The sequence below is a fragment of the Athene noctua genome, chromosome 28 (assembly GCF_965140245.1).
Source record: "Athene noctua chromosome 28, bAthNoc1.hap1.1, whole genome shotgun sequence".
Taxonomy (NCBI): Eukaryota; Metazoa; Chordata; class Aves; order Strigiformes; family Strigidae; genus Athene; species Athene noctua.
In genome coordinates, this window is record NC_134064.1 from 5885641 (window position 1) to 6028835 (window position 143195).

Here is a 143195-nt window from a genome sequence, read left to right on the forward strand (position 1 = left end):
AATCTTCTCTAATCAGCTCTTGGCATCCTTATGATTCTGGGAATATTCAAAAGCTAAAAAGTCCCAAATTAACTATGTAGACTGATTTAGGATCTGCTTTTATATATATGCTCTAGCTAGCAGTGTCAGCTTTTGCTTAAAACAAAAGCTGTTTCTCCATTTCCATGAACGGATCTATTGCTGTTTTGCCAAAGAATCAAGGGAAAAAGTGGTGTGGAGGGATTTTAATCTGTCTCAGTGTCGGTTCAGGCAAATGCACCCACCCAATATTGACATTCTTTGCTGGAAATTAAGAGCATGAAGGCTACTTACGTCCCAGTGTTCTAAAGAGAGTTGCGCAGTTCCTCTGGGACTGGTCCCACATGGGGCTGAAGTCCCAAGAAGCTGGGAAGGATTAGCACCTTTGCATCACCCTCTCTCATCTCTTGGGGTGCAGGCTTCATGCTAACGGTGACAATATTGAAGGCTCACAGCCGTTAGGATTTGAGCGTCTGAGCATCTGTGAATCCTGTAGCGGGCAGAAGATGAGCTCAGTATTTTCCACGTTGCTCAAGTACAAGTGTATAGGTTACAGGTTTGGGACACTGTAATAAACTATTGTAATTAATTTGCTAAGTTAAGCAAGGCGGGTACGTTACGCTTGAATGATTTGTAAATGAAATATTGTAAAAATAGAATATGGTACCCTGTGTGGATCTGAAATGATTTGTGATCACTATAACTTACATTATAATTATGATGAATGTTTGAATGTCTATGGATAAAATATAAAGTGTGCTATTCGCTTGAAAATATGTAATCGCTTCTCAGAGACCCCCTCTAGAGCTGGTATGCCATCGCTTCTCACCTAGAGATGTCACCGCTTCTTGGACCCCCCCCCCAGAGATAACATGTACCTGCTGCTTGAAGAAAAGCCACCAAAAGATGGAATCATGAGGCTTTTAAAAGATCCGACAGGAGAAAAGCGCGCCAGGAGACCAAGGCTTCGAGACTTCCAAAAGACCCACTAGGAGGAGGACAAAGACCCGAGAAACTCAAAGGACCCAGTGGAGAAAGAGCAGGACAGTCATCTGACGAGAGAGGGTTGGTAAAGATGGTGGCACAGAAGTATAAAAACCGCTGGGTTTGGAACTCGGGGTGCGTGTGGCAGAGCTGCGGCTCTCCGCACACCCAGCGCTGCTTTGCCTATTGCTTCCCACCCTAAATCGATTGAACCCAAATCAAACTATATATATTTTTATAAGAATTGGCTTTGTCTGATTATAACAGACACCGTCATGGGAAGCCATGAGGGAGAAAGTGCGCGTTTTTGAAGTTCCCACATGTCTCGTGAACGTACCTGTTCTGCACCCACCCCCGCACATCCAACCAGGCGGGCACAGCTCGGCCAGCCCTCCCCGCCACCTGCAGCGGGCCGGGGCACCACGCCTGGATGCTTCATTTTCCTCTCTGAGATACAGTGGGGTCTGTTCAATCCAAATTGGGAGATGTCACAAGAAAAGGGGAACTAGGCTGTGAGGTGCGGAAACAAACTCTACAACTCAGAGTTATAAAGCAGGCATGTTTATTCCGGCCGGGGTGCAAGGGGATTTCTCCACAAAGCTTGCACACCGGCTCTGGCAAGTAGCCAGATATTTATTACAACAAAACATACATATTAATTTGAAAGGGCTGGGTTATTACAATCAGTTCGGGGAATAGATTCTTAGAGTTATTCAAGGAGAGAAGTATGTGGTCCTCTTGCAGCGTCCCGCTGTTAAGCGAAGTCCAGATGTCTCCTTCCTCTCCATGAATTTTTCAACTTGGCTTCCTGCGCATTCTCTCTGGCCCTTCGGTTTCTCTCCAGGTTGTAAATTCAGCCTTTTACCTGTTTGTTTTGTTAATTGGAACTTTTGTGTCCGTTAAGATGTCCCAGAAAGTAAGTCCTTTCGCTGGTGTGTCTCCCCCTTTATCTCAAAGACATGGATTAGTTTACTATCCTGTTTTCTGTAAGAATGTTATCTACTTAACATTGCCTGAGAGTTAGCACTCCTTTGGGTTGTTTTTTTTTTTTGCTTTCCTCAGCTCAGCTGTAGCCCTCAGAGTGCTATCATTCAAACTCGTGGGGATGGCTTTTCCGAGGTATAAACAGGAGCCTTTGTGGTGCGGGTCGGGGTTCTAAATGATCTCTGAACCTTTGGAAGCTGCTCCCTTCTCCTTCTGCCATCTTAACTTCTTTCTCTGCTGGATGGAAAGGATGTCTTCTTTTGAAAAAAAAAAACAAAACAATTTCACCTCCATATGATGAGGCCAGGAGAAATGCTAACCATCGGTATTCGTACAGAAGGATGTGTCTGACGGACAGCGGGGCACAGGCGGCGTGCACCAACACGGGCGGGTGTAACGGCCATCCCTCTTCTCATGGCTCTGGTCAGCAGGACACTGATATGGGAAGTTTAGGGGATGCAGCGAGATCAAACTTTAGGCCTGTGCAAGGCTGGGGACTGTGTGCATAGACCTGCTGGATACTGATAGTGTTGCTAGGCTACTACCTTCTGGCCTGAACAGAGGCCTCCTCTGGTCATTTAAATTATATGTACCAGCAATAAATTACCCTAAATTCCAGCACAAACTGGCCTGGTGGCTTGGCCAGGGGCCAGGGAACAACTGAGGCTGCGCAGAAGGACAGGGTGAAAAGTCCGTCGGCGAGGAAAAGGAGATACTTCATCTATACGACCCCCGCCCGGGAATTTGTGACCACCAAAGGAGCTCAACGCGCAGACGCAAGAGGAGGAGACCTGATTACCATGAGAAGCGAGGGGAGGCGGGGATATATTATGTTTATGTATAAGCATTCTATGAATACACATTATTTTGTAATATAGGAACAGGATGAGAGCTGCAAAGGGTACGCAGGCTTGGGGAGGAGCGATCCCGCATGCGTCCAGCGCTGAATAAACCTCCCTACTTTACAACTTCACAGTTGTAGAGTCGTGTTTCCGCAAGTCAACACCTCTCCCCTTACTTTTAGCAAGGTAGGAGTCTCGCATTTTACTAGCTCTGGTTACAGATGTGCGGCGTGGCCAGATTTAAATCATTCTTCATGAGATATTCCCAAGCCTTGCAACTGGTTTAAATGAAAAATTCAAGAAAAGCGATAACAATTTATAAACTTTTAAGTCAGAGCTATAAATACCTCTCAGCTTGTTAAATTAGCAGAGGCATTGTGCTGTGAAAAGGGACTAAATTTAAAAACTCAGCAAGACAGATTTTAGCAGCTTCTACTGTTAAAATCTCCGTTAAGCGGGTCAACATGGAGAGCAAAACATACTTGATTTCTGCTTGAGGCAGGAGGAGATACACATACTTCACACCTCCTTTTTGACTGCCACTTAACCTATTTCTTCTGGCTCTTCTTTGCTACTATGTCAGAGTGGTGGCATTCACGAGACTAATAGGAAAGCAATCATGTAGAATATTGATGAAGAACAGATGTAGGACATCTGAAGCTGCCCACAGCAGTTGTACTTTTTGCCCCCAAGTTGCTGTCTAACTTCTCAATATGGGTTTATATTACTTTAAACAAGTTACATTGCTCTAGCTTTCCCTACTTAGGCTAAAACTAATATAAAAGTGTCCAGCTACAAAGCTGTACCATCTTAACTAAACCAAAATCACTGCTAAAGTTCAAAACTTTGTAAATACATCTCACCAAACCATCCAAATAAAGGTGGAAGGGAAGATATGGTAGCTAAGTCTATGGTAACTAGCTATACAACTTAATTAAAAATAACTCTATTTGAGGAATCAAGCAACTCTTGGGATCCCAAGCTCTGCCCTGAAAAGCTCTGTCTCTTTCCCTCTCTGGCCTGTGACCATTGTATCTTAAAAACAGGGGGGGTTAAATGTAAAAGCAGAAATGAAAGTTAAGCAAAACGGAGGGTTTTCCCTTCTGGAGCCAGCTAAAAAGATTGATGAAATAACAGATAGTCTTTAACAAAACAGCAAGTCTACCTGACAGGAAGCACACATTCATTCGAAGGGTACAATGGCAAGACTGATGCATTTTGAACACGCTCCCAGCTGGTTTGTCAGTAACAAATTAGACTTGTCACACTCTCCAAACAGTTTTAGTGAGAACATTAACAATGTTAATGATCTATGGTCTCAGCAGGAGAAAAGTTTGAGTCTAGTTCCAGGAAAGCACAGAACGGTTTGCAGTTGTTTTGTTCTCGAGACTGCAGGGTTTTCAAAAAAATGTATAACGTAAGCAATTGCTCAATTTGGAAATTTAGAAAAATTGCTAGTCATTATGCCCTCGATCATATAATTGTGTCAGCACACGCATAGCTTGATTCAGCTGGTATCAGATTTCAAAAACACATCATCTCCTTTCTGAACAATCACGTGAGGACTAGAAAGCCGTGGCACCAGTTCCGGATTCTGAGCTGTTAAAATTTTGAGCTTTGCATATGTCCACGCGCGTCTTTTAATTTACAGAACTGAACGCGATGGTGTGTCTGTGTGTGTGAGCGTGAAAACAGGGACATAGGCAGGGTGAGTTCTTGCAGACTTTCATGGAATTAGTGTTTAGTCTGTCTTGATGCGGGCTTCTGCCAAGTTCTTTCTGAGGAGACACGTTGTGGGTTTTTTTTCCCACATCCAAATGTTTATCAAGAAAAAATATTGTTAAAATGGATTGCTGGAGTTATGGGAGGGTAGTCATATTAGCAGTGTGAAGGAGCGGAAATAAAATCGTATTTTATTTGTTTTGAGCTTTCAATTTCCCTGGCTGTGGAAGAGCATTAATAAAACAGAGCTGTCTCCTAAGTGGAATAAAGTAACCGAAAGGCCCAAGGTACACTTTAAGAACTCTGTTGGGGTGTGTTGCCTGTTCAGGGGAACATTCCTGTTGGACGACTGTAGGACTCTCTCATAAAAAAACAGAGTAATCTTCTTTCTTGCTGGTGTCTTACAGGACAGAGCACATCAGGCTCTTTCACGAGTGTTTGTGTAAGACCTACTACAAGGGGATCCTCCCTGAGATGCTACTGTAGTAACACAATAATACTACTAATCAAAATCCTCCTAGTCGTTCTTCAAAGTTTTTCACTGGTCCTAACCCAAAATACAGGCTAGAATTCCTGCATACCCTTTCGAGCACTTAGCCTAGTATTTTGGGTTTTTTAAACAGTCTTGTTGTATTACCGTTCTTGTTCAAGGTCTAATTCAAAGTAGAATATTTTATGAGGAAATATGTTTTATTGTCAAGTATACAGGAGAACACAAAACCGAATCTACCTGTTTTTGTTAATCTCTGGTAATTATGCCAGTGACTCAGGCTCAGTGCATCGCTAGAGAAGAGAGAGAAGCTTGGAACGATGAGTTGTTCAGGTTGAAGCCAGCTGGTAATTAATTCTGCAAAACAAACACTGTAATTACTAAAAAGTAATAAAACTTTACATTAGATTAAAGAGTATAATAGGTTTTCTAAAAGGATTCTATTAAGTTTAGAGCATTAGAAATATTCTATTTAGAAGTGTGAGGCTTGCAAAATGTCAATAGCGTGGTATTTACCTAGGAAATTAGGCAACCACATAAAAAATAATTATATTTTAAAACACATTTAGAAATTCTTCCATTAATAAAATTAGTTATATAATCTTAATGAGGCCTTTGGTGCGCAGTCGTTCTAATTCCTGAAGCTCTGAAAATAAAAATGATCAACAGAAAATGAGAACAAACCAAGGAAGATATCTCCCCTTGCTTGTTTTCACTTCAAAAGCAAAAGGTTGTGGATTTAATGCCCTTTGAAGGAGAACTCAGAACTCCTGTGGAGGTTGGGGTTAGGGGTGTGGAAATCCACATCAGATTGACTGGGGGTGGTGACGAGAGGGTGACCTCAGGTGAAGTTACCTCCCTGAGATGTGGTAACTGATGACTTTCTGTGGTAGCTTCAGCTCACCAGTTTTATTCCGAATAAAAAGGATTCTGTTGATAAGAAACGAGACTGATAATTGTTGTGCTGACTGTTCACGTAAGCAGTAGGGGCCGAGACTGCACTGTAGTCATCTAGTAAGGTGTCTTTATTTCTCCTGTCTCTATTAGAGCCACCGGCCTATTAAGAAAAGGCAATTCAGGCTGCTGTTCATTTGTCAGACCGTATATTCCCTATAAAAGTAATGTTCTTTCGGTAAAGTACCAGCTGTCTTTGACCGGGTTGAAATGAATAGTAGTAGAAATGAAGCACAGTGCCTGTACAGCCAAAATACCATAGTCCTGTTGTGCCCCTCGCTCTGCAGTTTATCTTGACTATTTAAACCTAGGTAAAAGCAAACTTCTTGCTGGGATTTTACATTAAAGCCGCTATCTTGGGTCAGTTATTTTGACATGAAATATTTCTTCTTTCTCCTGCCCTGAAGGTACTGATTCATCCAGTCACAAATACGCTAGTGACAGCATGCCTTCATTCTGACTTCTGTTTCTGGTGGGGCTTGCACTGAACTCTGCTCTGAAAACTGCAGCTGAGGGGAGAAGAAAATGAGAGGGATATAGTAGCAGTACAGGGAAACACACCTACTCAGCTGGATTAATCCCGCCACCTGCACCCTCCGCATCCTGGTATTGGGACAACAGTGCGTCTCTTCCAGCTTACACTAACAGCACCGTAACCTTAGTTCCCGTGTCCCCAGAGTCCTCTGTATTGCTGACAGAGCAAGTGGAATTTCTGTGGGACACACTTGAGTTTTTCATAGTTAGTTTGGTGTGGTTTTTTTGTCTTGTCACTCTCATGCCGCTTGGTTTTTTGGGTTTTTTTTTTTTTTTTTTTTCCAATAGTTGTCAATTTTAACTACCCTACTGCTTGTGGGAAGAAGTTCAGGCTCAGCAGAGCATCTCTCGGGGCTGCTTGGCCACGTGAGCTTCAAATGGAAAGGGCTTGTATCCCTGAAACGTGACGGAGCCTGAGGCGAGCTGCTTGGCTGCCACGTGCTGGGCCGCCTGCTCGAGGCAGAGTGCAGCACGCACGGAGCTGTGAAGGAAAGTGATGGGGGCTTAGCTGGATACAGCGTGATAAGGTGTGATAGAGTGTGAGTTCTCCTTAGATGGCTGACAGGGAAGTAACAGGATTGCAGCCGTGGCCTTGCTCTCAGCTACTGATTATTTTTTTGTTCAACCGCTCCATTATGTCTTAAGGTGAGGACCTGAAACAGGCTTCAACGTGACGTGGGTTCCTCCCAGGCTGGGGAGAGATTTCACGTGTGATAGAACTAACTCCTTTACGTGTTCTTTGGTTTGCTTGGACAGTGGGACTGCTGATGTCCCGTAGTCACTTACTCGGTGTAAACTCAACATGCAGAATAATGCTTACCTCATAAATAAGGGAAAGACATTTAAAGCAGTAAAGGCAATGTTGCTTGAGCTTCTTAGCGGAATAGGACACAGCTACTGGGTCAGAAATCTCCCTATGCCTAAGAAGTGTTTTCTGTTGTGGTTTGTTTTGGAGTGGATAGGGTTTTTGTTTAGCACGTTTCAACCTCTAACCCCAGAGTCCAGAGTTTTTCACCTTTGCCTTCAAAAGCTACCTTAAAAAGTCTTCAGGAAATCATTGAAGCTTTCACAACAGATCCAACAAGATTGTTAGCACTTGGTCCAAATCTTTCTGAAGCCAGTGGAAAGATCTGTTCTGACTACAGTGGGTTTTGAGTCAGACCCCGTCATTATAACAGTGAAAATAGATAGAAAAAAATAAGGGCAGAGAATTGGAGTGTAACTGGGGAGAAGTGGAGGGAGAAGTACAAGAAAGTAAGCTGTAAACCACCAGACTCTGTTCTCACATATCATCCAAGTGGAATACCTTGCAGCTCCTGCTCAGAGATAATAAATGTTACAGCTTCACAGTGAGAAAAAAATGACAAGTGCCATTCCCAAAGGATACAAAATACATCTCTGCCTATGACAAGCAGTTAACAATATGGATAGTATCTGCCTGGGCTTTTATCTTGATTTAAATTTGTTTTCCATTCACCAGGCTCAATTGCAGGAGAGTAATGTTGGAATGTGCATGAACCACTGGATACAAATTTTATTACCACCTCTGTGGTACATCCACTAGAGAGAGAAGTTTATGAGTGAAAAAGATCACAGGATACTTAGTCACCTCCAATATTTGCAGTCCAGACTGGAAGAAGTAATTGATTTTCTAATAATAGAGAAAATTCTTGGCTGGAGGCAGAGTATTGTGTTTTAGCCCATGTCTAGGTGATGTAATTTCCACTACAGGGAGTCACTGAACTGCCTTATAGTGATTGGTTTGCAGAATTACTTCTTAACGGTCTTGCAGATGATATAACAATAATGTGGCTTTCCAGCCATTAGACTCCTTAAAAAATGTGTTTCTGTTTCTCGGAGCTACAAAGCTGTTGGCCTCTTTGAATGGTGCTACAGTCCTGGAGGCATAAGGTGCCAACTTTACGCGGGGTAAATCCCCTTGAATACCGCTGAGCCCCGGTAATAATGAAACAGGCACTTCCTTCCTGGGGGCGAGGTGGGACGGAGTCTCTCCTGCTCCTACTAGTTTAATGCAGAGGCTGCCTAGGGCTGCAGAGCGCGGCGCCGGTGAGGGATAGCGCTGCCTTGTGTGGAAAGCTGCCTCTTCCTCACAGCAACACTCTTTAGCCCTTCTCGGACAAAAGAGCTGGTTTGTTTTAACAGTCTATCTGTCTCTGCCTTGTCCCAGTTGGAACGGAAACAGATCAGACGTACAAATGCTCTGATAATACATCTGAAGAGATGGGTAACCCCTCCCCAAGAGAGAAGAGATGGGAAGGCAAGGAACGATCCATGCAGTCGCTCCTCGGGATGTGGTAGCTGCCTGTCCAGACTGGGATAGGAACGTACGTAGGCACACGGGAAGCACCGAGGGTGTGCAGGGCATTGCGGGGCTTTTGTGTTTCTAGAGACGAACAGTTCATGTCCTTCAGAGCGATTACTTATCTTGGTAAAAGCTCCAGTTGGGAGAAAGAGACTTCTGCCTTTGACTGACAGATTTCTGTGTCTCGGAAGATGCGTTGCTTCTTTTATTCCGAATTATTGGTATTCATGCACGAAAAGCACACACGCCACGTTACAAAGAAACCACAGCAGCACAACCTGATGATGTTCAAACAGATTCTGAAAGGGCTTCATATGAATTTCAAAGGGCTTTAGATCTGGTCCTCTGTGAACTGCATCAAAAATGCAGTTTGGGTCAGTAATGTTTACGTTTTTTCATGATGTTTATATGGAATTATCGCACGTTCACTGTCACTTTGCTGTCAGGGAAGAGATGGGAGTTGGAGCCTGGGAATGCCCATGTACTTCTCGTTTTGCTGCACAGGGTTATCACACCGATTCTGCGAGTGATCAAAAGGAGAAGAAAATGCATATGGTAACGGTGTCCTAAAGTTATTTTGAGCCTTTAATGATTAAATATAGTCTGGACAGTTTGATTCAGTTTTTACTCATGAGAAGGTCATTTGGCCTTAAAATGGGAATTTCTGGTTTCTCATCTTGCAAATAGCCAACTTTGTGGGTTATAACTGTGTTTAACCATCTGTAAAACCGAAAGATCTCAGAACAAGGTGCCATGGTAGAGTCAGGTATGTACAGCTCTCCAGCCCCTACCTGTGTCTTATTAATTATTATTAATCTTAATAATGAAGCCTAGAATATATATCTGGTAGGCAGCCATACTAAGGACTCGTATTTTGAGAGAACCGCAAAGAAAAGGAAATGTTATCCTTTGTAGATGCTTTCTGAAGAGTTGCAGGCACTTTTAATGGCCTGATGGAATCACACCAGTACGGAGCTCGAAGATCTACATCTGTGTTTCCTTGTCCCAGCCACAAACCTCTGGCTGTGGGTTCTCATCAGTATTCTTGCTGTAAGTCCTGGTGCCGATATGGTCTTTGTTCCCTGAGCTTAAAAACCAGACTGTTTTCACTGCTGACAGCTTTATGGAAGCAGCTATAAAGTTTTGCCCATGCTCCCTCTGCTTGCACCAATGAATCTCCGTTTCCCACTACTGAAGGATTGATAGTGGGCTATTTTTATATTCTGAGCCACCTTTGTGCATTCTGCAGAATCACATGAAGCTAACCACATCATAAATGCACATATTGGTGAATGTGCAAAAGGTTACACCAACTCTTCCCGCGTGTCTCCCTGCATACCACTAATACTGCAAAAATAGGACTTCTGGAAGGCAAATAACGTCGCAATTTTAATTCTTTTTTCTTACGCGTGGTCGGTCTACATGGAGGGGAAAATTTGGATGTATGCAGAAAGGCGTGAGAAGAACCATGAAGCTAAATCAGAAGGAATGAATTCCACTTGTCTGGCGGCCCCAAGACAGGGGCAACGCTGTCCTTGAGGGCTCAGTCTCAAATGAAAATCCCCTTAGCTCTGGCAGTGCCGATACTTTGACAGATCCTATAGTTGAGCTGGAAATCTTCCAACAGAACAAAATGGCTGAAAAAAATAGAGGGAGAATGACAAAACATTTTTGGTTTTGTTTTCTGAGCTACTTTCCCACAGTCTGATTTCCAAAGAGATCTGTTGACATAAGTGCAGCAGCTGGAGATGAGAGGTTTTAAAAACAATCTTCAGTGATACACAGTTTATACTGGTAAAATAATTATTCTTCAAAGATTTCCCCAAAAATAGTGTTTAGGGTGTTTAATGATTAAAAACCTGATGTCCTTGATACGAAAGTTAGATGAAAGAACTGCCAGGGACCTTAATGCAGCTGAAATGATAAACATAAAGGGAGCAGTAATGATCGAGCCTGAGGTGATTACATTCTCTAATTAGAACACATGTATCACTTAGGCATGTTAATCTTTGTCTGTCTAATGTACTTTGGTTAGACTAACCTACATCCAGTGCAAACTACTTTGATCATAGCATCAGCGCGTGTAGAAGAACCACTGCATGCGTTCGCAGTCCTCGCAGCGAACGCTGACACTCCTCCCCGCAGCGTTACGGTTCCCCTTTGCCAACACACCGAGGCGAAGGGCCCGGCTCCCACGACGTGTTATTGTGAGCATTTACTCTATTAGACCCCTTTGAATATTTGCACCAGTATCTCAGGAGCAGAGATGTTTAAAAGAAGGACTGGCCCAAGCAGTAAGCTCGACGTCAAACACCCGCTCTTGAGCATTCTAGATGAAAAAAAAAAAATAATCTATGAACGAAGTTAAACAGCTGCGATCTCAGCTGCTGAGTCAGTTTGTCTCCATGGTCGTGATTCTCAATTAACTGAGTTATACCTCTTTGTGCTTGCTGAGGATTTGGAACATGGCTCTTGGTTCCCAGGCTGAAGTATTTAAGAGGCCTGACCAAAAAAAAAAAAAAATCTAAAAAAAAAAAAATCAGTGTAGCATCTTAAAGTCCCTTGGAGGTGTCCGCCACAGTAATCAGCAGAGGTGATTCTGCCCGAGCAAGTCTGTGTGAATGTGTATCACAGCTGTTGTCTCTAAAAGCCACTTTACTAAAAGTAAAGTACAGTAAAGTAAAGTAAAGTAAAAGCCACTTTACTAAAAGCACTTCTCCTGATCCCTCTGCACCGGCGGTACAAGGGTAGGGCAGCACAGGAGGAGCAGCTGGGCTGGCTACTAAACCTGCAGTTACTGATGGGGTTTTGCACTCCCAAGGGTCGTAGAGCATTGTTGCTTAATAAGCTGCTTTTTGGGCAGGTGGGGTCGAAGAGGAACGTGGGAAAAATACTGGAGGTTACAAGATAATGTTCTGTGGCAGTGTTTTTCAGACTTCCATGTACATGTGGAGGGAGATCTGATTCCTAATGTGCCTGCCCTCCTGCCCTCTCCCACTCCACGCCATCTTGGTGATGATGATGCTCGTTCTGTTGGTTCTGATTGCTGAGAGGTTTCAATAGCGGTCATTTACTCTAAACTGGAGATACATAAATACGGACCTGTCTTAATTGGTGGAAGATTTTTTTGAAACATAAAGGAACTGATGGCTGCACGTCCCTTGCCCTTCTTGTTCTTGCTTGCAGCAATCCCTTCCCGCAGGAGGGACAATTGTACCATCCCTGACGGAGGGTTGGCCTGTTCCAGCTCGCGGGTTGAACCGGAGCTGTCTCTGCTGGAGCTCAGATGGAGGAAAGGCGGGGACTGCACGGTGCCTGCCCCTGGGGGACGTGAACCTCTCTGTGGGTTGGAATCAGTGAGCGATACTGCTGCGTTGCATCAGGTGTCCTTAGTTTGTGTGCTACAAAAGCACGTGTGTGTACAGCAGTCGGGTCGGCTGCGACAAATCAAGCGAATGTAGGGAAGACAATTATGTTCCGACCCGTCGTGAATCTGCACATGCGATGGGTGAACGTGTACTCGCTTGGTCAGGGTACCTCTTGGGAGCATTCTTTATTTTAGGGGTTTAGGATCTGGAGCAGCAGTTTTCTAGTCAACCCACACTCACACCACCCCAGTAAATGCAGTTCTTGGTAGGGAAGGAGTAAATGATGACGCTGTGGACAAGGCAGGGGGGTCAGTAGTTCTTTTCCATTCCTGGATTTGGCAGTAGTGAATAGGCATGGGAGAATCTCCAGCTTCTTGAGGTCAGCTTTTGTTCTATAAAAGAGAAATACTGTCTGAATTCTTCATCAGTATAAATAGCGGGGTTTACTCCTGGCAGCTACAAAACTATATTTAATCAGACGAATCTCGAGATACTTGTTCCCTTTTATCTCTGTATTTCCTGCTATTGTAAATATGGGAATGTTCTAGAACTTTTGTATTTTAAAGAAAGCTGGCGGTACTTGGCCTCCAAATGTGGGCTAAACAGTTATGAGGAGAGATGGGAAGAGAGAATACTCCATGGAGACCTCAGAGTTTAATTTGCAGCCACACCACCATTGAAATTAGCTTCAGTGGATGTGGGGAATGCAGTCATACCTCTTAGTGCAATGAATGCCGGAGGAATGAAGTGAGCAAGGATCAAGCCTCAAACTGATAGAAGGAGTAGGAACCACCTAAAATGAAAAAAAGTCTTTGGTAAAAAGGGATACGCTGAGATGCCATCAGCCGAGCTGAGATTTCGGCAAGGCAAGTTTGATTGCCGAGCGGTTTGTCACCGCTTGTAAACAAAGGACAGCTGAGACTGGGAAGCTTGGGAGATACGGTTTCAGTTCCACTCGCCTGCAGACCTCCTGCCTGGCTTTGGGGAGGAGCAGAAAAATCATGTGCTACTCCTTTTGTTTCACCTCCCTGTTTGGAAAATAGGGACCTGCGATTTCCCCCCCCCCAACAGGCATGCTGTGCAGAGAACTCTGCAAATGACCGAGACGCTCTTGTACTGTGGAGATAAGGACCAGACAGACAGCGAGGGCCCAATTTATCCCTGTACAACCCATTTCAGACTCCTCACTTGCATCCTCCCTCCCAGATTATGCATCAGATGATCCGTAGCCCCATGAGGTTGGTTAAATCTAGGCCCTGCCCTGGAGTAGATCCGGTCCTGCTACGTCCTTGAGTACGTCTGTGTGTGGATACTCCCCCACAGAGGGAGAGCTGCGAAGGACAGTTGATTCTGCTTTAAGCTGAGAGTAATTCCCTGCAAAGCTTTTGTGCACAGCTGCCAGAAAATAGTTGCAGCACGGTCATGAATGTACCTCCAAACAGGAATTGCAGAACAGCTTCTGCACGTAAAGGAGAGCTAGGGACTCTGTCCTGTTTAATACGCAGAGGAGCTCTTGGTTGTGCTGCGTGCCACGCACTAGCACCCTGCAGAGCAGAATCTGGGAACGGGCTGCTTTGAAAAGATTAATATCTCCCGAGGTGCTTCCCACACTGCAAGAAGCATGTGGCTAGCTACAGAGGTGTCCTGAAGGACTCTTTGGGGTTCCCTAGGACATTCTGGCTACTAACAAATGGGTAAGACTTTCTGTCCACCTGCCTTTATAGAACAGCTTGTCCCAGGCTCTGAGAGGTGTCCCTCGGGGCGTGCTCTGGTGCCAGACTGTCACTGTCCCTTTGGCACAAGGTCTTTTCTCCCAGTGTGTGTTTTTTGGACTTTCAACAGACATCGGAGGCCACATAAGGTACCACAGTCTTCGTTAACCTCGAGTACCCCTCAGTTCTGAATGCTGTGCATAAGAAAGCTTTTGAAGGCCAATAGCAAGCAGAACTTTGAGACCGATGGGCTGTTGTCCTCTGTTCAGCTGGGATAAAGTTAATTTTCACGAGAAGCTGGGAGGGGGCACAGCCAGGACAGCTGATGGAACGAGCCAAGGGGATATTGGATACGACGTGATGCTCAGTGTATAACTGAGGCAGCTGGCTGGGGAAGGAGGGATCAGGGCCTGGGAAAGGGTGAGCACCAGCTTCCAGGGGGTGAACAACTGCATTGTGCATCACTTGCTTTGTACATTCTTTTATCGTTGTTATTACTCTTCTTTCCTTGTGTAGTCCTTGAACTGTCCTTATCTCAACCAACAAGGTTTTACCTTTTTCCTCTGATTCTTGTCCCTGTCCCACCAGGGGCAGACGAGTGAGCGAGTGGCTGCGTGGTGCTTAGTTGCTGCCTGGGGTTAAGCCATGATAACTCTGTGGAATTGGTTTGTAGGGAGAGAGGAGGAGAGTCAGGCCAAAGAGACAAACAGATGTTTGAGACAAGCACCTGAGAAAGCCAACAAAATCAAGAGGTCAAAGGGAGGAACAAGTCCAAGAGCAAGCTCTTGTCCCTGCTCCATCACCAGTGGGTCTGAATTTTATCATACTGAAGTTCATTTTCTGATTTTTTTTTTTTTTTTTCTCCTGTTATTGTGACCCTAATGTGTGGCTATAACCAGTCTGGGGATATGGAATGGGATTTCAACAAATCAAAGTGGAGTCCTATTATATGAAGTTTGATAAGGCTTGAGTGACCTTATGTCTACAAATGCGGAATTTTATGGCGTGAGAGATGTCTGGCTGCTTCAAAAACACTACGTGTACTGGCTGAGCTCAGAAAGACCATCCTTTAGAGGCCACACAGGACTGTGGTACTCCTTGAATGCTTAACTGTTCCTGAAGGCCGAGGAAGGCTGCACGCAGCCCCTTGGGTATTCAGGAATGCCGAGTTATCTGTTGAGGGGTTCCATCTGACCCTGAAGTTTTGTTTGTTTTTTTTTTTTTGCTTGTATGCAAAGTTGCCATCCTGGGCCTTAGGGAGCTCTAGAGTTAACTGTCAAAAGTCCCAATACCCTTGCGGATCCTGCCACAACTAGACAAGGATGTATAGAAGAAGAATTCTAATCCCTTCTAAAAGGGGACTTTAAAAACTTCCGAGGTCTCAGCATGAGCATGCCCTGGCCTGAAAGCTCAGGGTTAGGAAAGCAGCTGCATTTCTGATGTAGGTGCAGGCATCTCTGGCCATCCAGCCTGATGGTGCCTGTAAAGCTGCTCAGGGTCTGGCTCTAGCACAGGAAAACACTGCAGGAGGCATGAGAGATTATTATCCCCATCATGAGAGAATGAGAAATGATCTTACTAATAGAATACATGCGTTATATAAATCAAGGGAATTCCTGTGCGATTTATTCTCTTCATGGACATGTTTGTTTCTATGTCACATGGAGTGTGCCTGTGTGCATTCATATTAGGCACAATAATGGCTTTTCTGAAAAGATATTAGTGGATTGTTTTACTCTTGCTGCAGGTAGCATTAAGACGAGAGGCCTTGGCTGTTGTGCTGTCAATTTGTTTAATGATTATTAGAGGAGCGGGTGATTTCTATTAAAGGGAAGTGACAGACTGTCCATTAGATATAGACGCATGTTTATTAAATCGGAGGCCTGGAGCAAGCAGCCTGGCTCATTTGCTTCCAAATTCCAGACCAATCTGTTTTATCTTGCACCTGGAAGGTTCAGAGCGCAGTAAAAGTGGGAACTGTTTACCAAGAAGGGATAAGAGGACTGTTGCATTTGTGCACGCACGTTCGCTTCCACCCCAAAAGGAGACGGCAGTGGGAAGGAGGCTGGGAGAATGCGGGCTGTAATACATGGTTCTCAGTTTAATTTCTAAGCCTCCTTACCTAGATAGGCTTGGAAGCAGAGAGAGATGACATAAGGATTTAATCTTTAAGTGCAAACCCTTTGTCTCTTCAATATGTGTGTGTGTGTCCACATAATGGAAAGATGGGTGGTTTCCTCTAGACCCATTTATCCCAGTGCTCTGGGTCTCTTGGTAGCCAGCTGCTTCAGTGGGAGATGTAAGCTCTCTCCACAGTGAACAATTACAGAAAAATCTACCCAAAGGAGACGTTTATTTGTAGTCCCCACCAGCTATTGGTTTATGCTCTGAAGCAGCAGAATTTATCTTTCTCTTTAATCCGGTCTAATGTGACTGTGGATGTTCTCATTACCCAGACAGAAGTTTAATCCTTTCGGGAAATGTCTCCCCAATTCAATGCCTCTGTTATCCTTCTTTCCTCTCAGTCAAACTGGTGTGCTTTAAAATCAAATCTTTCCTTTCACAGATCTAATGTAATAAGCTTACCACTCCATCCACCCCCATTAACCAGATCTTCACTGGGATAGTGATTCGGAGTCTGGTGTCTGCAGATCAAAGAGGATGTTGAAAAATTGGAAGGGTTCATAAAAGAGACATATAAATGATTCAGAGTCTGGGAGACATCTTTCTAGTGAAAGATGTAAGGAGCTTGATCCATTTAGGCTATCAAAGAGGAAATAAAGAGGAGACTCCATCACAATGTGCAAGCACAAATACAGGGAAGATGACTTCTTATAACAGATGGCTCCACTAACCAGCAGAAAAATATACAGTGAAATTTGGCTGGAAGGTCAGGATTCAGCTTTCAACTGAAAGCTGGAGCTAGCACAGGAGTTGGAAAAAAAAGTACATGTGTTTTCAGGGTAAGATAATTAGCTATTGGAAGAATTAACTGTCAGAGTAACAAATTAGGAAAATCCAGAACACTAGCCTAATTTAGGAGATCCATAACGCGCTCTGATGAAAAGCATAATTTCATTCTCCTGATTAGAGACGAAGCTAAACGATGTGTCACAGTGGGCACTGAGTGTTCCTCTTGGAGACAGCAGCTGAGCATCATGCTGCCATGCTGCAGCGGTGGGGCTGCAGAGGGAAGCAGCTTAAAACGCTTCTGTGCCAGAAAATGATGAAATCAGGGTCCCGGTATCCTGCTGGTATTCCTCTGAGGCCTTAATTTTTCTCATTCAGTTTTCCTACCTATAAATATTGATAGCACCAACCTGTTTCTGTCAGGAGACAGGTGTGAACGTCCTCACGTTCACAAAGACTCTGAATACCAGTAAGGCTATTTTTGTGCCAGAAATGAGCAGTACATGATGCCTCTTGGTGGATTTCCACTCTGTATTTAACTCCAAATGGAGGTCTCGGTGCAGCCTAAACTACCGTTGAGTCAAATTAAAGAAAAGTCCGCTCTCTGTTGCGTGCTCTCCCGTTCCTGGTTTATGTCTCTGTCAGTGCAGACAGGGCAGTGTGCCACGGAATGGTGATAAATCTCTTTTTGCAGCTCTGTTCTCCTGCTGAGGGGCTGCGGTTTGCCAATGACCTGTTTCTGCTCGGGGGACCGCTGGACTGTGAGAAATCAACTGGGAGTTAGGGTGAGCTGCTTGGCTTCCAGGCCTGGCTCAGCAGCAACGCCCGGGCAGGAGCGGCCACCTGCCCCCCAAACCTGCCCACAGCTCCGGAGGGGAGGAGGAGAAGAGCTTGGGCCACGCGGGGACCGGGTGAAGAAGCGTGTCGGGGAAGCGCTAGCCGTGGAGCAGAAGTTGCACTGGCTGGTGTCACATCCCTTTGTCGTCTGGCTGAATTCCTGTCCTGCAGGTAAATCCTTCCTCGCTGACATGGGGGCGTCCGCAGCGTGAGGGAGGTGTTCCCGCTGTCCTTCGCTCGCAGGGAGAGGGAACCTTCTCTCCTCCTCCCCCCCACCCCTTCTCCCTTGGGAACTTACTTCAAAATCTTCCTGTCCCTGGCTCAGGCATCCTGGAGCCTTAGGTGAGCTGATTGCAATTTTGTCACGTTAGTCTCCATGAAAACACCCGTCATGACTCCTGTCAGCTGGCAGGCTGTCCCCAGGGCCACCCTCACCATTCAAAACGCCCTACTGGTTCCAGTCATACATCATCCCCTCTGATGCTCCGCGAGGGAGGAAAGGGGAGGACAGACATTAAATGTTGCTGTATTTAAAGGCTACAATAGCATATTCTTTGCCTCCCTGCTAACTATTTGCTGGGCTGTTATTTCACCATTCTTTTTCTGTTTTTTCTTTTTTTTTTTTTTTTTTATGGACACATATTTTTCCCAATTCAAGCAAAATCACTACTTCCATACTCAGCTGTCCTGATTGCATGAAGAAGAGTCTGATTGCATTATTCATCTGCAGCGCTCATAAAAGACTTCAACACTCTTGACTAGACCTACAGCTTTTGATGACATTCTGTTTCAACAGAAAGGGGGAAAGAAGCTGTGTGCACGGGTGGCATCGTCATTGCTACCCCACCAGCTGTGGATGGGACGGCCAGGCCTGCGTGGTACAAGACGAGCTGTTGCTTTTCCTGCGCAGTGTCTGGGAGATGGCTTGCTGTGCTGTTCTGCTTTGTTTTTCTCTTTGTCCAAGGCTGCGGCGATGCTGGGAAGCAAATTGGTTTTACATCCCGGTGCTGTGCGCAGAGAGAGCCGAACTCCGAGGAAATGCTGCCGCCTGTGGGCACGAGAGCACATTTATCCCAGCTTTGTTATTTTCACACCGTTAGAAACTCCGACTTAGATGGTTTAAATTCTTCTGGTTAAAAGTTTATTAAAGTAGAAAAAGAAGGAGGGTGAGCTGGTAGAATGAAGGCAGCAGGGGAGAGGTCACGCCGTACTTCACCACTGACAACTGGGCAATTGCAGAGACAAAATCCCAGGCTAAGTGTGTCTTTGGTCTGACACATCTCGCTTATCCTGTTACACCGCTACTGCAGCTCTTAGCATCACAGCCGCTCTTTCAGTGCCAGGGCATCTTGCTTGTGTTTGGTTTGGAGCAGTAGAAGGACTCAGTCCATCAGTTGAGATTCCCGAGGGAGTGCTGCTGTACGTGCGTGTGGCAGCTCTTGAGAGGAAGCGTGAGGTGGGGGCTAAAGGGATGAGTCCTGAGTGCTGTGGGTGAGACCTCAGGGCTCTCTGTTAAGCAACTTAATAAAGTTTATAAAGCGACTCTGTATACAGTGAGAGCCAGTTTTATAAACCCAGATATTCCAGAGAAGAGGGACCTTGGTAACTTGGTCGCTAAAAAGAAAGTTCTAAATCAGAACCCCCACTGAAACCGTTCCACTGCAGAGAGGGCCCCTCCCAGAATCCCAGCCCGTTCGTCTGACCAGTGCACAGCACTGGTGCTGAGGTCACTGCGACGTCACAAAAGCAACCAGGAGGTCAGGACCAAGCAGCTAAGGAAGCTGAGGAGGAAGAAGGCAGGACAAAGTGATTCCTAATATGGCAGGAAAATTTAACCTCATCTGCGCACCGTCCTTTCAGTTGGCTTTTATTGTACCGTCTTTGTTTCTTTTGTTGGGAGGCCTCTTTACCATACTGGCCTTCAGGTTGGCAAGGTATGCTTATGGATTCAGGGTAGAGAGGATCTGGATGAAAAAGGTAAGGGCAAGATCTTTTTGAAATGGCTCCTATTTTGCGTGTTGGTGTGAGAACGCAAGACTTACACTTGGTGTGGATGGAGTGCTAGCTTAGAAAGTATCTTCTGTTATAGTGCAATAAACGTGGCACTTTATTTATCAGCTTTTATCTTTGAGGTGATTAACAGGTTAGCGCTTATGGGTGCTACTGCCTTTCCCCTTTCAAGAGGAGGGGACAAGATAGTTTTCTCCTGGTCGAAACCAGGACATTTTCACCAGTGTAGCTATTAATAGCAGCACAAACATATCCATAGAGAAACCTCAGCACCTATGGATCGTGCAGATAAACACAGATGCACACAAGAGCACTGTAATGCTTGCATCTTCAACTCACATTTGCATACGGCATCTGATTCTTAAACACACGAGCTAATATGTACAAACACACAGTACTCCAGACACACGGGTATTTAAGCACCAAGGCAGAGATTGGAACAGAAATGAGGAGTACCTGGACCTGGTTAAGCTGTCTCTCAAAACCCTAACTCTGTAACCCGCAACTATTGGAAAAATTGTCTTGTGTTTTAGTATTGCAGAATAGCCTTTTTCACATGGTCCAAACCGACTGGACAAGGATGGGATTACACATGCTGAAAACAAATCCCCCACCAGAAGATCTATGATCTTTGACCCCAGTCCTCCCTGTGTGCATGGTGGAATTTTTGAGACGGTATTAGCAGCTCCCAAGGATATCACCAGGATGGTTCACGTGACATATCCAGGTCACTCGTGTACCTGGTTACAACATAATTTGCAGGACTGAAGAGCTCTTTCTTTGTGTCACTTCATGTTTGCCTCCAACAACTGCTGAAGGCTGTTTCACTCCATCACTTCCCAGGGAGGGCTTGACATTCTCATCAGCTTACCTGAATTGTGTGGGCAGAAAATGAAGGGAACACCTGTGCAGCTGGCAAACTGTAGGCATCTCTGTTTGCCAAAATGTTAAATTAATCTGATTCTCTGCTGTTCTTTTGGCTGCTGAGCAGAGGTGGGGTTTAGTGCTTCAGTGTTAGCTCTTTACAGATTCTGGTGCCCGGGAACTGAGTGTAAAAGAAGAGAGACCAGCACAGTATCTCACATTATAAGCAGCATGGGTCTCTTTTTTTTTTTTTTTTTTTTTAAATCTAGTAGGTGTTTATAGGTTGAATAGTCTGTATTAGTTATTTGTTGTAGTTATTAATAGTTAGAACAAGGAAAAGGACAGAATCCTACCTCACAGCAAAAGCTAATGAGAATTAGCTGAAGCTCTACAGTAAATTTAAGGTTTTTTACCTGGGGCTGTTACTGGCATATGTTAAAAAAAAGGTAACAGGCCATGTTAAAATAGAACATTGGAACTGAGATATTCCAGGGTATATGCTAGTGAAATGTTTTACATGGTCAGAACTGAGTAAATGAATTCACACCTGGCATAAGATGGGAAAGGGTGGGGAGATTAGTAGAGAGGTGTTATTAGCGCCAGAGCGTGCGGTTCCTTTCAGGCTCAGGCTATGAGGTAATTGCTTTAAGGGGATGAGAATCAATGTTCATGGGTGCAACCAGTAGAGAAGAAATGTGTCTGCATCTGTATATCCGTCTGTGTCCGCACCGCACGCCCTCAGCGAGTTCCAGGAAGATAAGACTCAGCTTTAGCTCAACTGAAGGAAAATGTTTCCCACCACTCTCTTACTTTCGGTCCCATCCAGATGTGGTGGCTGGATGTGTTGGCTTTAGCCATCTTGGGAAACGGTCAAGGTTAACATTCTCTTTGTTCCTCTGTCAGGACAAAGATGTCTGGTCACACAAAAGGAAACAGCAGTCAGTCTACTGGATAAGAGCCTTCTCTCCGCAGGTAGAAATGATGCTGTCAGCTCAAACATCTATGGGGTGTGCCCTGGTAAGTACAGATCAGTCAGCACAGGTTTTCTCCTCTAATGCAAGTGGTGAGACATGTCTGTTCTTAGGAGAACATCCAGTGAAAACACAAGTATATGTCAGGTTTTGCAGTTCATGTGATCTAGGTCACGCTTTTTCCTAATACAGATGGGTTTGCCCTGGGAAGATGATTTGGCAGGTTTCTGAGCAGGAAGGGTTATGTAAAATGACTGAAACTTGCTGTCTGATGGCTCCCCAGATCTGGCTGTGGGCAGACTGCTGGGTCTGGCTGCACAATCTCTATCTTCTGGGTAATTGAATCACTCCCATTCAGCACTGACGACTCGCTTGGTGGCTTACTCCTTCAGTGGGAACTGGTTATAACCCTGTTGGTGGTAATTATTTTTGATATTTTAAATGCGTATCCAAAGGACAAGAGTGCTGTCTTTATCCCCCAAAACAGGATATGCCAATGACACGTCTCTGTGGACCTTAACTGCCTTTTTTTTCAATCTGAGCATCCTTTCGTATATGAGATTTTGGTGGCTGCAAGCGCAGGAGCAGCTAGTCCCGTGGGTTTGACTCCCTGGCCTCTCACAGTGGCAGCCAGGGAACTGTGGTCGGCTGCATCCCGCCCTCAGCAGCAGCCAGTTAACCTGACAGTGTTGACTTACATCGGATGAGATTTTAGTTCATTGTGCATATGCCTAACTAAAACCTCTGTCTGGGGACTGCTGCAGGGTGTAGGTAACTGAATTTTGTTCCTTCTGCTTCTTCTCCTCAGTCATAGAAAAACAGAAGTGGTGTGCTAGATGTGTGCTTGGTTTAGATGGAAGCTGTGTTACTACCAGAGTAAGTCTCATAACATCGTCGTTATGCCTGTGCTTTCAGGTGATACTGGTGTTTCTTCTGAATATTGGCTCGCTCATCATTTATTTTGTCAATCTTGCTGAGTAAGTAGATTACTGATGTTTATCCAAAAAGCTTCTTTGAACAAACTGTAGAAACAACCTGCCACGCTGATGTATTTTTAAGAGCTGGTCTGTGGCCACAGACAGGAGCCCGAGGAGCCTATGGGCACGGAGGTGTGAGGGGCCCTTGAGCTCCCCAGGTTGCCAGGTTCGTAGTCCCCCTTCCTTTGGGGTGCCAGTTCTGTACAGGGGTTACTGGGGCCAGCAGAGCAAACCTTGGCCGTAGCTGCAGGGGAGCCTCAGCAGCGTGTGGAACCGCGCAGTGCAACCAGAAAGCAAAAATTGTGGTTTGTATCTTTGTTACAGCTGTTGAGGTTTCACTGTATGTAGATTTTTTGTGTGTGTATACCTTCAAGTCTGGATTTTCAGAAGGACTGAGGGACAGATGTCCAAAGCTTTTGCAAAAGGGTCCAGCAGCTATTTCGATACAAACATTTTCAAAAGCTTTCAAAGCCCAGCTGTTGCTATTGCAATGTTTAGAGGATGCTAGAATTTTAATAAAGCTCACTACCTCAAAGCTCTTTTGAAAGTTTTGCCACCTATTTTGGGTACCTAAATGGGAATGGAGCTCTTCTATGAAATCCAGCCTTTGGTAAACAATTTAGTGGGAATAAAATAACGAAAGTGAGTAGGAAATCACACCGTAGCCTCCACCAGTCTTCACCTGAATACATATATTTTGTAGATTGTGCTAAGGGGTAAAAAGACATTAATATGTAAACCCCTTTGATTGATTTAATATGCCAGAGCATTGTTCTCAGTTCTTTGCTTGGACTGGTGCGCAACACTGGAAAAATAAAATGGAATCATAAAATGAAATAAATAAAATATAAAAGCTGTGGAGCACTCTGAACTGCATTCAATCAGCAGAGGTAAACCTGAGAAGCAGAATTATACATCAAGAGCAATCCAATATTGTGTTTAATCCCAAGACATTATAAATCTGACAAACATCCAGGCAGAGCTTCAGAAGGGAAATTGTTGGGTTTTTTAAGGAATAAACAGGCAGTTAATCCTATTTACAGAGAGTTCTTTCCACGTATAGCATTACACCCATAGGTGGGAGTAGATGTTCACCTGGGCTGACCTCTGGGACTAGTTTACTCTGTGTTTCTGCTTTGAAAATATTCTCCCCCCTCCCACGGGTGGAGGAAGAGGAGCCTCAGAGGACTGGTAACCGCCCTACTGGTCAGCCCAGTGCAGGCGACGTGCCGGCGAGGCTGGGCCTGGCCTGGGCAAGCTCACCCCCGGCTTCCACTGCCAGGCCCACGGGAGGAGGGGACAGCCATTCTCCCGAAGAGGGCAACAGAAGGGTTTGCACGAGCACTCTCTGAATATACGAAACCCAATCTTTCCAGTCTACTTGCACAACAGATAAATAATGTCATGTTTGAGCATGCTTGCTAATGAAAACCGGCTATGGACAGTCATTTATTCTGCCTAACTCAGGAAGTAGAGATTTAAATTGCACAAAATTGTGAATACATTTAAATTTCATTTTAGCGATTATTTCGTAACAAAAACCCAAACCAAATGTCACTTTATAGCAACTCTAGTGTTTGGTTTTGTTGGTTTTTTTTTTGCTCTCCCCTCCACCGGCTGCGATGTCTGTTTCCCCATCAGAGCAGAGGAATTCAAGATCTCCTTTCCAGACAGCATCCTTTATGTAGATAAAGCTCTCAACGTTTTCTTCCTTCTTTACTTTGGATTACGGGTAAGGGCACTTTATGGGAAAGTTGAGTTAAAAAGTGTATTTGGGAGCAGTTTACCTGTGTGGATAATAGGTGCTCTGTAGCATAATGCTTGACTGCCTTAGCTTAACTCAGAGCCACTCTGGTCTTTCACCTTTTCCTGTAATTTCTTCATTTTCTCCCTTTGGAATCTGGTTATTTCCAGCATTTCTGCAGCATTTCCCAGCTCACATGTTAGCCTTTTCTGTCTCTCTGCATGTCTTTAAACCAGTGAATGAATTAGTCGGGTCTCTCTTCAGCTTCTCCTGAACAAACTGTATAGCTCTGTGCCATCTGTTGCTAAAATTACATTAGTTGCACTGGTGTGAAATACGTTTTGATTGTAGCTTCTGACTTTAGAATTTTTGTCTTAAGTCACCAGAAAACAGGATATCCCCTGTTATAGACTGATGTGGTAAGAATGTGGTCTTGGCTCTGCCCTTTGGTTTTGTAATTCATTGTTACTGATTCTGCATTATCACACAGAAAGGCACCCCAGAAAAAAAGATGAAGGGGGCAGATGAGAAAGAGGGAGAGAAAGAGAACATCACAGTACCTCTGGGCCCAACCCGATTTGTACTCTTGGGGCTCCAGCCCAAGCCTTTCAGAAACAAAAAATGTCGAGGGGATGTCCCCAGGAGCCAAAACAACAGAGAAGGAAGCAGACTGCAAAAATGGGTTTCCTCAGAGAGCTGCCACCTCGCTCTGCTGAGACCCATGATCACACAGCACTGATGCTTTTTGATGTTATTCATCTTTAGTTTGTGGCAGCAGATGACAAACTGAGGTTCTGGCTTCAGCTGAATTCTCTGGTGGATTTCTTCACGATCCCTCCAGTTTTTGTTTCCTATTATTTAAAGAGGAATTGGCTTGGTAAGTAAGACTTGGAGATCCTGCTTTCCATCCGTGTTGTTCTGCATTTTCCATTAAGACTCTCTTCAAGTTGATTTTAATTCACAAATGCTTTGACCATCCGTATGAAAACTAGTCTTTGGGAACAAAATGGTGCCTCGTTGGCAAAAACTCCTTTAATTTGGGGGGGCTTGTAATTGACTCAGGTCTGTCTCCATTCTGTTTATCTGTCTGCCTGGCTTCTAGTACCTCAGCAATCGCCGTTCCTGACCGCCTGCATGAGGAGTTACCCAGCAGGGGAGCAAAGATGCAACCCTGGGTTTCCTGGGTTTTCCCTGGGGTCTGTAGCCTTGTGGACCTGAATGTCACTTAAGCCTTCAGGTTACAGCTCAAAGGAACTGCAGTTCTGCATTTTCCTCATAATTCAAGGCTTCCTTGGAGGACATAGGTGGAAATCCAGTGACATAAAGGTTCTGAATACTGAGCAATGTTACCCTCTCTTGCCAGGTTTGACGTAGGATCCACAAATATATTTTCCATGTATTTATACATGTGGAAAACAAATCACGCATATTTAAACATATCTGAATAGGTACAAACACTCTACTTCTAGACAGATTTTTTTCCTTCTCCTTTGACTTTCTCACTTTTCTGCAGGTTTGCGTTTTTTGAGAGCGCTTAGGTTGTTAGAACTCCCGCAAATACTGCAGTTCCTCAGGATCACAAAGAGCAAGTAAGTTAAAGCCTGGCCAAGTACACTTGGAAGCCTAACACTCTCCCCGGTGTGTGTATTTTGGCTGACTTGGGTAGTAAAAGAAAATACCAGTGTTGCGTATGGAAAAAAATGACTATCAATAATGTCGCACTGGAAATGACAAAAAAATTGTGTAACTGTCAGCTCAGTGAAACTCTGGTGGTGGGGGAGTGAGTGGAAAACATAAATGCAAGAAAACTTAAAAGGTTTTGGAGATTGAGAAATGTTAAAAACAGGATTACTTTGCATGTTGCCTGTGACAGAAAGTGCTGGATGCAGGAAGATTTTTCTCATCCTAAATCCTTGGTGTGTAATCTTACACTGACTGGAGAAGAGAGGAGTTTTGTTGAGTGGAGTAGGGTCATGTAGGAAATTTTAACTCTGGCAAAGATTATGGTACATTTTAAATGTCTTGAGAATTTTCCCCTTCTATCTCCAGTTATTCAATCAAGCTCTCCAAGCTCTTCGCTGTATTTATCAGCACCTGGCTCACAGCTGCAGGATTTATTCACCTGGTATGTATAACCAGCTGCACAGCCTTCCTTGTCCCCTTCCATCAGTATTGCCATGGGAGCTTTGGGTATATGTTTTTTCCTAAAAAAAATGCAGCATTCTCTTAGGAGAAAACAAGTTTATTGTGCAAGGACAAAGCATGACTCGAGCCAGTACAGTTTACTTGCGTGCGTTATCAGGTGTGGTTCTGCTGATGCAATACCCCCCGTCTCCCCCTAGTAATGAATCACTTCTGTAATAGCTAAAACAGTGCTAACTTTTTAATGAAATAACTGTGAATTGGAGATGGACTGAGACCAAAACCAAGTTAAACTTCTCTTTTCTCTTTTCCCACCCCCGGGCAGGTAGAAAACAATGGAGATCCTTGGGTTCAGCCTGCAAATTCCCAGTCCCTCAGCTATTTCAAATGCATGTACCTAGTAATGATGACGATGTCCACTGTTGGCTATGGTGATGTTGTGGTCCAAACAACTTTGGGTCAAACCTTCAATATTTTCTTCATTATTGGTGGTTTGGTAAGAAACCTGTATTTCTTTTCTGAAAATGGCAGCTGGAGACAGACAGTGAACAGGGGTGTCACCAAGAAGTTGATCTTTGCAGGGGCTGCAGTAGAGATTAGACATCTGTGAGCAAAGAGTCTTGACCTTAAGTAATACTGGCACGGATGTAGAGTGATTTTCTCTTCTAAGAGCTGGCGAGGCTTCTAGTGTTTCTTCATGTGGCTGCAAATACTGGCAAGAGCCAAAATACCGGACAAAATCAGTCCAGGGTACCAATGGCATAAATCCATTGTCACTACATCGTCTGGCTTTACGTTCCTGCCAGTAATTTTTAGGAATTTGAAGTTAATTTCTCATTGTTGTTCCACATAATTTAAACTCTTTAAAATTAATTTATTGTGGCTAGGAGAGACAGAATTGGCTCTGAGATGATTTTTCTTGATGTCTTAGGTACTATTTGCAAACTTTATCCCTGAAGTTGTGGAAATTGTTCAAAGCCGTAAAAATTACAAATCCTCCTATGAAGTGGTGAGTGGGAAAAAGTAAGTATGGTTGCTATTTGTCTTGGAAAATAAAAATCAGGTCAGTGACTAGGCTGGGAACCAGCTCAGAAGAAATCCAAAGCTAAATAAAGTTTCCCGTAGTAACTTAAATCCTGAAACTTGCTCGTGGTTGATCCTTACGTCAAAACTGTCTTGAATAAAATTTGTCAACGCACTGTTCAGTATGGGCTTTATTTTCAAAGGAAGTGAAGTTGGTGGCATGACAGCCTAACTTAGAGACTGAAGAGACCTATTTCAGTGGTGGTGGCGGTGTGGGTTTGTTGGTGTAGGTGTGGTTTGGTTTTGTTGGGATTTTGGGGGGGGGTTGGGTTTTTTTGGTTTGTTGGGGCTTTTTTGCTACTCACAGGACTGGGCAGGTACATCTTTAACCAGGTCTTATAAAGTTCCTTCTGTGACTCTTTGTCTTTGGAATGTCTACCATTCACCGCTGCTAACACAGCTCCTCTTCCTTTCCAAAATAACTCCTGAAGTACCTAGTCATGATGGATGAAATTTCCATCAAACCAAAGGCACAAACGGTCTTCTGCATTTCTGGGATTAATATACTACAAGCAGGTGTGTAGTTTCCTATGTCAGCTTTGCAGCAACCGTTCTACTATTTTCAAAGTGATAAATCTTTGCCTGTTCTCTTCCTGTAGCTATATTGTTGTCTGTGGTAATATCACTCTGGAGAGTGTCACTACATTCCTACGAGACTTTTTGCTTCAGGACAAAGGAAGTGTTTGCACAGAAATCCTTTTTCTGGGAGAGTGAGTATCCTTATTTCTCTGAGATATTTCACTTTGATTCCCTGAACACTTAGGGCAAATGTAGGAGATCTGAAAGTAAAGGAAAGCAGTGCTGTGTAACTAATTGATGGGAGTTATAAACCAAGTTGTAATAATGAAGCTTTCATGCCGGAATGTTCATGATAAAATGTTTTCTGTTGTGATCTATTAAACAAAAAAATGTCTCCACATAAATTGCACAGTAAGCTGGCTTTGCCAGATATACCTGTCTTTAAGTCTTGCCAAGTCTGGCAATCGGGTAGTTGTTAGCTGTTTCAATTTCTTACATGTTTTTTCATCCTGGGGAGAAAATTTGTGACTTGTACTTAGTCATGCTGGCATATGGCAAAGGGAGGGAAGTGAAGCCGCTCCTCTGTGCCAGAAATATCAGGCATTTCAACTGTCCTGTCAGATCCCCTTCTTCTGCCTAGCTGAAGCTATTAGACGTGTTTCTGAAAGCAGAAGCTTCAGAGGGAGGTGATTGCTGGGAGCACAAACACAGATTTACCTGGGGATGCAGTGGAGGTGGGGCAAGAGGTGAGCAGAATATTATAGGCATCTCGTTTGAAATACCATGACATTTTGAGAGAGCTGTTGAATTGAGGACACGTGGAAATGAGGTGCAGGAATGGTTCAAAGTCAGGGAGAACTGCCACAGAGGAAAAGATGCAGAGTTCGGTCTGTTTAGCCTAAGAGGGGGAGGATAGGGTGTTTGGCTCAATTAAGGTGCCTAAGTATCTTCACTACCAGTATAAAAATCTTCTTTAGTCTGGAAAAGACAGCTTAATAGAAGCTAATAGAATAACTAGAGTTCGAAGTCGAGCAAACTCAAGTAAGGAGCAAGGTGTGCATTTTTGAAAGTGGGAAGTGATTAATAATCACTGAAACAAACTGCCCAGAGGATGGGGGGATTTTCCAACTCCTGTTCCTTGGAATCAAGGCTGGACACCTTCCTACAGGGCATGCTCCACTGCTGGGACCGGTGTAGGAATATCTTGATAATGTATTGTACAGCTCACGTAGAAGAGAATGTTACGGAAGTTCCTAGATGAGAGACAGTTTGCATAAATTGAATAGGAAAATAACACGAGTTGGAGAGAAAGTTGAAGTTCAGCAGTTTCATTTGAAAAGAGAATGCAGAATCAAGCCCTAGGAAGTGTCATTTCCTGACTCTTGTGGAGTAACAGTGAGCTGTAAAATTAGAGTTGCATGGATGGCTGTGGAATGATACTCATGAAAAATTAATGACAATAGCAGAAGACAGGAAAAATCCAGGAAACATTTCCATGACTGTTAAGTTTTATAAAAGCTTGTTTTCATTAAAATCTAAACTATGTACTTTAAGTGAGCTGCCAAAATCCCTGTAGGTTTTTTAAACAGCAAGTAGTTATGGCAAATAGCTTCTCTGAGAAATGGAAACTTGCAGAGAATGTAATTATGGGAGATTGATGGATTTCCCCCCCATCCCATTGTTGTTTCTGTTGAATAGGTCTCTTCCCAGTCTGGAGCTGGAAGCTGTGTTCAGATGCTATTCAGCCTACACGACTTTCTTTTATGGCTCTGCGCTGAACTCTGGAGATCTGAAGAGAGTTGGAGTAAGAACTTCATCATTTGCCCTTTCTTGTAAATAAGCCGATGTTGTGAAGATCCCGTCCCCTATGAAAGGATGCTCGAGCTGCATTTACTCAATTCATGTTGAGATTTACACTTCAAGCAGCTCCAGTTATTTTAGTGGTACCTTTTGCCTACCAGCGTATCACTCCTGGGAACTGAGAATGCAAGAGTCAGGCATAACAAGACTTCTCCAGCTATAAATCTTTCAAGCACTGAAACAGGAAAAATAAAGGGGAAAGCCAAACTGTGATCATCTGGTTTTGAAAGAGGCATATTAGAGTGCAGCATTTCTGGAAATTCTATTTAAATAATTGGAATAGCCCTTGGTGAGCTCATCTTTAGAGTGTGCATCGTATCTGGGTCTCATTCATGGATGTCCAGGAATGAAGAGACCTTGTGTTCTGAAATGCTGAAGACTCAGTAAAGCATTCCAGTAGAAGCAGAAGGAATGGACCTGGATTAAAGAAAAAACAAAAAATTAAAGAAAAAAAAAACAAAAAAACCAAACAAACCAAAAAACCCACAACGAACCAACACTACCAACAAACGAAAAACCGCCGCTGACTTTAGTGCGGTTTCGATTTGTTAGTGTCCTATTTGAAATACATCCGTAGATTTCCAGCCAGTTCCCAGCAGACTATAAAACTTCCACCATAAATGAAACTTCTTGTTGTTGTTATCAGCTTCGTTACACAGCCCTAGTACTGATTAGAAGACTGACAGAGGTCTTCTGACCTCCCAAATACTGACCCTTGAAGTGCTTTGGCTGGATTTTGCTGGGGAAGAATATAGCAAAGCTTCCTGGTTTGTAACCTCTTCTAGGAAGATGTTAGCGCTAGAAATATAAAGATTTCACACGCTGCGGCACTTCGAAATTAGAAATACGCGTTACGTCCTGCGTGTTTGACTGGAGCTGTGTCACCTGAAGCATTCAGGCATGGGGACAACTCTAAGAAATAGGATCATGATGATCTTACACAAGGGTTTAAGTGAAGACATGATGCCACTAAATCAGCTTGCTATCAGGGATTGTTGTACTTCATATGGGGTTAAACCCTGATTTAATTTTTCTCTCCCGGGATGCAGATGGAATCTACGAATGCTTGTCTCATTCTAGCAGATGTTCACTCTCCACAACCTTATACTGAGGATACTTCCAATATCATGAGGTAGGGTGAGATACGCCAGTGCTTTCGTTCTCTATCTGATTGATATTAACAGTGACACAGATAGTGCTGCTGGCTGGGGAACATATTTGTCCTGTCACGTTGTTTTCTGCCTGGAGAACTCTGAGAGCCAACTGACTCCTTTCTGCTATGATTTTATCCGATGTGTTGAAGGATTGAGACAGGTAGCAGCTGTGCAGCCTTGCAACCCCATCCAGAATAGAATGTTACTAAATATGGTGTAATTACCTTCTTCAATATCCTGAATATTAGCAGTCAAGGAGTCTGGCTCCTTTACACCGGAGAGTTGCGCACTGCTCTCTGGTGCAGCTCTGCTGCCAGGTCTGATAATTCTACACGTCTTCGCAGACTTGAACTGGGGAGTCCCTTAGTCCTGCTGGATTGTGTGAATCTGATGGCATAATTAGCCTACCCCCAAAACAGTCCAAGAGTCCAAGTTCCAAATAGGATTTTCTTGATTTTCTATTTCTAGGGCACCTACCACGTGGAAATATTAGTTTATGAATGAAATTTACAGGTGGATTTGGCAAAGCAAGTAATATTCATTATTGTTGCTTCTCTTCGCTCTACACTTCTAGTGGGGTGTAGGTATGATTCTTCAACCTGTGTCTTCAAATCTGTTGATGGTGACACCTTCTTCTCCAGATAGTGAGCCTGGGCCTGCTTAAAGCATCTCAGATACAGGCATTGGGGCATACGCCATCCTTGGTCCCTACTTCCCCGTTGCTATCTGCCCAAGTAACGTCTGACTTGGAAAGTGAGAGACCCTAGCCAGAACTGAGCGTGTTAATCCAAAATCGTATCTTTATTACAGAGTGCTGTCTATCAAGAATCACTACCCGAACACGAGAGTAATTTTACAGATAATTCAGTCTCATAATAAGGTATCACAATTGTCTGTCTGTTACATGGGTGTCACGGTTGAGATTCTGGCCTTTATGGAATCAAAAACTTCTGCCTTCTGTAAAAATGGGATCTTTATCCAGTGTTTCTTACGCACCCAGTTGCTAACCTATCTAGGATATCTTTTAACGTGACTAAAAATAAGATATAACTTGTTGGTTTTGTTGTTTTTGTCATCAAATGCATATTTAATATTAAAAAAAAACAACCCTAAAAAAAGAACCTCAGAAGTCCGCTTAGCTATCTGTTAGCGTACTCCCGCATAGGTTTTTAAAAAAAGTAAAAGAATGATGAAGGCAAGAAAGCCAAGAATCATCATTTTAGAGGAGTGTTGTGGCCTTGCCTATCTCTATGCTGATCTGTACTCACTTTTGTGCTCCGACACAGGCATACCTGCCAAACATCCCCAGCTGGGGCCGCAGGACAGGAGACAGCATCATCTGTTTAGCTGAACTGAAGCTCGGCTTCATAGCACAAAGCTGCCTTGTTCCTGGCTTGTCTACTCTCCTAACCAATTTGTTCATTGTGGAAGAGGACACTGAGGTACGTCCTTCACTTGTCTAAATAATGTGAATACAGCCCAGTGGGATCTTCTCTGAAATATGTGCCTGGCTTCTGAGTAGAAACTGCAGCCAGTTCTTTTGAAGCTTGTGTTGATCGTGCCGGGATGAGGCTTGGCACAGAGGGCAAGAAAACCTAACAGACTCTTTCTAATTTAATACTTGAATTCAGTGCAAGAGGTGAAAAGAGGGCTCCAGGGCATGCTGAAGCAGAACCTAAGGATCCGTTTTACCGTAGCGCACAAGGAGATGCCAGAGCAAAGGGTGGCCCGGAGCGAGCTCTGCGCCTGCGTGTAGGTGATACGTGGCGGCACCTTCTCTGTTGCTGTCGGTTCAAGAGCAGTGATGTGGTGCTGGTGCCCACTGCCTCAGGGCACGCAGACGATCGTTTTGGGTTACTGCGTGGTACGGACCCTGCGCTCGATTCCGTTCTGTCTGCCGTTCGTCGTTTGAATCTGTGCTTAGAGCACTTCAGCAGAACCACTCCCAAAAAGGGGCTGAAGATCCATCCAATGTACCCTTCCCAGTTAGGAGCATGCGTTTCTTCAGTATCCTTTTAGGCTTATTTCTTTGGCTGGGTTTTATGGGGTGATTTACACAAGACCGGTGACAATTAGCAATCCCGACATCTCTGCAAGGAAGGTGACCCAGCTCTATCCTCCTATCATCTGTCTTTCCTCATCGGTATTTGCTACGATGCAAAATGGATAAACTACATATTCACTTTACAGTTGCTCAGATATTTCCAAATCAATACCAGAAGAATTAATAAAAACCTAAAAAGGCAGAACTATTGGGCATGAAGTTGCCTGCAGGAGTCTCAGGTTTGCTGTTCCTGCAGTGGACGTGCTTTTGCTGTCACCTAGCGGCCCTCTGGGATAGTTCACATCCATCCACACAAGGGGGTTTGAACTGCTATTTCTCTGTTCAGGGACTTTTCACAAGATTAATTTGGGCAAAGTAAATAGATACTGGGTGAAATAAATACCGAGTTTATCAGTGCAGAAGTTGTATGTAGAATTGGGCTGCTTGTTTGAGTGGCTTTTTCACTGAGCTGCTGTTTCATTCTAGTCCAGGTTATTTCACACACATAGCAAAGCGAGCAAAACATATTTTAAGTTGTTTAAAATGTACTATGAAAACGCAGCAAACTTTTTAAATTTAAAAAAGCCTCTGATGTCAAAATCCGTTACATAATTTTTATTTGGAAAGCAACACTTTTTTACACATTTTTTCGTAGCCTATTAATTTTTACGTGGAAGGTGTTCGTATGCCAAGAGAATGGCATATACTGTGACGCAGAGTGGCAGTCTAAAACCTGAAGGAGCTGTAAGCACTAGAACGCTTTGCTGCTTGAACTGCCTGGGTATGAACAACCCTTCCCTAGTCACACAACTACCAAAGGGAAAAAAAAAAAAAAAAAAAAAAAAGTGCTTATACTGGAGTAGATGATCACGGATCAGCAAGAAATCATACGTCTAATAACTGTATTTATGACCGGTAAAACTTAAGACCAGTCTTCATTTAAATAAGGAAGCAGATTAATCTGATTGCAAAGTAAGGTGTAACTTTCCTCAAATAATGGGCTCCAAAGACTTTGCAGTCATGGAATTTTCCTGTAACTTTTTTTGTATGCGGTAATAACACCTGTTCTTTGATGATAATATGAATTGGAAGTGTCTAGAAGGGTTGAGGCTTTCCCTGGCCTGTTGTTTATTAACTCTGCTATCGTCTCTTGACAACATACAGCTGATGTCATTCTGTTTCCAGTAACTAAGGGCCTTTGATCTAATACCGTGTGGTGGTGGAGTATTGGCTGGCGTTAAGTTACATATCCTACTTGCTTTGCCTTTCAATAAATGCATTATCTTTATGGTTGATTCTTTTAGACAAAGAGAAAATATTTGAGGGACAAAATGCTTCTGGAAGACAAAGACTACAAAGTAATGACTTCCCAGCTCTCCAATGATTTTGCAGGCATGACTTTTGTAGAAGTTTGTCGGTATGTGGTACAGTCTTGGTTGTTTTTCTGTTATTTCTTTCCAGATGTGTCTCTTCAGAGCACAGAGATGCTGTGACTAACTGTAACTTGTTTTGTTTCCCCAGGTTGTGCTTTGTAAAACTGAACCTTGTTCTCTTGGGAATTGAACTCAGATTTGGCAGTCAAGGAGAGAGGTAACTGTCTGGGAGACTTCTCTACTAGTAAGAAGTCAACTAATTCCAAACTAACGATTTCCAAAGAACTCAGAAGAAACATGTCCCAGGGTCTACAGGGGTTTTACACACCGCTTATCTTCCTGCGCACAGGGTTTAGGAGACAGGATCAAGATGTTACTCCTGCTTAAACGCTGGGGGGAATTTTACCATATACAACAATCTCTTCTGCCTCCTCTTTTCTCATAGATAATCGGGCGAGAGACGGGAGATGAAACACCATTCTTATCTCTATTCCACGTGCAAACAGCATAGGTCTTGGATTTGGGGTGACTCAAGCATATTTGTTTGCAGTGGTAAACAAAACGCCTCCTCGCTTTTTTAGCCACATGAGTTTACAGAGGCTCCTAAATGCTATTAAAGCGTTGTCATAAAGGGGTAATTTGTCAATGCTGGCAGCAGAGCTTTTGCTCTCTGAAGCTGATCTGGTCCTGGGCCAGATAACACTGTCTGTTCTAATGATGAAATACAAGACATCCTAATGGGGAAGCTGGAACTAGTTCAGAAAGGGGAATAAATAAGTGCCATAGATCTTTAAAAAGCTTGAGAAATTGCCCAGAAAATGCAGACTATTGAGTGCAATTATTTCTCTTTCCACTTTTATAAAGGAAATGGCTGTTTTGATGAAACTGTAGAATAGAAACTCTGAAAACAGAGGGTTGTAGGGAAACACTGCTGTGAGAAATACATCGGGGCTCTCTTCCAGGAGCGTTGAATGAACTCTACACTGAAAGAAGTCAGTAGATGTAGTTGCTTAGCACTAACGGAAAACAGGCCACAACTCAATCTGTTCTTCCCTGTGTTCATACACTGTCTGAAAATAGAATGGTGAAAAGGGAAAGCGAGAGGGAAAAGGAAGCTGCGTGCTCTTTGAGATACAGGCATTATATTTTTGCTTTCTTTACACAACAGTTGGCACAGAAGAGCTACCTCTTCTACAAGCGGGATGTTGCTCTAGATGTTGCTACAATATCTGTAGTAATAACTCTAGTCATTCATAGTGTCTTTGTCCCCTGAGCCATGAATCTGGAGGAGCTCAGTACAGGCCTTCTCTTGTGTGGAAGGAAAATGTTAACCTTGTCACCTTTCCTTGTGCCATCCACACTACCAGTATTCGTTAAAACTGGGTTGAAAGCAATAGCACCTTGGGTTGAGCTGGTATCTTGAGTGGCCTTTGCAGGGGAAACTGGTAAGTTTAAGTGGTGTCGCAGGGGATTCAACACAGATGTGCTTAAAGCAGCCCAGCAGGGATACTCATTCTGGATTTGGAAGGGGGAACCATTAGAAAATAAGGTTTCCTCCCCTTGTTTTGCCTGGTGTGTTCAGCATTAGAACAGGTACCTCACACCCTGCATACCCTTAGTATCTTCAGTTGCACACAACTTGTACTTTGAGTATTCAAGAATTTCAGTGACCCTATGGAATGGCCCATCCCAGCTGTAGTAAATTATGTATTATTTTATTACATTAAACATGTTCAAAAATAATGTGATGGAAATGAAAGCATCTGTTTCCTATGAAGTTTACGGTTTAGCAAATTAATTACCAAAAAAAAAAAAAAAAACAAAAAAACACAAACCCCAACGAAAAACCAGCTGCCAAATCCAGGAGCCTTGGAGTTGAATAAACTGCAGAAATCCTAACAAAAGCTGATTTGCATGCTTTGAGTCTCTCTTCTTCCATGGTTCCCCCAGGTTTCTGTGGACAGTAAATTCCCTTTATGCTGTTGAAAAAGCACGTTAACTTTTTCATGTCTCACGTGTCTCAGAAGTCACAGCAACTGTAACGAAGGGGATTAATGTAAGATCGTGAGATGAAACTGTTATGACCGTACAAGCCTGAATTGTCACAACAGAGGCAAAACCAGTCACCAGATAGACAAACTGTGATTATTCTTTCGATTGCTTCTCAATACAGCACTATCCTGATCAATCCATCTGCACAGATAAAGCTTCATCGGAATACAATGGGCTTTTTTATTGCTCATTCCCTGGCAGAAGTCAGAAGGTGAGATTCCCTATTACTGTTTTGTTGAAAAAAGGTCTAGAAGAGAAAAACTTTCAAGAGCAAATGAGTGCGTTTCTTCTCTCATCAGTTAAACACAATTCAGTTCTGCTTAATTCACTTTTGTTTTCTAGAGCACAGTTCTACTGTAAAGCCTGTCACAGTGATATACAGGATCCAGAGCAGATTAAAAAATGCCAGTGTAAAAGCAGACTTTGCTCAAAACCTTTCTCAGGTAATTTTAAAATAAATCTTATTAATTCAGATTTATTTTTTTTTAATGAGAAAATGTTAACTGTATTCTTATTAACTATTTCTCTAGAAGGATAGGTTGGAATACACAACCCTTTACTTACCTGATAAAACAGGGAGTTTTCTGATGCTACTAGTAAGACTTGGAGATTATGATTGTGCTTTTAGATTATGATTTATGCTTTTCTTTAGGAGACAAAGCCTCTTGGCTAAAAAAAGAGTAGGACAGAGTAGGCCTCGTTGAAGATTTTCAATCTGCGTATTAACAGGTTTATCGCAGAATAGTGTTCTTTAACCGCAGAGACTGAAACAAATGCCTCATAACTATAGCATGTGTATAATTGAAGCAAAAGCTACAGCTGGATGAAAACAGGATTTTGTGTCTGGTTTGTGCCAGACTCTTGGTCAGGATTCCCTGAGGAAGCGTGTCTAGATCTGTGTCATCCTGAGAGTATAAAACTTTAAACATCAAGTCAGATAAATGTTGTTGAGGTTGTACAAGTTGTGTAGCAACACTTGGTGCTATTTGTTCTGAGGACTGCAAATTAATCATGGTAACATCTGACCCTAAGCAGAGCAAGTTACTCCTTCTTTGCCTCAAACTCCACTTTGAAGATTTGGGGGTGGGTTTGGTGATAATTTTCTGTCGGAATAGAGAACAGCCTCTCAGATGTAACAGCGCCAAAATTGAAGTTTGCATTTCCACAGAGCATTTAGGCCAAAATGTACGAACCTCTTCTGGGCTCCTGTGAACTCCTCTGCCAGTGCCTCCCCTCCATGGGGAGGGTGCTTCGCTTTAAAGAGCAGACAGGGAGCTTTCCGTTAGGTGTGGATGTACGAGTGTGTGCCTGCTTGGATTTCAGACCCTTGCAACTGCTGTAAAGCGGCAGATGGCAGCCAAGCCCCGTCACAAACCATTCCTCTGAGCTGCAGATGGCTGGGCTGAAGACAAAACTCATTCACACTGTGCTCAGCCACACTGAGGGAACAAGCACAAACATGCTGACACCTGGAGGACTCCATGGAGTAATGTCATGTAGAAAGAGAAGCTGGAGCCCATTTTCAGTCCAAGGCGCTTATCAGCAGAGATGTACCCAAGGTCCCTGAAAGCCAGCTACCTCCCAGGAAAGAGGCTTCCATAAACTGCAAAGACATCTTAATAAAAGTCAATGGCAAATGAATAGAAAGACATTGACACTGTAGGAGCTCTCCACCTGGTTGGTTTTCTTCTCGTTTCCTAGGCAATCTTAGATTTTAAAAGGACAAGATGACATTTCAGTATAAATGTGTATTAATAAAAAGCAGTTGTTTGCAAACCCGCAGTTCTGCACCAGTTGTACTGTAGGGAGAGTAGTTGCCTGAGGTAGATCAGGAGCTTTGCCAGGCATAAGACCTTGCCATTGGTTTCCCCTAGGATTCTGGATGTATCAGAGCAAAACAGAGCTTAATTATAAGTACTTTGGTTCATTCCACCACTCTCCATGTGATTGCCGAAGTGGTACGTGATGTTCTGGGTTCCTCCAAACACATTCTGAGAGAGGTAAGGGGAAGGTTAGATGGAAGAGACCCCAATTAGTGTCGCTGAGTATGCCTCCGGTACCTGCAGTGGAAATAGGGAGATTTACTTGGTGAAAAGCAATTTCATTGTCACAAATCTAAAAACTAATACAGGGGTGTCGCAGATTGCAAGCTTTAGTCAAAGGAGCTACTGTTGGCATTTTAACAGGAGTGTAAACAGCATACCAGAGTGCAGTCAATCAGAACAGAAAGCAAAGGCTATTTATTTCCTTTATCATCCAGACTTAATCAAAAGCTATTACTATTAATAGATTATTAATTTTTTTTAATCATCAGATAGTATTAAGAGGCAATAGGGCTTCTTGAGACAATTCCCCCCTGCCCTGTTTTGTGACCAGGTCAGGCAAGGGAAGTAAATGAGAGCTTTTCTCCCAGTTCTGCATCTCTGCAGCACTCCGGGGCTCCCTGGGCAGTCAGGCCCTGCACAGGTTGCTCACAGTCACCCCAGAAGTCTGTGATAAAGGCTGGGACTGAGCCCAGCTCTGGAGTTGGACAGAGCACAGCCTGCTGTCTAAGGCGAGGGGTGAACTGTTACCTACAGTGTTCTTAGTTTGCCAAGTATCTTGGTTTAGAAAACCATAAGAGACTTCTCTCAGATACTTATTAGTGCCCGTGTAAGACAGACTGTTCTGAATTTTTATTCTCTGGCTTGACTTATGATACTTCCATTGAGCTTGACTTAGAGGAATCGAGTGGCATGTCGCATCCTCAGAGCACGCTCTCTCAGCCATCCATCTCCCACCTCACTGAACGCAGCTGTAGAAAGTGCTATCTTGGTACCAAGGCTAAACGCACCTGCTTTCAGCACACCTGTGAGCACAATTACAGCTGAAGGTTGACAAATCACCTCTTCGGAGAGATTTTTACCCCTTTTTGTGCCAGGGGTATGTTTGGAATGGCTAGCTGTTTCACCTGGGTTAGTAGGGTTTGGCAATAGTTACAACATCACGAGGAAGTTAAGGGTTTGTGAGAGGGTTCATCTGTCAGTCTGTGGTAAAAAGATACCTGTGTCTGAATGTTCCTCCAGTCCAACCTTTCCTTCCCCACCTGTATGCGTCGGACATGTTTAGACACATGTGACACGGAGGGCCTTGCTGAGCCTCCTGTCAAATGCTGACAGGGGGAGGAATGCAGATTAACAGCAAAGATACAGACCAGGGGAGTGTGAGGCGTAACGTCATGTGTCCTGAACCAGCTACATCCCCGTGAAAAGCAGGAGACGTAGGTAGGCTCTGGTGCTCTTAAAAAATCTCAGAGGGTGCTGCTCTACATCCTCACATCGCTGCCTGGTGTTATAACGCTGGGTTTAATGGCCCGTGACCTCAGATTATGGCCCAGAAAGGACTAGATCAAGTGTCAGAGAAAAGATGTTCCAGCTGTTAAATAGCTACTTTAGGATTTGGGAAACTTGAGCTCATTTTCTCAAGCTGGGACTTTAGACCACTTCGCCTTTCTGAATTTTGATTTCCTGACGGGAAACTGAGGATGTTAAAAATGGTTTGAATCTCAGAGAATAGTGTCATAAATAGTTACAAGTCACTTATGACAAGTATGAGGATGGTACGAGTGCAGAGTATGAACTCTTCCTACTCTCTGGCTTTTTTCCCCCCCCCCCCTTGTTTGGAGGACCATGTTTTCACAGGGCACTTGGAGCACACCTTCTCCCCTGTAAGGACAGGCCCAGCCCCAGCACCCCCGTGCACCTTGGACTTCCCCCTCCGTACAGGACCAGCCCTGGGCCCCCTCCTTTTCAGATGTAAGCTCTGATTCTCTCTAGTCAAGAACACGTCTTGTTCTTTCCCGTGCAGGATGAGGGAACAAAGGTCTTACAGGTCACACAAGTGCGTTGGCAATGCGTTGAGGGTAGGCTTCCGTCATCTGTGCCTCCACCTGTTGAAGTGACAAAGGTTTCCTTCGTTTGGGGAAAAAAAACAGCACTTCTGAGTGAGTTTTAGCTTCTGGATTCCAACAGGAGAACCTCGCAAAGAGAAGGAGCTCCCTTTGGAGTTCAGCAGTGTATTAAGTATGTAGTGCTCACCATATTTAAGACTGTTTTATGGGTAGTAAATGGAATTATTATTTTATAACGCTGTATTTCTGAGCGGTTGGTATGAATAACCAGTTACTCTGAGCTCCTTTGTCTATCATTTCTGAAGCCCCCAGAATCCTCCAATGCCATGGTAGCCGTTTGCGGACACATCTAAGGGCAGCTGAAGGCTATGCTAAAGGAACCCAATTCTGTTTCATTGCCTTTGTTTCAGAGAAATGGAAATTCTATAAAGAATCCCACGTTTCAGATGGAGAGCCTGCAAAGTCAAGGTCCCTCGATGTTCTTCCACCTCAGAGGTTTGTTAATGGGTAAGCAATGCAGCGCGTTGTATGCTGAGCAGGAACTCCTTGGGCTGCCTGCCTGAGAATTTGTGTGGAAAGCGGGAACAGCAGGGTGTGCCTCTTCACTAGTCCTTCTGCTGTTGGTGGCAGTTGGGGTTGAAGTGGATGGTTTATGGCTTCTCCCTGCCTTGAGTAATTGAACAGCAGAGAAAACATAATTTATGCCTATGCCTCCAAATCCTAAACCTCTCATACTCAAGCTGAGAGCCTGTGCTGTGAACTGATACCACCGTGGAGGAACGGGGGAAGGGGAAGGGTGCAGCTCCGGGAAGTGCTCACCGCTCGAAGCCCAGCGACACCATCACTGGAAGCTGAGTCATGAGCGCGTTCCCTTTGGCTCGTTCTGAGAGAGCAGAGTGGAAGCAGGAGCAGCTGAGGGTAAGAATGTGATCAGCCAACACCAGGATCTGCGCTTTGCTCAGATATTTAATTGCGGTGTGGCACCGGCAGCGGACTCGTACTCCAAAAGAAGTTTGCTCTAAAGGCAAATGGAGATCCAGAAGAAATCACACCCTACAGCCTTTCTCCCTAGCGTCAGTAACGCATGCTAGAGGAGTTCTTTCTAGGCCATCTAAATGATTCCCAGCAGAGTTTACAAACTGGTGGCAGAGCACAGCCTGCTGTCTAAGGCGAGGGGTGAACTGCCATATTCTTACCGGCCGTGTACTTAGTTTGCCAGTCCAGCTGACTTGCACTGGGGGGACTCCTAACCTGAGCTGCCACATTCAGCATAAGAAAGGGTGTCATGGTCTGAGACTGAGCTGTCAGTAATAGCAAGCTGTTACGCTCTTCCAGAGCACCCACCAGAGAGGGTGACAGGACATATTGGCAAACAGTGTCATACCAGCATCTGCAGGGAGTAAACAGGAACCTAGCAGGGGAAGAGAGACGTACAAACTGGTATTTCTTGCCTTCTTTCTGCTTGTGAGAAATTTCCAGCCACTGCAGAACGGAAGAGGCTTAATAAACGATGTCTCCCCTCCCTCCAAAACCCTAGCATGTGCTTCAGCAGCAAAGGCAAATGTCAGTGTGGCGAGGACTCTAAGGTGTCCTCTGGAGAGCTGTGCATCTTAGCAGCTGTCCCCGGCACATACGTGGTATCACCACAATAAAACGTTGCTCAGTGCTGCTGTCCTACAACTGATGAGGTCAGCTGTAAATACTGGGACTACGCAGTAAATACGTATGCACATGCCACCAGATTGTGCTGACCTGTTAAATACAAATGAAAACATAATTAGATTTATTATATGTCCCTCCCCCTCCTCATGCCCAATAATTTACCAAAGGGGGTGGGGGGAGAAGAACAAGCCCTCACAACCTGCTGAAATATCATTATTAACATGCACATGAAAAGTCAATTATGCCAGAGGGAGGTATTTAAGTGAAGTGAGTTTCCATACTCTGGGATTACACCTTGGGGATTATATATTTCTTATTTATTTATTTCTTTTCCCTGAGACATCTACTGCTGCTTAGCAGTGAGGAACAAAAATGTTACTAAGAGATATTTTGAAATCCCCTACAGAAATAGCCAAATATGCAGATAAATAATTGTTCCCATCCCCATCAAGCTTCTCCCTCATCACCGTATCATAAAGACTCTATATCCTACCCAGTCAGTGCAGGTATGTTTTCTGGTGTTTAGTTTTAAATGACACCAGGGACTGGTCTTCCAACACTTCCCTGGGGAGGACGTTTTACCGTAGTGTTGTTATTATTAGTTGCAGTATTTATTATTTGTATTATAGCGGTGCCTTGAGGCTTCTACTGGGACTGGGATCCTGTTAAGCTGGATGCTGTATGTGTGCATGGTAAAAGGCAGTTTCTGCCTTAAAGAGCTCTCGGTCTCAATAGAAAGAGCAGACAAAGAGTGGGAAGGCAAAAGAAAACAGGAAAGGATGAAGTGAGGTATCAAAAGCCATAGAGGAAACCTCACGATTCAAAACTGCGTTTTGAGGCTAGCTTTTCATGACATTAGAGGTCTCGAATTAGTCCCAAATAATTTTTTTATTATTTAAACCAAAAATAGAATTGGATCCAGTTGCCCATTTTCAGATTAAGGTGAAGTTTTCCACCTGGGCTCTTCCGCTAACAGAAAAGCGAACACTGACCTTTTGCTTCCACACCAGGATAGTTAGGACGGTGACCAAGGGGAGCTCCAGTTTGGTTTAGGATGGTAAACTGCAGTCTGGTCCAGGACAGGTGGATGTTTTAACTCCAGTCTCCTTTCCAGGGTTCTCTGGACATACAATAAAGATTACTTCCACTGTGTCCAGCAGGCAGTGCTTTTAAAATTACTTGGATACTTACCCTCATGCCCCTTTACAGGGTCCTCTGACAGTATCTGTGCTTACTGGGACATTTAGACCGCTAAATACTTATATTCCAATCTTTTTTTTTTCAAACAGAAATTTGCATCTGAGTTTGATTTGCATGTGGGCTAATTAATGAAGAATGTAACCATACCATAATTCAGGGAAATACAATGAAGTATAGAGGGGAAGAGTTAGGCCTGGCCTATTAAGACTCAAAACACATACTTGGTTCAGGTCTTGGTCCTAGACTACTGGAGGATGCCTTCTGTCATGTTACATACATTAAGTCTTGTACATTTCTTCCTTTCTCTTTTTGTTTCCCCCCCTGAAAAGAAGCAGATCTTTATCTCCAGGAGAAGAACTTAATTAGCATCATTAAAAAAAAAAGTCATCACAAACCAATACAAAAAAACCCCAAGACCTATAAAGCTCATCCAGAAGTGAATACATAAAGACCTGTTAGGATTCCTCGAGCGCTTCTGAGCCCCTGCATCGATACACTTGCTTTACTAGTCATGGTTTTTCCACACATTCTTGCCTAAGGCATGACAAATTTAATGGTGTATGTTTTGCTGAATTGTTGACTCTTGTTTTTCATTCCTGCTAAGTTTCTAGTGAGGCATAAAAGAATGTGAGCAAGGCTCCATGAGCACACAACTCTGCAGTGTCTCCTTCCCTTTTGCCCTGGTGTAGAGTCACTTCGCCCAAGCCAAGCCGGTAGAAACTGAATTAGATTAAAAGGGAAACCAGGTTAAAGAACCAAGTTTTAGCTCCCTGTTAATTGTAACTTATCTAGTGCCTGGATAATTGCTCGTAAATACCTGCTGAGTTGCCAAGCCTACGTTAAGGCTTGTCAGTCTTTAATAAATCTTAAAGACTTAAGATCCTCCTCTTTGATGGTACCTACCACTTCCCAGTCCAAAGGCAGGGCAAAACACGGCAGTAGTGCTGAGCACTCCAGCTCAGCTAATCTGGCAGAATGCATCACAATCTTTATAAATGTGTGAGAAGGACTGTGCGAGAGCTCCTGAAAAGGTCACTGGTATTTTTGGAGCGATAAATCATGGAGGGAAAGATTTGCATTTTGGCTGTATAAAATCCGGGGCTGGATTAGAGAGAGCATACTTCGCAGTAATATTTCTCTCCTGACTTGTTTTATTAGCTTCCTTTAAACATGTTACATTATTGCTTATAGAATTTCATTTACTTGGATTGGCAGCTTGATAAATATGTCTATTGGCGATGATTTGGATTGCTCTGGGCATTAATATTATTAAAACCTGTCACAAGGAAATGTCTGAAAGATGACTTACTGTAAAGATTACAGCATGAAATAAATCATACAATGGTATTTGTTACCGTTTATGGCCTCTTGGAGCCGAGTCAATCCCTTTTTATGTTGCATTATTTTTCAAGTTTTTATAGCCTTACATTATATATCGCTGTCAGAAATGAACAGATGGGGTGTCAAACACGAGCCTTCTGAATAATTCCCACCCTCGGGTTATTTGTATGAAGGACAAGTGTAAAACTGTGTTCTCAAGAAAAAGGAGATAGATAGAGGTGGAGAAAGTGTTGCTACAGTGAGCAAGATCCCTTTTGTCAGCAGGCACATTGTGCTTTTGATCACTACCTGGTATTTACGCTACAGGGTGGGGGCTCTGTGGAAAATATAGCAGTCTGTTGGCATAGCAAAAACCTCACAAGTTAGCCAAGTTTCACGTTCCTTCAGCTTTACTTTTATTGCTAGAATGGGAGGGTGATGTGGAAGGGGTGTTCCAGCGATAGCCAAACCTCAGAGGGTTTGTAGAAACATGGGAAAGTGTGGATGCTTACAGCTACCTCTCCAACACTTCAGGGGTGGAATTCTAAAAAGAGTCCCTCCTGAACTACACAGATGGCATTTCTGGAGTTTGGGATGCATAAGGAAGATGAAGAACAGATATTTGGGACACTGGAAGTTTATGAACTTAGTCAGGGACCTCCTCTAGGAAGAGGTGCTAATATTTTGTATTCCACTTTTTGTTGTGTTGGGAAGTCCCGTTTTTCTCACTGCGTATTTTTTGAGGACTACCTGTCAGAGTCAGGGTGACAGATTGGATGGAGTGATAATTAAGCTGATAAATACCATGCAGTTAATTAGGTTTATCCAAGTTAAAAAAAAAAAAAAAAAAAAAAAATCCAGGTGGGAGACACTGTCCATGAATACTTTCCCTGCAGCTTTCTCTCTTCAAATCTCCAGGCCCCAGAATCTTGTCCAGGTACACAAAATATAAATCAGCACTATTTTTGGAACGTGACTTTTGTGGTATAAATGGATCTTTAAGCACCCCAATAAATTCAGTTCACATGCAGGCTGGCTGCATCTTGCTCATGGGACACTGAGGTTTTATCTTCACCAAAACTCGCCCAACCAATAAGACTGACGCATCCTTGTGATGGAGCAGATATTTTAGTGGATTTCTGACAAGGCGAACCTAGCTCCCATGGTGTGCAAAATCTGCCCAAACCTGTCTGCAGTACAGACCGCATTGTCTCTTTGCCTGAAGATCAAGTCTGTTTACTGCCACTGAAAGAGAGGTTTCACTTTTTTCTTTGTTCATTTTTCTTTTTTTTTTGAAACCCCGTAATAAGCAACAGCATACTCCCTTTGGGCTTTAAGTCACCAGAGATGTTACCGGTAACTCTAAACAGGATTCTTCTTCCATCAGTGGTTTGCTTCTTGATTAATTTTGCTTGAATTTTGTATATAGGCCTCCAGTTTTTTGGTTTTTTTTCCTTCCCTTATGGAGAGTAAAAAATTCAGAATTCTAGAAAGAAAATGTCTCAGCCTTCGCCCACCCTTATATATAAATTTTTTTCTTAACTTCAGCTTGTATTCATGCTCGCTGTATTTGGCACCTAGACTCCCTGTGATTTTAGCCAGCCGCCATTCCTTACAAATTTAGTCAGCTAATCCAAAGTTTATTCCAGCTTCTTGCTGAAGCTCTCTTCCCTTGTGTTCACATGCCTCTCTTGTTTCTCTGAGACTTACCATTATAGATCAGAGAACCTTCTCCTTTACAGCCTCTCCGCGTACTCCTCGATCTTTTTTTTCTATATTTCATGTGAAAATGCACCACCTCTCTCTTCCCTAGGCCCTCGTCCCACATCTATCATCACACTTGCATAAGAGTTTAAGGGTTTCACATTCACCATGCAAAGTACAGTTGTACCGCACATTGTAACCGGAGTAGCCCCCACCTGTACGTACTAATCCGATTCCACGTTATACAATAGTATAATCACTTAAAGAATTTGCATGACTGATGGTGCGAGTTCGAAGTGCATAAGTTTCATAATTAGCTTTCCCTGTGAACTTGTGCAAACCAGTCTATTTATAATTTGGTCAGCTCCTGATTTTTAATGAGGGTGCTGAGAGTGACTGAAGCCTCTGGCAGCATGAATTTCATATTTTAATTACCCACAGTAATTCTGACAATTACACCAATGTCATAAATCACATCATAATGACCCATTAAAAAAAAAAAAAAAAAAAAAAACATATTTAATGATTGGATGGGGATTTAAATTAAACAGATATGCAATGGCTTAACAAGAAGCCAAAAGCTCTGTGGAGTTTCAAAGTCTTCCAACTCTTTTCACTGAGCTATGGCTCCAGAAGGGGAAGAAACTTTGTGCAAAGTTTCTTTCACGGGCCAAGCCCTGATTTCCTCAGCAGGGGATTGCTTTTCACGGGATGAAATCCGTTTCTGTGTGCCAGGCTAGAACTGGACTTCCACAGGGTTTGCGTCTTGGTAGCTACTTGGCCCTTCTGGTCTCTGCCTTTGAGTCTAGGACCATTCAGGCTGTCACATACTCTTGGCAATGCCACAGTGGTAGTCACGGGCATCCCTGGATGTCGGGCGAGTGTAACGGTATTGGCTTTTAGCCAGTTAACTTGTTCTAGTAGGGGCGGCACAGCGTAGGTACCACTCACCTGGTTGTCTGTCTGGCAGAGAGCTTTTGTCACGTTGTCCATGGTTTAATGAAATGTCAGGGTGTCTTATCTTGTGTGTGGTGCTTGATGCCCTTCTCTCCATTAAACATCGCTGAGGAGGGCAGTTAGTAAGGGATGGTCAGCATCACATCGATTACGTAGGATTTCCTCCTCTGGTTATTTCTTGGGTGGTGTCACCACGTGCCACCTCTTACACAGACTTGAAACACCAGGGCTGGGAGAGGTCTGCAGGTAAGTCCTCTGAGGAGCAGAGTCTGTGCAAAGTTACCACCAGTTCAGCCAAAAATAAGGCTGTGCTATCCAGTTAGTCTGTTATGCAGCTGGGTCCTGGCTCCCTGCTTTTGGCCCTTAGTGAAAATCACTTCTATTATCTAAGATCTTGAGTAAGCCAAGTTCTGCTCTTTAGATTATTTTGCTATTAATAACGTCACAATAAGTGGGTGGAAGTAGCTAATGGCTCTAAGCCACAAATGATCCCAAATGTTCCCAGTCTCTACTCTCCTGTAAACCTTGACAGATTGGGAGTGCTTAGTAAAATATTGTAACACTCAACACGCATTTACCAGACAGCGATCTGTCCCGTGACGGCTTCCAGATGTGTGAGTGTGTGCAATTTCATAATTCAAGAACAGATTCTATTGCCCTCTGCAGATCCCCATCAGGCTGTTCATAAATGCTGCTCATAATTAAATTAACCCACTAACTAGCCATGGAAATTTTGATAAGCAGTGACCAAAAAAAAAAAAAAAAAAAAAAACGGGGAACTGTTGAGATGCTTTCAGAAAATGACAAGTTTGTCTTCAGAGATTATTTATCAGTATGAGAAGATTTTTCCCTTCCTGTTTGCCAAATTCTACTTTGTCCCTTCATACATGACAACTGTTTTAAGGTTTTAATCTAATAATTAGGAGCTGAATTTTGCCACCCTTACTCAAGCTGTCTGCTGTTTTACTCTCTGAACAGCCTTTCTGGAATCAAAGCAAGCCTCTATTCTGTGTGTGGGTAGCAGGATCAGGCTTTAGCTTTTCAAATACAACCTGTGCCTAGCCCAAGCAGCAGTGGAAGAGAAAAAATATGCACATACACTTGTCCATGCCGAGGAGGAGAAGCTGCGTTGTATCTAGCCCTCCTGTGACCCTGGAAGGGGAGAGGGAGACTTCGGCAAAGATTTCACAAGGGATGTTATGAATAATGAGCTGCTGTTTTCTGTCAGAAACAATGGCTCATAGCTCTGACACATGAGATCTGCCTGCAGAAGTAGTATCCAGCTTCCCCACGATAACTGTGCTATATTAATTTGCGAAAGTGTTGGAGTTATTGCACCTGGTTTATATCTATGGCTGAACAACATGTCCTTATATAGTAAAGTGTTAGCTGAGGGAGATGATTTGGATGGAGGTTGAACGCAGAAATGGAGATAATAAAGGCAGAAGATGTCTTTTCTTATATGTCACTCGAAAGTTTCTTTAGTGAAATGTAGGCCCTAATGCGTCCAGATCAATGTTTAGACAGTTCAGTCCAGTGAGCCTTGTGGATTCTGCAGTTCTTCGGTGCTGCCAGCTCTTCAGACTTCGCCCCACAGGTATCAGGAGTTCTTAGGGCATCATCACCTGGAGTCCTGTTATCAGAGAGTCTTGGCTCCATTTTGGATTGCGGTGTCAGGCAGTGCCTGTCAGACCAGGACGCAGCCGTTCGATTTGCGGGTTGTACAAGTCCTGATGCTGCACGTCTCTTTCCATGCTGTCTTCTCAGTTCAACTTAGGTAATATTGTTCACGTTTACAACTCTAAATAAAGCGGGAGTCCCTAAACTTAGTGGGGGACTGTTAGTATTGCTGCAATATAGATGATAACTACAGACTATTTTTATTTCAGTGTATTCTGTACAACCGCACTGACTTCACTGGGATTACATGTGCATTGCTTGGGGCAGATTTGGTTCAGTGGATGTAATTAAGAAAAATTTTAACTACTCATTTTTAAGATTGGTTTTACTTGTTGCCTGATGTATTTGTTAATTACTGGATGGAATACTCTAAATTATAATATTTTTGCAATGACACGTAATACCTCTGTGTCAATTAATTAAGCTTCGTCCTTCCTTGTGAGGTAGGGAAAGCACTTTGATGCATTGTGATCAGAGCGATATAATCCACAATGATGAATAAGCCAAGTCCAGACAAGCACCATATTCTCACAGTGCGGGCCTGGGAGTGAGAAAAGGGGCTTTGTAGCAGCCTTCACAGGCACAGGCAGTTTTCATTGTGTGTGTGTGAAACTCCACTCCTCCCCAAAGGAAAAGGTTAACATATGTGCGGATCTGGGAGCGATTCAAAACACAATAAGAGGATTCCCAAATGGGATGTGAACCGAACGGCCCTCGTGCCAAGCGTTAGCTCATCCCCAGGGCTGTGGCAGAGGCCGGGGAAGGACATTGGGGTGTCTGTGCTGGGGCTCTGGGGCTCCAGCAACCCGCCTGCAGGGCGCAGGTACCCGCGGGTGCTTTCTCTCAGGAGACTTTTGTGCAGCGATTTCTCGTGTGTGGGGGTTTCTGGGGACCAATGGTGCAACTCTTCCAGGCCTTGCTCGTCCTGAGGTGCTTTGTGAGCAGGCTTTGACCCCTTTCTCTCTCTCTCTGGGCAAAATTTAGGACACAGAAGTAAGTTGCAGTTCCTGAGGATTTGCTGCTCTTCTGTACTTAAAGCACAGAAGGCGAACCGCTGAGCGCAGGCCTCCACGCGAGCACGTGGTGTTAAGACTCATTGTGGCCACATTTTCCCACGACAAGGAGTGGAAGAGCTGTTGTCGGAAGACTGCAGGCAAGGGATTCAACAAAGCTTTAGGGCTTTGCAAAGGCATTATGAAGAATTTAAAGATAGCTTGTCAGCGGGAAGTTGTTGGCAGCTAACAATTTGATAAAAGGACTTCCACTCCCTGCCTTCTAATGCTATAGACAACTGTTAATCACTTATGTTAGTCCTCAAATGAAGTTTGAAACATCTTGGATGTGTCTGACCATCTTTTAGTGTAGCTGAGAGCTGCATTATCTACTTGATTCATGGAAGCACGAGTGACTGGTTTGTATGAGGTCATGGCTGTGGAAACAGGCAAAAAAGGAATGTTTTACCATGTTGTAGCACTCTCGGCTCAGCTCTGGTGTGCTGGACTGAACTGCCATTTTGAATGACACGTAAGGTATTGAACTTGCAGTATAAAACCACATTTTTCTCTGAGTTTAATGGTGGGCTATTGTTGTAATCAGCTCAGTTTGTCTGTGGGTTGGGCACAGACTGATTAAACCCGTGGCTTATGCGCTGTGGAACTGTATTTTCAAATGTTCAGCCACTAGGACCACGTTTTCAGAAATGCCCCCAGTCCGGAGTACCTCGTGCTTTTGTAAATCAGCTCCACTTGTACAGCCTTTGGTAAAGCGGTCTCGTGCTTGTTTGATATTCTGTTCAGTGCAGTGCGAGTGCGAAGGACCTCAAATGGGAACGTGATCGAGAGAGGTGACACAGACATGGCAATGCACAGCACCATGTGAACCCAACCGTTTTCTTCCAGGCTCATGCTGAGCCAGCGCCGATAACTGTGCACCCACAGCACAGTCAACCCGCGACCCAGATAACCTGCTAATGGCTGTAGTGACGAGCTCAGTCAGAGACTATTTCTGCCTCTGTTGGGTGCTACAGAATGTCAGTTCCAGTGCCCTCATCCTCAAGCTCCTCGGAGGCCAGTGCAAGATGATTTATGAGTCTCTCAGGAAAATCAGATTTCCATAAGAATCGTGTAATTTGCAGAGTATATGGCAGAAGGAACCCTTAGCTAAAGAATGGCTCGTTAAATCAGAACGTGCTTGGCTTTGGCAAGGTGGATGCTGTTATGATGAAGTGGGTTTCCTGCTGTCTTTTCCCTCCATCTCCCACTTCAGGGATCCAACAGGTGTTTCCTCCAAGGCGTATATATTTCCCACAATATTAGAATGAGGAGTTGTCATTTCTGACAGGTTGTGTATATAGATGATGGCTTTATTATGATAGAGATACATACGTTGATTGATTGGTAAATCTGAGTCAAGTAAGGGAGCTTGTGAGAAGATAGTCTCTTCTGACTTGCCAAAATACCATTTAATCACCGGCCTATGGATTCGTTATCTGAGGAGGAGACTCAGAGATGGCTGATAGATGTGGCGAAGGGATGCGATTGCTTGCAGCCAGCACAGGGCTGCAGAGACACTGCAGAGGTGTCAGGGGGTACACGCTCCCCTTCCCCTCCAGGTTTGTATTAGCTCGCTAAATTCAGGAGAGCCGGTGTGAAGCCTGAGATGCAAAATCACCTTTCATTTTGCTAAGGGGTGGGTAATTTAAAGCTGATTTTAAAAAAAATAAAAATGAAATGCTTGATGCAACATGCTGTTTCCCTATGAAACTTCATGCTGCAAATGCTGCTGGGAGCAAGAACTGTGCAAGTGGCAGAAGAGAGCAAGAGGGGTAGGTATTGTGGTGGCCTTGGCCGTGTTTTGTGAGCTTCTGGAGATTGACGGACTCAGCTAAAGGGTCTGGAAAAAAGATTGGGAGCCTCATGGCTTGCTACTGCCAGTCTGTAAGAGGAGTGGAGCTGGCCCAGGGCATTTGGCACCTGCAGCACTCTGCTCTCTGTTTGCTCTCCCTTGCCTCTCCCCTCGGCTCGTCCAGCCGCCAGCACCCGCCGCTCGTGCCTCCCCTTGAGCAGCAGTAGCAGAGCAGCCAGTGCATACAGGCCTGTTTCTACCTCTTCGGTGCCTTTCTTGCCTGAAGGAAAGATTTTTCTGTGCTTTCCCCCATCAGGCATAGCTTGCACCTTGCTTTGGGTTATCTGTCGCTTGTCCGCATTAGAGGTGAGGTGGGGCTTGGGTTGGAGCTGCTGTAGGCAATCCCCTTCTCTCCTATCCTGCCATAGCGTGGAGAAAGCGAGGCAGGAGGCACTGCAGAGCTGGGAAGGACCAGCTTCCAGATTTGGGATTCCAGTCAAACCCAGCATGTTGCAGAGGACACCCGAGAGCAAGTGGGCAGAAGTCAGTCATTACAGTTTATATCCGTGCCATTAGCAGACATTTTGTGGCTTTTATGTCCTGTGCTGGTTTTAGGATAGGTGAACATTTATAAAACTTGGAAATGTATTGATTTTGAAGAACAAGGTAACCTATTCTAATGTGATCAGTCCTGGAGTTTGTTATTAGTGCCTGAGTTTAAGACCTGGGGAGCTAGCGGAAACTGCTAAGAAGTTCCAGCCTGGTCTCTGAATTCTGATATGGAATGGGAAAGCCTCTACAGCTACACGGCAGAATTCTCGGGTTCCTTAACGTTGTGTTAAGAAGTGCCAAACCCAGCACCAGCGTGAGCTGGTCTGTCCAGGGCACAGCTCCATCCCCCTTGCAGGCCTCGTAACGAATGACACCTTCCCCCAGCAAAATCCCTCCTCTCCTTCCTCTTCACCTCACCCAGCGCTGCACAGACAAGGACAAACTGGACTTGCAGAAGGACCGAGCGCCTGTCTGGTCCTACAGCTCTCCCGCGGCTGTTGCGTTCAGTGTCTAGTGCAACCCTCAATGGCACGCATCTGTTATTGTGATTTCAGTTGGAGTGAGCCAACTGTTCAAGGCTGTCTCTACCTACAGTACAGCTAGAGAGACGGTGCTGAGTAAATGCTCTATCCAAGAGATTCCGGGTCTTTTTCTCTCCGTGCCTGGGTCATGAGGAGAGACGTGAACAACCCTTTGTTGTTCGATGTGACTTCCCCCACAGTCCTGTTCCGTGGCAGTCGTTTGAAACAGTTTGATGTTCAGAGCAGCATCTGATTGAATGGCTTTTGTTCCACGCGGTCTTGTGGCTGCTTCTGAATTAACACAATGCTTGCAAACACAGCTACATATCCAAAATTTGCCTCTAAGAATATTCAGCAATATGGGCATAATTTAAAGTCCCTGAAGACAAGGGGAAAATTCCTGCTGACTTCTTTTTGCTCTTAATCAAGACCATGTTTATATATATATTGCTTCAGTGAACGTCCCCACTGAAGAACATATTATTTAAAATAATCCTAGAGACCAAGTCCGGACAGCTATAAAGATCACCGTTAATGAACTAATTCAAGGAAACACTTTGCAGTATATTTTTCTTATTTTTCTCTCCCTCAGCTGACACTGACAAAGGAATTCCTCCGCCACACAACCCTTTTCCCCCATACTGTCACGGTTAATATGTGACTCATACATCCTAATTTTTCCTCGCTACTATGATACATAAAAGCTATGATGTAGATAAAGAGGCATCTCAGCAGCAGCTGGAGATGTGATCTCAACTTGGGTAGACTCTGGTCCTGTAGCTAAGAAGTTTCTCTCTCTGTTTTAGGGATTTTGAGGGCCAAGGAGAGGAGAACAGCAGAGTCACCCTGGATTCAACAGGAATGTTCCACTGGTGTGATGCTCTTCCACTGCAGGAGGCTCTTCTGGTAGGTTTGGGGTATTTGCTTTTGGGATCCTCCTGTCTCTTCCTCCTTGTTCATCTAGGAATAAGCTGGAGCTTCAATGCATTGATGTGGGTGGAGGGCACAGCTCTCTCTAGTTTACTGCTGTGTATTTAGCACTATTATCTTAGCCGGTTTCTAGCTTTGATTTCGTATGCAAAGCTAAAAGAGAGATCCTGCCCTGGAGGGGAGAGGCAGAGGGTTTGCCATCACCCCTTCTTCAGGAGCGAGCTGCAGATAAAGTATCTTGACCAAGGTCACATAGAGACTCTGTTGAAGTGGTGGAAGCCGAAGGCTCATTCCACGGCCATATTCCCTTCTAGTTTAGGTGGTAACCTGGGAACAGAGAAAGATCTCCAAGGTAACAAGGGATCAGTAATGCCTTCTGTGTTCATCTAAAGCAGGGCAGGCACCCTGTCTCAGGAGAGGATCTCAGCAGATGGACAAAGGAAGGTCTGATTGACACCTATTTTATTTTAAAATTTTGTATGTTGTGTTTCCAGACCCCTGCGTCTGTGACATTATTGATCTGGATAGCTTTAAGACACTTTGGTTTATTTATTTAATGTGTCTAATCCGTAAAAGAACAAATTCCATCTAGAAATGGCAGGTTGTGCTCAGAGCTGCCAGAGAGCTGAGAGTAGGCAACCAAATCTTGCAATGAGGTGATCAAAGATTTCATCAAAAATACAGAATGTTCAAGCTGTTCTGCCAGCTGGGAGACTTGTAGCAGGCTGGAATTCATGCTGCTTGAAATGCTGCAGCTTCCTTCCAAGCAAATAAAAGGACCCTATTGCCCAGCAACCTCCAAAATAGGATTAGTCATTACAAATGGGCAAATATCCCAATAGGACTGGAAGCTCAGCTCTGTGAATTGAAGGGTGATGTTTTGAAAAGATCTCACAGGCGGGTTTACATGAGGGAAAAGCTTACAACTGCTAGTGTGTCCTAACTCCCCATGTGCCACTTCTGGTTTGTACCGAGTGGTTTTTGTGTAGCTAAGCTAGAGTGTGCAGGGGGCTCTTTATGAGGATTAGGAATGTCCACAAAGGAAATTAGCGCATAGCAGCTATTGCACTTCGCGTTCGTGCAGCATCTTCCTTTGCAATCACGTTTCTGGGACAGGCAAGCCCTCAAAGGCCTGCGAGTCTTTAAGTTGCATTTTTGGGAGTGAGTTGGGTTCTTGACAAAGTCCCGGGCTGTGATTTGGGGTTTTAAAAGCTACATTTTTTAAGTTGTTTAGGTGCTTAAAGGTGCAAGTGTACTCCCGTGGGGTTTGTGCTAACACTTCAGCGTTTCATTCTGTTTGGAAACCATGGGCAGCTAGGTGGATCTACTGTACAGCGGTTCCTCCTCGGTGTCCACAGAAAACACAGGGTGTCTGAACACGTACCAAAATGTGGTCTTCTGACTTTTACATAAGGCATACATCATTCAATAATTTAAATTGTTTTTTGGAAATTATAGCCCTCAGTCTAATACAGTATAGATGTTTGAGAATTAATGTAATTTTTATTTTTTTTTTCCCCCTTGACCTCAGTAATACAGTACTAAAAGCCAGGTATGGCCAGCTTGCTGGCCCCAGTTGGAAGGAAGACCTGAACCCTTCTGTAGTGTCTTCAGCATGGCTCCCCTGTCCCCACGGCTCGCTCACTGCGCCGACTGCTCCTCTTGGTCTTGTAATTGCGCATTTCCTCTGCAGATTTCAGCAGTAATAGTTTTTCCAATTGTTCCTATAAAATAAGCTATAAAATAGATTGTGTTTTTAATTGTTTAGCTTCATTCAGCAGACTAATCGTTGGACTTCAGGCATGTTACATTAAATACAGCTAAAGGTTTCATTATTCTATTTAAACTAATCTAATTAGTTAGAGACAATCATTTAATTTAGTTATGATTCTAATCTCTCATCAGGAAACTTCTCCCTGACAAAGTCCCTTGTTTCCCTTTGGAAAAAAAACCTGCCAAAGAGTGAACATTGCAGGATGTGCTGACCCCGTGGCTCCTGGTTGGTAGATGTGGACAGGGATGCGGTGGCTCTGACAGCCTGGGTGGTGGCCTGGGCCCTACAGCCTGCCAGCCCCGAGGCACCGCGGGAAGCAATCCCATTCCCCAGTACATTTTCCCAGACTAAATAGCTCATCTGAGAAACACGAACAATTAGCCAGGAAAAAAAAAAACACCAGGCCTAAGTTGTCGTGTTGCCTTGTTCTGCATTTTTGATGTTCTGTGCCAAACATATATGAATTTTTCACTGCTGTAGGATACACTTGGAATCCAAATACTTAAGGGGAGATACTTCTTTTTATATATAGTCTCAGTCTAACCATAGGTGTTACACAGCTAAGAAATGGTTTAAGTCTTTCTGACTGAAAAGTCTAAAATAAACCTAGTAGCTGGTTTATCACCATTCTGTTTTAAATTTAGAGTTGCAAGGACCAAGCAGCGCCAAACCTTCAGGGTCACATTTTGGTCTGTGTCTTTGGCGATGCAAACTCACCACTGATTGGGCTGCAGGACTTCGTGATGCCCTTACGAGCGAGCAACTTCATTTACCATGAGTTGAAAGACATTGTTTTTCTTGGGTCTTTGGAGTATCTGCAAAGAGAATGGAAATTTATTCAGAACTTCCCAAAGCTGTGGTTATTCTCAGTAAGTTGTTTTGGGGTTTTTTTGCATATTCTCTTTCCCTCTTCCTTTCTCTAGCTCTCATGAACATTTCTAAATACATTTTAAAACTTCTTGATGATAGCACAGCTCAGATTCAAAAAGGACCAAAATTATCTCAGGCTCTAGACTTGAGCTTGAATCCAAGATGTTGTTGAAAAACTTTCCCTCCTTAAATATTTATTTTCTTCTGGGGGAGTCTTGGTACTCTCTGGTTTTCTGCAAAACTACCAAGAGTTTAATCCTGATTGGTCAGAGAAGAAAATTCACAGGTCTAGACTTGCAATTTATTGGATACTTCACCATGTCCAAAGTTGCTCAAACTTTGGAGATGTTTCCAAAATACCTTTGTGCCAGTGGAGTTTGAACAAATTTAACGTTCACTTTTTTAAAGATCCTTGATGTTCAGCTTTCTCAGATTTCTCCTTACCGCTGTTTCTTTGGTTTTATCAGGGTAGTGCACTCTCCCGTGAGGATCTGAGGGCAGTGAAGGTCCAGGATTGTGCTGCGTGCACCATCTTGTCTTCCAACACCACTGCTTCAAGCAATCCTTCCCTGGTGGACACGGAGAGCATCCTGGCCACGCTGAACATCCGATCCATGCAGGGTAGGTCCCTCTCAGCCCCATCAGATAAGCATTGCTTCTTTTGGCCTGTGAGCTCGCTGATGCAGCAAAAATGGAAGCTAAAGGAGGGAAGAATGAAAGGGTCACTTGTCACTAGTCCGAGCCACAGCCTACGTCTCCTGAATATAAATATGCACGTTAAAAGGACCAGAAGTCCATTTTGGCATAGCTGGCTGCACGGCCTGCTCTGGTTTCTGTAGCTACAGGTACGGAAGGGAGGAGTGATAAGCCAGCAGTGCTCCTGGAAATATGCCAGTTCCTGCAAATTCTGAGCAAAGCGTCAAGGTTTCCAGCAAAGAGGCCATGGCTGGAGGGCTAATGGGAACCGGTGTTGGTAACTTTGCAAAAGCACGTGTGAGTGGAGGCCCCTTCCATCTCTCAAAAAGAGAAAAACCAACACCTTTCCCATGCGGCTTGGGAGGGTGGGTGCTCTGTTCCCAGACAGACAGAGCTTGTAGCTCAGAACTGCAATGGAAGCAAAAGCGACTTCAGCCCCGTAGAATATTTATTGCGTCTCTTCCTCCCTTAATTTGGCGAAGGAGCTAAGATTTGTCCTCCTCTTGAGAATGTGGAGTATTAATTAACTGAAGACGGGCTGAGAAATGGATGGCTCTCCTAAGTGTTCTCCCTATACTTTATTATCATTCTAGGCTTTTAAAACAATGGCTGTGCCAAAGAAAAGATTAGAGTGAGGCAGAGACAGGGTTGGTTTTTTTTAATAATAACTAGACTACATCAATATACAGTGTATACAATCAGAACAGAAGACAAATTATTTATAAGGTATATTTGAGTAAGAGGTAATTGTGACTTGAATAGATTACTTTTATCTAATGTGTTTATTGCTACATAAATATAAAGATGTATGGAACTCTATTGATTGTATATAGAGAGGAAGTAAATAGTATGTACTTTTATATATATAATTTACGTATCTCCATCTAGAGTGACAGATATAGATACTGTACCTATTTCATCTTTATACCTACATATGGAAAAGAGAGAGACTCAGAGCAAAAAGGATATTTCATCCTATCAATCACTGTCCTGCTCCCCTCCAGCGTTTTTTGTTTTATCACTCAAACTTGTACTACATGCAGTGCAGAACTCTGAACTACAACGTGCGTATGGAAAATAGAGATGTGAGCATCTGTTCATCGAAACCTTCCCCAGCTGCCTTGCAGAGTTCATACTTACTTGTTTCTCCTTGAGGTGGTGGCTTTTGGCTTGTGTTGTCTCCTTCCAGCAGAAGACCTCAGGGGCCTCACACTGACATAGTGTGACCAGTTGGGTAAGCTGAGGCGTGGCTGGTTGGGCAGTTTACCAGGCAGAACCATCCCCGCCTGCCTATTCAGAGTCCTATCCAAATATTCAAAGGAGAGGAAGCAGGTAGGAAAAGATAGAATAATAGTTGGGAGAGCTTTCTAAAGCAAGATGCTTACGCAACTGTTACCTGATTTAAAAAGAAAAGAGAGAGGCTGGTGTTTCTCTCCGAGCAGCTGCCGTTGCTGATGGGACAGCAGATGACTTGACTGGATATCCAGCTACCAAATCCTTTCTCATCCCCAGCTTTGCTGTGGACAAAGCTCTAGTGGTTTGCATCCTAACCAGAGTGGCAAGTAGTTACTTGGATGGGAGGCCCTGAGTTCCCCTAACAGCTCAGGTGCTTTGGGAAGCATTGCAGCAGGCATCGGCTCAGTTTGGAGACGGTAACAAAGCCCAAACCAATCGCATTTCCTGTGGTTTGAGATTTCGCTGTGAGTGTTTCACACCCAACAAACCCAGGCCTGTTCTGCACATTACCTCTCTCATGGGGTAGAGAATTAGACAGGTCTTAGAGAACCAGACCCACACAGAGGTAAACATGACTTACACTTGCAAGAATGAGCATTTACTGGGGTCAGTGCTGATGCCAAGGACTTCTAGTCTTTCCCATGGAAAAATTTAGGTTTTCCAGTAATGCTGTAATTATCACCCTGTCATGTCACAAAGCAAACAGGTTGGCAAACCGAGGTACCAAACTAAATAATCTGTGGCATAATCTAAACATATAATGGTAATTAAATCTGACAACTTAATAAGATACTGAAATTCAAATGTACAGTAGTAATCTACAATTAAGTAATCTTTTGTAATAGCACCCTGCCAGTTTGTGAAATTTCAGGTAGAGCGCTGTGTACTGTTTCATAGCAAAAATATTGACATAGGGAAAAGGTATCCAGGCAATGATCAGACAGACACTGAAATCAGCCGGTACCGCACATGGAAGGTGCAATAAAGGCAGTGATTCATTTCAGGCATTCAGCTGCTGCCACTATGCGCATTCAGAGATGCTTTACTGGGCTTGGGAAGGACTTTTTCTGCTGTTTGGAGGGTCTGTGTGGCGGCCATCTCCAGGGAGGTTTTTGGCAGACCGTTGCCTGCCCTCAGAGATGGTGGACGAGAGCGGTGATCGGTCCAGGACCCCCTTAGGGTCTCAGATCTCCAATGCTCACACGCTTCTCCGAGCGGAGAGGATCCATTGCACAGTGTCTGAACCGGAAGAAGTTCCATTTCTAGCAAAATCTTCAGTGGAGTTTAAATTTCATCATTTTAACTTTGACGTATCTTGTGTGCTAAGTGGTGTTACTAATCCTCAGTTACCCAGATGCGGTAGCAAAGGGAAAACTGAGACATAATGGTAAGGGAGACAAGATGGGATGTGATCAAAACGCAGAAAACAGACTTCAATTTGGGACTGATTCTGCAAAATCAGCTAGCTGGTGAGAACTGGGAAGAAATAAGGACACATGCTTCTAGGAACTTCTGGATTTCTCTTTTAAGTCTTTCTGGTTGGCAGATTTTTTTTAAATGATGGGATATGTTTTTGCCTTCATTCCTACAGCACATGTCCCATCTATTTATGTACAGCCTTCTTGAAGGGGAAGGAAAAAACACAACCCCCTCCCTCAAAAGCCCTCTGAGTGCAAATTGGCTTAGTGGGGGCTTTGTGCCAAACAACACTGTAACCAGCACTGCTGCTCCACAGAGGGTAATTATATTTTAGTTATGATGTCAGTAAGCAGCTCCCAGGAGAGCTTTTCTTTTTTAATCCTTTGAAGCTCTGAGTGAATAAAGTGAGCCTTGGAAAAGCAAACCAAGGCAAGAAACTTTCTAAATATAGGAACGCTTTGGGATTTTTGCATGACAATGACATTTTTAGGCATAGGTAAGAGATTTCCTGCATTTGTCAGTCTGAACCATTGTGCCTTAGTTCCTTAGTTTCTTTCCTTTTTTCTTTTTTTCTTTTTTTCCCCTTTCTGCTTCTGCTAACTTCCCTCTCTCCTCATGTTGTTATTGACTGTTTCTACAGATGCTGTTTTCAGAGCAAAAGCATTGGGGAATCAATCACAGCCATGTTATAAAAGGATCCCCATCACTACAGAGCTGAGTAAGTTATTCTTTAGGAACAAATTTCACAGAAGCAATATGCATGCTGCATTATTTATTTACCCCAGGCCCTTTTTAGAATTCACAGGCAGAAAGCGACAAGCGCTACATGTCCAAGGAACATTAAAAGGTTTGACTTGGATGTTAATTCACTGACTTTGAAGGAGTCAGGATGGTTTATCAGGAGAATAAATATAACAAAGTGTTACAAAGGTCTCAGTGTGTAGCAAAACTCCGAAGCATCTGTTTAGGAGAAAGATAATGTCCTTGATTTTTTTTCTACTGGACTGGATCTTGGAAGATCTGCATTCATCCCACCCATCCGAACGTACTTCATCGAGGTAGATAAATCAGAAGTGTATTTGCCTGGTTTACCCTCACTTTCAGGGGAGAAACAGGCACACCAAAGGCAGTTCTGCCCAGATGAAACCCAACTTGCCATGCTTTGGCTGTGCTTTCCTCTCTCGGATGATTTTATAAAGCACTGAAAGGGACTGCATGCTCAATCTTCACCCCACAACAAAATGGAGTGAAAATCAAGGCCTAATTCTCTCTGTTCCCACCCTCCCCTTTCTGAAACACTGGGGACGGTTCCTTCCTCCTCTTCTGCATTCTGGGGGTGGGTGCAGGCTTCCTCCATGGTGCAGGTGGCTGTCGAAGAGCAGAGCCCCTTCCCGACGGCTGCGGTGCCCGGGTGGGGGCAGCGTCTGCAGGGCTCGGTGCCAGAGCGCGGGCAGCTCACTCCAGAGCCCAAACACCTTTGTCCTTATTGCCCAAGGCTCAGCCTCTCGAGCCTGCCTTCATAACTGAAGTAGCCCACCGAGTTCTTTCATGCTACCCTTGGCTATCTTTGTCCTCATCTGCCGATGGTCGCACACTGGATTTGTTAATTAGGAAAATGTGCACTGATGAACTGATTACTAGTACCACAGCAGCCAGTGTCACACCCAAGTGGTGTGCCCGGGCTGCCAGTCCCGAGGGACATGCATGTTTAGCTCCATTTAAAGTGCTGACACAAGAACATACCCATCAAATTAGCATCGCATGTTGCTAGGCATCATGACCAGCCCCTGACTCACTCAGGCTTTTTTTGTTTGTTTCTTTCTTTTTGATGCAGTGCTTGTAAACGCTCTGTGGACTTGGCACATGTGGGCTCCGTGCTCTCCAGCCCTCACCAGGTTTGCAGCTGGAACAGGGCTAGCGAGCAGCCTCGGCCTGTAGCAGGCACTGGCAATGTTTTATTTATACGAAGCTCTGGTGTGCTGCTTAGTCGATGCTCACACCTGGAGAGCTGTGTCCCAGAAGCAGTTAAGCACCTCAACGGGCTATTCAGCCCTGTGTGCTCCTTAGACTAAACCACCGAGGAGCTACTAAAAAAAAAAAAAAAAAAGCACAAAAGAATGGTAAGATAATGATGCCTCATACTGAGTAATTTCAGAACTCTTGAATTTCCCAGTGTGATATTTGGATATCTTGTGCTGTGGTTTAGGCTTTTATTTCTGCTGTGTCCAAAAGTCTCAGAAATGTTTTGAGCTGGCTACTGAGGCCCAGCTCCTCTGAGAAGATATTGTGCAGTCAAGCTAACGTCTTCAGACAGGCATTGCACCCCTGTGATTTCCCTCCAGGATGTGGTGTGTCAGTGGAGGGGAAAACATCTGCAATCTGTTGACATGACTTGGATTTTAGTCATGTCAGATCTTTGACAAAATAATGAATTGAGCCCAGTCCCTTAGCACATGGATGCCTGCCCTTGCTGTAGTCTTGAACAGCATAGAAATATGTTCAGAGTTACAGGGATGGGCTAGGAAGCAAAATAACCCCAAGAATTTAAAACCTGGAAGCACAAAACAGCTAATCAAAACCAGCTGGAGCTCTCTTGTGATTGAATGAGCTTCCTGTAAGTCCCTCTGGTAGACCTTGATCTAGACAAATGCTCACTTTTGTGCCTATCTCTAGAGACAAGCTGAGAGGGGTAATACTCACATGCCTTAGGTTGTAAGGGCTTTGCTCATTCCAGACAATTTCTTACTTCACAGCACACTGAGTGCTGACCGAGGGTCATCTGTATCACTTGGAGCGTCTGACGCACCAAAGCAGCAGCGCGATAACGTACCGCTCGCTCCTGCCGCTCAAACCTGGCCTGAGAGAAGCTAACGCCCTCGTACCTTCAGCTGGAATCCTGTCACCGCTGAAGTCAGGAGGAGTTTTGCAACTGATCTTGACAGGCGTAGGAAGCAGTGTGGTGTCTCGAGGACTACCAGGCTTGACTTGCCTCTGCCAGTTAGTCTGTGACCAGCATGGCGTGGCTGAGCCCCCTGAGCCCCAGCGCCGCGCCGTGACCCCGGAGGCACAGAGCTGACAGAATTACCTGAGGGCCTGCACCCCTCTGAAGGGGGCTGGGTCTGAATTTTGTCTTGAGGAGCGGGAGAGTTGCGTGTCGTCATGTTCAGCCATGCTGCTGCTTCCCCTTGCTTGATGGTGAGAGACACAGAAAAATAAGAAATGTTAAACCGGGCACTTTACGTCAGGCTGATGCAAGGCCCGTTAATGCCAGGCTTTGCGTGGGGTTTCTCGGGGCCCAGATCCACCACACTGAGCACAGCTCAATGTGCCAAGCGTCTTCGGAATTGGTGAGTTGGTCGCGGGCTCGGAGGCATGTTCTGAAAGGCTGTGCCTGGGGAACAATGGATTCTAGAAACCCTTGCTGTAAGGAGACAGAGATCTGGGAGGGAAACAGCAAAGTGATTTGTAAAGTAGTAAGAGTCCTGCAAATATGTAAAGGAGAAAGAGAATGGTGAGGAGAAATAAAGTGGATCCCTTATTGGCTGCAAGAAAGACCATGCTTTTCATAGCCAGACTGTGTGAGCTCGTCAGCGGAGTGGTTCTGATTAATGCCAGATGCAGGGCCAACTCTAAAATCCAGGGTGGGTGAAATATCTGTATTGAGAATGCATGGCTGAAGGATGACACCAAGACTGCAAGACAACAGAAGACATTAATAGTATTGTGATTCAGGCTGGGTTTAGTCATCTTTAAAAATGATGCACTCAAATGCTTCCTGACCCAAGGGGACATCATAGAAATCAGTCATTACTCACATAGAGTTAGTTGTGCTCACTCTCTATTTTTTAATGCTAAGATATGGATTCTTGATCTCAATTCCTCTCAGTCTCCTGCTGCGCTGCTGTCATTCATCAGCATTCTTACTGGTAGTGCTGGAGTGCCAGGACATACCTAGCATGTTCAGTGGCACAGCAGGGGCCTGCTGCCTGGCTGTACTTAGACAGTTCCCTGAAAATAGAAAAGAAAGTTAAGGAGGAATCACTTTCAGAGAAGGGGAATTCTGCAAGACTATCTCAGCCAGTGAGAATAAGGTGGAGACACTAGTGAAGATTCCTGTAATAGGAGGACAGCTGTGAAAGGAGCTCCGTAACCCCTCCTGAAACCAATAGAAATAGTAATTGCATTTACGTTGTCAGGAAAATGAAGGGAAGAAATTAGATTCTTCCTCTCTTTTTCAAAGTGGGTAAATTAATTATGATCTGATATCTTAAACCTTAGTTTTAGGGTTCCGTGTCTTTTGGCTGCCATTGCACGGTGAGTTAGCAGCCCTGAGTGTTTTGTTCCTCTCTGCTAATGCTGCATGCTGTGGCTAGTGCTGGGCACAGAACGGCAAACTGATTTATTAACTCTCATTTCTGATTCTAGATGGCTTCTCTCTGTTGCTAAGACGTTTCCTCTTTCTTCCTTGCTTTTCCAATAGAGTTTTCACCAAACGCCCAGTTCATTAATCAGGCTCCCAGTGGTAATCCTGAGATTCCAGAGCAAGATCAGCTTTTCACCACCGGTGTCCCCGCAGGAGCTATCTTCTCAGATAGCTTCTTGAATTCTCTTTTGTCTATGGTAAGTAGATGCATCACACCCTGTCATACTGAGCGGCATCGGTGTGTAACAAAGTGATTACCAGCCAGGGTAAACCCACATAATCTAGCCCTAACAATGGTCAAGGCCACGTGTGTCAGAGAGAGGCACTGGAAACGCTGCAGAGATCAGTGATGTGATTAGTTACATGGTGCCCTGAGAATTATACATGTCTCTTCCTATTTAAGCAATTTGCTAACCAGTGGGCCGCTGTGATTCCTTGGGGTAGTGGGTTCCATACACTGAACAGCAGCTCTCAGCTCCAAAAGACACGGCTCTCAACGTGTGCTATTAGCAGCAACTCTCCCTGTCGGTGGTGTTGGTGTACGCACAGAATTATTTGGAGAAACTTTTAGAGTGTTTTCGTAAGTTCCTCCCATTCCCAGCTCCAGAATATTGACAGGCGACAAAAGGTATTTAAAGCCAGTCTGATTTATTTACTTTTTGACAACATGATGTTACAATCAGTCCCTCTAAGGGAGCTGCAGTCACTGAAGCCAAAATTGCCTTTGACACCAGCTGGCCCCTTGGTGGAAGCTCCAGCGTTGATGCCAAAGGCTGAGAATATTATGGGGATTCTGAATTCTGACCCATTCGTGTAGAAAGGAGTTTTACTCCGCCTGGCTGGAGGTGCGTTGGTGAGCTGGGGAACAGGCAGCTTGCACTACCACCGCTTTACCAGAGCGAGCGTGGGGATAAACGGAACATTTAACTCGTACGTAACTGGCACGTAGGCAGAAATTCATTGGAAGATTGGATTGAAAAATCTATTGAACTCGTTGGGACTCTCCCAATGGCTGCTTTCTGAAAAGGTACAGACCAGATTCCATACATGTGGGCCACTGCCGATCCACAAGACCACATCAGATTTTAAAAATGCGTATTTTGATCCTCTGTAAATTCTTGGCAGTGTGTTCTTTTAAAATCATTTTCATCACAAAGATTAGATACATTGCACCAAAACTGCAAGAGCAGAGGGAAGGTGGTGATCCCACCCTGGTGACATCATCATTTTAAGTTACTGTCAAAACTGAGCGATATTGTCAGTGGTGACCCCGGTGTGGGTCACACTTTGGTGGAGGGAAGCCAGGATTCTGACAGCCAACCAGCAGTTCAGTTCATAAGCTGGCATTTCCAAAACTGCCGCCTTTTCCTTCTGAAAGGCCCTTTCTTCCCCTTCACCCCGATTCCCCACGCTGCACTCAAGTTCCACGCGCCTTGCTCTCAGCTCGTGTCCAGGGGGAGAGTGCTTGGGTGGCAGTTTTACAGAAAATGAATAAATACAAAACAAATCTCTCCAAGGGATAAGCAGTCCAGAATAAGTGTGTCAAGTCCAGTTACGCTTTTCTGAGAAGTCTTCTGTGTTAGGGAAAGTATTATATTGCTGCTACTCACTGATATGTCAATCAGCCAGATGGTAATTAATGACTGCTTGTGTCAAGTGTAAAAGTAACTCAAGACATAGCATGACCTGTCTTAAAGGATAAAATTTCACTCAAGTGTAAGATTCCAAGTCTGTCCAGGAATGATCAGCCCTCGACTCTGCTTTAGAGTAGAGGGGCACCTTAGGTTGGATTCAGTCATTCTGTAAATACAGGGAAGATGGAGAAAATACACTATTGCTTAGCAATTGCACTATCGGGGGAGAGACGTGTGAGCTGGAGAAGAGAGAGAAGGAAAGGAGCCTTCAGCAGCCCAGTGTCACCTCCTTTTGCTGTCACTGTGAATATCTGTTGAAATTCCTGAAGACACTCAGGACAGGAGTGCCGTTTCCTTTCAGCTTGAAAGGAGACTGGCAGAAGAATCTGAGTGGCAGAACATGGTCTGTAGAGTGAAACGTTACCCCTTGGAAGCCTGAAACAGAACTGGCGTTTGCTTCAACATGACTGTTGGGGTCTCAATAGGCAGAAAACAATTCAATGAGCATGATCATTATGGCTCAGGTACTCTAATGAGCCCTGAATTCCCTTCCTGATCCAGCTGTGGGTTCCTCAGCTGCACAGGACCAGTTTTAAAAGCTTAGTAGCAACGTGAGTCAGGGGGGACATCACTGCTTGGTGAGGGGAGAAGGTTTCTAGCCTTGCTGTTGTGTGCAGAGGTGTGCCCAGGAAATCTGCTTGGCTGAGGCTGTAACCAAACAACAACTGGTGAAGAAGGTAACATCTCACGGGCACATTACGGAAATGTTGCTCCTTTAAAGTCAGCTTCAAGACCCATTCCAAGCGCAGTGTGTTATTTCCTGACTACGCACACATGCTCACCTCTGTAATTTCCCCACCTTTCAAATTCCTGCGGTGTAACTCAGCAAAGAAAGTACAGAATGAGGGTGACATGCAAATCCTATTAATTCATCCAAGTATGGAAATGCAATCCTTTTGATGTCAAAAAGTACAGCAATGATATGTTAAAGAGCTCAGCACGCTTCTGTTAAATATGTAAAGTGCAGATTCCCCCGAAGCTGTATCACTCCTGGATAACCCTGGACTATAGCTCCTTACTTTAAAAGACTGAGAATTACTCTAACAGCATTATACCCCTTTGCCCGACAATATGGTCAGATGTTCTTAAGCGGATTTGAGTTTAGCGTGGATTTAGTAACACCATTCCTGCTCTGCAGCTTGTTTAGTTTCTTTACTCAGGCAAATACAGGTGACAGATTCCACAAAGTGGCTCTATGTAGGAAAGGAGCTTTTGGAGAAAGGGTGGAAATTAAGTTATTTGATGCACTGAAGGCAGAGGAAACACTTTTAGTTTAAAAAAAAAAAAAAATAGAGACTCTAGGCCTTTATTTTGCTTGAGATCTGAATTTGAACCATGGTATTTTTATTTTTTTTTTCCAGAAAATAGACTGAGATAAGGGCACAGAGAGGTTTTCAAAGCAACATGTCAACTGCAAGGACAGAGTTTCCTCCTGCACCTGCATCCAGTAGGGCTGGGCAGGCAGTTGTGCTCCTCAGCCTCACCTTGCACAGTCTGCTCCTACGCGGGTCACACCAGAGCTGCTGCCCGGCCCTCACACACACACACACACACACACACACACACACGTGCACCCCCGGCCCTGCTCCGTTTGTGCTGTTCGTGCCTTAGAAAATCTCCCATTCGGACTCAGCTTAGTGCATTCTATTGCAGGGGCAGGGCGGGGATCTTCTGACTGCTCTTTGAAGCTGAAATGGGCTGAGCAGGTGATGATCCATAAATATTGACAGAAAACTTTACACATAATTAAAGACTTCTTTAAGTATACAAACAACTTCAAAGTGTCTGATCACTTTCTCGAGGGTTTCACTGCAAAACTTGATTTTCTTTTCCAAGGCAAACTCTTTTCTCCTTGACTTTTCGCTGTCTCTTGCTTTCCAGACATACTACAACCATCACATCTTGGCTCTGCTGCAGACTCTGGTGACCAGCGGGACGAGCCCAGCACTGGGGGAACAGGGGCTGGAAGCGGGCAGCAGGAGTCCTGAGGATGGGATCCACGGGGCCTCCCGACTCCGGTGCAAACTGGCGCTCCTGCCGCTGCCCGGGAGGTTGTTAAAGGGCGTCTCGGTGAGTCACATCCCTGCGTGGGGCTTCACGGGCCCCCTCCGCCCTGCTGCGGGCACGTTTGCGCTGCCGTTACTTGAAGCTGAGCTTCGTTCAGTTGAACCTCACTATGTAGCTTGAGCTGTGTTTTGAAGAGGTAAAGACATCAGCTTTATTTATGGGGGACCAGTCGTTTCCTTTCCTGTCTTTCTTTCAAGTATTATGAAACTAGAAGTAGTGAATAGTGACGATAGTTGGCTACATAAGTATTGGTCTGAATCGTCCTCTTTGGTTCCTTTGAGCTAAGAGTGGTTTTGCTTCCTTTATAGCAGGATAACTCCTTTGGAGACATTTACTGCAGAGCTTTAGACTTGTTTGGGATACTCTGCTTTGGGCTCTGCCGCCTGATGGAAGAGCCCAACCCGTACAGGCACAGGCAAGTACACCTCATCTCAAATTGCACCGTAAATCAAAAGATACTAGCTGTGACTTTGAAGTTTGACTTCTGTTATAGGCAACTCGAATTACTTATTTTTGTCTTGGATTTAGACATTCTTCTTGGTAGCTAAGGCCATTTGAGGCAAACTGGTATGTGGTCTGAACATGGTACGTACTGGCGCTTGTATGAGATCCCCTTATGTTCACTTAAGCTGTGATTTATCTTTACAAGTGAGCCTTCTGCATTAGAGAGCTCTTGGAGCATGAAGTTAGCAATGCTGCTGAGGGCAGGGATTTCAGAGAGTTTGCAGGCAGAGAGAACCTTCTCATCTAACCTGTTCTACTCACCGATTCGTCCGAATGCAGGATTTCAGTGATTGCATGATCTCAAGATCTCCTAGAGAGACATTTAATCTTGATTTAAAGATTCTGAGCAATCAAAAAATTTATCACATCTTTCAGTAGCTGTTCCAGAGACTAATTAGCTTCATTTAAATATATGTATCCCGTTCCTAGGTAAAATTAAACCTTCTGTATATAGTCTCATCATTGCAAAGAATTCTGCACATGCAGTCAGTCATTGCAAAAAAAAAACCAAACCAACCTACAGCTTTCTTGCTATCCCAGACACTTAGTTCAAAGGCCTCACAAAGCAGCCTGAACCTCACGTGCTACTGCCTTTTCAGGTTCGTGATTGCTCGGCCTGCCAGTGATTTGAAGATGCTGTCTACAGATCTGCTGTTCTGTCTTGTTCCATTCAACGTCGCAACAACTGATGTCCTGTGATGTGGGATAAGGCAGTTGCCAAGCAAGGACACAGGTAGCACAGACACCTTCATGCCAGAGCTAGGAGAGATTGTGAAATGCCCTGCGAATAAAAATTGTACAGGCTAGTAAGACCCCCACAAGGATTTGTGTGTTCTTTTTTCTTAGGAGTGGCAGTTTGAGTTTGGCTAAATATTAACATGAGGTTATTACTGAAAACAGTATTGTTAAGCTTTAACAACAAACACACCAGAGTGTAAAATGCTCTCTCTGTGAGGAAGAGGGCAAACCCTTGAGTTTCTGCGAAGCATTGCACAGAACAGACTCAGCTCTGAGACATGAGGACTCTATTGAGTTTAGAGATTCTCTGCTGAAAGTTCCAAGACTCCAGCACACTAAGATTCAGTTTTCTTGCAGCCAGAACTGAAGATGCTGCACCGATACACATGAAAAGAATTAAAAAAACAAGCAAAAATTGCCCATGAACTTGTTCCAGAGATCAGGTCCTGCCTGTAAGTTCTAAAGTCAGCTGAGGGAAGGAGAGCGGTGTTGTTTGGGCTTTTCTCTCTCTCTCTCTTTCCCCTAACACTAATTAGGTTTGAAAGACTGCAGCTTGAGTCCAGATACCACATGCCGAGAAGAAAGGAACCCAAACAGCTGACGCAGAGTTCAGACTAAACTAACTGCAAGCTCCCCAGGGACATCACAAGGTAAACCTGATAGTCTCTGTCATTTACAATCATTATCAGGCAGCTGAGTCTCTGTGATTTTACTAGGGAGCCAATTAACAGATCCTTGAAGCTCAAGAATAAGGTCTTGGTCTTTTTTCTATTTTAGACAGGAAAAAGGGGAAGGTAAGTCTTTGTTTCAAATAGATACTCCAGAAGCATTCCTCCCCATGGGAATGGTCAGATCTGGGCTTGCACTTTTCCTCTTGAGGAATGAGGTAAAGCACCGAGCATAAGAGCCAAGCAAGTGGCTTTAGTGCCCAGCTCTGCAACAAGCTGTCCGTGTAACCGTGGGTGAGTTATTGAACTGTGTCCTAATGCTGCTTGCTGCATACAGGGAACATAGTAATACTTACTAATTTAGATAATGAGAGCTTTGTGAAAAGGACTGTCTCTTGTGATATGTTTGGCCTAAGATAAAGAGGTGCTAACCTAGGACGGGACATTTAGGAGCTCCACTCAAACAGTGGGAGTAAAAACCAAGAGAAAAGCTTGGACCAAAACTCCAAATAGAAACATAGCTGTGCTTGGGGAAGTTTGGAGTTTGGATTCAGGTCTCAGCCTTAATGCGTTGGACTCATCTTTCCTGGAACAAACTAATCATACATTTTCAATTTAGGACAGATTGCGAGTAGGAATCAGCAAACCATCCTTAGAGCAAACAAAATCCATAGGAAGCATGCTTCCCCTTTGCCAGCCCTTTGCAGACCTGAACCTGAGCCAAGACAGTCAGCTGATCTTTTGGTAGGAGTTTTTTGGCCTAAAATCACCCGCTGTATATACAGACTTCGATAAGAATTTGTGCACTGGATTCTGTTTACTCTCTGGCAGAACAAGGCTTCAATAAGAGTGTCTCCGTCCATTCCCTAGCATGCCTTATTTTAAACAGACAAGATGGAAGGAAGAACCTGGGCAGGCTTTGCAGTCCCTTGACTACAAAAGATACCTCATACTAAGATTCTGCAAGCTCTCTATATTGTCATCATCTGGACCTTTCTTTATTTTCAGCTGTAACTCAGTCTAAACAGGACACGGGGGAGGTAACATCCCTTTTTCTTTCTTACTGTTCTATTGCTTTTAAATAACTACATATGCTTGGACCTCTGTGTTCTGATATTAAGCAAGCCTTGTGCAATGTTAAGGCATTTTTATCAAGAAAACCGCAAGAAATACTAAAACCTGTTTACTCATAACTTCCCTGAGTGCGTGAGAAACTCGGACTGTCTTGCCAGCAAACTCTTCTTATCTGAAATCATCTGCTTTTCCTGGAAAATGGAGGCAAACGTTGAAAGCACTCCTCCGTGACTGAGATGCAGGGCATGTTAGTTCCAGCTTTAAAGCACCGAACACTGGGTGTACTACTGTGTTACTCCAGAGCCGTGTACCTGGCGTAAGCCTGTTACAACCCCTGGCGTCTCTTCCTTCTTTCCATTAGAAAAAGGTTTGCAGCAAGCGCTTTTCTTTTTTTTTAACCATTCCTTCTCCCCGAGGCGCCTCAGGTGCAGGCTGGGGGTGACAGCCCGTGCGGCGCTTTCCCCGCGGGCAGCTCTGCGGTGGGGACGGGCCCATCTCCAGCCCGCGGCCTTGCCGGGACCGCGTGTTTCCAGTCGCTCAACCCGTGACTGCCGGAGGGTCTAACTTCCTGGGGTAAGGTGGACTGGGGGGAGATGACGGGGTGAGGGGACCTCTTTCATTTTGCTTATTCCACCTTTTTGTTCAGTTGCCATATCTGAGCAAGCAGTTCTGCTTCTCGGGGAAGAAGGAAGAGGGAGAGAAATCTTAAGAAAGGTAAAAGCATTAATGGGTCAAGGCCTCCTTTGCATAATTCTATTATCACCAGGAAGATTCTGCAGTAATCATGTTAGGCATGTGCTCTGGAGCATCAAAGTGACTTGTCTTACCTTACTTTTTGATGTTAGACAGGTATAAATGCTTTGTACAGCTGAGGCACCTCAGACAGCTGATCAAGAAAGCCTGTGCTGTTCCGGCAAAGCAAAGGCCTGTTTTGCTTTTTTCAAAATGTCAACAATGCCACATTCTTTCAGCAAGGAATAATCTCTGTTGTCACAAACCGTGAAAAGCAAAGGTGTAGGAGAGAATCCGTGTGTGGGTGCATGCAAACATGCTTTCTGAAGCTACCACCTTTGAATCTTCAGCAACAGTTATCTTCTCGTGCGTTGTTTGGGTCAGAGGTTTCTATAAATTCGGCTCCTGCAGTGAAAACCACGGTGTGGTACACAAAGCTGTTACGGGACCTCTGCACCGTAGTTTGCTGATCTGTGCCCGTTCTAAGCTGTGAAGGTCACCTTAGTGTGTGAGTGGTGATTAATATTAGTAGGTTTTACTTTTTAGTTGTGTTACCAGAGTCTCCAGTTGAGTCCTGAAACTTGTTGTGTGGGATACAATCAGAAGCAGTCCCTGCCCCTGGTGAGCTTAGGTGGTACATACAAAAAGGAGTTCTAAGGGAAGCAGAGGAGTTGTAGTTTGCTCAAAAGCGTATATCAGATTGGTGGAAAAGATAAAACCAGAGCCCCAATCTCCTGGCTTCTCGGCTAGCAGCTTTCCCGCTAGGCCGTTTTGCATTTCTGCTCTCCGATCTCGACTCCTGCTAACGTGGTCACTCCCCTGCCAGTCTGTCTGGGGACTTCAGAGTCTCTTCCAGCGGTGGCTCAAACACTCTTCATGGAGCACTCCTGATGAATTATTTTTCCATTTGTTATAAGATGGTCAGCCTCTTTACAGAAGCAGACGAGTATCATCATGCTTTCAAACGGGAACGTAAGTTGCTTGAGATTACCCAGTGGGTCAGCTGTCTGGCAGTTATGTGTCTTGTCTGTCTCGTCAGCTGGGCCGCACTGTCGTTTCAGGCTGTTACGTGATGAATGGAGCCAGAAATCTCTGCAAAGATGCGTGCAGGGACATGTAGACTCTGCAGAGACTCAAAAATGCTAACACACTTATCCTAACACAGGCATCCACCTGGACCCGAGCGCTGCTCAGGGCTTACACACCCGGACAAACACAGGCCTCGACAAAGAGCACTTGCCCATAAGGAGATGAATATATACATCCAGGCCAGGGTGGTTTTCTCCCTCCTCCTCCTCCTCCTTCCTGGAGTCAGATACAATCCAGCAGAATGAGTAGTGAAGGGTGTCACTGCTGTGAGCTGGGCTGGGTTTTGCGGTGCAGCATGCTGCAGGTGGTGACTGACACATAGTCAATGAGATCTGAGGAGAATCCAGACTCTATAAATGTTAGATGAGGCAGGCTGGGCATTGACAAAAACAAGAGGTGGCTGCAAACACCAAATGTCATTATTCTCTGAGCAGGGATGGTGAGAGCCCTGGGAACTTCCCATGGAGATTAAGTACTTCACAGCAGGATGAGGAGCTGTCTCCTGATGGGAAGGGACATCCTGTTGTCCTGAGAACACTTGGGAGGAAGGATGCATGACAGCAGGAGTTGCTTTTGAGAGCATACACACAGTTTCCTGCAGAGTACGTATCTTGTCTGAAAGATGATTTTACTCTGCTGGATAAACTCCCAACACCTAATGGTTTAAATTAATGCCAGGACAGAAGGAGGTCTCTCTTAGTCATTAATTGGCAGTGGGTTCTCTAGCCTCTTCCTCCTGACGGAAGGGCTCTTTGCTGCTTTCCCATCCATCTACCTCAGCTTACTCTCTTGACCTGCCACCAATGTACCATAAAGCCATCGTCTTATTCCCCACCGTCTCTCTAGCGGCCAGTTATAAAGGGACTAGAGCTATTTAACTGCTGATTGCTTCTCTACTTGCAGCAGGAGGCCACGCAGAGTGAATTAGGTGAGCTAACTGTATTAAGCAATCTGGAAGTGCATCATTAATGCTTCTGACACTTTTTCTGTCGTACACATGTGCCAACTAATAAGCATCGGTGACTGAAGTTTCTCCATTTCCCAGGAAATAGATGTAGCTAGAGCAGTGAAGTACAGACACAGCCCACTGGGCTCTGTCTCCCCACAAGCTGAGATGCTTTTCCAAACTCCCCTGTCCTGCTCATGGCTGGGAGTTGCATGGGGATAACGATTAGAGTTGGGTGATGCTTCTAACTTCTGCTAAGACTTTAATGGAGAACATGTTTTTTTTCAGGGTTGACCTTTTTTTTTTTTTTTTTTTTGGTGACACAACAGGATTTTTCTTTCCAGCCAGAAGGAGGAGCCAGATCAGTCATCACTGTGACTTGGAATTTGGTTTCTTGTAAGGTTTTCTGCATAAGAAAAAAATGCAACCCCACTGATATTTATTCCTTTCCCTTTGGGGCAAGGGGAAAGGAATATTAGTTCTTTGTGAAAGAGAAATGCATTTTTAAGTACGTCTTTTTTTTTTTTTTTACAGGTTACCAGGTTTGAGGTTAAAGGTTTAGTTATCTTTCCTTCTCATTCTTGAATAAACCCATACCTTAAAGAAAGCTTTAAAGAAAAGAAGTACTGCTATGACTTGTTATTGTGCCTGTGTCAAATACAATCTGAGCAGTAGGCTTTTTTCTCTCTCCTTTCCTCACCTTAGCCCCGTTGAGTACTCTGCAGCGGCGGGGAAGCACATGTTCCCAGGTCCTTCACTCTTCTGTCAGAGCAGGGGCTGGCGCTTGCCAGCAATGAGCCTTTTGTTTCCACCAGTTTTATGTACTTGCTTATCCAGGCAACTACCAAAAAGAAGCAGAAGTCCTAAATGCCAGACTAATGCATCAATCATAATTCCTGAGCTGCCAGCAGTCATGTAACTGCTTAAAGACCTCAACAGCCCTCTGGCACTTAAAGAAAAAAATCATCTAATTAATCACAGGTGAAACAGCTTGGACTTGCTCCAAAAGCCCCTGAATTTACTGCCAAGCTTTGATGCTAATTTTCCTTCTAAGTAACCCCCTAAAGAAATTTACGATTAGGTAATTAAAGTGATGAATAAAGAGATACTTAGAAGAAGGAGGGAGAAGAAAAAGGAGGGAAAAGAAAATCAACCTTGAGTCAAAAGCCTTAAATCTCCTCCCTTCCTCTAAGAGAAATGTTAGTCATTTTTGCACATGCATTGTCTCTGAAAATTGGGTTGGATTCCCACAGGAGGATTGAGAAATATTCCTTAAATTAATGTTTGTATAACCAAATAAAACAGAAAAGAAGGAACTCCTAAACAGATTGTAATGTCAAGATGGCTGAGGGGAAAAAAAAGGACTTGTGGCCTCTCTCTGAGAATCATGTCCTGTACAACTTCTGTTAGAAACTGCCTCATGCCTTTTCCCCCTATTTACCTGAGGTCCATTTATTTTCGATGTAATTAGATACCTAGGAATACCATTTAATTAAAAATGTAGTGATATCTAATTAAGAACTTCAGAGCATCTGAACAACTTTCAAAAGTCTGACCGTAAGTTCTTAATAGGTCACAAGTCCTGTATAATGCTTTTCAGTGTCCTCTCACATTCTTTCTCTCAGTTTTTTCAGAGGAGAAGGAACTAAGTAGCCTTTAATTTGCATTTTTTTCTTCAGGCGAATATACCACACCAAACTCAACGTAAGGAGTGTGTGTTTAAACAGAGGGACACATGCTGTAAAATGGTGATGGTGCCTAGATTGCTTCCACGGAAGGTGAATAAGTGGCCCCAAAACAGAGCAGGGGGAGGGAAAAAAGTTCTAGTTTCAGTTCCAGGCTGGTTTGTTTTGTTTTTTGTTTTTTGGGTTTTTTTAAAAAAAAAAAAAAAAAAAGAAAAAATCCACAAAGCAAGCGTGTCACTATCCAGGGATTTGCTACTGGCTTTTGGGGATGGTCTTGGCTAATTCTTTCCCTGTAGCTAAAAGCAAGTCTTAAGATCCAGGAAACTTCTGTACTGGCCCATAAAATGAAAAGTAATGGGGGGAGGGCTGGAATTCTGTAAGGTTTCTTTGTGGTGGTGGGAATGTTTTCCCTCCAGGACTACATCTTTCTTTGCTTTCTACGTTTTGATCCCAGGCCTCGGAGCGGCGGGAACCTGCCGCGCACTCACCTTGGCTCTGTTCTGGGAGTGTGCCCAAGACTCTGCCTCGCAGTACATGATACACCTGACCTTTCTCTGTTAATAAATGCCTGCTGACCCCATCACATGGCCCCCTCTGCTCTGCCTGGCACTGAGGGAAGAGCTGCTGAATGATTTTTGAGGGGACCAGAGAGGATAAAAAATGAGAAAATGGCAGATTAGATCTGAGGTGACAGAGATGAGAAATAAAAGCCATTAGAGCCCATTTGCAATGTGCCCTCATTGAGTCAAGTTTCAAGGTGTTTTTCCAGATTATTAATAGCCTGACAGCAGTTTTTGTACAGGAATCTGATACAGGAAATAACACTCATGTATACACACCGCAGTGTAGAGGGGAAAGTAGAGTCCCCTCATTTATTTACTTGAAGAGATTTGAAATACAGCAAACCAGCCAGCTGGGTTACAGACAAAATAAACATTCTCCATTATAATCGTGGCATCTTCCGACGCACATCTCTATAATCATGCAGCGGTATGAAAGGAGCTCTCATAAACCTCTGCGCCAGCCTTTGCTGTCTGCACAGTCTGGGCTGCGCTCGGAGGGGCTCTGCTGAAGCCAGAGTGATCTTTGGTGGGGAGTTCATTGCTCAAAGTCATTTCAGCCCTTGGTTAACACCCCTGAACCTGGGTCCTGTGGGCCACTTAAAATCTCCCAGGGGTCTAATTTATTCAATGTGGCAGGCTTCTTTTAAAACCCAGTCAAGCACCGATCCTAAACAGATCTTTCCTGTTTCGTCCCCCACTTATCTGAATTATCTCAGTCTTCCCAGTGTGATACCCAGTGAAATGAAAGCCAGAGAGGGAGGAGCGAACAAGAATACTTCAGCATGTGGGAAAGAAAGGTTGAAAGATTCCCAAAGTTATACTTTGTTGTTGCATGCTTGTAAAAAAGAAATACCAGGTGGGTAGCGCTTTGAACTTCACAAGGCTTTGTGAGACTGAGTTGTCAAATATGAGTAATTGTAGCTTTCTTCATAAACAAGGGGTGGCACAGAGAATTTGACTGATACAGTTCATAATGCCTAGAGGCCAAACAGACATTCAGCTGAAAGAGAGAAGCTCTTCAAACATCATTAGATGGTGATGTCTGCTTGTCTGTGTCTGTTGCTTTCTATTAAACTTCAGTTTTTACTTCCTCATCTCATGTTGCAACCTAACTCCGCTTGTGAGTATTACTGGGCAGAAATAATCAAGTCTGGATCTATGTTGCATAACACGTGGTAGAGGTAGCCAAGCTAATTACCAGTGAAAATGGACAACCACCAGTAGAGACTAATTTGGCCCATTTTTTTTCTGCTCCTTGTCTGAACAGCCTCTCGCATGCAGCGTTGTCTGGGAGGATGTGCTACCACGCAAACAAGCAACACTCCCTACAGATAAAGAATTTTCTAGCGGTGGTTGCACAGCCTTAACCAAAACAGAAGGAGCCAGTCCCTTCCCTTTTTTTTTTCATGGTCTCACAATTTATAATTTAGCCATAAATGTAGTTTGTATGCTGTCAGTTCTAGGTGCACTTATAAGCCTCTGCCTAGCAGAAGACAGAAATGAACTTAAAACACTTGGTTGCTTTCTAATGAAGCAATATCCCTGCCAGGAGGTCTTTTCCAGGAGATAGATGAGACAGCCTGAAAATCCCCTTCCGCATTAGGGTCAATTACCTCTTAGCGGATCCACATCGCCTCAGGTGCAACTGAGCATGTGCAAATCCTGCTTCATTTGGTAAACCTTGTGGATGCACAAGTTATTTCCAAATTATGTATCGCAGTGGAAGAAAACAATGCCTTGACAAGGAGACAAGGCTGAGGACAACCGTCTCCCACCAGGTCTTGCTTTCACACCTTTACAAGTGCTATGTAACTCGTAAGAAGTGTTGCTGAGAAGCATTTGTAATCCCTTACTCGGCACTTCTTGGAGTTCCACGTACACTGCGAGTTGTTCTGGGAACCAACAGGTTCTGTAGCATCTTACCTTGATCCAAAGGCTGGTGTGGAGTAACTCGGGCTCCCTGCAATTGCGCTTCCAGTCTCAGGAGCACTAGCTCAGCACTTTGTGTTTTCCAGTGAGGTGAGTTAGGGATCAGGCACTTTGCTCTGCAGGTTTCCATTTGAATAAGCCTGTAAGACCTGGAACTGTGTGTCTGCAGAGAGCTGACTCCACGTTGAATCGGTCTGAGGGTTTTCTCTTAGGGGGTTAACCAGTATTTCCCTCGTTTCTGCGTTTTGTGCAGTGTCTTATGCCATTGGGCTCCCCCTCTCTGTCCCCAAAGCTGCTGCTTATAAATACAACTTGTCTGGGCTCTCATAGGGGCCCGGCATTACTGCATCTGACTAGCTCATACTGCTGACCCTAGACTGCTCCCTACAGTGTAAAGAGTTTGTGTTTCTCAAGATTTAATTAAAACCTGTCCCTCACTTTTTACTCTAACTAGTTCTTATTTTCAAATGAAAATACAATTTTCTCTACATGAAGAAAATGCTTTCCTTTTAGAAACGTATAAAAAGTGTCTTTTTCAAATGTTAATTTTTAATGCACTTTTTCAGCAATGTTTTTCATTGATAATATTCTCCAAACTGTACTTTCTTAATCAGCTTAAGACCAAAATGGTAAATGATACTTCAGCCTCGCAAGAGAAAACATAATACTAACTCCGGTGTTGAGATCTCCAGCTTGTAAACTACTATCCTTCAGGATGAAAGGTGCCCATATAACAATAAGGCATTATTACACTTCCTTTATTACTCTGTACACGCATAATTTATTGACTGCTAAAAAACCCCTGGTGGAATGTCTCTTTGATGTCATCTGTCTTGCCTAAGTAGTGGTTGCTGCTTGCTTCTTTCCTACCCAACTAGTTGTGATGCTGCCTGTGGCAATTTCAGTGGCTAAATTCCTTCCTCCAGTAAAATCTTAACTAGTTGAACTGAATCTTCAAACAGGTCCACATCTCCCTCAATAAATATCAAAAGGGAAATCCAGCTTAATATAAACAGAGAATGGCAAAATGCTGCTATTTATATGGCTCAATTTCCCTTCAGTTAAACCACTAATGGCACATAGAACTCTCATAATTAAAAGCCACATCTGATAGAACAAAGTCAGCCGGGGAAGCAAAGAAAGGGGAGGATGAAAGCGCCACCAATACAAAACAACAGTCCAGCTATAGGTCTGTACATGTCTCTTTTCCCTGTTCTGAGAATCAGCCAGAGCCTGAAACCTCTTTTGACAAGTAGCTCCTCCGATGACAGATGCTCCCCGCAGCCTCCACAGGCTGCAAACAGATGCATTGTTCTGGCTGTCAACTCCCCATTGAAAGGTGATTCCAGTAAGCAGCAATTGGCCTGATTTGTTAACATTAGTCAGCAAATGCACGGATCAGATTTGCTACCAAGGAAAAGGAAAAGCAGGTCTGAGACTGAAAAATCAGCGCTTGTAATCGAGAGCTTGTCAGGGTGTAAGTCCTGCTCTTCAGGACGTGACAGACACGGTGCTAGTCTTGACTTCAACTCCTTCACACTTTAGAACAGGACCCATTTTTTTGTCAGAGTGGTCTGGGTAAAGCGATCACGGCCCTCTTCAGGATCGTCACCCCGACAGCCTACAGACAGGCAAGGCCTGGTGTCTAGCAAACCTCTGATGTGGAGAGGGAAGGAATTACTGCCAAAAATCGACCCTTGAGCCAGAGTAGGTCAGAACAGAGTGATGGGCAAGGAGGGGATGGCTCTGGACTGGAGTATTGCTCATTTAGAAAAGAGACAGAGGAACGGGTGTCGCAGTGATGTTGTTCTGTTCCAGAAGGATTTCACAGTACCAAATGGCCAGACTACCAAACGACAGTGAAAGTTCAATGCTAATAATGTCACATGGTTAAAAAACATTCCCCCAAATATTTGCTCAAAAATATCTCTTAAATCATTAATACCTTGAAGGAGAGAGATGTCAGTGCTGTGTGGATAGTCGTGTGAGAAACTTGTAGAGAGAAAATAGAGCGTGTATTGCTCTTTATATACTCAAATCCTGCAAGTGCTTCTGGTCGCTCCCATGAAACTCCTTCCCTGCTCCATTAGAGGTACCATAAAGTAGCTTTGATTATTGTGTTGTCTCCTCAGCTGTAGCTGGAACAAGAGGACAGAGAGCCTGCCTGCCTACTGCTTCTTAAACAGCAGTGGGCAGTAGGGAACAAACACCTCTCATCTCCCACCCAGGTTGTCCTGCCAACTTCAGCCCATCTGACCGAGGTCGGTCTGATAGAGCAGCGTTTGACTCACGGGATTGATTCAAAGTTTTGCTTGGAAAAATTTAAGTAACTAGGTAATTTATGGCTCTTCTTCCGCCCAGCTTTCCCCAGGCAGCTACAGACCCTAAAGAAATGATAGATTCTCCGTGCCCTGGGCAGCAGGTGGGCAGAAACCCCACTAATACGGTGCTAGCTATAGATTCAAGCTCATCTATACTTGGCTTTTTACAGAGCACCAGAATTGCTCGCAAAGTGTAGAGCAGATATGAGTCACAGAAAAAGAGCAAATGATTAACACCAAGCATGCAGGCTGGAGCTGCAATTGCACCTGATTTTTATTTTGGCTTTTTTTTTTTTTTTTTTCCCGGTACATCTCGACACTTTTTCCCCAGCCCTTTCCTTTCTCTCCCCCCCAGCACAGCTAGAAGTAGTCCATTAGTGTGAATGATGCGTGTCACTGCATGCTGATCTAGGACAGAGCTCCGGCTGCTTTGCAGAGCAAGTGCCTGGAAGCATTATTATACACCAGCCAAGATTCTCAGTGGTGATTTAAAATGGATTTTGATGTTAAAGGTACATCTTAAAAGCACCTGGTTTTCTAAAAATGTAAAAGCTACTCACTTCTCACTATCTACAAATCAGAAGCTCTCAAATTAGGTATGTAAAAATAGAAGCATCCTGTAGTATTCGTCTCTTCTGGAAATAGCGTTAACACAGCCTGATTTCCTTCTAGTTTGCAATTGGTGTTTGCTGCTCACTGTGTGAAGTGCCCAAGTGTAAATGACTGCTGGTGGGAGAACCAGGCCCCTGGGATTCCAGCAGGTTGTGCTCAGGTCACTCTTTGCCTGTGACCTTCGGTCACAACCTGCACCGTGCCGCCGCTTGAGGGGGGGCTCTGCAGCCTGGCCAGAGCTGCTCGACTCCTGCAGTTCTTGCTCTGAAGACCCAGGGCTGCCACGGCACATTAACCCGAACTCTGCGAGTGACGGGTGTTCCCAGCCCGCCGTGTATGTTCGAGTTCTCACGTATCCCCCACCAGTTCTGCATTGCCATGTCTTCGGTCTTGACCAGTTCCCTTAACCCAACTCTGCTCTGAAGCTTTTAGGTGGCTCAGCAAGTGTCAGGGCTGTTGCACTTGAGCTGCTTTAGTTGCTGGATTCTTCTCGGAGCCTCACGACCATCACTTTCATTGCAGAGTTCTCTGCAGAAAGGCTGTGAGCCCTGTAGACTCCTCAGCTGGTCCATACATGATGAGACTGGAAATATTAAGCATACTTTTTGCCTGAGTATTCAGTCATTAAAGTCGTCTCTCTAGAACTTGTAACGGCTACTGGTTGTTATGGGGGAAAGGAAATTTATTTATCTGGGATAAAGGGCTTAGAAATACTAACCTGAGCAAAGTTACAGCTGCTCAGGATCTGTCAGCATTTGCCCCTTCTCCTTTTTATTAACGCAATTCAACAAGTTAAGCCTGAGCAACTGTGTCTGACCCCATGGCTAGAGTAACATCTGTGACTGTACGCTGTCATTTGCAAAATGGAACAGCTCTAATCTCTTGAGCACACTGCTCTGCAGTGACATTTCCAGGACATCCGCACTCCAAAAGGCATGCAGTAGCCTTGGATTAGAGTTTAAAATAGAAACATGTTTGCCTTTGTGTACAGCATGGGATTGCTAAGGAGAAATAGCGATGGAAGCGTGCACTTGGGTTGGGTGACCTACAGTAGTTGTGTGGTTCAGAGGCTCTCGTGCCGTGAGACCCACTCTGCTTTTCACATCACGGTCATACTCGGCGCGATTTACTCAGCGTAGTCGGGGAAAGCTGTTACCTTTCCTCCTCAGAAACTCTCTGCACCTCAGTAGAGACAGTGCTAATTAACACAGGTCTAAATTAGAGCAGAACTAAGGCTCGTGCTTTAAAAAAACCTGGATGAACTAAGGTACTTCCAGTAGAACGTGAAATGAGGAGAACGCTGCCTGGTTCTCGGTGAGCAGTCCCTGACGGTGTAGGAAACGTGCGGTCGTGTCCCTCACCGCAACCTCCAACCTGCACGGAGCCGTGGGGGGGCCGAGGGAGGGCAGGCTGGGGGGGAGCAGCCTGGGGGGGGCTCAGGGAGGGCAGGCTGGTGGAGAAGCCGCCTGCCGTGTTGGTGTCGTGCCGTGCCGTGTCTTAGCTACCGAGCCTTGCCTTTAAGCTGATGTGACAATGCGCCTCCTGGTTGTTTTGCAGGCTCAGCTGGTAGCAGCTCAGGTCCTTCCCACCCTTCTCTGTAACGCAGAGTAAAAAACTTGTGTTCCTAAAGGTGCTTTTCATAACTGTAAGCCTGTTAACTCTGGTTTCCTAACAAACAACAGCTGAAATTCTTTTGTTTGTTTGTTTTAGGTATGGAATTTTTTGAAACACGCACAGCAAGCTGTTGTTGTTCGTCTGTAGGTTGGTAAATAGTAGCTGCCGCCTTTCACCTTGGGAGAGGCAGAACCGGAGCAGTGACGTGCCTGGGTAGACGGGGCACAGACCTCCAGAGTGTGGGCGAGCGGATACGGGGTGTCTGTCCGCGGGACCTTGTTTCCCAGCGCCACTGCTCCGCACCCGGAGCTGGCGTAAGCATCAGCTCACGCCTGGAAACCTCCTTTGGGGCAGTTGCTTCTAGGACTGTGACGGCGAGAGGGGGGCTCTGGAGGGCTCTGGCATGTGAGAGACAGGTGCCCAGCAGCCTTTCCCCTCTGCCCTTCCTCCCTCCCCTCTTCCTCCTCCCTCCTTCCAGCAGCCCAGTGCCACTCACTGGAGCCTGATGGTGCCCAGCATGGCCTCGTGTGCTCCCACTCTGTTCTGTGGTGGTTTTCTGCTGGTTTGTAGAGAGCATCCAACTGATTTATTGCTCCCAACGTCTCTTAGTTTGTAATAAAGTTTTCAGCAGCTCTGTCGAGCCCGCTCCCCGCCCCCGCGCACGCACACATCCCCGCGCTTGCTTTGTTCTTCTCACACATAATGTCAACTCATAAACCTTTCATCAAGTCAACCAGGTGGAAAAAACCCATTACTGAAAGAAGTGTTCATTCAGGTTCGGGGGGGGGGGAGGAATGGAGGGGAAGGCGGAGGAGAAAGTTCCCCAATGGAAAAAAAAAAATAAAAGAAGGGAAAAAAAAAAAAAAAGGGAGGGGGTAGGGGGGGGAGAAAGGAAAAAATGCTGTGTGTGCTCTTAGCTGAAAAGCGGCTTCGCGGCGCGCCCCAGGTGCCAGGCCCCGGAGGAGCCTGGCAGATCTGTCATCCCGGTGACAGGAGATGGAAAGCGCTGTGTACATATTCAAAGCGGCAGCGATTTGGGCCTAATACCCACTGATGAAAGGGAGCTTCAACACCGCCGGCCTCTGCCAGCTCGAACAAAACCACTTTGTGCTTTTGTATGGCAGAAAGGACCCCCCCTCTCCGCAAACAGACACGCTGGGGGTGGAGGCTTCCCTCCCGCTGCCCCCCCGCCCCAATCGATGTGTTTAAGCCATATTGGCTGAGGCTCATGTGCTGAAAGCCGCTGCTGGCCGCACAATGGAGGAGCTGACAGGGGTGCGGCGGCAGGAGCCACGCTGTGTGGAGAAGGCGCTGAAAAACGGGAGTGAGGAGGGAGGTGCGAGGGGCAGGGATCAGGGAGCTCATGGCGGCCCTGGGCTGGTGCGCTCAGAGCCGCCCTGGCACGAAGCTCCGGACCCCACCGGAGCGGGGAACGTCTCCGGGCAGAGGTACGATGGTGGGGCTCGGGGGGGGCCGAGCAGCCCTGGGCAAAGCGCCTTTGCTGCTGTGCCTCAGCCCCTCGCGGTGCGGACTCCCCGCGGCGGGCATCGCCGATCCCACGGCCGGTCAGTTTGTGAGTTTTGGATGGAATTTCAAAAAGGGCTGTAGGTGCAGTTCACCGAGAAATGAAATCTCCTTTACCGCGGCATCTTTATGTTCGGGCACACGCTTCTGGGTTTGATGGATTTCTCTTTACACACCGATTTAGATGAAGTTCTCGCGCAAGATTTTATTTAAATCAGTTTTTAAGCAATGCGGTCCAGAGTTACTGCTTTGGAGAAGGGACACAAGGGCACTAGAGGATGAAGCAAGAATGGGAAGCAACAAAGGAATACAGGCAGTGACATCTGTCACTAGTATTTTATAAGTTAAAAATTCAGCATAATCTACTGCCACCCTGTCCGCTATACTGAGTTCCAACAGTAACAGAATTGTCATGATTTCTACATGAATTAATTCAAATCTCTTTTTGCATGATATGGCGTAAGAAAGGGGCCATCTGGTTTATGTTCTAGGTGTCAGAACCACTCATACCAGCACACTTTCATAGTGCAAGATGCAAGTTGACTGCACATATTAATGTCTCCTTACCCTCTGCCTCCCTGAGACCTGATGCTGTTGTCCCATTATGGCGCTGCCATTTATACTGTCAATAGCAATAATAATAATAATGCAATGTTTGGCATGCACACAGTACCTCCCGTTCCAACTGCGGCTGGGTGTTACCTACCGCTGCAAACATTTCTACTGGTTTCATCACGTGAATGAGGCTTCGGGACGTGAAGTAGGATCATGCTGTGACTAAGTTAGAAGTGGCCAAGTGCCCAGTAAAAGGTTGTCCGGCTCCCACAAAATTAGTGTCTAACTAGTGACCTAGTTCATATACAGAGGTTATGGGCTTCCCCCAGACTACAGCAATAATCATTAGCAGTGGAGTTGGGAAAAAGAACCACGGTATGTGGAAACGTGGCCGTTCCATTGCAGAATGACAGCTGGCAGTCAGGGGTCTTCCCATCATGGTAAATACTTAAATACTGGCTATCAGACGTAGGAGCCTGTGATAATAACTTGGGTATCAGTGAAAACAGAGTGAGAATGTTTGCAGGTGATAACACCGTCCAGGTTTACGCTGCGTGATTTTCAGATAGGTAAGCAAACCTGAATGCGCTAATCCTCCCAACACCCTAAAGCAGTGCAGAACGGGCAATCCCCGAGTAACTGCATGGAAAAAAAGGGGGGTCAAGGAAATGGGTCTGGCTTTCTGGGCCACTCAACAAGTGCACCAGATTTCAATTAATTATTAGAGCAATTTTCTTGTTTGTTTGCATTACAGCTTGGTGACAAACTGGTTCGTTGTGATTCTTCCAACAGTTTAGATGAATTTGCAAAATAAGCAGGGTTGGTTTGCCGAGACTAGTCACCAAAGGCACAATTTCTGTTCCCTTTGCTAGATGAAAGAGGCTCGGAAGAGCGGGAAGAAAGTCCTGAAGCAGAAAAGCCTCATCTAGTACAGATTAGCTCTGTTTATATTGCAAAGGCTCTGGCTCAAGTGAGGGGTTTTTTTGCTTAGAAATATTGTTTTAGCATGAATTTATCTTGAAATGAACTTTGTGGTAAATAGAATTTAAGCATGAGCTTAAATTTAAGGTCTTATTTAAGTGCTTTTCTACTGCACTTGCCAGCTAAGGATCTGGCCTGGGCTTTGAATATCTTTAGGGAAGAAGAAACAGATTAATGAGATTAGAACATTTTAAATCACTTTTGTACTTCCCTGGGCTGCGTGATCTTTATAAAACCTTGTCTCTGTAGACTCTAAAAGTGTATTGGCTGGGTGCTAATGGACAGGGATGATGAAAAGAAGGCTTGCTTGTGCATCCTTCCAGATTTGGGGAACTTACTCAATGGCCTATGGGTATGTTCAGTTCCATACGTCAACGTGCATTTAATCTCTTTGTCTGCTTTATGAAATCCAGTGTTTGAGTGCTTAAGTCTCAACCTTACCGGCCTAATTTCCTTGCCGAGGTTTGCACCCGATATTTTATAGTCAGGATAGTAAAATGAAAAATGTGGTCATGGAAGATGGCAAAGGGGTGACCTGGGGACAGACAGGCCTTCACCCAGGACATTAAAATTACAGCAGGGTCTGGACTGGTACCTTCTGGCAACCCCCACCAGCGTATCCACACTCACCCCTACAGCTTCATGGGCAAAAGGCAAATCTGTGTTATTAAGCTTTGCAATTTTTTTTTCCTAATTCAGAAATAAAGTATCTCTACAGTAGTGCAGCCGGGGAATCCGTGGCCTGGTGAGCTCATATTTCACCCTGTGACACCAGGGCCTTTCCATTTATGATGATGCAATGTAAAGCCACCCCTCTGAGAGCGTACGGGGTGATGTGCCGGGGGGAAGAGGCTTGTCAGAGGGAAATGAAGCAACTGCAACAGACTGGAGTTTCCTCCACCTGAAGTTCTCCAGTGGACAGAGTTGATCTGTTCCTCAAAGGCTTTCTTTGGAGGAAAGTAGCAAGAAGTCCAAATCCCACAAAATATCAAGAGCCCTAGAATTTTTCTGTCCCGAAATTTTCAACAGTGCAGGTTTCCCTGAGAGTTTAATTGTGTGTTCATCTGTTGCAGCCCCTGGCAGAATAAGCTCTGAAAATCCACATGAGAAAAAGTAGGAGAAAAGTTTGGAGTGCTCTACACTCTGGTTACTCCTCGTCAGCGTCTGCTGGTCCCCCAACGGGTCCTCCCTCAGCCAGGAGCAGAGAGGCGACGAGACAGAGAGCTGAGGGTACGTGTACGTAGATGGGACGTCAAGAGGGAGGGCAAAAGCACCAAAACAAAGCAAGTCTTGACGATAACATTCATATGCATAAAGTGGAGCCTATATTTAATGGAGGATTGTCCAGAAATGCAGGCAGAGCAGATGGCTGTGGTAAAGTAGGTCTTGCATGGGGCCAGGACAAACTCCACAGAAATGCAAACCCTAGTTACAGCTCAGTGTCCTGCACTGAAATAGTGATTATCATTAAAAATAAATCACTATTGCTTTTAGTTTGATGAAATTACCACTTACATTAAGAGCAGCTTGAATCGTTTTCTGCAGAATGTCACTCTGGGATTTAAAATATTTGATCACTTAAAGAATATGTTGTGCTGCATTTGGGAAAGAAAAGAGTAAAACATGAATCCCATGGGTGAATGCAAGACGTTCTTACACTCTTGGGTGCCTGGAGTCGATAAAAAATGAAATGAGCTCTTCTGAAAAAGGTTTGGTTAATCCAGAGATACTCCCAACTACTCAATGCATCTGCCTTAATCGGATGTGGGAGTCAGTTTTGAGTTACTGGCCAAATGGCTGGTAAAGTACATGGTGCGAAAACCAAGTTGGGATTCCTTACTGAAAGGCAATTTCGTTCCCTGCTTGTTATTGATGAAGACTTTAAAATACTCATTCACGAGATGACCTTTAAACAAATACTTTAGCGAATGTATAAAAAGTCAAAGAAAACAAGAAGCAGCACAGCTCTGCAGAGAACCCTGCTAAGCTGAAGCACCGTAGTGGCTGAGAAGCGAAGCGTCTGCGGGAGGCAGAAGAACTGAGAGGCCCAATCTTCCCCCCACCCACAACACAGCTCAGGGTGCACCCAGCTGTTACACTCAGCCTGAGACTGCGACGAAGATCTCAGGCTTTTCAAATGTGACAAACAGTCTTCTTCCTTTAGGGATTTTATTGCAAGTTTTGCAGTATTGAGTATTTTTTCTAAAAGTCTCATCCCCTAAAGATCTGAACTGACAGCTTTAGCATTCATTCGTTTTTGTGTCTTTGACTCTGTTAAAGCTATGAACCTATCCAGAGTTATTAGAATTAGAAGTTCAAAACGAAGACTTTTTTTCTAAAAAACATTTTCTGAATTTGCATTCAGCACTGCAGTTATGGTAGCTTAGGGGAAATGAGAGCTTGAACTCATGAATTTTGAAAGCTTGGGGTTTACGATGCTGCAGAAAGACTATTTGTTGAGTACAAGGCCTGATCTGGAAATGCATTTAAGACATGCATGACTTTGAGCATATATATGGTTGCACAGGAGTCAATGGGACATAAATTTATGAATTTGCCTAAGTGCTTTGCTGGATCTTTGCCTACGGAACCACTTACCATGAGTTTCAATAACAGAATCATAGCCTTGTTAATGAGCAAACCTCTGGACCAAGGGCGTCAGTGAAACATGAAATCCAGCTCCGTGCCGTATCTGTGCTACTCAGCTTGATTTCATCTCTACGTAAACTCACTCTGCTGTGCTGACATTTATGTCTCTTGCTTTTTCCAAAAAGTGATTTACAAGTTCCATTTTACACTTGTGAGTGCGGCAGGACGGTGCAAGACGTAAAGCAGCATCCACAGCAGTTTGGGGGGGTACAAATCAGAACTCAGTTCTGGAGGGCAGGCACTGGCACAGCTTTTTTCCTAGAAAAAGGCAGTTCCAGAGCTTGATCAGTGAATTGTGGCTTTCACCTTCCACTTTTTTACTGGCAGCAGGGGAGGCTGACCAGGAAGGAGAAACATGAGTGACTAAGACCAGTCAATATTGTCAGGTCTCTGCAGGCTTCGTTAGTGCTGCCAGGCAAGAGAAATGCAGATTTCACTGCGCAAAAGATCATAAATCAGCTTGGGAAACGGAGTCTGGGGTGGGGATGCCGGGAAAGGAAGAGAGGGCCGGTTCATTCCTGCAGTACCAGGTTGGGGAAGGCCGAGCAGCGTGAGGCCTGTGCCCCCACACAGGGGTGCCCCCACAGCGTCATGAAGCCTCTTTGTCTCTGGTATCTCAGCGAGGAGCGTCTGTCCCCTCTGGCACACGGGCTGCGTGAAGGCTGGCGGCACAGCACGCGCTGTGTCTGCCAGGGCAGCCCTTGCTCTGACTGCCCGGCGCTCTGGGAACACTCCCAGCGCCGGGGCGAACTGCTCGGGTAACTATTGCGGGTTCGAGCTTAGAGGCCAGGCCAGGTCTCCGCTGAGCGAGGCACGACACAAAACCAGAACAAAACCAGGCTCTCTGCCTTCAGGACATCCCAGCGGAAATAAAGCTGGGAGCGGGGCAATGGGACAGGGTTGTGGTACCTTTGATCCTCTACTGCGGGCAATTTTTACATTGGGGTTTCTTTTAAAACAAGAAGTAGCAGCCCCCCTCGGGAGATCGTGGAACAAACGATGAGTGTGAGGCAGAACATTCATGTGCTGAGGATCACTTTGAGCTGTTCAGCAGGTTTGGGTCTAGTCAATAAATCCATGTCGGAATTCCTGCACTTATAAGGGTTCTTACAAGTTGAGGTATTTTTATCTGTTGTTCTGCACAAATATTTGTTTGAGTGAAATAATTAATCCTAACAAGTCATAAAGACACTTTCCCCAAATCTCTTTGTAACAAGTAACTACTTGCCCCAGAGGAGTCCGCCCTCTGTTTACTCATTTTTCTCTGACATGTCCACGAGGTTTTCTCTGGACCTCACCTAGTAAAAAGCATTAAAAGGGAAGCAGAGCTGCCTTTATGCTGCGAGTGGGGGATCCCTCTGTCCCCAGAGCCCCCGGGCGTGTGCTCGGCCCCCGGGCAGAGGAGTGGGGGCTCGGCCAGCCGCCCCCCCAGCCGGAGCAGGAGCAGGAACACTGAGCAGACGCTGCAGGGAGACGTGGTGTACACTCTGTCAATATGTGAACCTAAGTATGGCAAGAAAGCGAATGCTTGGAAGGTTTAATTTGTGGAGATTTGCATGTCAGATATATTTTTGAGGAAACTTTGGGATTGTCTTCCAGAGGTGAACCCCAAAACTTTTCCAGGATTCCCAGATACTTTGTAGGTTAAAGGACCTTCAGTCCTTCCTATTCTCACAGCATCCTTTGCTGTGGTTCACACACAACTGTGTTAACATGAGTCTGGAATATCTCAGCACATAATTATTTATCCTTCAATAAAACAAAGAAAACCATGTCTAAATCTGACTAATATCCCCTCCTCAGCCTGCCAAGTGGGGCCTTGTGTTTTCAGTACTGAAAACCAAGCCTGACTTGCTGCATATTTTGTGTTACCATGGTTTATGTCCAAATGCAAGGATTTAATTTTGTCCGTCATCAAACCGTGGTTTCCATATGACACCAATACATTCCTTCTCTCTGCCTGCTGTTCTGACAGACGACAGAATAGAATTAAACATTCCAACTACCACACTTAAAACGCAAGAGCTTATGTTTCTTTGGCTTTGGAGATCAAGGGGCAGATCTTTAGTAGGTATGAATTGTCTTCACTGGTGCTATGAAAATTTACACCATTTACCCCTGCTTGGGATTTTGCCTTAGATTTATAGTCTCAAGAGTGGTTGTTGTCAAGATTTGCTAGGTGTGGCAGGGTGACTGCTGCTAATGCCAATAGTCTAGGAGAGGGGAAGTGAAACCTGCTGAGACTTGGGAACGAAACAAAATTGTATTAATTACAAGCAAATGCGGGATGTTGGCTTATGGGTTCCAAAACAGATGTTTGTCAAAATAGCCAAGAGATGGGTCATCTGCAAGCAAAAGCTATAAATAATAGGAATTATGTTTCTTATTATTTCATGTTTTCTCAGGTCAAAACCATGTGTTGTTGGGTGTTGGAAATACCATAGAGTGAAACATCTTGTCTGGTGCTGTGGGGAGCTTTGTGCCATCATTTCTGTGTGTCTGACCCATAACCCAAGCCCGCGTGCAGCCAGGAGCCTGTGCGTAGCCTTGCACGGGCAGCCCCGGCAGCAGAACAGACCTCTGCAGGAAGGGAATGTCTCTGCGGGCAGAGGCCGATGTCCTGCCTCCACCCGGGCCCAAATCTCTCTCTTCGATCTCCTCCCCGTGCAGGTGCGTGTGGGTGAATGGCGCGAGCGCTCGGCGCGTCCCCGTCCTGCGCTGGGGCAGCTCCACAGAGCGTGGGCAGGTCCCTGCCTCCCGTCCCAGGATCAACACAAGGGGATGAGCAAAGAGATGCGCATCCGTCTGTGATCCTGACTTTCTGAATAAATTCAGCTTCTTCAGGTAAGATTCCTGCTTTTAATTTATGTTGACACCTAAATTTGGGATGCCTTATTCATATAATGTCCCCTAATGATGGAACTGCGGTCTTCAGATCAGGTAAGTCTTCCCTGTTCACTCTGAGCCTGGACCAAGCACGTCCTGAGAGACTCTCCCTATGGTCAGGGCTGCAAAAACATAAATACGTGTAGAACCAAATTCACTGCTGGCATAAATGCAAATAATCAACAATTATCAGAAAGATGTACCTGTTTGCTCTTGAAGTGGCCGTGGTGGCCTGCTTGTTTCCTCTTACAGCGCTGTGTACAGTAGCCCCACACAAAGATGCTTTGTGTTTATATATGATGTGGTGGGTATATGCGTATAAACACCTATGGGTTCAACTGCCAGCACGTAAATCAGCACCATTAAACAAAGAGACGGATTTACACTCCGCAATTCTGACTTTATAAACGGGTCAGGATGAGACAGCTCCTCAGCCTGGCGCTTCACATGCAACTACCAGCCTTTTCTGCAGGCAGGAGGTGGTACAAGGGGACGTGTGGGCATCTAAATCTTCGTATCAGGGTTTCTGCATTCAACAGTCAGCTGGCCTGTGTGTGGATAAATAAAAAGAAAAAGACCTAAAACTTAGGCTAACAGTCAATCTATGCTTTCCAGATGAAGTGCAATGCAATTCCTTGCCCAAAACTTTAGACAAGATAATTAGATTTCAATAGTACTGTCCTGTGTTTGTACTTAAACTTGCTTACAAATAGTGTAGTAAATAAACATTTTTTAAAAGAAGGAAATTAAAAATATGGATGTACTGTTCATCTTGGGATGTATCCAGGTGACTGTCTTCATGTGTGTGTAGATATTTAGATGTGTGTTTTGTATCTTGAAGATGTGTATGCTAGAACAAAAAGCCTATATTTCAAATTAATTGGTGTAAATACACATGTGCATGTAAAGACATCCTGTTATACACACACATTTAGCCACATATATATGTGCATATATAATCATGTTTGTATACACAAACACACACAAATTATGTACAGAAAATTAAGCATATGCCTGTCTCACCCTGGAATGATGCATCCCTCCAAGGAACATCAAACCTATTTGTGTCAACAAACAGGCCTCTCCAGCCCAGGAGGATCTGAGTATAGATACACAGTGAAAACCAGGAACCTCTATACCTGTGAGGGCAATTACTTATTTATGCACCATTTCTACACCTCTTCCAGTTACTCCCTCCCACTGTAATCTCTGTCCCTCCCAGGCAACGCTCCCGAGCCAGAATCCTATGATCTTTGCCCTCTTCTCCTTCAAATTAAATTTCAACTTTTTTCAAATCTCTGGTGAGTGACAAGCCAGTGCCAGAACTGTCTTTTAATACACAAAAGCATAAATAATGCCATCCATCAGAGCTGTCACTCAGAAAGATAGATTGCTACTTGTTCAGACACTGGAATGACACAAAAGTGAAAGTTAGAAACTGTCTCTTTTCTTTGCTTGCTTTCTTTTTCTTCTTCTCTCTCCCTTTTTTTTTTTTTTTTTTTTTTATTTGCCGGACTGCTTGATTCTGATTAATGGTGCTGTCAGGGAGGGATTCCGCTTGCCCGGATAATGAGTCAGGAATGTATTCCCTGTCACAAACACAGCAGATGTCAGGGGCAGAAGGGCCCGGGAATGCCAGAAACAATATACAGTTTCTTCCTAGTCCCCTGACAGGCCAATATGCTGCACAAGGTCTAATTTATGTAGACAAAATGCAGGCAAGGGGCTGTAGCAGCAGAGAAACTGTGCTGGGAAGTCTGAAGTACAATGCAGCAGGGGAGAGAGCTGAAGGGAGGTAATGAACGCTAGCAGTGGGACTCAATAGCACTGCATCAAATGGCCTTAACAAGAATGGCCCAGGACCACTTTGACTCCATTAAAGTGCACTTTACATCATTATAGAGAGAAATCAAACAGGGCAGAGGGCTTCTGTTTCTTTTAATGGCTCGATTAGGTTATTCACTCATCGGGGTTTGCAGCTGTCATAGTAATGCAGCAACTGCCAGGAGAGGTACAATAGCCCTCGTGGCCGTGTGGGGCCCACGGCCCCTCTCGGAGCGCAGCGCATTGACTGGGGCTGCACATTCCCCACGTGTGCGCGGTGACTAACGCCCAGGCAGATTTAGAGGGGATTTGCCAGTCCTAGTGAAAGAATTTCAAAGTGATTTGTCTCGAGATGCCTTCACTTTTGGGGTTGGCCACCTGGAAGCACTGGAAAGGGGCCAGGTCTTTGCTGAAAGCTGAGCACCTGCCTTTGGCTATCTGGGGCCCTGGCTTGGCAAGGCAACAAGAGGAGCCCGCATTCAGTTCAGAGAGCGCTGCCCTTCCCTGTACTGGAGAGAAAGCCAGAGCTTTTCAGCTACAAAATGCTGATATCATAAAGCTAACTCACGTATTCGGAAAATAAATTAGCATTTTGAAGTGCGTGCGATTGCACGGCTCTGTTGCACTCTCTGTTCAGCACTCTGGGGCGATCTGGTTTGCCAGAGCTTGCCCAGCCCTTGGAGCACTGAGGTCCTGGCCCAGGAGGACTCACACAGGCCCGTGTGATGGTGCATTTCAGTCCCACAAAGCTTCCCTGCACCCATCCCAGAATGACTAGTGGAAATATTAATGACAACAGAAGCGTGGCTTAGGGAAAGAAAAGGGTTTGATTCAGAGTCCTCTGATGTCTGCCAAAGTTTCTGTATTGACATCAGAGTCATGCAGCAAACTCCTCTGAGCACTTGGGAAACACCCCTTTCTTGAAGATGTCACATTATCTGTCTAGCATCTGCTTAATGAAATCATGTTATACTGCAAAATTTTGAGTCAGAAAGAGACTTCGAAACTGGTCGTGCCAGAGGCGGTTTTTTAAGGCCGTGGCTAGCAGCAGGTTTCAGAAGCGCGTGTGGATCGCCAGCCCTCGGGATAACAACCTTGCCTTCTTCCACGCCGAGCTCTTAGCACAGTGGAGCCTGGTCTGGGGAAGAGCTTCTTCCCACTCTAGTGACAATATAATAATAGCTATTACCAGAACAGAGCTAGTCACTTAAAGGGATCAATTCCTGTACTGGGGTAAGTGTACTCTTCACCCTGAATCTGGTTCTAGAACTTTCCACTGTGATCAGGCTGTTCAGTTTTACAAAGCACACCATAAGGCATATATAAAGTCTTATTTAGTCTTAGTGCTAATACAGCTGCTTCTGTCTTTAACCAGGGTAAAAATAATGAATACAAATGAAAGCACGTAAGGCATTTTGGGGCATTCAAAACACCTTCTGCTGGTTTCAGCAGCCCCTTGTCCCGCGGTACGGCAGCTCTCCGTGAGCTCTTCCCTAAGAGCCTGCTCCGGCTTTTATCTCCCTGCCTCCTCAACTTGACCTGAACTCTGACCTGTGAGGGGTCCCCCGACTCCTTCCCGAGGAGCAGAAGCTCAGCTCTGACGTGACTCTGGCACTGAATGGTGAAGGACCTTGAGGTCGTAGGATCCGTGGGGGTAGGAGGAAAGCGCACGTATCCAAAGAGATAAAATAAAAAATGACAGACAGATGAAAATAAAGATAAGGTTCTGCTACCCAGAGTCACCAGACGAGACAGAGCTGCTTTGAAGGGGAAGGTGCAGTCAGGGTGCTGGGGCTGGCAGGTTTGGGCAATTCATGCCTGAGTTGAATAGGATTAAATGGCTGATCCGGAGTTTTCCCCTGACCCCACCATAAAATCCTGTGCAGCATCGCAAGGCCGTGTGTATGCAGCACGAGTTCCCCGTGTGCTAGGCAGCTTGGTTAAAGGTGACGCTGCTCTAGTGAAGTCTGTCGACGCTGGCCAGGGGGCTGTGCTGGCAGGACCAGGTTTGCCAGACCCCCGCTCTGAAGGCACGATGCTGTTCTGCGTTCTGTCAGTGTAAATCCAGCCGCGGGGCCATATTTGATCTCAGTTACAGCAGCAGCAGGGCAAAGCTGCTCTCCTGCAAACACCAGCCTGTTTGTTGAGCAGCACAGACTGGTGTCACTGTATCGGCCTGGGTGAAGCAGGCAGCTGCAGGGCTGTCCCAGTGCAGCAGCTTCAGCTCTGCTAGGCTGTGGGGTACATCCTCAGCTGCACTCTATTGAAATCAAGCTAGTGACTTCCTATTTACCCAAGTGAAGTCGAAGTGAAATCTCTTTCTGGTTTTGTGAGGCTCAGGCGCAGGTAAGGCGTTATCTCTGAATGTGCTTCTGATACGACATTTCCTGAACGTGCTTGGAGCCCTTGTCCTCTCGAATCCTGCAGTAAAGTCCCTTCGCTCTACCCACAAATGATGTCCTGCTGGTCCCTAAACCATACACACCATGTGACTAACAAGAAAGGTTGCTTCCCGAGTCCCTGGCTTAACACAGCCTTGTCCACAACGCTGGTTGAAAAGACTTTTCTTCTAAATTGATAAGGTGGTGCTTTTTTTTTTTCCCCCCTAAAGCTCAACATGTTTTTCATTTAAAATAACCTTATTCCCACTCAGAACGTCCCTAATCAGAACCAGCACCTAACAGCCTGAAAATAAAGGAAGTAAAATTAAAGATTGCAATTGCTTTGGTTTTACAAGCCTGAGGCCTGGCAAGGCTTGCTTCAGGAGAGGGGAAGGGGGGGAAGGGGCTCCTTCTTGTTAGCTTTGCTCGTATTACGCTGATCAAAGCAGCATATTGTTAAGTAAGCACAAGTGTGGATTTAGAAAGTTAGCACATTAAAGTAGCTGTGATTGACACTGGCTTGCAAGAGGCAGTGCTTGAAGGAGGTGCAGAGCACAGAACGGGACGAGGCGGTTCCTTGGAGGCTGCCGGGAAGAGCCGAGCAGGCAGGGTGATGGAGGGGCTCCCTCGGTGCTGGAGGTTGGGCACGGAGCAGGACAGGGATGCAGGAAAACGCTAAGCAGCAAAACAAAAGTAAATTTACCTAATGTGGCTGGTGAAAAAAAAATGTATTCTGAGCAATAGGAGTGACCTCTTCACTTTCATCTCTTTTCCGTGCACTTTAGTGATCCTCCCTTTACCCGAAGCAATGTGAAAGTCCCCTCTGTCTCCTGCTCTCTTTGTAATTCAACGAGAGAGCTGGGTCTCACATCCTGCTGGGGAAAAACAGGCTGGGCTGAGCTCCTGGCACCTGCTGTGCACTATGATCCCTGGGTGTAATGGCAATCCTAGGGAAGCAGTTGTGACATGGACATTAATAACAATACCAGCAGCACTCCCCGGGCTGAGCTCTGGTGGGTATTGCCAGCGGTGCCGGGAAGCAGGAGCACAGCCTTGAGTGTGTATTGTGGTGTATCCTGCCTTGTGGGGAGGGGAGCGTGCATCTGGTGGAAAAGGCAGAGATAAGGCTGACAGCATTTATCTTTTTATGCCTTCCAGTGTAATGAGGCTGCTCTCATGGGGACCAGAGTCAGCAGCGATGTCTGTGAAAGGGGGTCGGTGACACCGTCAGGGCTGTGCCTGTTTGCAGCAGCATCAGTGCAAAGTAACTCCATCAGACGGAGGCCAGTGAAAGGCAGGTTGTAACTCAGCTCCTGCTGGAGCCCGGAGAGGCTGCAGGGCTTCGGGAAGTCATGCCGGGTAATCAGCCGAAGTGTCCCAGGCCGCAGAAGGCTGCTGGGCCACACCAAGGCTGCGACCGTACCGGGACGCAGAGCCCTGCCCGCTGCCGCGCGGCGGTGGAGCGGGGAAGGTGGGCTCCCCAGGCCGGCCTCAGCCTGGCTTGTCCCTCTGTGTCGCCGCATGAGGAGGCAGCAGCTGAGCATGAAGTTATTTAAGCTGTCACCTGCTGAACTTTGCAAAAGTTGCAGCCCCAAAAAGATTTATGCTTATCAGAGCTAGCACAGCATTTTGTGTAACCGGAGTCCTTGTAGGACCAGGTCAAAACCTGGTCAGTGTTCAGGCATCTCCCTGATTTCCCAGCCCCGCAGCCCCACGAGACGGGATTGGATTTCAAACGCGCTCTGTGTGTCGTCCTTGAAAGACATAATACAAATAAGCGACACCCCAGGACCAGGCGTCTGTATCAGGGGGCAAAGGGAAGGGAGAAAAGCCCATCTGATCAAAGATGCCCCCAGCCGCTTCGCTGAGGCATGTCCCTCAGGAGGGAGGCTGAAAGGACCAATTTTCACAGATCTCAGCACCAGGAAATAGGCATTTCATCATGAGTTGAGTCATGGAAAGGAGGATTCAGCCAGGCTGCTGCTGCTAAGGCAGAGACAAATGTAATTTATTACCCTGAGGCCTGCTGAGGCTTGGGGAACTCAGGAGGAACATGCAGCATTAAGGAGGCCTGGCCCCCTAGGAGGCTTTTTGGCGAGTGACTAATTGAGATGGGATATTCTCATCTGTCTGAGCACATTCAGTCCTTTCACACATTTGTATCGTCAAATAAACAGCATGTAGGTACTGGGAGAAGGGGCAGCCTTGCAGTTAAAGTGCTGACCTGAAATTCAGGACACCTGGGTTCACTCACGACTCTTGTAGGTGGCTTATACAATTCAGTAAGTCACTTAATCTTTTCCTCTATCAATTCCCCATCTGCAAGAGCTGATGATAGCAGCACAGTGCGCCCAGGTGCTCGGAAATACACGTGCTCCTGTACGCCCCGTCCGGGCGAGCGGGAGGGGGGCAGCAGTGACCGCTCTTGGGGCAGGGAGCTGCAGGTTCTGCCCCTGGGCGCTCCTGTGTCAGCTGGGGACAGAAGTGGAGCACGACCAGCTGCCCGCGGCGGGCCCGCTCCGAGGCTGCTGCTTCCACAGCACTGGGTACAGGTGGAGGTGACACTGTGGGTACTTCGTGGCACTAAAAATCCCTCACAGGGATTTTTCACTGCAGGTCTCTGCTGCTTGGCCCGAGGGTGAGATGAAGTGGTGTCACCCGCCGTGCCTCAGCCCCTCCGTCTGTGGTGGCCTTCCTGGGGACTCCACCTCTGCGGTTCTTACCTGGTGGCTCAGCCCGGGGGGTATCCTGGGTGAGCAGGGCGGGGGGGTCGTGCTGAGGGAGGGCTCCGTGACCTTGCAGGAGTGATTTCACATCCCTGGACTGTAGTTACGCCAGCGCCATGGCTGAGCCTCCTGTGCCTGCACTGCAGGGGAAGAGGGCTGGGGAGTCATTCATATTGCTGAAATGTTTTAAGAATTTTCAGGTGATTTAGGTCCTTTTATAGCTGTGCAATGTATTGGGTGTTTTTCATGCATGTGGTGATTAACTGATAGTATTAAATGCTGAAGCCCACCGCTTCCCATATGTGCAAGCGTGTGTATGTGTGTAGCAAGGCCAGGCAAATGACTAATGCAAACCTGAAGAGAGACAGCAGAGCATATTGTAAAGATCAACCCTATTTCAGCTTATGTTCAGATCGGAAATGCCAGAGATTGTTTCATAGTCTTCTGCAATGTTCATTATAAAAGTCCCCAGATGGCAGATGGCTATTAGCTCACTGTGACCTATATAAATGTCAAACGTAAAGCTATTGCCCCAGTGAAAATCTCAAAATAAATAACAACAGGAGGGATGCTGTTCCGCTGCCACCAGGATTTATGGATTATGAATTCATGCTAATTCATCCCAAAGCCGGCACGAGAATGAATCTTGTCCTTTTGGAGGAATTCACTTAGCACCTGCTTGCAGATGAATTCGAGTCCCCGTGCCTGACTCGTCACTGATCTCGGCTGCATCCCCGCCCGCCCCGGTCACAGGCAGCCCCCCCGGAGGGACAGCTGGTTCCTGGGAAGTGCAGGGCATGTGCGGGCTGGCATTGATTAACAGGAGACAATGCCAGTGGCACTCACTGCTGACAGCGGAGACTTTCCTTTGTTTGCCAAAATTATGTAACAGCAACTTGAACGGTCGTTTCAAGTTGTTTTCTTTGCCCTTATTGATCACTGTGGCACCTGTCAGTCAGAAAAAGTGTGATTTCTCCCCAGGTTTTTAGGTAGTATGTTTGTAAAAGCCAACTTGAGCGCTAGGCACAGTCCACTTGCTTACGCTGGTTTCTTTGGAGGAGGAGTAGAGGAAGGGGGGGCTTTGTTTGCTCAGTTGTTTTGTTATTACGTTCTCATAATCAAAAGATGAATAACACACACCGTGAGTAATCACAGTTTCTGTAGCAAAACTTTCCCTGTCCTACTTACTACTATCAGAAAAGAGCGTGATGGGACAGATGCACTTTGTGGAAAGCCCAGAAAATTGTTCCTCCTTGCTGTGGCCTCCCTTGCAGCACGGTCTGTCGGTGGCAGCTGTGTCCCTGGAGCTGCTGTGACACGGGGGGCCAGGGCCAGCTCCTGCCACAGCCACAGGAAGGGACCAGTCGGGTCCCACGTGCCCGTCCCGCGGCCCGTGCCCCTGGGCACCTCGGCTGAACTGAAGGGGCACGTAACGCACTCAGCTGTGTAGCGACAACTCACGGAACCCGTAAGGTCCCGGGTGTGCGTAGGAGCCGTCTGTACGGGGAGCCGTGAGGAGTAACGGATCGTCTGAGCTTTCGAGGCTGTTAAACCCCCATGGGGTTGCTCTGCCTCAGTTTCACCTGACCGCAGAGCTCCGAGGTGTGCACGCTGGCTTCCTCCTTCGGCTTCATTTCTCTCAACTTTCCTCAGTGTACTCTGTAGACAAGACCTTTGAAAGGGAAAGAATTGAATTCTTGAGTTTCAAGGAATTTGTCCTGAATGGCCATTTCAGGATGATGGGCAACAGACAACATGGCAATCACCATTTAGTGTGTTCATTTATATTTATGTTTCTACAGTGTTGAGATGCCTCAGATGGCATTAAGGATGCACAGTCTTCAGCAGTGAGCAAACACAGAAGCAGGTTGTTTTTAAAAAAAAAAAAAATAATAAATTGTGGAATTTGAAAGAGTTGCTTTTTCCCCTCAAAAACAGGTTTTGCGATACAAGTTGTTGCTGCTGTCAAAATTATTTAAGTTTCACCAACACAAATTATGTTTTGTTTTTTTAATACATTGCTAGGTGAAAAACATAAATGAGCAGGCTTTAGAAATATTTCATCTCCATAAAAGGCATTTTGGTAAACAAATGCAAGTGAATATTTTATTAATGTTTTTGATAAAGATATGAACACGTAGTGGTATCATGCAGTGAATGAATCAGTGTATTAAAAAATTAAGAGGAAAGTAGGAATGTGGGTCACTTATCCACGTAGGAACAACTTCAACCATATTTTTCTCACAAATAGGATTTTCATTTTTGAACTGTCACAATAATAAACGTTCCCAAGAAGAATAAACTTGCTTTTATTTCTTAGCAGACTGATTAATATTGGCTGAAAGCTTGCAGGACTCTGAGAGCCTCTCTTAAAAATATCCCCCTGCCACACCGGGAGGAGCCCTCCTGTTCCCTGGTGATGTCAAAATCGAGCGATGGGGTGTATGTCAGACATACAGAGTGCATGTTGTGTGGGAGGCAACGCTGATCAGGCTCCTGCAACAGCCTCCAAAAGCCAAGGGGGGCCGTGGAGCACTGTACAGTAAATCCAGGCTCAAATCTATCGTGTAGTTAATGACCAGAGCTCTAAAAATGTGTATTAAGCATGACATTAAAGTGACAGTGCTAAGTGCTTCATGCTAAGTGCAGTTCTGCCTGATATAAATTAGGAGTAATTAAATCTATCAAAAAATAGGACTGTACGGTAGTTGTGACCAAACTGCAGTGTAGTTAACTTACGTGTGGCCAAAAGGGACAGTCTAATTTATGATGCGGGTTAGTCAGAAGTCAGGGCTGGGAATGGCTGTATTTCCTGTTCCTGATCTGTGGTCCAGCGAGGAGCTCGGGGCTTCGCTGCCGCCACCAGCGCTGGACGGTTGGCTGGACCTGCAGGAAGGACCTCTGGGGTGGGGCTGGCGGCGACAAAGCCTGTCATTTCTATGGTGATCCTAGTAACTTAATCCTGGTGACTTTTTGCTGCTTTAACCCTCCTGTTCCAAGTGGCCACTCCTCAGAACAGAGGGTCGTGGTACCTTGGGGGATAAAATGAGATTGCTCCTCCTAAATCCATGGAACTGTTTTCATTTACATCATCGTGACAATCCGGCCTGGCATAGGAAGAAAGTCCCAAAGAAAGTGAAATTGCTAAAACACGTTTTTATTTTGTAGTGGGCTGCATCTTTGCTGTGAAAAGCACACAGTAAGGAACCAGTACAGGTCCACTTCCCATATGATCCGTTCCCACTGTTCCACGGCGTTAGATCAACAGGCTACGGAAATTGCACTTGAAAATTAATTTCCCCCAAAGCTTTTGCCGACAGCTGACAGGTGACAGATTGCTGCATTGGTTGTATATATATTGTTTGTGCCCTAATGTGAAATGGAGGTCTTTGAACAACGTCTTTTTGTTTTTCTTTTCTTTCATTAAGCCTGCAATTCCACCACCATAAAAATTACAGCCACTGGCTAGCAAAAGCCACGCAAAGACACCAAAGTAATGTTGAGGCCACAACTCCAGAATCAGCATAATTGTGCCCAAGCTGGTCAGCTGGGCCGGAAGGGCTGATAAGCTCAGGATCCTCACCATGGATCTGTGGTGCTCTTGGGATCATGACTCGTACCTCTGCCGGGCACTGCACAGCAGCAGCAGCTCGCTGGATCGCTGCTGGAGAGCGATTAGTTGTGCTGAAAGGATGGACGATGAGATTCTGGTCAGTCCAGTCCTCCTCTTACATCACACAACGTTTATGTCTGAAAAAAAAAAAAATAGCAGAAAGGGTAGGAACAATAAGGAACAAACTCCTTATCCTGTGCTTGTGCAGTTCGGACCACAGTGGTTAATTTGCTGCCCTGCGGCTCTGTGCTGGGACTCGGGAGACTCCCCAGGGGATGCAGAACTGGTCCCGATCATGGCAGATTGAGGCCTGTTGTTATGCCAGGCCTGCAGAGAGGGAAAAAGACAGCTTGGCTGAAGGCAGATCTTTTCTCAGAGGCCCAGCTCCAGCTGCCCGGGGAAGCCAAGTGAGTCTGTGGGAGATGGTGGTATTTGAGGAATTGCCATGGTGAAAGATGAGGGTGTGTGGCTGGAACACCAGCATCCCTTGTTGCGTTGCAGCACGGCAGGGTTAGAGTTAACGTGACCTAGAAGCAGAAACAAAGAAGGCTTTCCCTTTTCATTCTTTGGCATGCCTGTTTCTTGCCTCTCTGAGTATTTGCATGACCATAAATTCAGAGCTCTGGAGGATATTTTCAGCCAAAGACTACATGTGCAGGATACCATAATGTAAACTGCATATGTTGTGAGAAGTTGTTAAATGGAACCAGCAGATGATAATGTGCCCAGCGCTGCTGCTAACATCACTTGATTTCCTCCCGCCATAGGTGAAACAAGACCTCTTCCCAATCAATTCTAACTTTCTGACAGGCCTATAAATTAAGATAAAGAGAAGAATGGGTTTTGGCTACCAGAACCCCCCTAGAGACCCAGGAGCTGGCCCCCTTCTTAGAGTGGCCCTGGTTCTGTGGAGGTTGAGCCACGTTTACGCACAAGCGGGTTTCACTTGCCATTTCCCATTTCTGCACTCTGCCTTGCAGACAATGAGACATGTTGAAGAAGTCTGGCACAGCCCAGTACATCTGCCACCTTTCCCAGTCTCTTTCCCACTGCTTTTCCATTGCAAATAGCTGTTTCCCCTTTCTGTGTGAATTTAGGGATAATGGGAGCAGCAATGTTTCCTCCTCACTTGAGGACGTGCAGCTGTTAAAGCCATGCGGTGAATACAGCAAACCAGTTTTGAGGAACAATCTTAATCAGCTTCAGCCAGAATCAGGACTGAAGTGGACAGAAAACTGGCACCTCTCCCTGTCAAAATATTTGGAGGTGGCTATGTATCAGGAAAACAGTCAGGATGCTTCTCATGCAGTGAGATCCTGGTGGAGCCTGTTACACACTCTCAGGTAAAATCTGAAGTTGAAGGAAGAGAAAAGGGTCAATTTTTACCATATTGATGATTTTAAATGTATTGTGCTGTTAGTATTACCAGGTCGTGGTTTGGTTTGTTTGAAAGTCAAATAATTCTATATCAAGTAGGCAAAGATTACTAGGAGATTTTCTTAGGAAGCAACCGCGCAGTATCACAACAGTCTCGGCAAATACCTTTTGTTATTGAGGGAGCAAAAGGCTCCTGTGCAGAGGGAAAACCATCTTCAGTATTTCTTCCTGCTACCAGCTCCAACACAGAACCTCTACCTGAAAAAAAATCAGACTTTCTTTCTGGTAGCCCTTAGCACAAATATTAGCGTTGGTGTCAGTGTCAGTGAAATCCACCTCTGGACAGTGATTCTGGAGGCAGCCAATGATTTCCTTCTCAACCCTTAGCCAGGAAGTTTGTTTGTTTATTTTTTGGCACATGAATCAAAGGGAGGTTGTGTATTTATCTAAATAACGTTAATATGTAGAGGTGTAACACTAAACAGTAATCAAATGCATATTGAAAGAATGCTAAAACATATGTTTCGGGGTTTGCTTTGTTTATAACTTTAAGTGGTCAGGAAGAAATAGCCATGTGGGTTGTGTGATTCTCGTGTTTGTGGAGCTCCTTTTGTTTCTTGAACATCCTTCTGTGGAGTTTCTTGAATTCTTTTCCCGAGGCGTTTGATGCAGGTCACTGTCAGAGGCAGGATGTAAGGCCAGATGATGCACATGATCCACCCTGGAAATTGCTGCCTTTCTCCAATTTAGAAAGGAGCTAATTTTAAACATTATTTATAGGTGCAAATTACAAAAAAAAAAAAAAAAAAATCCATTTTTGTTTCGAAGTTCAGCTACTAGGAATCTATTTACCTGTTATTTACTTGCCAAGTCTCTTGTCAAATTGAGAAATTCTCCCTGCAAGATTCCAGGATATTGCAGGTACCTCGAGCAGCAACAGGCTGAAGGAAAAAGCTCTGCTTGAGGTGTCCGAGATGTCACTAACTGCTGCTGAGAAAAGACAGAAGCCTAAACTCAAGACTAGCAAAGCAAAGCAGACATAGTATTTGACTTTCCATGTAGTTCAGCATGCATTCAGTTTGCCTTGATGTTAATTTTGTTGCGTTTCCTTTGCCATTTCTGGCTTTAAAAGTTAATCTGTATACCTATTATTTTGTTATTGTTTGTCACAAAAGCTTCTGAATGACTCTTTAATTGGGTCGAATGTTGTCTGGGGAGCTGAAAGGATTTCCAGTCCCGATCGTGGCGAGACAGCGGTGTCAGATCCCTGGTGTGAGAAGGCTCTGGCCGGGGTCCGTGTCTGTGCGCTCGCGGGAGCCGGGGGGGGAACTCAGCCGTGTGCTTTACCCCGGGGCCTGGAGTGGAGCTTCCCCAGTGCCGGCTGCCGGGCGCTGCTGCGCGGACACACGACCTCTCTGCAAAGACTTGGGGTTTCTCTCCCCCGCGTGGAGTTAGTAAGGGCTAAGAGGGATTGAGACCCAACACTCGGGTTGGGGCATGCTGAGAGCGTTCTAAGAGCTCTTTGCCCAGGGGTCCGAGGTCTTGTTCGGTTGGGGGCTGCCCCTTGGCACTGGGCACCACGAGCGCTGGGAGCGCCTGCGGAGGTGGCCTGGGGTGTCTGTTCTGCTCTCCTCTCCGCTCCTTCGGGGGGCTGAGGCACCTCGGAAGGAGCACAGAAAGCTTTCTGCTCAGGGGTAGGGAAAAATGGAACTGGAACAACCAAAGAAAATAGGAAAAAAATAACTCCAACCCCTTCACTGTACATGGCATGCAATGTAGTAGCACCTTTTGCAGGAAGGTGCAAAACTAGAGAACAGTTATCCGGGTAAGGAAGAAGTTAAGAGGCTTTTTCTGTTAAGTCCTGAAGATTTTCCCTTAAGGGCAGGTGTTAAAAACAGCCTGATGGGTTGTGAGCATGCTCTGTCCTCCTGAAAGCAAATTCTTTACCTGATAAAGACTGGAAGGAAGAACTCTTGGAAAAGCAGCACAATTTAGATCCTGTCCTTTCCCAAGGGAAGCTGGGTGCCTGTTTCTGAGACAACGAGCACTGGGCCTCTCATGGGGTAAGAAATCATCCTGCTTTCTTCGTTCCTGCTGGAGTGGGCCCTTTTCATTCCACTCTGCCAGTTTCCTGTGATTGAAATTTGAAAGCATGTAGCTGTTAATCTGGGAGTGATTAAAGAGCCTCATTTCTTGGAAGAGTCAGTACTCATCATCTGCCGTGCTGAATGAGCCTCTAACATCCCCTGATCCCATTATATTGTGATTAATTGTGCCAGTTTAAGTCAATAATTCATTTGTTAAAAATAGGCCTGCAAAGTATCATTTGTCTCAGGGGAGATATCAGAATAAAAAAAAAAATCATTTGATACTTCTCATTAAATTAGTGTTGGGAGTTCTATTGAAGGGTTCTGTTCATGAAACATTTATTGCAGGCTTATTTGATAAGAAGTTGTATTTGTCTAAAATTATGTCTGCTAACAGATGTAACGGCCTGCATTTTTCCATTGTTAATGAAAGTATAAAGAGTCTAAATAAGTGCGTGACTGGGGAGAGAAGTCTGTGATGACAATAAGGAAGATTTCTGAACATGTGTTTTACAAAACAGGCAGAAATAATGTCCTCATCTTTCACTACAAAGTGGGGTCCTCTTCTCCCCACTCACTCTTCAGTGTGACAGTGTGGTAATGGGAGGTTATGTGCCTGCAATGAAAGATGGATGTGCCCCAAAGTCTCAAATGTGTAAATGGTTATAAATGTTGCATTCATATTCATCGAGCCATTAAAAATGTTTCAGCTGTAAACGGTTCTAAAAGGAATATATAGGGAATAGTAGCTAGTCTGCTAATGATAATGGCCATAACTGACAAAGACACATGCTTAATATCTTCATCTCTCCAGTCAGTCATACTTTGTACCACAGTAATATTCCTGGAGATGTGTGGAAGGATGTATAGAATATGAGAGCTCACCAAAGCTGCACAAACCATCCCTTCAGGAGTCGCTCTCGGTGGCTAATGGGGTGTGCAGTCTTTGATGGCTAGGTCACTGGTTTAAATCCAGGCCAGGTCACTAAGGGCCAAACCCCCCCACTAGCTAATGGATGTTCAGTGGCCTGCACGGCCGAAGCCAAAGGTGGTTTCGATTGCTCTGACCTATCCCTGTCATCTTTGCTAGAACATAAACTGAGTGGTGCCGGGCTCTCCCGGGGTGCCAGAGGAGGAGAAGTGGGTTATGCTCTGTCCTTTACCCCAGCCTGACGTGGCTGCTGAGATGGAGCTAAAGCTTCCAGCGCTCTCCTGGCACTCGGTTCCTGCGCTTCTGTGCCTTGAAGCAAGATCCAACCCCCACACCAGCAGGACAATTTCTGTTCAGGTTTGACACCCCCACAGGAATTCCTTGCAGTGCCCTGCGTGCTGCTGGCCCAGCCGCTCCCCACCACAGCTCGGCGGGCTGCTGGCCTTTGTAGAGTCGCTGGAAGAAACCAAACCCCGCGGGGTCACTTACCTGGCTGGTTGCTCGATCGAGTCGGGGTTACAGTCATGTGCGTTATTTTCTTTCTCCTTCTCTCCTTTCTCCTTACACTGTTTCTTGGTATTTGTTAGCTTACCAGTGATTTATATAAAAGACTCATCACAATTACTAAGCTCCAACCCCAAGTTCTCATTAATCATCTCCCAGAGCACTGAAGGCATCTGTTGGGAAAGGTCTCTGGGGCTCGTCCCCACGGGCAGCTGGTTCAGGTGCGTGCCCTGCGCTCGCCCAGCCTCTCCTGCAAAGTGCTGGTTCTCACAGAACCTGTCCCTGCTGTTCCTGCTGGGGCTCAACCCACCAGCAGCAGTGTCAGGCAAAGCAGAGCCTTTTTTAAAGGTTTATGGTGAGAAGTGCTCGTGAGCAGCAGACTGTTTCTGCACAGGTTACGGTGCGACATGGTATGTTTTAAATACTTTGATTCTATGAGGCCAGCTGAACTTGGCCCATAATTTGTGTCAAGTAATGAAATGAAAGACATTGAGTATGTGCTAGGGAAGGAGGCACTGGAGAAGACAAGGAAACACTGCACTGCTTAAGGAAATGTGCATGTTAAACTGAAGCTAGGTTTGGAAACCCAATCAAGTCCGATGCCAGGGTCTGTTCCAAAATTTATACCAAAAAAAAAAACCCTCTACAAACCGCAAGTCTGTCTTCAAAACTAGGCTCTGTGTTTTTTGCTTGTGTCTTTGAGATATTTTATAGCTCTTGCATCACATTACCTGGTGATCTGCCCATCAGCCGTGCTGCACAGTGTACAATCCTTCCATTGTTTGAAAGCCTTCTTGTTTGACAGCAAGTTCTATTAATGTGATGTGCTTGGCCAAAAATGTGTCACCACCGAGAAGGGGTGAGCGAAAAGCTCCTTTGATGTCTGAGTGACAAGTTTCATATGTCTGCGTGGGGTAGAGAGAATATGAGCTGGAGCAGCAATCAGCAGGGAGGGGGAAGCAGAGATGCTGATAGTCCAGCAGCTGTAGGTGCAGGCTCTGCTGTGTTGTGCTGTCTGGGGACGCTGCTTTGGCGGAACGGTACCTATATTGCCCTATTTCTAACATAATTGTGGGGCTGCAGCCTCGGCCTTTTAATGCACTCGTGCCAGTTCTGGTGGTGTCCATAGAGAAACAGGATGGATCTTGTTTATGCTTAGCATAGCTCAGCTCAGTTAAGTCAATGAAGCTGAATCAAGGACAATTTCTGGTCAACGAAGCTGTGAGTAAGTCTTGCTGTAAAAACAGTGCAGGTTGTATCTCTCTCTGACAGATGGCTCAAGGAAGGTAGGGGTGTGCTGCCATTTTCTCACACTTTGGCAACATTTTCTGTTGCTTCTCCTGTCAATAAAATCTCATTTGAATTGACCCGAATTGACAGATACCTATTGACTTGAACAAGAGACGGATCCAGTCAATAAGTTCTCATGCCTCAGGGCATAAGCCAGTCACTAACTCAGGGAAGGTTAGAAGGAAATATCCCTGATGTGTTGATTATTCCATAAAATTGTCCACTAGGAGGATTTATGGACATTTGGTTGCTCACAAATACAACATACAGGACTGTAGGGACCATTAACCTGTTCTAGTCCAACAGTTCTGAGGTTCTGCAGCTCTGAATCTCTTTACAAGAAGTGTAGTAGCAAGATTGAGCATTGGTGGTGTTTAAAAGCATGGAAAGTACAACTTTGCTGTTGAATCTTAATCAGAGATCGGAGATCCGAATTTAATCGGAGACCAGAACCTGAGACGTGCTTTCCCTGTTCCCCTATCCTGCCTAGAGGGTGCTTCGGCCTTGCAGGCAGCGCTCCTAACACGGCTTTTCTTCAGGACACACAAGCTCTTGCGTCTTCCCGAGGGCTGATCTGCTCCCGCTGGCTCCGTGCCTTCAGCAGCTGGGGCTTGGTCCGTTAGCTCTAAGGGCAGAACTTTGCTGCAGTGGTTTATTCAGCTCATTCTCCTTGTTTTAAGCGAGGATGCATTCATTAAAAACAACTCCGATACTAATGCAGCACTTTCATCATCTTGGCCTTAATTAACTTCCTAATTTGGCTAATGAATATCAGTCACAATCCTATAGGATAAATAAGCATTGCTGTAGCTGGGGAATGATCATGGCACAGAAAAGTTTGATCAGTTCTCAGAAGCAACACTCCAAGCTCCACCTCAAGGCCAGAAATCTCATTGTTTTTTGTTGTAATTTGTAATTTACTCTCATGTTTCTCAACTTGAAGTACAAAGCCTAACTAGGTAATGGTAAAAAGCCACTTTGTGGGTTAACTCTTCATGTTAACACAGTCACAGACTCGATGGTGTCAAAGATCCAAAGAACCTGTGGCCCCATGCTACAAGAGAAGTTCCTAGTTTAGAGAGAATTGAGGGCACTGTCTCCTGTCACACTGGGCATGACGGAGGAGAATCAGGTACCTGCTGTGTGACCAGCCGGTGTCCGAGGTTCCCGTCCTAAAGGGATGACCACGAGGGCTGATTCTGCAGTTTCTCATCACTGTGGGATTGCTCAGAAGTGAAAGCCATTTGGAAGGGCCCCTGGTTGGGCTCTACCTACCCTGCTCTAAATCCAGAATTACTCTGGCTACATCAGCAAAATTACATTGGTATCAAAATAGCATAAAGGGAGGATGGGACTTCTGGAGGTTACAGACTAAAATTGGGGCCTACGTTTTGCTGAAGATCTACTTCCATTTTACCCCGAGGGCTTTAGTAAAACTTGAGCCACACGATGGGCTTTGCTGGGGCTCTGCGCTGACAGAGAACAGTTTTACAGCGCACAGAGCCAGGTTTCCTGCAGCTCTCAAAGCATTGCATGCCTGCTAGATGCTGTGCTTCGTTAAAGGCCGTCCTGTACTTCACTGCTGGTGAGTTGAGGACCGGTGAAAATCCTGCCACGACTGTGTATCCTACGTGCTTTGAAATCCAGTCCTGTGGCATGTGGGATGGGAAAACCCCTTGTCTTGGTTTTACTGTTATTTTCTGATTCCAAGCTCGAATAGAAAAGAGAAAGGTCACATTCATCAGCAGTTTATGTAAAAGTGTTTGCTTTTTCGTTTCAATACAGGGGAAGGTATGTCCCAACTGGGCCAAGAATAAAACAGTTTTATGGCTCACAGCAGTGCCACAGACCGCCTACACTTGCACGCCAGCAAACCCAGACTAACCCACTCCTGGCTTTGGTATTGTCACTGTAGTTGTCCCACTCGGAAAGCTTTTGATGGTTGAATTAAAAATAAAGAGTTAAGCTTTGTGACTCATCCTTGCTTTTGCACCCTGAAGCACCAAGAGGAACAAACTTCTTGCTTTCAACAAGTAGTGCCTGCAACATAATGCCTGGAGTTGTGGTTCCACCTTTGTGCTGTGTTTGCTCTCTGGAAGGGTTATAGGGTCCTGCCCTGGCCCCCCCGGGGCTTGAGGATTCAGTTGCAGGAGGAGAAGTGTTCAGCAGAAAGAACAGGCGTCAGCCAGGAGGCTCTTACCAAACTCATGCCTGGAACATCCCCGGGGTCTGAAAGACAAAAACTCCCCTCTCAGAGTCTCCACGCGGGACCTCCGCGTGCCTGCAAGGCCCGGAGGGGGCTCGGGGGGTGCAAACCAAGGCAGCAGTGCTCTTCCCCAGGCAGCTCCGAGCTCTGACGGGGCCCTGGGGGAGAGGCCGAATCTGGCTGGCAACCTCTGTTGTGAGACTTAAGGAAAAACTGGGTTTGATGGCGTTCGTGTGTGAGGCGTAGGGATAACCTCGTTCCTTCCTCCCAGCATCCGTGAGGAACAACTTCTCCGTGCAGTCGAGGGCTGGATTTGAGCTGGTATGCCAGAGGTCAGAAGCTGTCACTGCTATCCCTTTAAGTCATCCGCTGTCCCTCTGTTCCCAGCGTCGGGAGGCTGCCTGTCAGCAGGGAGCATAAAACAGATTGTGACACAGGACAGTGATTTTTTTTAACAATCCTATTATGAAAGACAGAGTGCTCCCATTTCCTTTGCAGCTTTTATCAAGACTTAAATTGCTGCCAAGGGAGGAGGGGGTTGGGGGGGGAACCTCACTGCTTTTATTTTATTTTTAATTTTTTTAAGAAAAGATTTTGCTTAGTTACTAAATTCCTCCCTAAGTCTCCTCCAAGCAGAGATCCAACAGTATCCCTATTAAATTATATAGAGCGAGTCCAGTCCTTGGCTGTCAGCGGGACCCATCAGTCCTAATTTATCGCCCCAGGAAACACAGTACAATTATGGTAATAAATAATAATAGGATTCAGTACATGACAACATGAATGATGGAGCCTCTCAGAACTCATTTACATTGCTTTGTGTTGCAATCACCCTGCTTCTAATGTAATGCCAAGCAAATGAGCCTTTTTGAATATTGTGCAATCTATTGCAAGTCAACTGGCACAAAACTCACTCAATAAATCATGTTCAAACACATGCCTCTAATGACAGGTAAATCAACAATGAAGTAATTGCATTTAATGTATTGAAATACTGGACAAAAACAGTGACCTCAAAGTGACTTTTTGTAGAAGGTTTGATATAGTTGCAATGGCAAACGGGTCTTTTTTTATCAGGCACTTCTTGCTCAGATGCACATGTGAGAATTAATGATACCGTTTCCTCGCACACCTTGATTGCCCGGCTGCCTTCCCGCCCAGCCCGGCGCCCGCTGCCGGCTCCGCTGCCTGCTGGGAGCTCGCTGGGGCAGCCCTTGCCTCGCCGGCCTGGGACTAACTCCTGGGCCCAGTTCGTACTCCCTGAGGATCGATGTACTCGCCGATCAGTGACGCACTGGGTTCTCTGATGCTGCGGAGCGGGGTGACTCCAGCAAGGGCAGCTCAGCTCTGCCAGGGTGTGTGGGGGGGGTTCTGCTCTGCTGCTTTCAGCTGACTCTCTTCCATTTCCCCAGTTTCCATGTTTCAACAGAAAAGGAAGAAGATGGGTTGGACTGTGGAGCGGAGGCTTCTGTGGTACATCCTATCCGCCCCTCACGGAGTTTCGTGTGTGCTGGGATGGTTTTTTGCTGGTTTTGTTGTCTGTTTTTTACGGAGAGGATGGAGGAGTATGTGTATTCAGGTTCTGCTCAAACCAGAAGGTTGGTTTTGCTTCAGTGGCCAGGGCAACATTAGACTTGCATTTCTGATCCTTAATGAGATGTTTCAGGGAAGAACTTAGACCTGATTCCCCAGTGCATCATGCAGTATTACACCTCTGCAGACCTTGATGGGACCCTTTTCTACCGTGCTACTCTGAGGGAGATGTGAGGGTATTTTCTGGTTCTGTGCAGGGTTGTTGCTGACTGTAAGGATCATGTCAAAGATCAGTCCGGCTCAGAGAGCATTCTGCATGCACAACCGAAAGTGCTCTGATGGAGGCCGCTTGTCTCGGAGGATGTTGCTCCAGGAACACGTCAGTGCTCCAGCAGAGGTGTTTCTATTTTTGCTGCCATTCCCACGCCATGTTGCCTGCTCACATGCAGCTGCCCTGGCGGGTGCCACCAGATCCTGAATTTGCCCCCGCTTGGCTCCGCAGCAGCCGGCCGGGAACAGGCGGAGGGGCCGAGTGGCCAGGCTGGGCTACGGGCGGCTACTGGGCAAGGAACAGAGTCAGCAGGGAAGGGAAGGGTCTTAGCAAAACAGTTCCCCAGTTGTTGCCCCATAAAAACATGGTATCAGCAGAGGAAAGTTTTCGGATTATATTTGAAGGCAATGAAGAAATGACTGCAGATTTTGGCTCTGACTTTATTCCCTTACCCTTCCCTTGCAAGGGAATTTGGCAAGTGTCAAAGGTCTCCTTGGATTCTTCAGGCAATGGAAAGGTTTTACATATCCCCAGGCTTGACTGTCTCTGCTGATAGCTCCCATATGATATAAACTGATTAGCAAAATGCCTAGAGTCAGGACAAAAGAACTATTAACTAAGAAAAAAAGAAAAGAACGAGAAATTTCTGCAATTTTAGAAAATTGTTACCAGTTGTACTTACCATCCAGTTTGTTCCTCAGTGATAGGAATGTCAGGATGCAATCACCCTGTTTTCCTAGACGCAAGGACTCTAGGATCTCAGTTATAAATACTCCCAGTGTTGATCTTGTGGTAGTTGTGTGGGGCTTTGTTTTGTTTTTCCCTAGCTGCTAGGATGGATTCCTGTCATCCCTGGAAGCATGGCAGGTATTTGGCAGCAAGACTTTCTGCAGCCACAGCTCATTGCCGAGAGGTAAACACCTCACCCCCTGGTAGTCTGCAGTCAGAACGGGTGTGGTGGTAGGGATTTTGTTTGGGATTTTCTTGGATTGGGCTACAGTCTGGGAACCTGAGCTAAAGTTGTTGTGTAAACTTTTGTGCTGACCTGATTTTCTTGCTGTTTGTAAGGGCTACCCCTGGAAAAACTGAGTTTTTTAGATGTGGTAGCGTGTATATCAGTCTAGATAAAGCAGAGCCACAGACCGGCTCTGAAATAATGGAGGATCAAGAGTTGGATCCTGGTTTTGGCCCAAGATTTTGCCCAGTATTTTGTAAAACGGGTGAACTGCCGTACTCTGCTCCAGAGGACAGTTAGTGTGTGGGTGAACACGTCCGAGCGGTGACCGGGCTGCTCACACCCGGGCACGCAGCAGCTGGGCAGCAGCACGCAGCCCTGCAGCGGTCCCTCGACAGACAGAGCCTCCTTCCCTGCGCTCCCCCTCCCGCCGCCTTCCCCGAGCCCCCCAGTGTGAATTAATGTCAGCAGTTTGGCGGCAGGAAATAGACTCACTCCCCTTGTCATTTTATTACGCAGCTCCCAAGAGCCAATAATCAGGCTCTGGCTGTGAAAAGGCCCCGGCTTAGGCAGCTTGATTAATGACTGGGGGTCACTGCGCACCACCTTTCCCACTGGATCTCTGAAGCGCACATACAGCCCAGCTGGAAGCGAACAAGAGTCTGAAAGTGAGGAATAAAGAGTCTGAACAATCAGGAACTGAAAACAGCCCCAGCCGAGACAAAAAGGAGGAAATGCTGCTTTTGCAGGCGTCCTTCACCCAAGAGTTGGTTTTTTGGTTGAGGTTTTTTTTCCCCCCCCTGCAGTGAATTCCGTGGAATTCATTGCTGCGTTAACTGCTCTGGAGACAGGGACGGGTGCAGCCCGTGAGGATTTGGGAAATTTGGGATTTTGGGATAGGATTTGGGAAATGCGAGTGCTCCTTTTCCTTTGCTGTCCCTCCACCATCCATTCCGTCCGTACTCGCCTGCTAAAAAGGACTGTGTGCAGCCGACAAACTGAAAACGAAGTCCAGTGTTTATGAAACACTGGGAAATGGGGGGAACTAAAATGGGATGTGAAACGTGACTGCTGGGAGCAGTTCTCTCTTCTACATCTCCAGAAAGCCCCAGCCCACGCTGCCTCCCCTGGCTCCTGGGAAAGGGCAGGGCAGGAGGCTCGGACCCACACCTCATTTTGCAGCAGAAGAGAGAAATTCCTCCTGCAGAACCTTTTCTTCCTGGGTGCCACTGTCACCTTTGAGAAAGGCTTCCTCCTGCAGAGCTCCCACAGCAGTGGCCTCTCCAAGCCAAGTCTGCCAGGTAGTTAAGCTCCACTCCCTGCTCCGTGCCAGCACCGCTCAGGAGGAGGCAGGACGTCCAGCCCCGTGATATTAATCCCGCTCCCCCTGAGCAATGAAGTAACAAGCGGGTGAGCACTGCTCGGGGGTGATGTCACTGGTCCTCACAAGAAGCTCAGGGCAATGTTCAGCCTTCAGACACATTAACCCCCAAGCTTTTCGCTTCACTTGGTCAATAATTACTCTCTGCTTTCTCCCCGTGCACGGCTCTGCCTCGAGTCCCAGCTGTGGTGCTCAGTGCAGACTCCTTTCTGGTAAATAACCTTTAGGGCTGGACCTGAGGTTGGGGCTCTTTACTTTTGCGTTTACAAGCTTCGTCCTCCAAGCCACAGGCCAGAAGCATCATATGGGGCGGCGTGGGTCTCTGCCCCTGCATCAGGCGCTGCCCCGCGGAGGCAGCAGGGGAGTGAGGAACAGAGGAGATCTGCAAATTCCAGAGACGGTTCAGCATCCTCCAAAGTGTAAAATACTGGGTTTGTCCTGTGAGTGCAAACCTGGAGCAGTGCCCCAGAGATGAATTAAGTTCTTGGCGTCCCTGGAGTTACTGCACATGCACCAGGGTACCCACAGGCAATGGCTGGGACTCAAAGATCCTTCCCCTTACAACATACACGTGCTTTGGCTCACCCCTAGGGTCTTGTCTGCGCCCAGAAGTTTTGTCTTTTTAAGAACAGCGGTCTTGAAACCATTCTAAATGCAGGAAACCATTGTGTGAACATGAGGTTCAGTTTCAGGCTATTCTAAACTGAATTAAGAGATTAAGAGCCCCACCACAGCCTTTGTACTGGTTCACTAAATCAGTTGAAAATTATCTATTGCTGTCAGATGCATCATCATCTTCCTGTGACTTCATCGGTTGCTCTTCGTATGCCCAAATGCAAATTAACATGCTTGAACTGGAACATTTTCCATAGAGATTTAACTTAATACAACTTAACTTTTGTTTGCTCTTATGACTTACAGTGGCTCGACTCACAGTCAGGGTGTCGCTTGCGCTGCATTTAAGTCTTTGCGAAAGAGATGTGAAATGTTGTTGTTGCCCTACTTTGCAGAATGAGGAGCTACAGTGGAAGTGGGAGAAATCAGTCCAATAGCACTCAAGAAACTGGCAATAAAGAAGGCATGTCAGTCACTTGCAGGAACAGAGGGAGATTTTGGATTTAATTCACCTCAATTTTCAGTTGATTCTGCACAAGTGAGTAGTGATTTTTGATTCACTGCAGACAAGAAAAAATGCTGATTTTGCTGGCTGAGTCAGCTCTAAGAATCTGATTTGGGTATGGCAAGTTTTATTCTTTTGTTGTTAAAACAAAATAAATAACAAAAACATGTTCATCAGAAGAAAAGGTGAAATTTTGCCCTTAACTGCACCAATCCCATATTTTGTGAGTATGTCATTTCCCACTGTGATAGGCACTTCTGTGCAGAACAAGCTGGGGTTGAGGTGGCACGGGAGGGGAAAGGGGAATTGATCTGATGCAGTTAAAGCTTCCAAGAGCTGATGGACTAGTAACAGAAAATCTGCTTCCCTGAGGTCAGGGCGTTGCGGCTGCCAGCCCGGATGCCAGCCTTGCCCAGCACTGTGCTGCAGTGCCCTGCCCAGCCAGGTCTCAATGGCTCGAGCAATGTGATTTGCACTGCTGCCCTTGGGAGAGCGTTGTGCACTCTAACAGAGCTCACCAGTAGGAAAAATTTCCTGGTAATCAGTCTAAATTTTCCTTTGCTCGCTTTCATCCCGTTGCTCATTAGCTATAACCCACTGGCCCATTTCTCCTCAGTGAAATGGCCTTAGAAACCCACTTCCAGCATCTCACAGTTTCCCATTTCCCTGCCTGTTGCCCATCCCAGTCTCTCCCCATCACTCCCCATTTCCCTGGACAAGCTGGGCCCACATGTTCTCAGTGTTATCCGGCTGGCACAAAGAGCACCCTGATTTCCACAGCCAGCACCCACGGAGCAAGGAGGTCAGTCTCAGAATTTACTGGAGCTTCAGAGACCTTGGGTCAAGATCCAGCAAACTCAATACCCGAGGAAATTAGGTTGCTAGGATCCCAAGATTGTTTATTATGCTCTCAACTTTAATTAGCTGTAAGTAACATCATGTCAGTGTTCTGCCACAAATGCTAAAGCTGTCAAGGCAATTTTACCGAGTCTGGCAGCTTAAATCAGAAACAAGAAAGTCAACATGTCAATAATGGATCTAGACATGATGGATATATTAAAGGGGAAACCTAAAAGTTCTGGACTTCATTATACTGACTTCTCTGAAAATGTATGCCAGAGAAATCTGTACCTCATTGGAAAAGCCCCTTGGAGATATTGTTCTCAATTATGGGGCACTTCTCCTCACCTTCGTGCAGTTGGTTTCTGCAGTATATACCTTACAAAATAAATTAAGGAAAAGAGCAGGGGTGGAAATAACCCGTTCAGGTTCAAATTCTACAAATTTATCTACAGAGGTAGAGAGGGTGTGGTGAATCCAAGTATGGGACTGTTACTCCCTTTAAGAAGGAACTTTAAAGCCCCCAAAGAAAACGCAATGATCCTTAACAACAGGCGCGTTCGGAGACGGGAGATCTTGGTCTGTCCCAGCCCAACTCCATCCCAGCCAAAACCAGGACACGATCCAGGTGCGCAAAGCCCTTTTCCCTTGTTCTGACATGGGAAAGGAGCTTTAACGTGAGCCGAGGTTCCCTTTCGCCTGTTTAAGCTTCCTTAGCAAACCTCCCACCAACAGCACAGCAGAAGCCGAGGCCTTTCTGTGCCTGCCCCGGCCCGTGTGTCCGAGCTCTGTGTTGGCTCTGAGCCAGCGCAGTTCTGTCAGGGGTTTTGTGGGGCTGGTTTTTCACATGCACGTCCTGCATTTTTCAAAGCTTTCTCGGAAGGGCCCTGACACCTTGACCACGAGAGCAGTGCTACTCTGATGCCGAGAAGAGAAACGCAGGCAGAGGCCTCCTCGCCTTCTCTCTCGCTCCCTCCCATGCTGTCTCAGCACCCTTAGAAGAGGCGTCTTTATTTTTCTGTAGTTCTTGGGTGTGAGGCTGCAGCGGGGAGTCACGAGGAGATGACTGAGCTGTGGCTGCAGGGGATGCGTGTGGGAGAGCGAGAAAGCGCAAGAACTAACTTCCTTTCTATTTCATTAGTTAATAGTTGTTTATTTTCTGACATGTCCCATTTTAAGTGTATTTTGGCTTGCGTATTTTACATACGTCTATTAAAATTAAGCAGATTTGCCACGGTCTGACAATGTTAATACAGCTCAGAAAATATAAACAGATGTTTTACGAGCTCTCAGGTTGTGGGTTAACCACAGCTGGCGTGTGTGTGTGTCGGGGAGCCTGTGCTCTCCAGTACCTGGTGGGAAAGTGTCCCTGTGTCCTGAGGTGGGGCTGTCAGCAGAGAGGCAGAGAATGTCTTATTTTGCACTAGAAGTGGTAATGGTTGGTTCAATGTTTGTTTAAAAGTCTGGAAGTGTCTAAGTTCTATAGAGTAAAAGGACTAAAGAAAGCCAAAGCTTTTAGTAAAGCTGAACCGGCCTCTCGGTTGAGCAAAGAATGTGTGCACCTGCCAAATTTTGAGTAGCTGGATGCCCTGTTTGCTCAGACAGCGAGTGTGGCTGCCCTTCACACCCCCGTGCTGGCGTCAGGCTCAGAGCACGGTGCCTGCGGAGCAGAGAGGTGTCTGCAGCCACCTCGGGCAGGGGAACAGACGAAAGGCCCGGAGTGGTTCTCCAGGCAGGAGCCGTAGTCTGAGCCGCCAGCTGCTGCTCCCGTGCTGACACACGGCTCTCCGGGGCCCACCGATGCTTTAAATGGTCACAGTTCCTCTCTGTGCGACTGTGAACCGACTCGCACACATCTGTGTGTCACCTGTCACGGACTCGCTCGCTTTTGATCAGCCCTCTGCGGTCTGTTGGGTTATTTTGTTCCAGTTCCAAACTGGTGACCAGGCCTCATGAAGCTCTCAGGACCCAGTTCCAGAGCTGCCTGTTGTACCTTCCCATCACTAGAGATTTGATCATTTCTCAAGTGTTTTACGTTTGGAAAATCTATTTTACTTTTCGTTCTCTCACCGAAATACTTTGCTGTTGCTTCTCTGACGGATTTCTGCTCTTACCCACTGCTTTTGGTCTGGGGTTTGGTCTGACCTTTCTTCTCCTTCTGTTGCCGGTTTGCCATCAGCTGCTTTGCAGCACCTTGATGTCACGCGGCTGCGGAGCTGCAGGAACCTGGTTTGGGCCCCCAGTGCGACCCAGCCCCAGTCCGTCCGTAACAGGCGCCGTGTTTGGAGGCTCAGCCCATACACCCCTAGTTTTAGGGCTGCCACCCGCTCCTGGCGTGCTCCACGTGCGGTGCGGGGTCGTTCCATGTTGTGTAACGGCCCCTGCTCCGATGGCTGCGGCGCTCCCCGGCCTCTCCTCCTGCTCTCCCGCAGAGGCTGCTCCCCCTGGCCCTGCAGCTGCTTTTCCTGAAGTTCCACAGTACGCTGAGGCCATCACAGAATCAAAAATTTGGCCCCTTTGCTCAAGCTTTCCTCTCTCTTCCACGTTTGTCTCTCCCAGATGTTGCTGGTCATTTCCGGGTTGTAATTAATAATAATAAATCAAGAGAGTCCATCAGGGCTGGCTATTTCCTGCCACCACTTGGATTAGAGGGCTGTGTTTTTTTCCCAGATTTTCCAACTGTTGGTCAAGGGAGGCTGTCATATGGGGACTGTTGGTTAATAATAAACCCCGCCACATTTCCTCCCTGGGAAAGTAACATCTTCACATCTGCTTTTGGGTGGAAACATCTGTTCTATCCAAGTCTTGTCTGTCTTGAGAAGAGACAGGCATTCTGGGAAAGGGTTCCAGCTGGGCAGGTTTTTTCTTCTTTTTTTTCTTCCCCCCCCTTTCCGAAATCTTCCTGACGTTGATATGCGCCAAGCAGGCAGCAGTATCCAAACATTTGCCAGGCATTTGTCTCTTATAAAAAACTGCATGAGCAACCCAGGGAAAATCATGAAAGATATGATAAGATTTTTTATTTTTTTTTAAAAAGCTGCTTCTTAAGGATGCAAATATTTAAGAAAGGTGTTATCAACAGTACGAGTACGCAGGAGCAAAGCAATCAGAGCTAATGGAGGCTTATCCTCAGCCTCTAACAACGAGTAATAATGAGCAAGTCCTGTTCTATTGCTGAGTTTCTATTAACATAGCAGCAAAATTAGGTAGGGGAGGGAAAGCTACACAATGCTTCTGAGCTAACGCTACTCCAGCAGAGAAATGACTATCAGATTATAGTGGCAGACATTACTGAGCTGGATATGCACGTTCAGGTGACTGCAGCAAATATTGTACTTTATCTTAATGGAGAAGCCAATGACTTTCTCATCGCAACATCCCTGAGACAGCTGCGGAGCATGTTGTGCATTGCAAGCAAGGAGGAGTGATGCTCCGCCTAAGCCGGGTTGCTGTGCCACCTCTGTTTCAAGGCGCTAGCAACCCATTTACTTGAAATGCATAAATCTGCATTAAGTCCCTCTACTTGAGTGGGTTGACCCCATCCCCTACAGTAGTGGCAACAGTGTTTGGCCCTAAAGCATCCAACCAAAGAATAAAAATTGCCATCGCCAATGTACGTGACCTGCTGTGGACTTTGACTTCTTCAGGAAAAGGAATATTTCTGGCATTGTGGGTGAGAGTCTCCTCTGTAGCGGAGTCTCCAGCAGAACTGAATCTGTTATGCCACGCCAGTGCAAACGGGCTCAATGACAGCGCTATTGCCACAGCTGCATCTTGAGTCTTTATCTTCTCAGTCCATAAACAGCACCTCTAGTGAGATGAGACGGGAGAGCCAACAGCTTGCTGGAGCACAGCTCACGCTGCCTGTCAGATTTTGCTTCGCTGGTGCTCCCACTTCTGGTTTCACTTCACAACCACTTCTACTTCCAAGCTCCACTTGTACAGCTCAGGTTCGAAATACCGCTTGCGTGTGCTACTATCCCATCTGAGAGGCTTTCAGGTCACGACTGGAGCCGTGAGGGCTCTGCAGAGCTCTTCCCTGCTGCCAGATGCACTGCCTGGATCCCGTATTCCCAATCATCCTTGGAGGCCCTTGGGTCGTCAGCAGCGAAGCCTGTCCGTCCTTCCAGCCGGTGTCAGGGTGAGCCAGGGTGATGGTGGAGGAGAGGAACCTTTGGGGAGCCAAGACACTGTCCCTGGCTGCTGCTTCCTGGTCCTCTTACCCTGCCTGGAGTGGGAAGCTAGCCCCTGGTGAAAGCAAGCAGCCACAGACGTTTTCAGCAAGTCTTAGGCTCTCCTTCCTCACCCCATGGGCGCTTTCTGTGTTGCATGAACATTTGTTCCTTGTCGCTTGAGGGGAAGAGCACAGTGTGTATCAAAGCCAACAGTGCTCCAGCAGTGAAAATGTGAGGAGAGATGCTAAACAGCTCAGGGAAGGATTGCAAGCATGAGAGTGATGAAACAGAGAACTGCAGCAGTGTGGCTGCAGAAGATCTCGGGCAGTTATTTATTTTCTTGTGGTCACTGTCACTCCTCAAAAAGCCAGCTGTAGGCTTGTCCGTGCCCCCGGTGTCATCCTGACTGGCTGGTGCGATCCTGAGTATGTGTCAGGCTCTGCATTTGCTGGGAGAAGTGTCACCGGGAGCTCCATGCCCTGAGGCCCAGTGCAAAGTGTGAGAAGTCAGCAGAAGCCCTGCCAGGCGATTGCCTGATTTCTTATTTTCTTTCATTGCCCTTTTTTTTTTTTTTTCTTCTCTCCCCCTGTTTGGATTGCAAAGGATTCCGGGTGACAGATTTTGTGCAAAGAAGAGCATAAATTGGGCAGGACTGGCAGTGTATGCCACCACCCCTCGTGCACATAATTGCTGGATCTGGCCCAGCTGACGCTGGTCAGAAAGTCCTGCCAGCACAGATCGCTGTTCGGAGCAGAGAGGCTGTTGTCCACGTAATTACCGAGGGCCGGACATAATGGGAGAGGGGAGCAGGGAGTAGCTGCTGCGCCAGGTCAGCTGTGCAGCACCAGCAGAGCAAGCGATTGCCTAGGGCAGCAAAACAGCGAAGCCGTGGCTGACTCACGGTGGATATTTTCGTTTGTGCAATGCTTCACTTGAGCTGGGAGCCTGTGCTGCTGTTAGGATGTCGGACGCGATAGTAACCAGCACAGGTAAAGATAATCGCTTACCCCGAGTGGATGGGAGGGATGTACAGGATTTTAAAAATGAATCCTGAAAGCTATGGGGGGAGAAACACCCTCAGTGCATCTCTGCAAGGCTTGGTAACACCTTTCCCAGCCCTGACACATTAAACTTCACGCAGGGGCAAAGTGCTGCGTTGGTATAATCACCTGCACCACAGACCAAGGGAAACTGAGGCACGCTGAGATAGTCAGTCCTGGCCCAACCATCTGAGTGTCAGAGGCTGTGCTGGAGGAGCAGAGCTTCACCATCTTTTACCCTGGTCCTCTTCCTCATCCTCAGCCCAAGCCATCGTGTAGGTGCTGGGAAAAGCCTTACAGACCGCTCCTGTTTGTGAGGTTGTCTTTGAGGCTGCAAGAAGATCAGAGATCATGACCACGGTTTATGCATAACATCAGTGTAAAGTCCTTCCTGGCAGCTCTGGAAGGCCGGTCTGAACCTTGCAGGTTTTTGTGCATCCCTTGTTTGAAATTCCTGCAACCGTGTCAATTGTTCCTCCTTCCAGCACGAAGCTCTGGGGTTCGGGTAACACCTGTGGCGGGACCCACGGCCGCTCGGAGGAGGCAGGTGAGCTGTGCTGGCTGACACCTGCGCTGGGCGCTCGCCTGGCACGGCTCCCCGTGCCCCCCGCCTGTCCCGTGCCCCTCTCACAGGGTCCCTTCCCAGTGCTCTCAGGCAGGGGCTGTGGACCTCGCTGTTTCCTCCCTGCACCCAGGTAGCCCAGTGGGGGCCCAACCGTGCCACTGTGCCAGCCCTTCCCTGCTCCCGGCTCTCCGGGGTGTGCTCGGAGGGGTGGGCGATGCGGCCGGGCTGGTGCCGGGACAGGGAGCACGGCCCCAGCCTGCAGCTGCCTCTGCTCCTGCTGACGGGGCTGCAAATCTTCGTGCGAGGTGGAAGACTGAGGAAGTGGTTTTGCCAGCTGGATGGGGATTTATGACTGCAGCGGCACTTTCCTCCTGCACTTCTCCCCTCCTGCGCTCAGGCGGAATTAGTCAAGCCACGCGCACCCACTGCCAGGCCTTGTATGGATGAATTCACACATTAGAGAAGGATTTGTCTCCCCGCGCTCCCCCTCCGGCATCCTGCCACCTCCAGCCGCCCCTGTTATTGTTTACAGAGGAGGACAGCCCTGCGCGCGGAGCCTCCGTGGTCTCCAGCTCTCTCCAGCCATGTGTTGTACCCCATGAGCTGGCTTGTGGCATTTATTAGCGGGAGCAGAAAAGTGCTTGCCTCATCACAGAGAGCAGCTGGAGACAGAAAGGTTTCAAAGGCATGTGACTGACCTCTACCTCGGCTGCCGGGGGCCTGGGTATTGCCGACTCAGTGGAATTTTTTTCTTCTTCTCTCCGACTCTCTCTCCCTCTCTCGTTCCTCTCCGCAGTGTCCTGACCTTGTGAGGCCTTGGTCTCCCCCCTATCCATCTCGCAGCGTTCAGTCTCTCCTGTGAACTCATGCTGGGAGATTAATTGCCACTATCGCCCCTAATCCATCACACTTCCCAAAGATTGTTTTGACATCTAGTTAATTTTTGGCTGATGATTTATCAAATTCTTATTACCGTGCTCTGAAGGGGCTCATTTATTGTGTTGATTCATGGTAATGATAAAGGGGAACCTTTTTGAATTTTAACTACATTCCCTCATGTTCTTCTCAGCACAGCTAAAGAGGAAAAAGGGAAAAAATATAGCTGGGGACTCTTAACTCAGAGAGTAAAAGGGGACGGGGGGGGGGGGGGGGGGAAGAAAACCTCTATCCTCCATTATTTGTTTGAGAGCCAAAAGTCCTAAAAGAGGTTAATATATATAAAGACATATTTTTAGAGTTCTGGTCTGGACTGTGTTTCAAGAGCATCTCCCCAAGGCTCTTTAAAACATTTATTGCCCTGTAATATTACCTAAATGTCTACTACCATTTTATTCAAATAGAAGTTAATGCTAAATGATGTCAGTCATGTACCAGTGGAAATGTAAAACATGTCTCTCTGCCAGTCCATATGGCAATTCCAGCTTTTAAAAGTACACAGAGAATTTTCTGCAACCCTTTATGTCATTCCCCCATCTTTGTTCCCACCTATTTTTAATTTGCTGCGCAGTTTTTAATAAGCCCAGATGGTAAAGGAAACACAGTAAATGGCCATTCTCTCTTTTTCTTTCCTGCCGGCTCAGGGAGTCAGAGCCCTTCCACGGAGGGGAGGAAAGGTAACGGGGGGAAGGGGGGGTGTGTTTGGGGGAAGGGGTGATGCCCGGCTGTTGGGGTGGGCAGGGAGACAGTGTTAGAGGAGCTGCGCTGATCCTGGAGGGGTCTGTGCTGGTAGGGAACTCCTGCGGTTCAGGGCTGAGGACAGACGCAGGAGGAGTCGCTTGGAAGACACCCCAAGGACCCAGCAAAGAGCCGTTTCCCTCTGCCCGCACAGTGACCCCCTGCCTGGGCACTGCAAGTGCAGCCTGTTCGGAAGAGGAAGGATGCTCTTGTCTTCAAAGCCCCGAGAGCCTGAGGCTTAGCTCCTGGTTCTGCTCTGGCCTTTCCCTTGTGACGGCGGGCGGTGATGGATGCTCTGTGTGCTTTCGTTTCCTACTTCTGAACAGCAGGAACGATCTCGCCTTGTACCCGTCTTCACTACTAAGCCTGCAGGTTCTCTGGGGCAGAGACTGTCTCTTCTCTGCACAGACACCGGCTGACAACAGTCCTGGGCACTAATCCAGGATATCTGAAACAAGGAACCAGAGATAAGGAAAGAAGAATCAAAATAGGAGGGAGAAAGCAAACAGTTCCTTTCCATCAATTCAGTTTTCAACTTTAGCAGATCATTTTATTTAACCTTTAGGGACCTTGCGTTACCAAAGCACAGAATTCATCACAGCGGGTGTGAGCGCCCAGCTGAGGGCTGCAGGAGGGGAGGGGGCTGATCTGTCTGGGCTGCAGCCGGGTTTAGCTGCAGGCCAAGGCTGTGCAGCCCGTGGCTGAGCACTCGGGCTCCGCGCTGGCTCTGCCGTCAGCCTCCTGAGACAAATCAGAGCTCTTAGGTATCTTGTTTTATCGGTCCAGGTATCTTTCCTACCACCAAATGTAGTAGTTTCCATCAAGAAGTGGTATGGTTAGATGTGAAAGTATGACAAAACGCCATAAAAATACCTGGGTTTCTGTTTTCCTTGAAGAAATTCCTGGAAGTTTAAACAAAACCAAAACCAAACCAAACCACCTGACACTCTCCTGGTGCTGCACACAGGGTTCTTGTGGACGCCAGGCCCCAGCAGTCCGGGGGCACCCGAATGCCCGGGTCCTGCCACTGCTGCTCATCTCCCGAGCCCAAAACACGTGCTGGACTTTGGAGTAAAATTCCTCCAGGTTAGGCACGCCGAGGGGCTGCAATAACCTTTCTAAACAGACAGGGGCCTCAGACCAGCGGTTTAACAGAACTTCCCCACCGTCCTGAGAGAAAGCGAACTGCTGTTCCAGCTCTGCTCAGAGTCACGTTCCCCTTCCCTCCTCCTCGCTGCCGGGGCGCAGTGAGGGGGACGCGGCGCGGTCCTGGGCCGGAGCAGGTGCTCTGGCTCTGTCCGTCCTCCCGAGCGCTGGCAGGTGCCTGCTCTGCTGGGGACCGAAGTTTCGATGCTGCACTTCAAACCAAACCTGACCCGTTGTAAAAATTCATGGTGGGGTGCTGTTTTAATTTGTTTCAACTTTTTTAGGGCCGTTGCCATTTATTAATTTTGATCCCACTTGCATATTTTACATTCATTGTACACTCGGGATTTTTCTGGTGTGTTGCTTGCTGAGTGTCCTCTGCCTCGGCCTGCGAGAGGAGGTTGTGGCTGAGTGTCAGAGGTGCTGCAGAGGACCTGGGGGTTCCAGTGCCACGTGGAGGGCCTTAATAAGGGGACTGGACACCCACTCTCTGAATCTGTTTTTCACCTGTTACCACCAGGCCTGACACAAGACTGACTACAGTACTCGGTGGAGGTTGTTTTGCTGCCCTAGGCTGAAAACAGCCAGGAGCAATTCCACAGCCCTTGCTCGCTCCGGGGACAGTTTCTGGCTCGGAGAGCAGGTGGGCACCGCGCAGCAGCAACGGCTGCGCCCATAACTCACCGGCTCGCGGGAGGGTGCGGGCGAGGGGCAACACAGCACGTCCCAAGCAGCGTCTGCTGACCCGGTCCCACGAGCTCTGGGAGCCCGAGCAAGGCTGAGACTTGCACCACAGGGGCCTCGCTGTGCTCTCAGTAGCGCTTGTGTAAATCAGGAGTAGCCTGTCCAAATAGGAGCAGAATCCCGACTGATGCAGAGCAGAATCAGTCCCGTAACAGCCAGTGCCACTGCAGTGCTGGAGTGAGCCTGAAGCAGAGTAGAAGCTCACAAGAGATTGTTCATTTACATCACGCCCTCTCCTTATCTTTTATTTTTCTTATTCTCTCTTCTTCTCCTCCCCTCTCTCCCCCTTCTTCCCTCCCCCTCGTACTCTGCGCCTCTCATTTTCCATCCCTTTAAATGAGGTCACCCTGACTGAATGAAGGACGCAGGGAGCGGGAGAGGTCACGCATTAGCACTGCTATAACTGCGCTGCTACTGAAACTAGGCAAGTCATCCATCACGGCCTCCACTACTCCATTAGGCCCCGCATGAAATATGCCCTGCTCTGAATCGCACGGCCATACATCTCCCAGTCTAGACACCTTCCTGTTGTGTGAAGATCAATGCCGCGCGGTCATGCATCATGTGTCATCCAGTAGCCCTCACTCTAATAATCGTGTCTATTCTCTAGTCTGCAGTATAAATTATGGGTACTGTGAAAGTACTATATTATTCAGCAACCTTGGTCACTAATGGATTATTGGTTTAATGGCTGATAATGTGAGCTCCTTTTTTTGGCTGGATCCTACCTTTATTTATTTATCTTTCTTGATGATTATTATTCTGAGTGATGACTGATTTGGATTCTTATCCAGAGGCTTTCACCCTTGCAAAACAATTATAATAATAAAGCCCTTTGACCATGGGCCTATTGCCCTGGCTCTTGCTTAATAGAGATGGCTTTTGCTAAAATATAAGGCAAATATCTGTCACTCTTTACCAGCTCGGTCTCCCCTCCCTGTCTCGATTTAGCTACTGAGCCCTTTTCCTGGGGTGGGGCCTCAAGCAACAGACCAGAAGGGAAGACCCTGGGATCTTCCTGGGAGATGTTGCAGGAACCTGATTTCTGACAGACACGGAATGCAAAGACCCACCTCTGCCAGCGCGCCGCAGTCCTGCCTCCCAGCCTCGGGCACGTGCCCGTGTGGAGAATAAAAGCAACCCTCGGGGCCAAGCCGAGGGTCCTGCCAGCTCGGGGTGCCCCCCCTGAGGGCAGCCCATGCTGGGTGCTCAGGGACCCCTCCCGACACCCCCAGTGCCCTGCCAGCTCCGCGCGGGCTGCGGCCACAATATCCAGGTGGTTTTTCTACCAGTAGCCTCTGACGTTGCACCTGACCATACCCGGTATCACACCCACTTGCCGATGGGGCGCTCAGGTGGCAGATGAGGAAGAAACCCCCCCCGAGGAAGAGGCAGATGGTGACTGGGCAGGAAAGCCACAGGGCTGGGGCAGGGAGCGTGGGACGAGACCCGGCTGGCGCGTGAGCAGTCAGCACAGGCAGCCTTAATTGCCTGTGAGAGTGCCGCATGTTGCTGTGCCGTGGCTTCCTCACGTGTCAGCTGCTAATTTGTTGCTGTTTGTTTGTACATGACAGTAATGTGTTTACCTCATTAGGGGATGTCAAAGTTCCCCAAATCTGTAGCTGGGAGATTACGGATTTCCTTTGCTGACACGCGGAGGAAGCGCAGCAGACGAACGAGCGGGGTTTTTGGCAGTGGGACTGAAGGCAAGCAAAGCGGAAGGATGCGTTAACTCTTAGAGCGCTCGGTCCAGCAGAAAAAGCCCGCCCTTCCCTGAGAAGGGTTCACTGCTGTTTGTTCCCAAATCCAGAGCCTGTGCATCAAACCGTGGCAGTTAAATACCCTGGGATACCACGGCAAGGACCGTGGTGTAAAACCTGTACAACCTCTTAAAGCAAGGACATGAGAAAGAATGGGCATAGAAAGAGAGGGGACTAGAAAAGGGCCACAGTGTATCACACTCGGCTGCTTGAACCACAACCAGGCCCGTGAGCACTCACTGAGCAGTGTCTTCCCGTTAATTATGATTAAACTGCCTTACAGTTAGTTGTTTCCTTCATTTGTAAAATGCTCCTGTTTTCCAGCCAGGCTGTGATTATTCTGACGGTAGAGGAGTCACTCCAGAGAGCCTTTTCTTCTCTCTCTGATGTATTTGAGTCCGTGCAGGATTTGTAGCTCTGTGGCTGTAGTTCCTGCCACGAAAAGGAGGCACAGCTGGGCTTGACCACATCCAGCACCGCGCTGCTGCGGGGGGCTCTGCTGTTGAGACCCTGGCTCTTGGTGACCTCAGCCTTCCCCTATCAGTGGCATTCAGACCTGTCTGATTTACAGGATCGCTCTGAGAATTAATCAGTTAAATTTTTGCAGATTATTCTGAAAGTACTAGAGGCTAGTGCTGCCTATGTTTTCTGCCAACGCATCACATTTGCCACCTTCCATGTGAGTGAATTCCTAGGATGCTGTCCAAGCTGAGGAGAGGAGCAGGAAATGCCTCCTGCAAGGGCAGAAGGAAGGTGTTAAGAAATTAAAGGAGCAATTCAAGAGCTGCAGCTTTTTCTTTCAGTGGAAGAGAAAGGAGTAGCCACGTCCCCCTCCCACATCCTCTGCCCACCAAGACAAGCCAGGCCGTGTTTTCCCAGGCCCAGCGCGCAGCCCCGCGCCGGCGAGGCTCTTCCCCTTTCCGCAGTGTGGCTGCAGCCCCCGGGAGCAGCCTGAGGGATGGGGACGGGAGAGGGGTCTGTAGCTCGGCTGGGGTCACCGGCAGCACATGCTGGGAATTCCTCAGCAGCTGGTATCTCTGACAGACAGAAGGAGTATCTCAGGGAAGATCTCCGCAATCAGTTTGACGGGGGCGGCTGGTTCCACTTCCTATGAGACATAACTCCGGCACCACATTTGACTCTGCTGATCAGATAGGAGCTGCATTACAAGGCAATATTGTGGTTTCCCTTAATGTCCTGCCAAACTACATTTATCTTCTCATTCCTTCCCCACCCTCCCTGAGAAACCCTGCTCAGGTCACAGTGTGGAGAGAAAGGCTTCCTTGTGAGGAGGAGGATGGAGCCCTAATGCAGAATCGGGGTTGATAAGCATGTTTTATATTAGTCAGGAATGAGGCAGAATAACTTAATTAGAGGTACTCTAACTGGTTCACTGTACAGAGGTCTTGACCTACAAGGGTGCGTGTAAGAACTCCAGAAGGCTGAAGCAGTGGTTGTAGAATCCTGGAAGGCTTCTGACTACTATTTCCAAAAACATGAAAAACGTGGCTAAAAAAAGGGAGTCTTTCGAATATGTAAATCCTCCATAGCGAGGAGCAGGACAGTGTGATTGAGTTGGCTGAGTGCTGTGTTTGAGTGTTGGAATGACTTTTTAATTCCAGCTCTGCTGGCAGAGGGTTCTCCAGCAGCTCACGACTGGGAGCCGGGGTAGCTGAGGAGTGTAAGACGGAGCAGAAAACTCTGAGGCTCAACCTTGGTGGTGGAATGTGGAAGGAGGGCTGCCATCAGCTTGCGCACGAGAGGAATGGTTGTGCTTGGGGCTTGGGAAAGGCGCCGCAGGGAACAGCCCTGTGCAGGCAAAGGACGTGATCGGAATAGGAATAGCTGAGTCTGTCTTTTTTATCTCCTAAAATCATTTGTTCATGTGCCTAAGTAGTGCTGCGAAGGTCTGCTCACAGTCATCCTGAATCATCTCGGTGTAGAGGAGGAACTAAGTAAACAGCAACAGCCACATCAGACCCAGAGCAGCACCAGCCAAAAAATATTACTGTGGCAGTTCCAAGTGCCATCAAGCATATGGCTAGCGAGGGCACTTTGTCATTCCTGCCTAGCAGGACTGAAATACTGTGCCGTCAGCTTCCATCTGCATCTCTGTCAGTGGAGGAAGGCTTCCATCATGCAACCTCTGTAGGTACCAAGGGGAAAAACGTACCCATTTTCTATCAAAATCGGTAAAATCCTGGGCTGTTATTCTGATCAAAGCATCAAGCTAGAATTAATAACAGGAGGTTTGCAATGTACTTGCAGCTGGGAAGTGTTGTGACCGTGGAGAGGTAGACTCAGCTCTGAGGGGTCGCAGACAGGCTTGTGCTGGCTTTAACGATAGGTAAAATCAGGTGCAAACACACACACGAGTGCGGATACGTGGAGGCACAAACCCACAGTGTCATTATTACCGTTTGATACCTTGATGTAGCTGCAGACGTGCCCAACAGCCTTCGTCAGGCGTGTTCGTGGGCGTGCATCATACCAGCACAGGTGTGCAGGGAGAGGAGAGGAAAAAAAAGCTGGAAAGGGAAATGTATTGACACCTCTCAGCTTGCTTCTATCTGCTGCTTCAGACATCTCTTTCTCTGGAAATTACTTCTTGCCACAGTGATATAGGGCTTGCAAGGCTTGATGGGATCCTCTATCCATCTTCAGGAGGCCACAGTCAGAGAGAGGGAAAAGAAGGGGGGAACCCCCAAATTCCTCAGTGTATTTTTCCATGCGCTTGATCTGTAGCCGAGTTCCTCTACCTGCAGAAATCCTCAACCATCACATTTCTACTGCTCCGGCCGATAACGAAGATAATTGTTTCATCCACTTTGTCAAGCTGAAATGAAAAGAGGGCAAAGCAAAATGATGCCATCATAAATCATCAGGCTGAGACAGCAAAAAAAGGACAAGATAGTGACTTCATTAAGGGTTATGTATTGTGTCATTAAGTTGGCAGGGGTCACCTTTCGTGTCACACAGCAGCCCCATGATGCATTGCCGGCTCCTCTTTCCAATAAAATTAAACGTAGATGTAAAACTGATTAGGCCGTGTTTGCTTCAGCCCAAGGCAAGGGAACTGCGCAGGGAATAATTGATACAAGATCGCGACTGATTTGTAATGGCAGCGATTTCTCTTCCTGGTCATTTCTTTGCTGACCTTGCCCATTAAAATAAGCCCAGCTGCCTTGAAAAGAGAGATGCTCGTTCCACCCTTTCCCTCCCCTGCCCCAGCCGCTTGCCTGGAATTCATTTCCTCACTGGCTTTCCTTGGGATTTCTCATTCAGCCTTAGAACAGGCTGATGGCCACATGCCGCCTCTGGCTTGGTGCAGGAGCCGGGATGGCCCTTCCCGTCTGCTTGGTGTCACTGGTGACGCCGTGCTCCTGTGTCACCAGGTGACACCCCCTGGGCCTGGTTTTGCCCCCCTGACCGTCAGCGGATCACCGGCTGCCTCTGAGCCTCCGTCCCCTTTTCCGTGTGCCGCTGCAGGGCGGGCGATGCTCTCCTGAGACCCTGCTTACAGAGACGTCCCAGCGGCAGCTCTGCCAGGGGTCTGGGGTGCTTTGTGGAAAGGTTTTGTTGGGGCTGGCAGAACACTTTCAACACAGGACAGGAAGGCCTGAAACGTAAGACCTTCCGCCGGCACCAAGCCGCAATTCTGCGCGGCCCTGCAGTCTCCCTGTGCCGCCCGCCATGCTGGGCAGCTCTGCGGCGGGGCCGTGCGACGGCTGAGAGACGAGGAGAGCTGTGGGTGCTGTAAATCCCCCTTAGAGGTGGCTGCAAGCCACAGGGCCACTTGCTGCCTGAGATCGGGGCACCCGAGACACCCGTGTGCCGTGCAGCAGGTCCATGTGTCTCCTCTGAAACTTATTTGCGGTGTCTCAGTGGTGGTGTCATTCCGGAGAGATGCAGAGACCAGCGCTGGCTCCATCACGCAGCTGTTTGGTCCTCGCATGCCCTTTATTTCTCCTTTCCTTCTCCTGCAGCATCTCTCTAATAACATGGGGCCCACAACGGTGCTCTGTGTTTCAGAGGCCTCCCTGGTGCACTATATATTACCGTGCCCGAGTAACCTCAGCAGATTTACACTCCTGCTGTTTACAGCACTTTCCCAGGTAAGGTTAGAGAATATGAGATCAGGCCAGGGACGAAAGTGGAGGCAGGCACTGGGATTTTAACTTCCGCTTGCCCTTTCCTTTGGGGAGTTTGAAAAAGGAAAAATAACGACGCTCACCCAAACCACAGCACCAGATCTAGAGAAGCGTTCGATGTGGGTGGCTTTCAGAGGGATTATTTATCCACTTAGAGCTAAATATGTGTTTACGTGATCTGATGGAGTGGAACTCTTACTTGCAACAACTCTGCCTCATTCTTGATGCCTTTTGGCCAAGAGTTTCTTAAGTGACTACGGGATTCGGGGCACTCTGCTTAAGAGAGGCCCTGAAAGGGCCCGAGTTTCTGAGCATAGTCACTAAACTTTGCTGGAAAACCGAGTGGCTGCTAAGATGCCTCAGGGTAGATGATTGAGAGAGCGAATTCCTCCCTCCAGTCACGAAGTACTCCTGGAAATCCCAGCCCTGCTCCAGGATAAATCTCGGCCTGCGAGGCCCCGTCCTGGGCCGTGGGATGCTGCAGCTGCTCTGCGCGTCGCTCCTGGAGTGACGCCGGGTGGTTCCAGCTGAGGCCCTGACCCACAGCACAAGTAAGTGTGTGAGCTTGCAAAGAGCAGAGCCTCTGCAAACATCTCGGAGATGGGCCCGGGCAGGGTTTCAGAGCTCTCCCTGCTCCGGTTACCTGCACACTCAGACAGGTCAGGGAACCTCACAGCTCTCAGGCAATTGGATTGATTGAACCGAGCGCTCGCAATAACGGCGCTGGAAGAGAGCAGAGTAAATAACGAACATTGGATCCCCTTTGCAATGAAAAACTATTAGAGAGACAGAACCAGTAAAACAAACACAATTCCATGTGTCAATGCAAGACATATGGACTAAAAATACATATAGGGAGAGAGAGAGCGTGCACAGGAGAGAGAATGCAAAAGCCTTATAAATGGCGAAGTGAAAAACACTCATTTCCCATGCAATAACTAATATGATGTGGAACAAAGGAGCTGAGACCTTCTTGCCATAAAGAACCGATGAAAATATAAACATTTTCTGGGGCGCAGATGGCTGATGCTTTGATTTTATTTTTCTTTTCTATACATTTGACAGCTAAATTCAGTCATTTGTGAACAACGTGGCCATAAAAATGAGTAATAATGATTGGAGGTATCTTACTTTTGTTTTAATGGGCTCTAGAGTGATTCTGAGAAGCTGCTCCAACCCTTGGGGGGGAGCGGGGGTAAGACGCTGTGGCCAGATCCTCAGTCGCTCTTCGCCAGCCACGCGGCAGCGGAATTACACCAGCTTGCGCCAGCTCTGGATTGGGCCTCTAGGTTTTCTGCAGTACTGGCTCCAAACTCTAAATGAATGCTGTCCTCAGCTGCACTGTTTCAAATTTGATTGCAAAACCCCGTTGCTGACACAGACAGCTATCAGCGTAACATTCCCCAGGACAGGCGGAGGGGTGGGCTCCCAGAGATTTATCGGCTTTTCAACTTTTTTCCCTCGTTAATTATTTCGGCTATGTCAAACTTGAGCAGAGGATTTTTTTTCAGCAACCAGAAAGAGTTAGGCACTCCTTGCCAGCTTTAATTATTTGTATAAAACTCTTACTGAGAGATTTTCAGAGGAGTAAAGCTACATCTGCAGGGAGACATGCTGCCAGTAACTGGAAGGGGCTCCAGCCGTCTCTGCAACAGAGTTTCAGTCTATTTTCATCCACAGACTCACTATAAAACCTGGGTGAATCCAACAAATTCCCTGTATTTCACTTTACCTTCCTGTAGAAGATACTTACTTTACCTGCATGAGCTGCTTGAGATCCTCAGGTTGAGGAAACACAAGGTGATAGTTTGTTTTCAGAGCTTGTAAACACTGAGCAAAAAAGTGTGTGTGTGTGTGTGTGTGTGTACACCTTGTTATTGTTAAGGGTGACAATTCTGGATGTAGAGGAGCTGAGTGGCAACAGCAACATGGAATCTAAATATAGAGAACGCGTAACAGAAATACAAACTCCATTCTCAGCAATGTAAATTTTAATGAGATTATGTGTAATCCTTCTATTGACACTTCTGCCAGGGTAGCACAAAAGAATGAGGTTTGGCTGTACGCACCTCTCATTTAGCTGAGTATTTTGGCCTCACATTTACAAACCTCCCTGAAATCACCTGGCCAAAGATTCCTCTGGCTGCAGGAGAGTGGAACCAAGGGATGACTTTGCCTGGTATCGAAGGATTAGTTGGCTTGGAACTTGTTTTGGGACACATCCTAAAATACACAGGCCAGCGTTGCACATCAGGTATTCAATGACGTGATATTAGATGATATTTAAAACTAAAGCTGGCTCTGGCAGTGAGATTTACCAGGCTGGAAAACTGAGTAAAACACCATGAACAGGAGTTTCAGCTGCTTTGCTGAAGATGGAAATTATCTGCTTTGCAAAACAGGCGTGGAAAAAACCCAAACATACGGTGTCCAAAGTCCAATTTTGAGGGCTTGAGGCTCAAGCCAGGCTCTGCTGGGATGAACGCTGTCCTAATTCTGCACATTGCTGCATGCTTTGATTAAGGCCTTTGCTTCATTCATCAGGAAAGCCTTGTGCTGAGCCCCAAGGCAGGATCTGTACCCTCCCTCCAGGTGTTCAAGCCCCCCAAGCACCAAACGCTGTGGTTTCCCAGCTGATGAGGCCTCGACCCACGCTCCCGCAGTCCTTTCCACGGGCCTCGGTGAGCCATGCCAGGGCTTCGTATAGTCCTCGCAGAAATCTCTCTCCGCCACTAAGTGCTGCTTCGACTGAGGCAAGCACACCGATGCACAGAATTATGTTCCATGCACACCTCTGACCTTCCAGCATTTAGAAAAGATATCTTCATAGATGAATACAAGCCCGGAGGGAGGCCAGGAACGGTGAGAAAGAGCAAAGTACATTTCTGCCACATTCTCACTAGTGTTCTCCTCGCGGTCTCTCCTGCCAGTTGTACTCTTTTACTGCCGTTTGTAACAGAGCCAGGAGACAAGCAGGAGAAAAAATGGGGGGCTTATTAAGTAGATCAAATGTTAAGGTAACATTATGTGCCATGCTACATTCTGCGAGCTGGTGAGGACAAGGCGTTATTCAAGCAGTAGCCAGAGATGGCTTTGATGAGTCCAATTACTTCTTTTTTCCACCGGCCTGAGGTTCAGGACACTGTGGTTCAGGAGAGGATGTTGCAGCAGGGCTTTTCCACCATCCTCCCCGGAGCAGGTGCAAGACAAGACAAACACTCCACCTCTCAGTCCTGGTAAGACTTGCCCAGCCCAGAAGAGCTGGCGGCTCCTCTCCTCCGCCTCTCTGGGACGTGAGGCTGGTGGGTGCTGAGCCCTGCTGGGCCGGGCCGGCTCCGCCAGCGCGTTCCTTCCATTTAGTGCCCAGCCGGCACCTCCTGGGGCTGGGAGAAGCCTCCAGCAGCCCCCCCTGCCCAGGCGGGCGGCGCTGCCTTCCCTCCCCGTCGGCTGCAGGCCCCGCTCTGCCCGGCCCGCAGGGTGCTCCCAGCGATGGGCTCTGCTCAGGACGCCCCTTCTGCGAGCGCTTGGGCCACTTTGGCTCCTGACGCCGCTGGCTGGCAGCCGACCCGTGCTGGCGAGCCCCTGGCTGTGTGCTCAGCACACCCAGGTTGCCTTCCCGCCCCTCGGTGCCCCTTTTTTTCCCGCACACCCACTGCATCTTGCTTCTCTCCACCGGGTTCTGCTGGGGCCGAGTCGCTGCGTCGCCCTGGGCTCGGGCTTAGCCCGTGCCCTCTCTGCCTCTGCCGGGCTCCCAGCTGGAGATGCACGGAGCCAGCCTGCAGGCCTGGGCAAGGAGTTGCCTGGGCTTAGCGGCCCAGTGCTCGTGCGTGGGGGCATCATGCCAACGGTTCTTAGAAACTGCAGAGTATTTAATTTTAAAGGTGCCAGGGAGCACCAGGCACCAGCTTATCAGAAGTGGGAGGGGAAGGTGAAATGATCCTGCTCCCCATGTCAGGAAGTAGATATCCCCACCCCGAGGTCCTCCGGATGCCACAACTCCCCCATTTACTTCACCCAGTTCATGCCACAGAGTCAGGATGGTGAGCTCTGATCCCGGAGTGATTTTTCTTAATGTCTTTATATAGATGAGTTAACTCAAAACCTTTCCAACATAAGCATGTTTTTCTGTTCCTTCATCCTGACCTTGGCATTTTCTTTCTCCACTCCAAGTTCTCTGCTGTCCTCTGGCCAGCTTTGCCTCTCATTTGTCAATGTTATTATTGAATTTTCAAATGCCAGTAGTGCACATAAATCAATGGCTGGCTTCTCCCCAGTGGCATATCCCTGCCACATGTGGTCATTCATTTTTTTTAATAAGTCCTCCTCTCCTTTCACCCATTTATAAAAATGCATCTTGTTCGCCTGCTGCCGTCCATCATTCGGGGAGTCCAGCTATTTGTTGCCCCTGAGTGCTTATTCATCAACGTTTTCAAAAGCAAAATCACTCTTCGCCTCCTGCTCTTATTGTGCCATCAATCTCGACTGGGGATCAATAAACCTCGCTTTTGCAATTTTTCCCCCCATCGTCCTGTGCTAGCTTTCCCAAAGTCTAGCCTTTGTATTTACATTTTTAACTGATCATCAGAAGTAGGTCAATGACAGTGTCGACGAGCAGGATGCTTTCATTTGCTCCCAGTGTGGCAATAACTGGCCCAGCATCACTTAGCTCACTTGGGCACCCTGAGAATTGAATACTCATCTCTTTCTCTTTTTGTTTTGGCCCCAGGAGTTGTAAATGGGGACAAGATGACCCCTGGCCACACAGTTCTTGCAGACATTAGCCCCGGGGACTAGAACTGGGTGAATATTTTTCTTCTAAACATCATTTGAATGAAAAATGGCTTTTCACCGAGAACTGAAATTTCCATTGAAAAGTCTTTTTTGTTGTTGCTGTTTTTCAATAAGAACAAACAAAACTAAAAAACGCTTTTTAAAAAAGTTTCCTCTTTCAAATATACACTTAAAAGGCTGACATTTGTTTTTGAAACTGTTTCCAAGAAAACAGACTATTTTATTTTTTGACCAGAAATGTTTTCCAAAGCTGAATATTTTCACGACTTTTGAAAAAGCTAAATGTTTCAGTTATCAGTTTTATCTTTTCGTTGAAATTCTAAAAAAAACCTTCTCTGAAGCTGAAAAGATTTCCAGCAAAACCGATCAGCTCCTAAAATTTTCCAAGCTACCCTGTGCAAACCACGGGACTTTCTGACTTGCTGTAATTGTAACCACCCATGTCGCGCACATCGGGATTCAGGCTGGGGCACCACGGAATGGCCGAGGGCTGAAGGCACGTCTGGAGGTCGCCCTGTCCAGTCCCCCCTGCTCAAGCAGGGCCACCCCCAGCTGGTTGCGCCGTCCTGTCCAGACACTTCTGAATGTCACCAAGGAGGGAGAATCCACACCCTCTGCGGGCAACGAATGCCAGTGCTCCGTCAGACTCCCAGTGAAAAAAGTGTCTCCTGCACCTGAGATGGTGCCTCCTGTGTTTAGTTGGTGCCCACTGCCTCTTGTCCTGGAGCTGGGCACCACTGGCTCCATCTTCTTTGCACCTTCCCTTCAGATATCTACGCACGTTAATAAGATTCCCACACACACCCCCGCCCCGCTGAGCCCTCTCTTCTCCAGGCTGAACAGTCCCAGCTCTCTCAGCCTTTCCTCATCTGTGAGATGCTCCAGGACCTTCATCATCTTCGTGGTCCTTTGGTGGACTCTCACCAGCATGTCCCTGTCTCACTGGTACCGGGGAGCCCAACGCTGGCCCCAGCACTCCAGGTGTGGCCTCCCCAGTGCTGAGCAGAGGGAAGGGTCCTGTCCCCTGGCCTGTGGCAGTGCTTCCCCTGCCCGGGTGCCATTAGCCACCCCCGTGCCAAGGGCACCTTGCTGGCCCCTTGCTGGGCCGGCTCGGTGTCCACCACGACCCCCAGGCCCTTTCCTGGCAAGCTGCTTTCCAGATGGGGGGCCGCAGCATCTCCTCCTGCATGGTGCAGGACGTTTCCAACCCTTTTCTTTCTGGGACAGGGTACCTGGCCTCGTTAACCCTTCCCTAATGAGACAGGGGAAGCACCTGCCCCAAAGTTTTCCAACAGCAAAACCTGAGTAAAGGAGAGAGGCAGCAGATGGAAGCGTGTGCCAAGGCAATAAATTCAGGCCACAATCACTAACATTTTGTGGTTTGACACTTAATTGATTAACTAATTTGAGGCAACAAGATTTAGTGTAGCTGTAGATTAGTGTCGAAGGGATAATTACGGCTAAGCTCCCATTTCCAAACAGTGTGTCAGCTCCAGTTTGGAGCCGCAGGACCGGCGTGAAGGCGCTCGCCTTGCAGCCGATAGCAAAGGTTCCTGGAAGAGGTCCTCGATGGCTCAGCACCCGGGGATTGCAATGGAAAGGTCAAGCACTGACTTATCAGCATAGACGAAATCCCTTCCTATAATGTATGTGTTTATTCTCAAATTAAATATATTAATGTATTATTTGTTCTTAAAATGTCATTCAATAGATAGTAGGCTTAGGTTTCCTGGCAGACCTTTGAAGCTTAAAGAGTAATGTAATAATAGTACATTAATCCATAAGCTACACAGTCTTCTCCCAGCAGACCCCAAACTCCAGAACTGGCTCTAAAGCACTGAATTTGCTGCATCTGTTTCTAGGAATTTCTGTCTAACAATAGTGGACTTGTTGGAGTCTGCTCTGCCAGTTCCAGCATGAAATGCTGCTTTTCTCCCACCCATCTGTTCAGCATTAACATTTGGGCACCTGTAAGTGGCGTTTCTGGGGGCAAAGGCAGGTGTCCCTTCCTCCAGTGATGCACATCTCCGTTCTGCTAACGCAGGGGTGGGCTGGAGGCACCAAACCCTGTTCCGTGTCCCTGCCGAGAGCGGGTCTTTGGAGCCAGAGTTAGGTTTGGGCCAAGCCCCAGTTTAAGCTAGAGGAAATGCTACATTTGGACTTTTCCCCAGGCTGAATTCTTGGCACAGGCAAATCATCTCTTGGAAAAAAAAAAAAAAAAAAGTCTTGAAAGAATGTCTCCATCTTTTTCTCCAAATCATCCATCCATCTATCTGTTTGTCTGTCTAGAGATGATAGCTTGATAGCTCTCTAAATGCCAAACCTGATGTTTTGGAGAGCTTGGAATCCATCTCTGAACTGCACTGATTTTAATTCTGCAAGTCTTAATACTTGATTGACAAATACAGCTAAACAATCCATCACAGTTGCCTTATCTAAAAAATGTAACCTTTTTTCTGTTTATGGAACATGCACATGTGGAACATGTTTTTCTTTTACTGTCTATTTATTCCAGTTTGTTCAGTGCACTTACATTTTTTATTTTGAACTGGTTTTGCTGGCTCTTCCCACCTTCACATGACACACCTTTCACCTCCAATTCCTGGAAAATACGGGTTGCTTGCAAACAAGCTGTGACTCTGTGTGAAAGCAGGTCGGAGAAAAGAGATGTTGGAACCATCCCAGCTGAAGGAAAGGTTGCACTTTCTGCCCGGATCCCAGACCACCAGAGGCTGCCCGTGGAGCTGGGCGCTGGCCACGCTCACGTCTGCCCGCGGAGGCTCGCGCCGAGGCTCTGAGGGCTCCCCCGGTGTCCTCAGGAGGGATCTTATGCCATGTGGACACTGGGTTTGGGCTGTGGCTGGAGCTTTTCGGTGCTGCCAAAGTGACAATAATCATTATTATGCTTGTCTCTTACCCTTTTAAGATAAATGTGATTCTTCTGTTGTTTCAGGCAACCTTGGTGGGCTGCCAGCACTGCAAGAATATCCAACAGAAATGGATGTGAGATACGCTCACCACTGTGGATGTTATCACTAACAGTGCTGGCGATTATTAAATTACAGTTATTGCTATAATGATAGTAAAAGTAATGTTTGTTAATTGCTGAGGCAAATTAACATCTTGCAATTTCACATTTGGGGAGAAGCTTAACAGACTGGTGATGCCGAAAGAGTCGGCAGCCCTGCAGGGAGCTGGGCTGGGAAGGATCCATCCACTCCACTCCGCTGCAACCCTGTTTTCATCCCGACCCCACCCAGCACAACTCCTCTGCTCTTTAGAGGAGAGATTCAGCTCCGCTTGCAAACGGCGAATGTGAAAATAAATAACTGCATAAACGAGTGAGTTTGGCAGGAGGGAAATCCCTCCCCCCTCAGCTTCCCAGAAGTTCTCTCCCTTCCCTGGTGCGGGCGAGGCGGTGCAGGGCCGGGGCTCCCCGGGGCAGACAAGCGCCTCCCAGGCTGTTTGCTCCCCACGAGGGAAGGGGCAGCGGCTCCGCTCCCCTCCGAGAGCAGGGCAGGATTTCCTGGTGCAACCCTGGATCACAGAGCCATAAAGGTCACTGAGAGAACATGCTGGGATCCTTCTCTTCAGCTCTTGTAATGGTATTAGCAATGACTGTTTCTTACTCAATCATACTCCCAAAGGATTTTCAATAAACTTTTTATGTGCCATAACTGTTACATTAAATAAAGCTGAAAGTATTGAGTAAACTGACTGTAAATCACTTTAGATGCCTTGGAATTACATTAAGTGTGAGAATTATGGATCTTTTGCTGCTCGCAGAAACAGAGAGACGACAGAGCCAGAAATTTTTATGCTGCCAACCCTTCTGAAGGTTTTTTTAATTATTTTTTTATGCCATACAACAGGCTTCTCCTCTTGTAAATGGCTTGTTCAGGGACATGTTGGGACCAAGTACCATCCCTGTGGTGTAGGATCCTATGGTGCTGGTGGATATTTTCCCTTCCTATCAAGCTGGGCTGGTTTTCTCAGTCTGGAAATTGTAATTAAATGCTGGGGTAGGGTTACTGTTAGCAGAGCTGAACAGGCTGTGAGTTTTATTGCATCAAGAGTGATTTTCTGTTGGTAGCCTGACAGCCAATACTTCATCGATACAAATATATATTTTGATAAAAATAAATGCTGAGGAAACATCTTCTGTCTCTACTCTTTAGGCACCCCAGAGTTAGCTTAAATACCCCACAGAGAGACACACAATTTAATAAAAGCAGCCACAAGTGCCCTGCACTACTGAACAAATGAACTTCTCCCTTTCCCATGTTTCCTCCCTCACACAGCGTCCTGCTCGCGTCTCGCTGTCAGTGGCTGGGACCTAAGACAAGCTTTGGAAGTGCACCGGGTGCTTCGGAGCAAAGCGGAGGTGAAGAGGGAGGATGGTCGGCCAGGCCTCTGCTGCTTCTCCATGGCCCGGCCTGGACCTTTCCTGCCGCCAGGAGACACGGGCTGTAGTCTCTGACGGTGAGAGGACCGGCCCCGACATCCCTCCAGGTCGAGGAGACTTCTCTGCTGCTCGGTCGGTTGGACGCCAGTGGACGTGTGACAAGGACACGGAGAGCAGAGCCCTCGGGGGCTTTGCTGAGCCCAGACTGCCCCGCGCGTGGCGAGCGGGAGGCAGCGCCCCTGTCCCGAGGGTGCTTGGCTCCGAGTTCCGTGACAGCACGGGCAACTCCTCTGCTGATGGACACTGCACGCGGTGGGGAGCGGACCCGAGAAGGTGAAACCCCCCTAACGATACTGCCCTTACGGATAGGGACCGTGGGAATTCGGCGGACCTTCCCCGTTCTAAACTGAGCTTTCCTTTCCCCCACCTACATCTGTGCCCATGGCCGGGGCCGATAGTGAGGATGGCAGCGTGGACGCAGGGGCAAAAGGAGCTTTTCCTCGCTGGGGACCACGGCACCCGGCGTAAGAGCAGGTTGTGCCCCAGGGCCTGACCCTGAGATGCCCTGGCTCCCCAGAGAGGGGGCTGGGACTCTCCTGTAACCCCTCTGGGCATCCAGCGCCAGGGCAGGGCCTTGGGACGCTCCTCCCCGGGGCTCAGAGCCATGAGGCGAGGCCAGTCCCATCGCCCCATCTCCTGGAGTCAGAGGAGGGAGGGCTCGGCCCCGCAGCCACGGGGGCAGCCCCAGCCCGTCCCAGACAGCCGGCAGGCTGTTACGGGGGGATGGTGGTTTCCCACGTTACCAGCTCTGCCCAGGGACCCCCCTCTGCAGGCGAGGGGAGGGGAGGGGAGGGGAGGGCGGCCTGGCCCAGCGCGAGGGGCGAAGGCAGGGACGGGGCCTGCCTGGAGACTCGGCTCCTCGCGGGCACGTGGCAAACCAGGCTCCGGCACGCCGACATCCCGATGAGGAAATAGTTAGAAAAAAGGCTCCCAGTGGGAAAGCCTTCTGTTTTGCTGATCTTGTAAATCAGCTGAATTCAGCATGTCACAAGCACGTCTTACAATACACAAGACAATGCCCAGATTTTTGTAGTGCAAAAGCATATTAACCTTTGTGTACTCTTGCCGGGTTTCGACAAAAGATGTCTGTTAAGAACTGCAGGGCTCATTGTAATTGCTTGCCATGTGGGTAAATGATCCGGAGCTGTGTGAAGATAAGAAGAAATTGCTAAAGGCAAATCACCTGGGTTTTATTATGCTTGCCCTAAAAATAATTAGCATGGCCTATGAAATCATACTGTGAGGGGGTTTGTTTTAGCAGGAAACTGTAGCCTGTATATTGTAGCTTTCTTTCTGGAGAGTTGATCTTTGTAGTTGTGTTGATGTGTCTTTTTTTTTTTTTTTCCTTTATTATTTTCTTTTTTAACTACAGTGAAAGACAAACGAACAAGCTCACACCGCTCTGAATAGCAACGAGGTGACTGCTTGCCAGCCTGTAAAATCTGGTGACGTCCCTCCTGGAGTCAGAGCTTGACCTTAAGAAAATTCCTGCCGGTTTCTGCGAAGGAGCATGTCCCTGTGCTGCTGCAGAAGCCTGTTTGCCACAGGTAATGCTTTTTACTTGGGATTATGGGTGGTGTATTTGCCACCAGGCATAAAAATTCACCTGCCTTCTCGGAGATGAAGCAGCTTTGCATGGGAACAAAATGGTGGTGTCTTTCTATTTGCTGTATCTGTCTGGGACTACAGAAATATCAAGGTCAGGAAAGAAAGCAGGAAATAAAACAGCAACTGCATATAAAATTACAGGCTTGCTGTTCTAAGCACTAGCTACCCACGATTTGGTGTGAATTGCAGGTGATCAGAACCTCTGAAAAGCGTTTGTGCGCGTACAGTGTTGGCAAGCCCAAGCGTTAAAAGGCCTGAGTCAGCTTTCTTGAAATCATGTGTTTTGACTTAAATAATGAGATACTACAGGAACAGTAATATGGGGCTGTGTTTGCTTGAAGCCTTTAGGGATTTTTTTCAAGCTCTGTTCTGCCAGTTTCTGCTCTGTGACAGCCCTCAGTTTGTTTTTACCCGAGCGCACGCAGGTGTCTGTGGCCCGGGTGTCTGGTCACAGGGCCCTCGCGTGTGTCTGGTGCTCCCCAGCCTCTCCCTGCAGCCCAAGGAGGGAGAGAGGGTCCCCCCCAGGCTGCTGAGGCCTCCTGATGTCGTTCTCCTGAAAGAAAACCTCTCCCACCATGAGCAGCATGTACCTGAGAAGCAGCTGCCCTAACTTCAACATCCAAGCCAGGTGGCGAGTGCCGCACACCCAGCGCAGAGGAACCTCAAACCACCCAACGCCGGTGTAAAACCCTCTAAGTCCTTCCCAGAGTGATCAGTGGGGCTTCTGGTGGCAAGTGGCCCAAGGATTAGCACCACTCTGACCACCTATGCCTCATCGATACTGACTCCTCATCACCTTAATCTCGATGCAATTGTATTTCTCCGGCACAGTTTCATTTCCTGGTGTTTGCTGTAATCCTTGCATAATCTTGGGAAAATGCTTTTTCATGGCTCAGCTGATAATTTATGTAGTTTTGCTATGTATTCTCTCTGCAGAGGAGAGGAAGGGAAGAAGGGCTGCTGCCTCAGAAAAGCTGATTCACAAATGTTCTGGTATACCCCTTGTTGCAGGCTGAATGTTTAAGTATAGACCTTTTGTGCGCTTCAGCAGCTTTCCC

At 46.4% G+C, this 143195-nt stretch overlaps 1 protein-coding gene across 1 annotated transcript; it reads left to right on the forward strand.

Moving 5' to 3' along the window:
- Positions 1–19496: 19496 nt before the first annotated feature.
- KCNU1 (potassium calcium-activated channel subfamily U member 1) lies at positions 19497–69112 on the forward strand. Its single transcript, XM_074928360.1, has 27 exons — positions 19497–19661; positions 21456–21569; positions 22439–22500; positions 24142–24232; positions 25010–25121; positions 25758–25833; positions 26294–26369; positions 26712–26882; positions 27318–27409; positions 28069–28179; positions 29687–29792; positions 30898–30980; positions 31813–31882; positions 32289–32444; positions 34351–34463; positions 34568–34636; positions 36593–36682; positions 36814–36914; positions 40771–40867; positions 53607–53706; positions 56149–56373; positions 56842–56995; positions 60366–60443; positions 64206–64345; positions 67724–67912; positions 68221–68324; positions 69013–69112. Exons 1-27 carry the CDS (start codon positions 19497–19499, stop codon positions 69110–69112), a joined length of 3045 nt encoding a protein of 1014 aa, XP_074784461.1.
- Positions 69113–143195: the final 74083 nt, after the last annotated feature.

What these genes read in the sequence shown, in the direction of transcription:
- KCNU1 (XM_074928360.1), top strand. Translation starts at nt 19,497, where the DNA reads ATGGCAGGAAAATTTAACCTCATCTGCGCACCGTCCTTTCAGTTGGCT. An exon ending in TCTGGATGAAAAAGGTAAGG is followed by an intron (nt 19,662 to 21,455) that starts GCAAGATCTTTT and finishes TTCCTCTGTCAG; the next exon opens with GACAAAGATGTCTGGTCACA. An exon ending in CTGCAGGATTTATTCACCTG is followed by an intron (nt 26,370 to 26,711) that starts GTATGTATAACC and finishes ACCCCCGGGCAG; the next exon opens with GTAGAAAACAATGGAGATCC.